The sequence below is a fragment of the Pseudophryne corroboree genome, chromosome 10 (assembly GCF_028390025.1).
Source record: "Pseudophryne corroboree isolate aPseCor3 chromosome 10, aPseCor3.hap2, whole genome shotgun sequence".
Lineage (NCBI taxonomy): Eukaryota > Metazoa > Chordata > Amphibia > Anura > Myobatrachidae > Pseudophryne > Pseudophryne corroboree.
The window spans coordinates 364,407,919-364,552,097 of record NC_086453.1 but is presented as its reverse complement, the minus strand read 5'-3'; the positions used below and the strand labels follow the sequence as shown (position 1 = coordinate 364,552,097).

General features: G+C 44.8%; 1 protein-coding gene across 1 annotated transcript; it reads right to left on the bottom strand.

Moving 5' to 3' along the window:
* Positions 1 to 34,611: 34,611 nt before the first annotated feature.
* Positions 34,612 to 98,278, bottom strand: LOC134965674 (nicotinamide N-methyltransferase-like). Its single transcript, XM_063941998.1, has 3 exons — positions 98,128 to 98,278; positions 95,368 to 95,575; positions 34,612 to 35,090 (listed from the first exon to the last, which is right to left on the bottom strand). Exons 1-3 carry the CDS (start codon positions 98,276 to 98,278, stop codon positions 34,670 to 34,672), a joined length of 780 nt encoding a protein of 259 aa, XP_063798068.1. The 3' UTR covers positions 34,612 to 34,669.
* Positions 98,279 to 144,179: the final 45,901 nt, after the last annotated feature.

The window sequence follows — 144,179 nt, the reverse complement described above, 5'->3', positions numbered from 1 at the left end:
GAGGTGGTTATCCTAACTATGCTAAAGGACCGTAAACTGGCTTCTGCAAGTATTTATTATATGGTCTGGAATTCTTACTTCACCTGGTGTGCTGCTAAGAAATATGATGCTTACAAGTTTAGTACTTCCAGACTTCTGGCTTTTTTACATCAAGCTTTGGATCTTGGAGTTCGTCTGTCCTCCCTCAAGGTTCACATATCTGACATGTCTGTATGGTTTCAGAGAAAAATTACATCCCTACCTGACCTTCATACATTCACTCAGGGTGTATTAAGGATTCAGCCTCCCTATGTCCCTCTGGTTGCTCTGCTTAGATTTGTCTGTGGTCCTGAAAGCCGTACAAGAGCCTCCATTTGAGCCTCTTGAGTTGGTGGACCTTAAAATGGCTTACTGCTAAGGTCCTGTTTTTGTTGGCTATTGCCTCTGCTAGATGGGTGTCGGACTTAGGAGCTTTGTCCTGTCATCTTCCTGATGTTTCTTTGTGACCATGCAGTTCTGAGGATTCGCCCAAGTTATTTACCTAAGGTGGTGTCTTCTTTTTACCTTAATCAAGAGATTGTGGTTCCGGCCTTCAACTATTCTGGAATGTCATCCAAGGAAAAATCTTTGGATGTGGTTCGGGCTCTCTGTACATACGTGGACAGGCCTGCCTCTATCAGGAGGTCAGATACACTGTTTGTATTGTTTGGTTTCCACAAACGTGGTTGGCCTGCAAATAAGCAAACATTGGCCAGATGGATTAGAATGTGATTGCACAAGCCTATGCGCAGACTGGCCATCCAGTTCCTGCTGCTATCAAAACTCATTCTACTCAGTCTGTTGGTCCCTCTTGGGCGGCCCGCCATGGTGCGTCCAATGAACAATTGTGCAAGGTGGTTACATAGTCCTCAGGTACTATGCCTTCGATACTTCCGCCTCCCAGGATGCTTCCTTTGGACGTTGGGTTCTTGTACCCGCTACAGTGCATCCCCTCCCATAAGGAACTTCTTTAGGACATCCCGATATTATTCCATGTGGAATACCAGTGTACCCCGCTGCAGAAAAGTAGATTTATGGTAGACTTACCATTGTTAAATCTCTTTCTGCGAGCTACACTGGTTTCCACAGGGCACCCACCCAGATGCAATTAGCTTCTTTGAGTTTGTATGGCATTAGCCACTAGTCCCTTCTCCTGTCATGAGAAAGTGGGTTTTGTAACTAACATCTATCACCTCTCTAACCTGCTACTGCATTGGGCTGCTTAACGAAACTGAGATCCAGTGCCTGGAGGCGGTGCTATAGAGAAGGTGGTGCAATGCATCCTGGGAACAATCAAAGCTTTAGGCTGCTTGTGCCTTGGATCAAGATCCAACTCTACACCCCGATGTTATTACTTGTGGAAACCAGTGTACCTTGCAGAAAGAGATTTAACAATGGTAAGTCTACCATAAGGAGAGCGAAATGACAGCATAGGAATGGAGAGAGTTAAACCTCCTGTGAGGGGTGGACCTAACTGTGTTGAAAAGTATAGCCAATGATAGAGAGGGGAGGGATCAGTATATATAGGGATGTATAGCCTAGCTTGGTCTCTCTTGCTGCTGGTTTTCCTTCCCACCCTCCCACCCCATTTGGTAGAGGTTTTGGCACGGAGTGCCTTGGCTCTGAATTGTTAGCGTGTGTTATCGTTGGCTATTTGTCGGCGGAAAAGAACGGCAGGTTGTAATTTGACTTGTTAGTTACAGTTGTTAACAGTATTGGTGTGGTTTAGGTGCACTCACCTCCATTGACTTTTAAGGCCGCTAGATCACCCATCAGGGGGCAGCGTCATCACGCATCCGGGTGGGCAGTCAGCGTGGAGGTCTAAGTTGGGCACCTATTACCTACGTATGTTTTGTGGTAAATTAGGATCGTTTGGGTTTTACGTTTTTGAGGTTATCGCCAGTTGAATATAGCCGTTCTTTTTTCTGCCACCATATGCCGGCTGAATCGGCATGTTAACTTAAACTTTACTTTACAGGTCTAATGGTTAGGGTACAATAAATAGCTAACAATTGTCTGCCAAATTCAAGTCTCCGTGTTATTATTTCTTGGTATTAAAGGTATTGAATGCTTTACTTTTGAATAAGGGGTCCACACACTATCATTAGGAGGTTTAATCTCCTATTGCAAGTAAGTAGCATTTTTGTTGCACTAGAATTTGCAAATAAATTAATTACCTCACTGAATTCACAGGCTTTTAATGGTGACAATGTTCCGCTTAGTCAATGCTGGATGCCGGCGTCCAGACTAAGTTCAGACACAGAATACTGATTACCGTAGCATGGACGATTTAATAGTTACTAAAGATGTGTACCGGACATTTTTCGGGTTTTGTGTTTTGGTTTTGGATTCGGTTCTGCGGCCGTGTTTTGGATTCGGACGCGTTTTGGCAAAACCTCCCTGAAATTTTTTTGTCGGATTAGGGTGTGTTTTGGATTCGGGTGTTTTTTTACAAAAACCCCTCAAAAACAGCTTAAATCATAGAATTTGGAGGTCATTTTGATCCCATAGTATTATTAACCTCAATAACCACAATCTCCACTCATTTCCAGTCTATTCTGAAAACCTCAAACCTCACAATATTATTTTTAGTCCTAAAATTTGCACCGAGGTTGCTGTGTGACTAAGCTAAGCGACCCAAGTGGCCGACACAAACATCTGGCCCATCTAGGAGTGGCACTGCAGTGTCAGACAGGATGGCACTTCAAAAAAATAGTCCCCAAACAGCACATGATGCAAAGAAAAAAAGAGGTGCAATGAGGTAGCTGTGTGACTAAGCTAAGCGACCCAAGTGGCCGACAGAAACACCTGGCCCATCTAGGAGTGGCACTGCAGTTTTCTAGCGAGAGGATGAGTGCTTCCATCCTCATGTGAATCTGAACCACTAGCCATGAACCCAGGCGAGGGCCTCAGCCGTTCCTTGCCACTCCGTGTCGTAAATGGCATATTGGCAAGATTACGCTTCTCATCAGACGCTTTTAATTTAGATTTTTGGGTCATTTTACTGAACTTTTGTAGTATACTTGATGACATAGGGGTAGGTAGAGCAGTGGACTACTGTACCGTAATGCTATATATATACTGGTGGTCACAGCAACATTCTGCACTGTCCCCTCCTACTATATACTGCGCACAACTAAAATGCACCACAGGTATGGATGGATAGTTTACCTGATGACACAGAGGTAGGTAGAGCAGTGGCCTACTGTACCGTACTGCTATATATTATATACTGGTGGTAAGCAAAATTATGCACTGTCCTACTACTATATATATACTGTGCACAACTTAAATGCACCACAGGTATGGATGGATAGTATACTTGACGACACAGAGGTAGGTAGAGCAGTGGCCTACTGTACCGTACTGCTATATATTATATACTGGTGGTCAGCAAATTTATGCACTGTTCTACTATATATTTACTGCGCACAACTTAAATGCACCTCAGGTATGGATGGATAGTATACTTGACAACACAGAGTTAGGTAGAGCAGTGGCCTACTGTACCGTACTGCTATATATTATATACTGGTGGTCAGCAAAATTATGCACTGTCCTACTACTATATATATACTGCGCTCAACTTAAATACACCACAGGTATGGACAGGTATGAATGGATAGTATACTTGACAACACAGAGGTAGGTAGAGCAGTGGCCTACTGTACCGTACTGCTATATATTATATACTGGTGGTCAGCAAAATAATGCACTGTCCTACTACTATATATATACTGCGCACAACTTAAATGCACCACAGGTATGGATGGATAGTATACTTGACGACACAGAGGTAGGTAGAGCAGTGGCCTACTGTACCGTACTGCTATATATTATATACTGGTGGTCAGCAAATTTTTGCACTGTCCTACTACTATATATATACTGCGCACAACTTAAATGCACCTCTGGTATGGATGGATAGCATACTTGACGACACAGAGGTAGGTAGAGCAGTGGCCTACTGTACCGTACTGCCATATATTATATACTGGTGGTCAGCAAAATTATGCACTGATCTACTACTATATATAATACTGCGCACAACTTAAATGCACCACAGGTATGGATGGATAGTATACTTGACGACACAGAGGTAGGTAGAGCAGTTGCCTACTGTACCGTACTGCTATATATTATATACTGGTGGTCAGCAAAATTATGCACTGTCCTACTACTATATATATACTGCGCACAACTTAAATACACCACAGGTATTGATTGATAGTATACTTGACGACACAGAGGTAGGTAGAGCAGTGGCCTACTCTACCGTACTGCTATAAATTATATACTGGTGGTCAGCAAAATTATGACTGTCCTACTACTATATATATAATGCGCACAACTTAAATGCACCACAGGTATGGATGGATAGTATACTTGACGACACAGAGGTAGGTAGAGCAGTGGCCTACAGTACCGTACTGCTATATATTATATACTGGTGGTCACTGGTCAGCAAAACTCTGCACTGTCCTCCTATTATATAATACTGGTGGTCCCCATTCCCCACAATAAAGCACACTGAGCACAGATATTTGCAGCACACTGAGCACAGATATTTGCAGCACACTGAGCACAGATATTTGCAGCACACTGAACACAGAAACTGAGAGTACGCCAGCCACGTCATCTCACTAAAATCTCCAATGCACGAGTGAAAAATGCCAGCGACGCACAACTCCTTATATAGAATACGAATCTCACGAGAATCCGACAGCGGGATGATGATGTTCGGGTGCGCTCGGGTTAACCGAGCAAGGCATGAGGATCCGAGTCTGCTCGGAACGGTGAAAAATGGGTGAGGTTCGGGAGGGGGGAGGGGGGGGGTTCGGATTCCGAGGAACCGAACCCGCTCATCTCTAATAGTTATCCCTGCACACGTGTAGTGATCCTTCCACCAGGGACGTGCAGTCAGGGGAGGCAAGGGAGGCAGTGCCTCCCCTGTGATTAATTATTAAAATAACATAAAGAAGATACTTATGACACATATTCTGTGTCATAAGTATATTCTTTATGTAATTCTAATAATTTTCCTGGTTTAAATGTGTTTGGGAGGCACTGATAGCAGTGCTTCCCAAAATAATGGAAACGGGACTGAGCTGGGGGGCAGGACCAAGCTTGGGCTGTAAAAGCCCATTCAAAAAGATATGCAAAGCGGCACCTCTACAAGTGCCTCGCGGACAGGGACACCACCCCCATGTCAGCGAGGCACCTGTGATTGGACAGCGGATCCAGTGCTGGATCTGCTGTCCAATCCCACACATGCGGCGCTGGAGGCGACGGGTCCCGGCGGTGAGTGTCGCTGGAGGTAGGCGGGAGTGCGGCTCTCCCCGACCTCCTCCGTCTTCCTGCTGACCAAAGCGCCGTGGTGTGCGGCTATCCCCTCCTCCACCCTCCCACTGACCCGAGCGGCTGTCCCCAGCAGCAGCAGAGGTAGTGTTTGTGTGTGATGTGTGTTGTGTGTGTGTGTGTGTGTGTGTGTGTGTGTGTCCAACAGCAGGTAGGGGGGGTGGGGGGTCATCCAGCAGCAGCAGCAGCAGAGGTAGTGTGTGTTTGTGTGTGTGTGTCCAGCAGTAGCAGGTGTGTGTGTGTGGGGGGTGTCCAGCAGCAGCAGTAGTGTTTGTGTGTGTTGCGTGTGTGTGTGTCCAGCAGCAGGTAGGGGGGGTGGGGGGGGTCGTCCAGCAGCAGAGGTAGTGTGTGTGTGTGTGTGTGTGTGTGTCCAGCAGCAGCAGGTGTGTGTGTGTGTGTGTGTGGGGGGGGGGGGGGGTGTCCAGCAGCAGCAGAGGTAGTGTTTGTGTGTGTGTGTGTCCAGCAGCAGCAAGTAAGGGGGGGGGGTCGTCCAGCAGCAGCAGCAGAGGTAGTGTGTGTGTGTGCGTGTGTGTGTCCAGCAGCAGCAGGTGTGTGTGTGTGTGTGTGTGTGTGTGTGAGGGTGTCCAGCAGCAGCAGCAGGTAGGGGGGAGGGTGTGTGTGTGCAGCAGCAGGTAGGGGTGTGTGTGTGTGCAGCAGCAGCAGGTAGGGGTGTGCGTGTGTGTGTGTGTGTGTCGGTTTCGTGCGGCTCTGCCCAGCAGCAGGTAGGGGGGTGTGTGTGTACTATCAGCTCAATATCTTTTCCCCGTATTTAATTAACCCCCAGCCTGCCACGCTGTCACTTGCACCTGTTACACGTGACTTCTGCATGATACCTGCTCTCATGGGTAGCCTATTGGTACACCGCAGGCACCGTATATACGAACGTACGGGACCCATCACCTCCGATCATTAAATGATGGCACATATGCCCAGAGGTGACAGGTCCTGTTCGTTCGTACATACGGTGCCCGTGGTGGAACAATAGGCTACCTATGACAGCAGGTACCGTGCCAAAGAAGTCACGTGTAACAGGAGATGCAGAAGCAACTGACAGCGCAGTAGGCTGAGGATTAATAGAACATACGGGGAAAAGACATTGGACCGGTAACAGGTTTTACCGCTATACTACTTAGAGATGAGCGGGTTCGGTTTCTCTGAATCCGAACCCGCACGAACTTCATGTTTTTTTCACGGGTCCGAGCAGACTCGGATCCTCCCGCCTTGCTCGGTTAACCCGAGCGCGCCCGAACGTCATCATGACGCTGTCGGATTCTCGCGAGACTCGGATTCTATATAAGGAGCCGCGCGTCGCCGCCATTTTCACACGTGCATTGAGATTGATAGGGAGAGGACGTGGCTGGCGTCCTCTCCATTAGAAATTAGATTAGAAGAGAGAGAGAGATTGTGCAGAGTCAGACAGAGTTTACCACAGTGACCAGTGCAGTTGTTGTTAGTTAACTTTTATTTATTTTAATATATATCCGTTCTCTGCTATATCCGTTCTCTGCCTGAAAAAAAACGATACACAGCAGCAGCCAGTCACACAGTGTGACTCAGTCTGTGTGCACTCAGCTCAGCCCAGTGTGCTGCACATCAATGTATAAAAGGCAAAGCTTATAATAATTGTGGGGGAGACTGGGGAGCACTGCAGGTTGTTATAGCAGGAGCCCCCAGGAGTACATAATATTATATTAATTTAAAATTAAACAGTGCACACTTTTGCTGCAGGAGTGCCACTGCCAGTGTGACTAGTGGTGACCAGTGCCTGACCACCAGTATAGTAGTATATTGTTGTATGTATTGTATACTATCTCTTTATCAACCAGTCTATATTAGCAGCAGACACAGTACAGTGCGGTAGTTCACGGCTGTGGCTACCTCTGTGTCGGCAGTCGGAACTCGGCAGGCAGTCCGTCCATCCATAATTGTATTACAATATATACCACCTAACCGTGGTATTTTTTTTTCTTTCTTTATACCGTCATAGTGTCATACTAGTTGTTACGAGTATACTACTATCTCTTTATCAACCAGTGTACAGTGCGGTAGTTCACGGCTGTGGCTACCTCTGTGTCGGCAGTCGGCAGGCAGTCCGTCCATCCATAATTGTATTATTATTATAATATATACCACCTAACCGTGGTTTTTTTTCCATTCTTTAATCTTTATACCGTCGTCATAGTGTCATACTAGTTGTTACGAGTATACTACTATCTCTTTATCAACCAGTGTACAGTGCGGTAGTTCACGGCTGTGGCTACCTCTGTGTCGGCAGTCGGCAGGCAGTCCGTCAATCCATAATTGTATTATTATTATAATATATACCACCTAACCGTGGTTTTTTTTTCATTCTTTATACCGTCATAGTGTCATACTAGTTGTTACGAGTATACTACTATCTCTTTATCAACCAGTGTACAGTGCGGTAGTTCACGGCTGTGGCTACCTCTGTGTCGGCAGTCGGCAGGCAGTCCGTCCATCCATAATTGTATTATTATTATAATATATACCACCTAACCGTGGTTTTTTTTTAATTCTTTATACCGTCGTCATAGTGTCATACTAGTTGTTACGAGTATACTACTATCTCTTTATCAACCAGTGTACAGTGCGGTAGTTCACGGCTGTGGCTACCTCTGTGTCGGCAGTCGGCAGGCAGTCCGTCCATCCATAATTGTATTATTATTATAATATATACCACCTAACCGTGGTTTTTTTTCCATTCTTTATACCGTCGTCATAGTGTCATACTAGTTGTTACGAGTATACTACTATCTCTTTATCAACCAGTGTACAGTGCGGTAGTTCACGGCTGTGGCTACCTCTGTGTCGGCAGTCGGCAGGCAGTCCGTCCATCCATAATTGTATTATTATTATAATATATACCACCTAACCGTGGTTTTTTTTTAATTCTTTATACCGTCGTCATAGTGTCATACTAGTTGTTACGAGTATACTACTATCTCTTTATCAACCAGTGTACAGTGCGGTAGTTCACGGCTGTGGCTACCTCTGTGTCGGCAGTCGGCAGGCAGTCCGTCCATCCATAATTGTATTATTATTATAATATATACCACCTAACCGTGGTTTTTTTTCCATTCTTTATACCGTCGTCATAGTGTCATACTAGTTGTTACGAGTATACTACTATCTCTTTATCAACCAGTGTACAGTGCGGTAGTTCACGGCTGTGGCTACCTCTGTGTCGGCAGTCGGCAGGCAGTCCGTCCATCCATAATTGTATTATTATTATAATATATACCACCTAACCGTGGTTTTTTTTCCATTCTTTATACCGTCGTCATAGTGTCATACTAGTTGTTACGAGTATACTACTATCTCTTTATCAACCAGTGTACAGTGCGGTAGTTCACGGCTGTGGCTACCTCTGTGTCGGCAGTCGGCAGGCAGTCCGTCCATCCATAATTGTATTATTATTATAATATATACCACCTAACCGTGGTTTTTTTTCCATTCTTTATACCGTCGTCATAGTGTCATACTAGTTGTTACGAGTATACTACTATCTCTTTATCAACCAGTGTACAGTGCGGTAGTTCACGGCTGTGGCTACCTCTGTGTCGGCAGTCGGCAGGCAGTCCGTCCATCCATAATTGTATTATTATTATAATATATACCACCTAACCGTGGTTTTTTTTTCATTCTTTATACCGTCGTCATAGTGTCATACTAGTTGTTACGAGTATACTACTATCTCTTTATCAACCAGTGTACAGTGCGGTAGTTCACGGCTGTGGCTACCTCTGTGTCGGCAGTCGGCAGGCAGTCCGTCCATCCATAATTGTATTATTATTATAATATATACCACCTAACCGTGGTTTTTTTTCCATTCTTTATACCGTCGTCATAGTGTCATACTAGTTGTTACGAGTATACTACTATCTCTTTATCAACCAGTGTACAGTGCGGTAGTTCACGGCTGTGGCTACCTCTGTGTCGGCAGTCGGCAGGCAGTCCGTCCATCCATAATTGTATTATTATTATAATATATACCACCTAACCGTGGTTTTTTTTCCATTCTTTATACCGTCGTCATAGTGTCATACTAGTTGTTACGAGTATACTACTATCTCTTTATCAACCAGTGTACAGTGCGGTAGTTCACGGCTGTGGCTACCTCTGTGTCGGCAGTCGGCAGGCAGTCCGTCCATCCATAATTGTATTATTATTATAATATATACCACCTAACCGTGGTTTTTTTTTCATTCTTTATACCGTCATCATAGTGTCATACTAGTTGTTACGAGTATACTACTATCTCTTTATCAACCAGTGTACAGTGCGGTAGTTCACGGCTGTGGCTACCTCTGTGTCGGCAGTCGGCAGGCAGTCCGTCCATCCATAATTGTATTATTATTATAATATATACCACCTAACCGTGGTTTTTTTTTCATTCTTTATACCGTCGTCATAGTGTCATACTAGTTGTTACGAGTATACTACTATCTCTTTATCAACCAGTGTACAGTGCGGTAGTTCACGGCTGTGGCTACCTCTGTGTCGGCAGTCGGCAGGCAGTCCGTCCATCCATAATTGTATTATTATTATAATATATACCACCTAACCGTGGTTTTTTTATACCACCTAACCGTGGCAGTCCGTCCATAATTGTATACTAGTAAACTATCCAATCCATCCATCTCCATTGTTTACCTGAGGTGCCTTTTAGTTCTGCCTATAAAATATGGAGAACAAAAAAGTTGAGGTTCCAAAATTAGGGAAAGATCAAGATCCACTTCCACCTCGTGCTGAAGCTGCTGCCACTAGTCATGGCCGAGACGATGAAATGCCAGCAACGTCGTCTGCCAAGGCCGATGCCCAATGTCATAGTACAGAGCATGTCAAATCCAAAACACCAAATATCAGAAAAAAAAGGACTCCAAAACCTAAAATAAAATTGTCGGAGGAGAAGCGTAAACTTGCCAATATGCCATTTACCACACGGAGTGGCAAGGAACGGCTGAGGCCCTGGCCTATGTTCATGGCTAGTGGTTCAGCTTCACATGAGGATGGAAGCACTCAGCCGCTCGCTAGAAAACTGAAAAGACTCAAGCTGGCAAAAGCACCGCAAAGAACTGTGCGTTCTTTGAAATCCCAAATCCACAAGGAGAGTCCAATTGTGTCGTTTGCGATGCCTGACCTTCCCAACACTGGACGTGAAGAGCATGCGCCTTCCACTATTTGCATGCCCCCTGCAAGTGCTGGAAGGAGCACCCGCAGTCCAGTTCCTGATAGTCAGATTGAAGATGTCAGTGTTGAAGTACACCAGGATGAGGAGGATATGGGTGTTGCTGGCGCTGGGGAGGAAATTGACCAGGAGGATTCTGATGGTGAGGTGGTTTGTTTAAGTCAGGCACCCGGGGAGACACCTGTTGTCCGTGGGAGGAATATGGCCGTTGACATGCCAGGTGAAAATACCAAAAAAATCAGCTCTTCGGTGTGGAGGTATTTCACCAGAAATGCGGACAACAGGTGTCAAGCCGTGTGTTCCCTTTGTCAAGCTGTAATAAGTAGGGGTAAGGACGTTAACCACCTCGGAACATCCTCCCTTATACGTCACCTGCAGCGCATTCATAATAAGTCAGTGACAAGTTCAAAAACTTTGGGTGACAGCGGAAGCATTCCACTGACCAGTAAATCCCTTCCTCTTGTAACCAAGCTCACGCAAACCACCCCACCAACTCCCTCAGTGTCAATTTCCTCCTTCCCCAGGAATGCCAATAGTCCTGCAGGCCATGTCACTGGCAAGTCTGACGAGTCCTTTCCTGCCTGGGATTCCTCCGATGCATCCTTGCGTGTAACGCCTACTGCTGCTGGCGCTGCTGTTGTTGCCGCTGGGAGTCGATGGTCATCCCAGAGGGGAAGTCGTAAGCCCACTTGTACTACTTCCAGTAAGCAATTGACTGTTCAACAGTCCTTTGCGAGGAAGATGAAATATCACAGCAGTCATCCTACTGCAAAGCGGATAACTGAGTCCTTGACAACTATGTTGGTGTTAGACGTGCGTCCGGTATCCGCCGTTAGTTCACAGGGAACTAGACAATTTATTGAGGCAGTGTGCCCCCGTTACCAAATACCATCTAGGTTCCACTTCTCTAGGCAGGCGATACCGAGAATGTACACGGACGTCAGAAAAAGACTCACCAGTGTCCTAAAAAATGCAGTTGTACCCAATGTCCACTTAACCACGGACATGTGGACAAGTGGAGCAGGGCAGGGTCAGGACTATATGACTGTGACAGCCCACTGGGTAGATGTATGGACTCCCGCCGCAAGAACAGCAGCGGCGGCACCAGTAGCAGCATCTCGCAAACGCCAACTCTTTCCTAGGCAGGCTACGCTTTGTATCACCGCTTTCCAGAATACGCACACAGCTGAAAACCTCTTACGGCAACTGAGGAAGATCATCGCGGAATGGCTTACCCCAATTGGACTCTCCTGTGGATTTGTGGCATCGGACAACGCCAGCAATATTGTGTGTGCATTAAATATGGGCAAATTCCAGCACGTCCCATGTTTTGCACATACCTTGAATTTGGTGGTGCAGAATTTTTTAAAAAACGACAGGGGCGTGCAAGAGATGCTGTCGGTGGCCAGAAAAATTGCGGGACACTTTCGGCGTACAGGCACCACGTACAGAAGACTGGAGCACCACCAAAAACTACTGAACCTGCCCTGCCATCATCTGAAGCAAGAAGTGGTAACGAGGTGGAATTCAACCCTCTATATGCTTCAGAGGTTGGAGGAGCAGCAAAAGGCCATTCAAGCCTATACAATTGAGCACGATATAGGAGATGGAATGCACCTGTCTCAAGTGCAGTGGAGAATGATTTCAACGTTGTGCAAGGTTCTGATGCCCTTTGAACTTGCCACACGTGAAGTCAGTTCAGACACTGCCAGCCTGAGTCAGGTCATTCCCCTCATCAGGCTTTTGCAGAAGAAGCTGGAGGCATTGAAGAAGGAGCTAACACGGAGCGATTCCGCTAGGCATGTGGGACTTGTGGATGCAGCCCTTAATTCGCTTAACAAGGATTCACGGGTGGTCAATCTGTTGAAATCAGAGCACTACATTTTGGCCACCGTGCTCGATCCTAGATTTAAAGCCTACCTTGGATCTCTCTTTCCGGCAGACACAGGTCTGCTGGGGTTGAAAGACCTGCTGGTGACAAAATTGTCAAGTCAAGCGGAACGCGACCTGTCAACATCTCCTCCTTCACATTCTCCCGCAACTGGGGGTGCGAGGAAAAGGCTCAGAATTCCGAGCCCACCCGCTGGCGGTGATGCAGGGCAGTCTGGAGCGACTGCTGATGCTGACATCTGGTCCGGACTGAAGGACCTGACAACGATTACGGACATGTCGTCTACTGTCACTGCATATGATTCTCTCAACATTGATAGAATGGTGGAGGATTATATGAGTGACCGCATCCAAGTAGGCACGTCACACAGTCCGTACTTATACTGGCAGGAAAAAGAGGCAATTTGGTGGCCCTTGCACAAACTGGCTTTATTCTACCTAAGTTGCCCTCCCACAAGTGTGTACTCCGAAAGAGTGTTTAGTGCCGCCGCTCACCTTGTCAGCAATCGGCGTACGAGGTTACATCCAGAAAATGTGGAGAAGATGATGTTCATTAAAATGAATTATAATCAATTCCTCCGCGGAGACATTGACCAGCAGCAATTGCCTCCACAAAGTACACAGGGAGCTGAGATGGTGGATTCCAGTGGGGACGAATTGATAATCTGTGAGGAGGGGGATGTACACGGTGATATATCGGAGGGTGAAGATGAGGTGGACATCTTGCCTCTGTAGAGCCAGTTTGTGCAAGGAGAGATTAATTGCTTCTTTTTTGGGGGGGGTCCAAACCAACCCGTCATATCAGTCACAGTCGTGTGGCAGACCCTGTCACTGAAATGATGGGTTGGTTAAAGTGTGCATGTCCTGTTTTGTTTATACAACATAAGGGTGGGTGGGAGGGCCCAAGGATAATTCCATCTTGCACCTCTTTTTTCTTTTCTTTTTCTTTGCATCATGTGCTGATTGGGGAGGGTTTTTTGGAAGGGACATCCTGCGTGACACTGCAGTGCCACTCCTAGATGTGCCCGGTGTTTGTGTCGGCCACTAGGGTCGCTAATCTTACTCACACAGTCAGCTACCTCATTTCGCCTCTTTTTTTCTTTGCGTCATGTGCTGTTTGGGGAGGGTTTTTTGGAAGGGCCATCCTGCGTGACACTGCAGTGCCACTCCTAGATGGGCCCGGTGTTTGTGTCCGCCACTAGGGTCGCTAATCTTACTCACACAGCTACCTCATTGCGCCTCTTTTTTTTCTTTGCGTCACGTGCTGTTTGGGGAGGGTTTTTTGGAAGGGACATCCTGCGTGACACTGCAGTGCCACTCCTAGATGGGCCCGGTGTTTGTGTCGGCCACTAGGGTCGCTTATCTTTCTCACACAGCTACCTCATTGCGCCTCTTTTTTTCTTTGCGTCATGTGCTGTTTGGGGAGGGTTTTTTGGAAGGGACATCCTGCGTGACACTGCAGTGCCACTCCTAGATGGGCCCGGTGTTTGTGTCAGCCACTAGGGTCGCTTATCTTTCTCACACAGTCAGCTACCTCATTGCGCCTCTTTTTTTCTTTGCGTCATGTGCTGTTTGGGGAGGGTTTTTTGGAAGGGACATCCTGCGTGACACTGCAGTGCCACTCCTAGATGGGCCCGGTGTTTGTGTCGGCCACTAGGGTCGCTTATCTTACTCACACAGCGACCTCGGTGCAAATTTTAGGACTAAAAATAATATTGTGAGGTGTGATGTGTTCAGAATAGGCTGAAAATGAGTGTAAATTATGTTTTTTGAGGTTAATAATACTTTGGGATCAAAATTACCCCCAAATTCTATGATTTAAGCTGTTTTTTAGGGTTTTTTGAAAAAAACACCCGAATCCAAAACACACCCGAATCCGACAAAAATAATTCGGTGAGGTTTTGCCAAAACGCGTTCGAACCCAAAACACGGCCGCGGAACCGAACCCAAAACCAAAACACAAAACCCGAAAAATTTCAGGCGCTCATCTCTAATACTACTGCTTAGTACATCCCGCCCTCACTCTCTCTCTCTCTCTCTCTCTCTCTCTCTCTCTCTCTCTCTCACAGTTTGTAAGTATAATGTTCATTTTTACAGGTACCCCTACCCTATTGGATTCTACTGGACAAGTGGACGTGATCGACGTGGGATGTAGGTAAGTAATCTGTCTCTCATTTTTACAGGTACCCCTATTGGATTCTACTGGACAAGTGGACGTGACCGGTGTGGGATGTAGGTAAGTATGTGTGAGTGTGTAAGTGAGTTTAATACATTTTTACTTTCATGGTGTGTGAGTTGTGTTTTTATTTGGGTATTTTTGTTGTTGTAGAACTACAGGTACCAGCGGGCCCGTTATTTCCCCGCATGCTGGTACTTGAGGTTCTCCAAGTACCAGCAAGCGGGGGAGGCTTGCTGGACCTTGTAGTTCCACAACAAAAAACAATATTCTTTTTTTTACACACATGACTATCAGCCCGGCACCCACCGCCCAGGGGTGCTGGGGACAGCCTCGGGCTTCACCCCTGGCCCTTGGGTGCCTGGAGGGGGGGTGACCCCTTGATTTAAGGGGTCCCCACTCCTCCAGGAAACCCCGGCCAGGGGTGACTAGTTGGGGGGGTAATGCCACGGCCGCAGGGACCTACATAAATGTGTCCCCCGGCTGTGGCATTATGTCCCTGGCTAGTGGAGCCCGGTGCTGGTTTTAAAAATACGGGAGACCCCTACATCTTTTGTTCCCCGTATTTTTGGATTTAGGACCGGACTAAGAGCCCGGTGCTGGTGGTCTAAATACGGGGAGACCCTGTCCAATTTTTTACCCAGTATTTAAACAACCAGGAGCGGCTCAAAGAGCCCGAGGCTGGTTATACTTAGGAGGGGGGAACCTCACACATTTTTTTTTTACATTTTTTTAACCCATTCAGACCTTTCTCCATGAGGTTAATGGAAGCCCTGGACAATAAAATTGCATTCATGCCCTCCTCCCACTCCCTTCCCAGTCCCAAACACTATTTTTATTTTTTTTTCTATAAAAATGTACAATATACAACAAGTATGATGAGCAGGCAGGCAGCGGGCATTGGCGGCATCAGACTGAGATGCAAATTAGTGGCGGAGGGCTGGGTCAGTTGATGATGGGCGAGTTTGTTAGCCATTGGCGGTGGCAGCGGGCATTGGCTCAGAGGTGGTAGGGGTCATCGGCAGGATGCGGCGTACATTATGGCTGTAGTGCCTCACCAGCCACTGACCTCACCGCACACCACTGCCTTCCACTGTGATCAAGCCCCCATTCCTCTTCTCCCGGTGGTGAGGATATCACCGTCCCGGGCAGGTAACAGTGCTGGTAAGCATTTAGTGCTATTTGGTTAGCTGCCGGACGTTTGTCGCTGCCAGTGCAGACCACAGTCCTGGGGTAGTTTCAGTCACTTACAGCAGCGTATCTCCCTGTTCTGGTGATGCAGTAGAGGTAAGCCAGTGAGTGATAGTGTCAACGCGTTTCATCCCACAATGCACTGGGACTTTCTCAAGACTGCAAACTCCTTGGACCTTTACTCTTCTAAACCTGCGGTTCCTCATTAATTAATCCTAGCTGTATCAACTGGTGAGTGTCCATACGTATGTTATCCACATACATGGATTTCATAACTAATAAGACTTATAAAACATTCATATAAAATCCTCATTGAAAGTCTATACCAATATAATAAAAAATACATATCTACTTATGTATAAGTCTCCCAACTATAATAAAAGACATCATTAATTGCTTGCTAGCACCTTTCAATTTTTATTCACAGTGTTATTTCCTCTGTGATTTCCAAGAGCTCTTTATTCAAGGTCCCGTTATAATATATGCTAATCCATATACATCCTATATTAACACACACATATGAAAAATCTCTTTGGATATTTAACATTATAAATATAAGAACAATATATGTGTAATAATTAAAGTCCTCCATTTAGAATGCTAACTTTACACATAAATAACCCTTGTAAGTAACAATCTGCCAGATTGGGTTCTACATCCACAGAAAAAACTACTACTTCTTTCAAAGGATATTTTCAACTATTTCACATGATTTTCCCCCTCCTTACTTTTCCCCCACCCTCAAAGAAATCCCCGGTTTGTATATTTGACCTATTATTATGGGTTAGTGGGATAAAAGTGTAGAACAACCTGCACCTTTTCCAATATTGTCTTCATCCTATATCCATACCAAACATAATAAGTTACATTGGGTCTCATAGGAGATGGCACGTACTTAATTAACCATCTAACCATGAATAATCCAATGCCTCATTAAGGCCTTTAGGAGTGAGAGTCTCTAGTTTAAAAATATAAGATGATTCACCTATACAGAGCTGTCTAAACTTATTACCTCTCCTTTTTGTGTTATATTTTTCTATTGCCACAATTCTCTGAACCTGCTCTTAATAGTTCTAGTGGTTTTCCCTTCATATTGTAGAGAGCACGGACCCTGGAGAACATACACATAGTAACTATATTCCCATTTCATAAATTGTTTCATTTCAAATGTTTTCCCAGTCACACTGGATTTATACTAGTTGATTTATTTACCATAAATTTGTAAGTTACGCAGAATTATTGCATTGATAGCTACCTTCAAATGTATGTGCTAGCCATTTACCTGGTCCTCCTTCCTCTATACCAATCTGAGTTTTCAACATACTGTACTTGGGTTTAAAATAACATTCTTCAATACAGGATCCTAATCCAATACTGTGAATTTATCACAAACAATCTTTTTGATTTTCCATAATTTGATGTTATATTTTGATGAAAATATAATGTTTTCAGATATCAGCCTATTTTTTATTGGCTTCTTCATGTCAACAGCTAAATTCCAGTGTAGTATTAGCTGTCTTTTCTACACAATTTCTTAGCATATTCTCTCGCATTTTTAAGGAGTTTATCCAGATATCCTCTCCTTTCGAAGTGTACCAGCATTATCCCTATTTGGGAAAAAATAATCCTCATCACCTGCACAATTTCGCCTTAGGTGCACTATTTAATTTTTTTGGATATTCCTTATCCATGGTCTATGATGACTGCTAGTATAATGTAGATAGGTAGAGGCACCCACGGGCATCATATAATCTATAGAAAATTGATACCATCCCTGGCAGAGAAAGCAACATCCAGAAAGACTACAGTGTCAAAACAAAATGTGTGAGTAAATTGCAAATTAAAATTATTAGTGTTTAAATAATTAACACATTCCAGTGCTCTATGATGACCCCCATTCCAAATGATAAAGAAACCATCCATAAAATGGCCATAGACGACCTGATCATCTCGATATGGACCACTCCATATAAATTGCTCCTCGAAGCGGCCCATATAGAGATTTGCAAAACTTGGTGCAAATCTGGTTCCCATGGCCATCCCCAGTGTCTGTAAATAATGTGTCATTAAACAAAAAATAATTGTGTGTTAATATACATAATATTGCATCATTTACAAAGTCACGTCTCTCTCTTGTTATATTCATGCACCATTTAAATAATATTTTATCGTCTCATTTCCTGCTTCATGTGGAGAGGTAGGATCACTGGATAATTGTTTATAGTGATCAATGTTATGTAGCTGCCTTTCTGCTTCTGCAATATAGTTCATGCAATCTTATATAATGATTCCCCACTCCCTTATCAGCTGGTTTGATGATCGGCAAAATTATATTTTTCAGTTCCCTAAGTGCCTGTCTCTCGTGTTTAGATAAATTCTGCTTAAATGCTAGTGGATAGTCAATGCCAGATTAAGGTTCACATGGGCCTGCAGCTGAAATTTATGAAAGGCATATTGTGTGCTGCCGCAGGGGATGTGACTAGTGATGTGGGGGCATGACCAGTGGTGTGGGGGTGTGGCCTGCTTCATGGGTTGTATCTAGAGCCTTCCTTCAATTGCCCCTCACCCTACACACTTTACTTATACAGAAGTAGCCACAGTCATCCATGCTGCAGCTCAGCATATTTGCAGCAATCAAGTGTTCCCACGACTAGGATGCATGTGTGCTTCTAAGTACAAGCACCCATAAGAATTTATGAGCCACGTACTAAGCCACAGTTCGGCGCTACTTGTGTGCCCGTGTGAATGAGCTGAAGGATGGATGAGCATGGCTACATCTGTATCAACAGTGTAATATGAAAGTCTACAAACAAAAAAACATACTTGTTAACCTGACAAAAAAGTAAAAATGGTGCTTAGTGATTATATGAATTTGAAACCTCTCTACTAAAGATCATATGGGTCACTAATACCCCTTTTACACGACTTGAAAGGGGTTGCACCCAGGATCCTGACATGGGAGCTCCCAGGGTATGCCCTCCCTCAAGCACCCCGCTGCTGCTGTTTGCCATCCGGCATATTGCTGGGTTGTCAGCGGTGACGCCGTGGGGGAGGCACATGGAGATCACATGATTTCCAAGCACTGCCCGTACAAACACACACATTAAATGGGAAACCGGGTCGCTTCAACCCGGCTCCCATTCACACCGCACAGTGAGCCAGGTTGAACATGAGTTCAACCCTGCTCACTACCAGTACCGGTAATACCATCTGTATTTTTCCCTTTCAGACCACACATGAACACGGGTTATGCGTGCTGATGTGCCAATAACCCGTGTTCATAGCTGGTGGCCTGAAAGGGGTAGAAGCAATATCATGAATGTGACATCTCTATATACAGTTCTGTATATAAAAAAGAGAGCCCTAACCTTATTAATAGCTACACAAAGAAGATACTAGAGCTAGGATCGATAGTGAGAATTTAAAAAAAAGCCACTATGTACAAAACTACATGTCACCACTAAGTCATGTGGTATCTGGGTGGTGTCATCTGGTAACATGAATCCATTACCCCATCTTTCTTCAATTCATAATCAAACACCTATTAACATATTCATCCACCCACCATATAAGCTCCAACAAAGCTCCCCTCACACAGTACCACCCAAACTACATTCAAACTGCACCCATACTACTCTCACACAGCGGAACCCTTACTACAGTATGTCACACAGCACCAATACTATGCTAACGCAGCATCACCCATACTACACTCACACAGCGGCGCCCATACTACTCTCACACAGCGGAACCCTTACTACTCTCACACAGCGGAACCCTTACTATGTCACACAGCACCAATACTATGCTAACGCAGCATCACCCATACTACACTCACACAGCGGCACCCATACTACTCTCACACAGCGGAACCCTTACTATGTCACACAGCACCAATACTATGCTCATGCAGCATCACCCATACTACACTCACACAGCGGCACCCATACTACTCTCACACAGCTTCACCCATACTACTCTCACACAGCATCACCCATACTACACTCACACAGCAGAACCAATAAAACTCTCAAACAGCAGCACTCATACTACATCACACAGTGGCACCCATACATACTACTCTCACACAGCGGCACCCACACTACACTCACAGTGGCACCCATACTATGCTCACACAGCAGCACCCATGCTATGCTCACATAGCATCACCCATACTACACTCACAATGCAGCACCCATACTACTCTCACACAGCAGCACCCATACTACTTCACACAGCCACACCCATATTTCATTCACACAGCAGCACCCATACTACTCTCACATATAGGCACCCATATTAAATCACACTTCACCCATACTACACTCACACAGCATCACCCATACTACTTCACACAGTGGCACCCATACTACACTCACACAGCAGCACCCATACTACACTCACACAGTGGCACCCATACAACTCTCACACAGCAGCACCCATACTATTTCACACAGCAGCACCCATACTACACTCACACAGCAGCACCCATACTACTCTCACACAGAGGCACCCATACTACTTCACGCAGTGGCACCCATACTATTCTCACACAGCGGCACCAATACTACTTAACACAGTGGCACCCATGCTACACTCACACAGCAACACCCATACTATGTCACACACCACCCATACTACTTTCACAGAGCGTCACCCATACTATGCTCACACAGCTGCACCCATACTACTCTCACTCAGTTGCACCCACACTACGCCCACACAGCGGCACCCACACTATGCTCACACAGCAGCACCCATACTACTTCACACAGTGGCACCCATACTATTCTCAAACAGCAGCACCCATACAACATCACACAGTGACACCCATACTACTCTCACACAGTGGCACTAACACTACTCTCACACAGTGGCACTAAAACTACGCTCACACAGCGGCACACATACTGCGCTCACACAGTGACTCCCATACTACGCTCACACAGTGACACCCACACTATTGCTCACACAGCGGCACCCACACTATGCTCACACAGTGGCACTCATACTATGCTCACACAGTGGCACCCATACTATGCTCACACAGTGGCAACCAAGCTACTCTCACAGTGGCACCCATACTACTCTCACACAGCAGAATCAATAATACTCTCACACAGCAGCACCCATAATACTCTCACACAGCAGCACCCATAAAACATCATACTACGGCACCCATCCTACTCTCTCACAGCAGCACCCATATTATGGTCACACAGCAGCACCCATACTATATCCACACAGCAGCACCCATAATATGCTCACATAGCGGCACCTATACTACTCTCATACAGTGCCACCCATGCTATGCTCATGCAGCAGCACCCATACTACTCTCATACAGTGGCACCCATACTATGCTCACACAGCAGCACCCATACTACACTCACACGGCAGCACCCATACTACTCTCATAAAGTGGCACCCATGCTATGCTCACACAGCAGCACCCATACTACTCTTACACAGCGGCACCCATACTATGTCACACAGCAGCACCCATACTATGATCACACAGTGGCACCCATACTTTGCTCACACAGTGGCACCCATACTACTCTTACACAGCAGCACCCATACTACTCTCACACAGCAGCACCCATACTACTTCACATATTAGCACCCATACTTCTCTTACACAGCGGTACCTATACTACTCTTACACAGCACCCATACTACGCTCACACAGCGGCACTCATACTATGCTCACACAGCTGCACCCATACTACTCTCACACAGCAGCACCCATACTTCTCTTAACCAGTGGCATCCATACTACTCTTAAACAGCAGCACCCATACTACTCTCACACAGTGGCAGCTATACTATGCTCACACAGCGGCACAAATACTATACTCACACAGCGGCACCAATACTACTCTTACACAGCACCCATACTACGCTCACACAGCGGCACCCATACTACACTCACACAGCGGCACACATACTACTCTTACACAGCAGCACCCATACTACTCTCACACAGCGGCACCCCTAATACACTAACATATCGGCACCCATACTATGCTCACACAGCGGCACACATACTACACAGCACCCAAACTATGCACACACAGTGGCACCCATACTACACAGCACCCATACTATGCTCACAGCCCCCATTAACTTCCCCCCACCTAGCACTCAGTAACTCAACAATTTCTACATCCCAATTCCCATTAACACAATCACCCCATACACCACCCCCCCATACAAACACACACCTCACACCCCCATACAAACACACACCACACACCCCCATATACACACTTCATCCCCCCAACACACACAACTCACAGACACACCCTTATTCAGTAACTTTTTGCGCCTCACAGGAGCTCCTGGCCCATGTGGTGCTTCAGTGTAATGGAAAGCTAATGCAAGGCAAGATCACTGAAAGTCTGTTCTTCTAACACCGCAAGGTCTTGTGATAACCCTACTCAGCCCTTACATTGTACAATTATTAAGGAGACAACATTAACAAAATAAAGGAAAATAACTCTGTACAACAAATGCGCATCTTGTAAATAATCCCAAAATGTGGAAAATTATTAGATCAAAATTAAGGTTGACTAAATGGAGCCTTTAATTTGAGCCCCTAATATGAAATAATTGAGAAGAACCTCTCTCTAATGCTGGGTACACAGTGTACACTAGAATATATATCTACTAGAGGTGAGCAGGTTCAGACAGGGCGCCCCTGGAATTATATGGCAGACAAATAGAGTAGACATAGGTGTGTTTGGAAAATCTAGTTTTCTATAACAGTTGTAGGATATGTTGAAATGTCACGTTCCACTTTATTATGATTCTGTCTCTTCTGAGTCTTCTGAGTCTGACTGACTTTGTGGTCTCTTCCCACTTTATTGGAAAACACTTTGTCAACTTGGAATTTCCATTTTCACTTTTGCAGCTATATATTTTCACAAATCTGGTTGTGATGTTGAAGCTTGTTTCATATTCTGCACTAGGCTTTAATTTAAACTTTAAACCTAGGATCAAGTACAGCAGAACCCCTGGAATTATTCGGCAGTGCCTCAGGACTTAAACAGCAGATAGCCAGCACCATATATTTTTACAGCACACAGGACTGGGCTACAGTAATGTTTTATTTTTACAGACCCCCTATATTTTTACAACATACAGGACAGGGACACAGCGTTCCTTTATGTTTACAGCGCATGACAGGGATCCCACATTCCTTTATTTTTACAGCACTCGACAGGGAGACAGCATTACTTTATTTTTACAGCACCGCTATATTTTTACAGAATGCAGGAAAGGGCCATAGTGTTCCTTTATATCTATAGCAACCCTATATTTTTACAGCATACAGGACAGGGCTGCAGTGTTCCTTTATTTTTACAGCACCCCTGTATTTTTACATCATACAGGAAAGAGCCTGAGCACCCCAGAATTTTTACAGCACTTCTGTATTATTACAGCATACAGGACAGGGCCATGGCACCCCTGTATTTTTACAGCACCCCTGTATTGCTACATCATACAAGACAAGGCCAAAGCACCCCTGTATTTTTACAGCATACAGGACAGGGACACAGCACCCCTGTATTTTTACGGTACTCAACAGGGCCACAATGCCCCTTTATTTTTACAGAACAGATCCCCTGTAGCGCACAGTACTGCAACACCCCTGTACAGCATCCCATACAGCACAGGACACACCAGAACAGCAACCCTGTACAGCACAGGACAGCAGCACCACTAACAGCACAGTACCACAGCACAGGACACCACACCAGAACTGCACAGGAAAGCAGCCCCCCTAACAGCACAGTACACCAGCACAGGACACCACCCCAGAAGAGCTCATCACAGCAGGACCCCTGTACACCACCACCCACAGACAGACATCTGCCTCCCTCACTCTCCAATTCCAGAGTAAAAATAGCAGTGACATGCGGCTCCTTATATGGAATTCAAATCCCATGAGAATCCAAAAGCGGGATGATGACATTTTGACTTGTTCTGGGATCCAAGTGTAGCGGGAAGTCCCAAGCCGGACTCAGATCTGGGCTCGGATCCAGAAGTCCGGGGGGTTTGGTACTCGGAGATCCGAACCCGCTCATCCCTAGTCTTAACAAACATAACTGAGTTTAAAAATTTTCACTATCCGCAACTTCTATGAGTTTATTAATCAAGGTTTCATGAACATTTCTTACTTCTGCATTTTCCACCACTTGTATCTTCCATAATGTCTCTTGTAGACCTGAGCATAGCCATGTAGAGATTCCCCTGGTTGTTATTTCCTTGCATCAAATTTCATTTTTACATCAGAAATGGTACTACTATCGAAGGTATCTGCTAATCTCTGCAGAATTTGATCGATAGTCTGTCATTCTTCTTGTGCCCATGAAGTAACTTCTCGTAATGCAGATCCCTTTAGTTGTCCAATTAGAATATCCACTTGCTGACCATCCATTAAGGAGTAGAGATGAAACATACTTTTCAACTTGTTCTTGAACTCAGAGAGTTGGCGTCTGAATCTAGATCATCTCCTGTGTAGATTGGAAGCCATAGGGCCTCAAAGTAATAGAGTAGCATTATAGGGTTCAGTTGAGGCATCAAGGGAATGTCTTGTCTTTAACTTTTAGCTGAATCCCCAGAGGTAGAACTAAGGTTAGATGTACCTCCTGCCGGCTGCTGGTCCTGTGACATGTTGTCTGATATTAACTGTTCTTAACACTAGGTCCTGGATCCTGTTCCTTGTGACGCCTAATTTGAATTATCACACTCAGATAGGTGCTAGAGGTAGCTGTTGGAAGGTAAGTATGCTTTTATAAGTTGCAGGTAAGTACTCAGTCTCTACAGAAGTGTCTTGTCTCTTCTTGACTCTACAGATCTCTTTAAGACTCCATTCTTCCCAGAGGGGCAAGGATGGGTTCCACAATGTGGACTTCTTGGAAGGTTTTGCTACGCAGTGTATTTATTAACTGACATCCTCAACCAAGGACTCAACAACATAAAGAAACTTGGTCCTCAGGACCCCACACGGTACATGTTTTGCAGTTCTCCTCACAGAATCACAAGTGAGATATTTAGCTCCACCTGCAGACCCTTTAAACTGTGTCAGTGAGTAATTAATACACCTGTGCACTTGCTGGGTTACCTGCAAAACATGCACTGTGTGGGGTCCTGAGGATAGGGTTTGAGAACCTATGTACTAGAGCATAGGTCTGCAAACTCTGTCCTCATTGCCCCACACAGTGCATGTTTTGCAGGTCTCCTCACAGAATCGCAAGTGAAATAATTAACTCCAGCTGCGGACCTTTTAAAATGTGTCTGTGAGTAATTAATACACCTGTGCACTTGCTGGGTTACCTGCAAAACATGCGCTGTGTGGGGTAATGAGGACCGAGTTTACAGACCTAAGTGCTAGAGTATATCAGGCATAAAGGGTTTGTGCAATATCTATTAGATTAACACAATACCATACCCTCAACCTTATTTATCATAAAATGGTTGCTTTGGTCACAACAACAATTAACACTGACTTAGCTGACTATATGATAATTCATCAAGTTCACAGTACAATACCAATATCACAGTCCATTGGGGTACCCCTTCTCCCTTGTTGGTGCACATGTGAAAAATCCTTTGGATGTTATGTCTCTATTAAATGAGTCTTGTTTTCCTCTGAAGAATTTCCTGGTTACAAGGCTCCGGAGGGTTAAACAACACTAACTAGGCTTCCTCAATCTCTCTTTACTTGTACTTGTAGTGGTTAATACATTCTACCAATAATAGCAGATGTATCAATAGAACCCTGCTCTATCTCTGCCTGTTCACTGAGAGAGTAGAAAAGGGAGCAGTAAAGTAGCAGTCTTCTGACTAACACTAATAAGTGCTCCTCACAGGAGTATTGGAAGATGAATGGTTTATTAAGAGTTCAGTGCCTATTATCAGTAACTTTATATTCCTGACTGACTCTTGTGGTAAATAAGCAGATGGAAGAAGAAGCTGAGGGTAAATGACAGATGAGAATCACATCTGTTAGTGCTGGCTGCTGAGGAAATAGTTTGAGAATTTGCAGACAATTAATCTATTATAGCCTGTAGTCTGTTCATTACTTCCTCTGTAATCTTACTGCCGTTACTGTCTCTGTGCTGTTATTGTGAACTGGAGATATTGTATCACTTTACTACAGCCCAGTTATTAGCTGAGAATATTGTCTGCAATAGTACTAGTGCTGACTAAGATAGCTTTATAACGTAATAGGTGATAGATCACTGTCTCTCTCCTCCACTAAACTGTGCAGGAGTGATGTGTGGTGTATATTGTCTCCTGTATATTGAGGGGCCGGGGTGCTGTGAGGCGGTTGTTAGAAGGGACTGGGGAAGGTGGGGTGCTGTGAGGCGGTTGTTAGAAGGGGCTGGGGAAGGTGGGGTGCTGTGACAGGCAGTCATTTGCCCAGCTTTCTCTGTCCCTGTTGGCGGGGGTGGCGCATGCGCAGCACGACATTGGGGAATTTTTGTTAGGAAAAATACCCCGATGATGCTGTGGAGTGTAATCGCAGGGACAGAGCTTATTCGCAAGCTTTGTCCCTACATGCAATAATTGATAGATCCCTGCAATGTAATCAAATATCGCAGTGTGAGTTTGGGTGATTTTATCACATGACATCCACACCCAAGGATGCAGATGGTGATAAATAGGCCCCTTAGTCCTCCCTGCATATATCCTCAATTTTCCTTCCCAAAGCTGCCTCTCATTACCCCCTCTATAGCTCTCGTTCTCAGTCAGTTCCTTCCATATAACACTGAGCCCCTTGCAGCACTCACTGACCCCACAGCTCACCCACTGACTCCCTCCCCCACAGTCCACTCACTGACTGCACAGCACACACTGGCCTCACTGTACAAACAACAGCACTCACTGTCCACCTCAGAGATACCCTCACTGTCCCCTTACATCATTCACTTTCTCCTTCACTGACTACCATATATCACCCTTGTGCCTTTCATAGTTCACCTCACAGCCCTCCCCTTTCCTCTACTATCAACTTTACCACACCCCCCTTCCCCAGCCCCTTCTAACAACCACCCCACAGCACCCCGACCCCTCAATATTCACCTCACAGCTCTCCCACCGGAGCCTTCACTGTCCTTCCCAAGCACTCCCCACCTTTAATAACTACCTTACAGACCCCCTGCCCCTCCAATGCACACGACCTGACACTCACTCTCCTTCCATGCCCACGTCAAAGTACCCTTCCCCATTTTTCTAACTAGCTATCACAGAACTCCCCCCTCTCTATCCACCCAACACAGAACCCCTCTAAAATGTCCATCTCATATCACTCCCTAACCCTTCCAATGTCCACCTCACAGCATCTCCCTTCAATGCACTTTCCCCCCTTCAACAACCTCCACACATCAACCCCCTACTCAGAACACCTCAGTGTCCATCCCACAGCACTCTCTCTCTCCCCCACCCAGTCCACAGCAATCTACCTGGTTCCTCCAGTAACTACCCCTCAGCAGCACAAACCTACCTGCTCTTCTTTTTGCCTAGTCTCCTGTGGCTGCTCAGCTCTTCTTGTCTGATGATGGCAACCTCCCCAGCAGCGGCACGCAGCAGCCCGATGCACATGCGTAATCACACCTGACTGTCAGTGAGGTAGGAGCTCAGGGGAGGTAGAGCTGCCTGGCTATCTTCTCTTTTTGTTTTATAGGGGGTCATTCCGAGGTGATCGCTCGTTGCCGATTTTTGCAACGGAGCGATTAATGCGAAAACGTGCATGCGCCTGGTATAATCAATTCCTCCGTGGAGACATTCACCAGCAGCAATTGCCTCCACAAAGTACACAGGGACCTGAGATGGTGGATTCCAGTGGGGACAAATTAATAATCTGTGAGGAGGGGGATGTACACAGTGAAAGGGGTGAGGAATCGGAGGATGATGATGAGATGGACATCTTGGCTCTGTAGAGCCAGTTTGTGCAAGGAGAGATTGATTGCTTCTTTTTTTGGTGGGGGCCCAAACCAACCAGTCATTTCAGTCACAGCCGTGTGGTAGACCCTGTCGCTGAAATGATGGGTTCGTTAAAGTGTGCATGTCCTGTTTATACAACATAAGGGTGGGTGGGAGGGCCCAAGGACAATTCCATCTTGCACCTCTTTTTTCTTTCATTTTTCTTTGCATCATGTGTTGTTTGGGGACAATTTTTTTGAAGTGCCATCCTGCCTGACACTGCAGTGCCACTCCTAGATGGGCCAAGTGTTTGTGTCGGCCACTTGGGTCGCTTAGCTTAGCCATCCAGCGACCTCGGTGCAAATTTTAGGACTAAAAATAATATTGTGAGGTGTGAGGTGTTCAGAATAGACTGGAAATGAGTGGAAATTATGGTTATTGAGGTTAATAATACTATGGGATCAAAATGACCCCCAAATTCTATGATTTAAGCTGTTTTTTAGGGTTTTTTGAAAAAAACACCCGAATCCAAAACACACCCGAATCCGACAAAAAATTTTCGGTGAGGTTTATGCCAAAACGCGTCCGAATCCAAAACACGGCCGCGGAACCAAATCCAAAACCAAAACACAAAACCCCAAAAATGTCCGGTGCACATCACTAGTATATACGTTACTTCTGTGTGATATGTCCTTGGCGTTATTTAGAAGGGGGTGTCTGAAATAACAGGTGACTCAATTAAGTGGGCGGTAGCCAAAAGAAAGTAATAAGTTTAAAAAATTCACCACATGTATTTGGTAATAAAAAATACAACCAGGGTTGAATGAGTAGGTGGAAAAATTATATAAATATTTCATCATCGTCCAAACTATGGGGGTGATTCTGAGTTGTTCGCTCGCTAACTGCTTTCAGCAGCATTGCACATGCTAGGCCGCCGCCCTCAGGGAGTGTATCTTCGCTTAGCAGAATTGAGAACGAAAGATTAGCAGAATTGCGAATAGAAAATTCTTAGCAGTTTTTGAGTAGCTCGAGACTTACTCCTACACTGCGATCAGCTCAGGCCATTTCATTCCTGGTTTGACGTCACAAACATGCCCTGCGTTCGGACAGCCACTCCCCCGTTTCTCCAGACACTCCCGTGTTTTATCCTGGCATGCCTGCGTTTTTCCGCACACTCCCAGGAAACGGTCAGTTTCCGCCCAGAAACACTCACTTCCTGTCAATCACACTTCAACAATGAAAATTATTCGTTCTGCCGTGAGTAAATCTACTAAGTTTTGTGCTAAATTACTTAGCGCATGCGCACTGCGTATCATGCGCATGCACATTTTTGCCTTCATCGCTCCGTTGCGAAAATTGGCAAAGAGCGAACAACTCGGAATGACCCCCTATATGCACTTAAACACTGTGGAAATAAATAGTAATGTTAATATCATTCTTAAAATTCATAGTAACAAGAAACATAAATGTTTTTCTCATAAATACATTCACATAACGTATATACACATGCATACACATACATACACATACACACACATAGAAAAAATAATCTTACGAAGAGTTAACATTTTGTACTGTAGTGTAAATGCTGCGCCAAAAAACAAAACATTTAACTTGCATATAAAGTTATGACAAATATATTTATGAAATAAGGTTTTGAAGTATATGTTCAAAGAGTTAAATAGCTTCCAGTCAATGGCTGAAGGGAAGATGTCTATAAGTAATATGTTCTGTTGTTCATCTAGGGGTATGTTGGGTTTTCTATATACAGGTGATGTTTCAAGAGGAGTAGTGAAAGTAAGTGTAGGATTAGGAATTGGAGAAAAATAAAGAGAAGAAACAGAGGATGTTTGTGAAGCAGCAGATATCATTGATATAAGTTATTTTATTCCATGTTGCAACTCTGGTTCATTGCCTACTGTAGAAACTGTTTGCTCTGTGGTAAGGCTATGTGATTTAGAAGTAGGAGTGTATGTCTGTTGGTTGATAGCTGATATTTTGTGAGAGACAGAGCGAGATGTCAGAGAGCTAGGTGTCATAGAGGCGCTATGGTATATGGTATCATGTTGTGGTTTATTATGTGTTGGTAGAAAAGTGCATCATCCTCAAGATTTGAGATGATATTTGGTGCCTGTGGTAGCAATGTAGTTTGTAGTGCATGCAGCAGATATAGTGGTGATGGTGCTATTGTTGCTGTGTTATACGGTGAAGGGTTAATGCTTTGAGATAAGGTGTCAGTGCAAGCATTAATATTAACAGCAGAAGAGTCACTAGATATCATAGATACGAGGTGTTGAAGATTGTCTTGTAATGTGTCAACGTCTTGTTTTGTGTCTCTATGTTGTTCTTGTTGTGGGCTTGTGTGGTCAGAGCCGTATGCAGTAGGTGGACTATGTGTTTGCTGCATGCTGATAGTTAGCGCAGGGGGGGCAGAGCCCTGTGCGTCCTGTGCTGGAGGAGTTATATTAGATGGCTGTGCAGCATGAGGAAGTGTATTGTGAAAAGCAGCAAACTGAAGGAATGCTGCTTCATCCTCTATGTTTGATATGTCATTAGGTGCATTTTGTAGTGACTGTAATTTTTCAACAACACAGTATCTTATTTCTCCCAATTTGTTGACTGGACTGCTCCTTGTGGCCACAAAGAGTCGAAAATAGATGGCGTATCAGCGTCTTTCACAAATTTGGGTTGCCAAACGTATAACTTATAACAACAAGTGAATCACTTCTTTATTTCCTTATTCCTCCAGAGGGAATAGTATTCTGTAACTAAAATAACACTTAAAATCTAACAGGTAAACTCTCTTTACTATTCAAGCCGGCACAAAAATCCTACAATATCTTATCTATGTTCTTTAGACTTTTCAAATAACACAGTAAAACATCAGTTAGGATGAGGCAATGAACATTCCTTTTATCTCAATGATATATGACTACTAGCAGTGCTATCAGTGCCTTGACAATCAGTGCAGAGAGAACCTATAGAAAAAAAATCATAAAAAAAACAGTACCGTGCTGTGTTACTTAATTATTTAATTATGAATGAATATGGATCGCAAGAACTCACCAACTGTTCCGAGTTCAGTGTAACTAGCTTCCCAGCAGCTACAGAATACTTTAACCAGAGGCAGCAGAGCAAGGGTACAAGTATTATATATAAAAAAAGGTATAGTTACCTCTGAGAGCAGCCGGCTGATGTCCCCTTTGTCTGCTGCGCCTGGGAAAGGTGGTTTTCCGTAGGAGCGGGTCGAAGTTAGGCGGACGAGTCCCCAAATGTTAATGCCTAATTATCATAAAAGAATTAGGGAGTCTCCGTTGAGATGATATTCAGCATATAGGATTTATTATCAAATAAGAGGCCACACCTACATTTTCTGCGCAGAGAAATGTGACCCAAGACAGACTTCATCAATGAGACCATTGTCTTCAGGACATTCGAGCTTACATTATATAGTACATGATTATACAATAATTCATAACTGATTGATCAATGGGGCATATATAAACAGATAACAATGGGATTATGGATTGGCTGAGGGGCAATAACCGGAAGTCCCAGATATGGTCAGCTGGGCTAGAGGTAATGGCTGATCTTCTCCTGAAGATGGCAGCCTGGCTCCATGAGTCTTGGATCTCCCATTCACATCAATAGGGCTTCTCAGTAGGCTTTGTCAGCAAAGAGGTTATTCTTGTTCATCATGGCATGTTGTTTGTCCAAGACAAAAGTCCATCAGATATCCACTATCATGTCCCCCTCCTTCTGGCATAAAAACCTCATAAAATGTCATTAGAATGTCATTAAGTTCTGGTTATCTAAACACAAGGGTCTCTTTTTAGATCTGAGTCCCACGCTGCGGCCACTTCTGTTTGTATAGTTATGTCTGTGACTATAGTCTAATGCAGGTAAAATCCCTTCCCCTGGTCTACAAGCTGCGTCTGACTGTGCCAGGACTGAGATGCTTACCTCCAGCAGCTGTAGATGCTGTAACACCGCTCAGTACGTTGTTACATGTCCCCATCAGTCGCACCATAGACACTTATCACAGCCCCATGCTAGGAGTGAGTGTCGAAACGTCTGTGCATTCAGCCACTTCACCGACATACAGATGTGCCCTCATACACATTTCCTATATCCTGCCATGTATTGCACAGTTTGGCATGCCATGTAGTCAGAGATTTAGCCATGCTTTATTATGATACTTTATACTTATTCCATTATGGGAAACATTTTTTTTAAATCCATCCACTCGCTGCATGTAGAGAAAAGTTTAGACGTTGTATGTATAAAAAAGGTGTAAGTGTACACATATGTACCGGCAACACTTCCATGACACTCTCATACATACCACCCAACATTCTCCATGGTGAAGTAGGGACTCCTGCACCCGAAAAGGGGACATGGACTTGGCAAAAATGGTGCATAGCTTTGCAGGAATGATGTGATTATGAACCACGCCCCCTGTTTTCAAACCCACACACTGCACACCCTGCACCCATATAATTATACTTATCACTCTGCTGTCCCGGCACTGGCTGCAGAGCTGCAAAAATCACAGGGAAAATGTCTGCTGTGACCATTATCCTTGTCATTTGCGCAGTAGAGATTTTCCCTGGGAACAAGGCGCAGGTGCCAAGTTCTCAGAGACCTGCGCATGCAGAGCAAACCTGTGACACGAAGCCAGAGTCTACTGCACCACCGGAGAGTATGTGGCCGATAGGGAACCTGTATATGGGCCCCCTCTTCTCTGAACCGACATCTGGGAACACCTAATACATTTTCAATACACTTCTATGTGCGTGTGTCAAAGCTAGTGATGAGCGGGTTCGGTACCTCGGGTTCCGAACCCCCCGAACTTCACCCATTGTACACGGTTCCAAGGCAGACTCAAGTCTTCCCGCCATGCTCGGTTAACCCGAGCGCGCTCGAACGTCATCATCCCGCTGTCAGATTCTCGTGAGATTCGTATTCTATATAAGGAGCCGCGCATCGCCGCCATTTTCACTCGTGCTTTGGAGATGATAGTGAGAGGACGTGGCTGCATTCTCTCAGTTTCTGTGTTTAGTGTGCTGCTAAAATCTGTGCTCAGTGTGCTGCAAATATCTGTGCTCAGTGTGCTTGCAAATATCTGTGCTCAGTGTGCTGAAAATATCTATGTTCTCTGCCTGACAAACGCTCCATATCTGTGCTGCATTGTGGTATATATAGTAGGAGGACAGTGCAGATGCAGAATGTTGCTGTGACCACCAGTATATATCTAGCAGTAAGATACAGTAGTCCACTGCTCTACCTCTGTGTCGTCAAGTATACTATGCATCCAGATTCCATTCCTGTGCAGCATTTTAGTTGTGCGTATTATATAGTAGGAGGGGACAGTGCAGAATGTTGCTGTGACCACCAGTATATATATAGCAGTACGGTACAGTAGTCCACTGCTCTACCTCTGTGTCGTCAAGTAAACTATGCATCCATACCTGTGCTGCATTTTAGTTGTGCGCAGTACATAGTAGGAGGGGATAGTGCAGAATGTTGCTGTGACCACCAGTATATATATAGCCGTACGGTACAGTAGTCCACTGCTCTACCTCTGTGTCGTCAAGTATACTATGCATCCATGCCTGTGCTGCATTTTAGTTGTGCGCAGTATATAGTAGGAGGGGACAGTGCAGAATGTTGCTGTGACCACCAGTATATATATAGCAGTACGGTACAGTAGTCCACTGCTCTACCTCTGTGTCGTCAAGTATACTACAAAAGATCAGTAAAATGACCCAAAAATCAAAATTAAAAGCGTCTGATGAGAAGCGTAAACTTGCCAATATGCCATTTACGACACGGAGTGGCAAGGAACGGCTGAGGCCCTGGCCTATGTTCATGGCTAGTGGTTCAGATTCACATGAGGATGGAAGCACTCATCCTCTCGCTAGAAAACTGCAGTGCCACTCCTAGATGGGCCAGGTGTTTGTGTTGGCCACTTGGGTCGCTTAGCTTAGTCACACAGCTACCTCATTGCACCTCTTTTTTTCTTTGCATCATGTGCTGTTTGGGGACTATTTTTTAAATCTGCCATCCTGTCTGACACTGCAGTGCCACTCCTAGATGGGCCAGGTGTTTGTGTCGGCCACTTGGGTCGCTTAGCTTAGTCACACAGCTACCTCATTGCACCTCTTTTTTTCTTTGCATCATGTGCTGTTTGGGAACTATTTTTTTAAATCTGCCATCCTGTCTGACACTGCAGTGCCATTCCTAGATGGGCCAGGTGTTTGTGTCGGCCACTTGGGTCGCTTAGCTTAGTCACACAGCTACCTCATTGCACCTCTTTTTTTTGCATCATGTGCTGTTTGGGGACTATTTTTTAAATCTGCCATCCTGTCTGACACTGCAGTGCCACTTCTAGGTGGGCCAGGTGTTTGTGTTGGCCACTTGGGTCGCTTAGCTTAGCCATCCAGCGACCTCGATGCAAATTTTAGGACTAAAAATAATATTGTGAGGTGTGAGGTGTACAGAATAGACTGGAAATGAGTGGAAATTATGGTTATTGAGGTTAATAATACTAAGGGATCAAAATGACCCCCAAATTCTATGATTTAAGCTGGTTTTGAGGTGTTTTTGTAAAAAAAACACCCGAAACCAGAACACACCCGAATCCGACAAAAAAATTTCAGGGAGGTTTTGCCATAACGCGTCCGAATCCAAAACACGGCCGTGGAACCGAATCCAAAACCAAAACACAAAACACAAAAAAATTCCGGTGCACATCTCTAGTCAAAGCTACTTCAACTGTGTACAAACACAATCAGGATGTATGCACAGTGCGATATAGACACATGCGCAGTATAAAGAAAATGGTTAACTGCACCCGTCAAAGCATGTGACTCAGAATCAGGCCCTTATTACTCTCTATGAGCTGTAATAAACATTGCTGCCTCATAGTCACAAAGGTCACTATCTGCTGTTTTTTTATGGACTGCACAGTGGTCAATAACAAACCCTTCATCATTGAGAACTTTTCTTGCAAATTTCTCATCATATCTGAACATATGTACCTTGTCCTGCCCAACCTTTATATAAGTTGTATTTAAAGCTCCCAACAATATCAGGTATCCTTCAGGTTTTAGTAGCTTCACAAATTTTCTGAAATTATTTATATAATCCTCTTTGTCTTTGCTGATGAAATCCAACATCCATCCACTAATGACACAGTCTGCTGGTGGGAGCACCTCCGGGTCTGTGAGATTCTCATTGTCAATGTCACATTTCATGATCTTTGTTATTGCCGTCTTCAATGTCATGTCTTTGTCCTGACACTGGTCACTGAAATATACAAACACAATAATTTTCATTGGGATATAGTACTAGCCATGCTACCACATGAGAAATATAATATAGTTTTATAAGGAGATTGAATGGGTGGGAAGGTAATTTAGGAAGGCATTGTTTGTTTTCTAGAAGGGTTCCTCAAAAGTGGTGGAGATTGGGCATTATTCTACACTTTCAATCAGACACCCCTTTAATCTTTCAGGAGCATTTTATATGGCAGTGGTGGGAAATAGGTGGCCATTGGATGCCACAATCTAGAACACTCAGCTCCTACCTGCTTTATTCTCTGCTTAAAACAAAGCAACAATCAATTATAAAGCAGAGAATAAGACTGAAGATGATCAGAACATCAGATTTCTTTATTGCTTATCATCATACAATATAGTATAAATAGTGTATATGAATCTTAGAGCATTTGTGCCACTTTTGGGTTAGTGGAAGCAAAGAACCAAGGAGTCTGCAGTCTTGATAAAGTCCCAGTGCATTGTGGGTTGAAACGCGTTGACACTCTCACTCACTGGCTTACCTCTACTGCATCACCAGCACAGGGAGATATATTACTGTAAGTGACTGATACTACGCCAGCACTGTGGTCTGCACTGGCAGCGACAAATATCCAGCAGCTAACCAAACTAAACTAAATGCTTACCAGCACTGTTACCTGCCCAGGGCGGTGATTTCCTCACCACTGGGAGAAGAGAAATGGGGGCTCGATCGCAGTGGTAAGGATCACTACACGTGTGCAGGGGTAACTATTACAGCGGCCACGCTACGGTAATCAGTATTCTGTATCTGAACTTAGCCGGGACGCCGGCAGCCAGCATTGACTAAGCGGAACATTGTTACCAGTAAAAGCCTGTGGATGCAGTGAGGTAATTCATTTATTTGGAAATTCTAGTGCAACAAAAATGCTACTTAGTTGCAAAAGATATTAAAGCAACAGTATCACAGTATATCGCTTACTTATAATAAAAACACTAGGGAGCATTAAGGACCTTTAACAAGGACCAATAAAACTAGGGAGCATTAAGGACCATTAACTAATACCAATATAACTAGGAAGCATTAAGGACCACTGATGAACTGTCTATGTCCTGCAAGTCAACAGGGACACTTAATGAACAAGGTTCATGTAATTATATCATGTGATTATATTTGTGAGCTTAATTCTCAGCCTGCTGTAATCATCTCCATCATGATTCTGTCTGCTGATTCCATGTACTACAACTACAGATATGTCCTGAAACATCTTACCTCAATATGCCATGTAGTGGAGATCCCTGGTGTGAGTGATCTGACAGGTCCCGTACAACTCTTTACATCGGGCATCTATTTTTGCTGAAATGCATCTTATTTGCATCACAATGTGAATAGAGTGCATATGCAGACACTGCTGATTAGAATGATATGTGTGTGTGCGGCTGTATCTGCATACAAAATGTATGTTACAGTTTTTACTAGGAAAACACTGTAATGTATCATTTCATGTGCAGATTCAGCCGCAGTCGCACACAGAATATAGGCATGATGCATATCATTTTTCTCAGCATAAGCTGTTTGTGCGGCATATTCACATTGTTTTAAATAAGATGCATTTTAATGGAAAAGTTACACGTAAAGACACTCAGCGCTACGAGTCATGCCACGGCATGGTGTGACAAGAAGGGCTGTTTACCATGCAGGGAGGCTAGATGTGAGTGGACACTTCTTTATCTCCTGCACTTCTGTAAGCAAGTAATCTAACTTGTGTACACGTCCCAGGTACAGTAAGATCACACTAGAGGACTTTATTACCTCAGTACTGTGTTCATATTTCTCTGTCTCTGATTACTACAGTATTTCCCTGCACATTAATACAAGCTATTCCAGTTCCTGTCTGTTACTCAGTTCCCAGTTCAGTTCAACCTCGCAGCACTTAGACTTTCTCAGCAATTCTGATCCTAGTTTAGATTTACTTGATCCATTACACCACTATACCCAGCAATACCCAGCATCATGCTAATCTGGTTCCAGCCTGGGTTTTGCCCATTCCAGTCCCAGTCCAGTATCCTGAGAGGCCGTTTTCAGTCTGATCAAAGTGTTCTCTTCATTTTCCAATGTATACCTGCTCCTGTACTAGGAACCAAGGCAGAGGACTGCAACCTGCGTCTATGGCACAATGTAGTCAACACTTCCTTGCCGGGGTCCCTGGCAAACACCACCAGCACATTAGATGCCACGCCTCTGCACTGAGTTTAGCCAACTCCTAGTACAGGAAAGTCCATATCTACATCCAAGAACTGTGACATAGAGGATGGTATATTGTTCTGCCTATTTTACTCTCTAATCATGAAAAAGAGAAAAGTAAAAAGTATCAGTAATAAGACTTGAATACTACAGAGAAGCCTTGCCGAGGCCCAGTGGATTAACCATATATTTATAATCTCTGAATTTGCTATTATCCTGTAGTGTTCAAGTTATTGCTGATACTCCTTGGTGTGCTGGGAGAAACTTTTTCTTTTTCTTGTTTAGAATAACCCCTCCCCTTCATGCACCTGAATATTATTACTAAATTGCTTGAGCAGCTTCCATTTTATATTCCTAGTTTACTCTCTACTGTGCATCATGTACAGTATATGGTTGTGCAAGAACTATTGTTTGCAAAGGAGCTTTCAAAACTATAGAGCTATCAAGTCACCAAGTAGGGAGACTCTTATCATGGAGAAAGAAGGAGGATCTGACAAGACAACTGACGCTATGGGGTATATTTACTAAGGTCCCGATTTTGACCGAGATGGTGTTTTTCCTTCAAAGTGTCATCTCGGGAATTTACTAAACTCAAATCACGGCAGTGATGAGGGCATTCGTATTTTTTTGGAAGTCCTAGGAAAAAATTACGAATCAATACACCATCGGTCAAATACGCCTGGAATTTGGTAGAAATCGGTCATTTACTAAAAAGTGCAAATCACAAACACTGCCGACAATAGCCAAACACTGCCGTGATAAAATACAAATCGTGAAAAAGTGCTAAAAAAAACAGACCTGCTTTTTTTTACCGTGTTCGGATAGGCATGCACGGATCCATGAGATCCATGCATGTTTTTCAGTGGGAAGGGGTGGGAAAGTGTTAATTAAAAAAAAAAATGCGTGGGGTCCCCCCTCCTAAGCAAAACCAGCCTCGGGCTCTTTGAGCCAGCCCTGGTTGAAAAAATATGGGGGAAAAAGTGACAGGGGTTCCCCCATATTTAAACAACCAGCACCGGGCTCTGCGCCTGGTCCTGGTTCCAAAAATACGGGGGTCAAAAAGCATAGGGGTCCCCCGTATTTCTGAAACCAGCACCGGGCTCCACTAGCCAGATACATAATGCCACAGCCGGGGGACACTTTTATATTGGTCCCTGCGGCCCTGGCATTACATACCCAACTAGTCACCCCTGGCCGGGGTACCCTGGAGGAGTGGGGACCCCTTCAATCAAGGGGTCCCCACCTCCAGCCACCCAAGGGCCAGTGGTGAAGCCCGAGGCTGTCCCCCCCATCCAAGGGCTGCGGATGGGGGGCTGATAGCCTTTTTGTCAAAAAATGAATATTGTTTTTAGTAGCAGTACTACAAGTCCCAGCAAGCCACCCCCGCAAACTGGTACTTGGAGAACCACAAGTACCAGCATGCTGTGGAAAACCGGGCCCGCTGGTACCTGTAGTACTACTACTAAAAAAATACCCCAATAAAAACAGAAGACACACCTTGAAAGTAAAAGTTTAATACATACATCCACACCTCCATACACACATACTTACCTATGTTCACATGAGGGTCGGTCCTCCTCTCCAAGTAGAATCCATGGGGTACCTGTTGGAAAAATTAGACTCACATAATCCAGTGTAGATCGGTCCTCTTCTTTTCTATTTGTAATCCACGTACTTTGCAAAATAAAAAAACGGATACACGACCACGCACTGAAAGGGGCCCCATGTTTTCACATGGGACCCCTTTCCCCGACTGCCAGGAACCCCCCCTGACTTCTGTCTAAGAGGGTACCATCAGCCAATCAGGGAGCGCCACGTTGTGGCACCCTCCTGATTGGCTGTGTGCTCCTGTAGTGTATGTCAGGCAGCACACGGCAGTGATACAATGTAGCGCCTATGCGCTCCATTGTAACCAATGGTGGGAACTTTGTGGTCAGCGGTGAGGTTACTTTCGGTCAGGGGTGACTAGTTGGGTATGTAATGCCAGGGCCGCAGGGACCAATATAAAAGTGTCCCCCGGCTGTGGCATTATGTATCTGGCTAGTGGAACCCGGTGCTGGTTTCAGAAATACGGGGGACCCCTACGCTTTTTGACCACCATATTTTTGGAACCAGGACCAGGCGCAGAGCCCGGTGCTGGTTGTTTAAATATGGGGGAACCCCTGTCATTTTTTTCCCCATATTTTTTCAACCAGGACCGGCTCAAAGAGCCCGAGGCTGGTTTTGCTTAGGAGGGGGGACCCCACGCATTTTTTTTTAAGGTTTTAACAATGCTTTTTATTTTAATAAAGGTGCACAATGAAGCCCAGCACGGATCACACAGATCCGGCCGAGATTCATTGTGTTAAAGTCGGCAGTGTTTTACAAGTCACTCACGTAAAACACTGCAAAAAAATACGAATTACATCGACATCGGTAAATACGAAAATGCAGAATACGACAGCTTAGTAAATTAGTCGTAATAAATTCAAAAAGTTGCAACTTTACACTTTCGATGTCATTCGTGATTGAACTTTAACCTCAATCAGGAAAATACGAATTTTAGTAAATATACCCCTATATTAGATCTTACCAGAAAGTGAGATATTACATTCATTTACATGAAATTGTTTTGAGAATATGCCTTATAGGATAGGGTGTGAAATGTTTGGCTGAGTTATTTTATTATTGACCATCTAAGTGGCTTACAAATTATTTACCCTAGATCAGAGGTTCCCATACCCGGTCCTCAAGGCACCCAAACAGTCTAGAATTTAGGTATATAGATGGTTCAGCCCAGACGGTTAAATCAACTTGACTGAGGTGCTTATTAAGTCACCTGTGGCCAAGCATGGATACATTTAAAACCTGGGCCATAGAGGTGCCTTGAGGACCGCATTTGGGAACCTATGCTCTAGATGTTTCCACATTACTAGCCATGGTGGGATTCAGCCAATGATGACAATACCTTTAGGCACAAAGGATAGCGTTCTGAATAATTTTTAAAGAAATGAGATTTGGTTATAGTTGAAAGCATAAATCAGAACCAAGGTAAGTACATTAGAAATGTAAAAGAAGAGAGTAAGTAGTTTACCAGGGTGCACTGGGACTCAAACAATTTCTATTAAAGGTTTATCACTTTATTGGTATGCACTAAAATATCTCATTATTTCATTGCTAAAACAGAGAAATATAAAATAAAGGATAGTGATATAGAAGAGAAAAACTGTGTATAATATATAATTATCCAATATTAACTGTTATCTATTTTGGGTTTTTAAATAAATTCTATGAGAGCACAGCGGCTGTTATCTCTCACAAATCATGTATATTCATACACAAACTACTGTATATCTGAAGTGTTCTATTATCACATTATGTATCTCTCAATCTCTGATATCATTATACAGTAGTGGAGCTTGCCACAAGCAAGCAGGATTTTTGCCCAGGGTGCCACTGTCCCAAGGGCACCACCGCAATCCCGATGCCGTCGCCTCCGTCCTGAGGGCGCCGTCTCTCCCATAGATCCGAGGAGCAGCACTGGCGGCTGGAGACAGGGGGCAGCAGCGGTCAGGAAGCAGGAGCGGGGATGGTGAGTATTTTTTTATTTTTTTATTTTGGTAAGCGGCACAGCCACAGGGGGCACAGTATTGGGGGCACTACTTCTGAGGGCACAGCTAGAGGTGGCACAGTACTGGGGGCACAACTGCGGAGGGCACAGTACTGGGAGCACAATACTGGGGGCATAACTACTGAGGGCACAGCTACAGGGGGCACATTACTAGGGGCACAACTACTGAGGGCGCAGCTTAAGTTGGCACAGTACTGGTGGCACAACTACTGAGGGCACAGCTACAGGGGGCACAATACTGGGGGCACAACAACTGAGGGCACCACTACAGGGGTCATAACTGTGACCACGCCCCTTTCCCATGAAGCCATGCCCCTATTTTTTACCACGCACTAACCTTCTTTTGCATATCGGGGGTAAGGGGGTGTGCTGGTCGCCAAAATAAACTTTCCCCCTGGGTGCCACAAGGTCTAGAACTGGCCCTGTCATGATAGTCTATATGGGTGGCTTTTATTGGGAGTATCTATAGTCACAGTCAGGTAATGTAGCTGCTATTTGATGATATATAGTATACTACTGTATAAGCTCACTTTATTTAATTATCAACTTTATTGAATGAGTATATACTAGTCATCTGTTTTTAATTATTGCAGTCTATACATTCCAATTACAGCCATCAGTATTACACCTTAGAGAACTTCATTAGACTTGTGTATTAATATGGCTGCTATTGGGAAGTGGTCATGAGAGAACGCCGGTCACTATATCGACGTCGGAATCCTAAGTACTGAATAGCCCGAAAGCCGGCATGCTACCAGGGACTATTCCCACTCGTGGGTGTCCACGACATCTATAGAGAGGGAACAGAACCTGTGGTGAGCGCAGCGAGCAACCGAGCCCACTACATGGTGAGCACAAGGGGCTACATTGCGCCCCCTCACCGGCAATCTGGTGACCGGCAGGACCCCTAACTCAACCCCTGCTATTGATGATATATAATGTGCTGTAAACTCACTGTAATTCAGTAACAACTTCAGTGAGTGAGTATATACTAATCAGATGTTTATTATAGTCAACACATTCATTTTGCAGCTGTTGGTATTATACCATAGAGAATTTGATGAAACTTCTGTGTCATAGTGTCTCCTACCCCCACGTGCCGGATCAGTGTGCTGTGTCTCTGTGCTTATGACAAAATTCAAGAGCACAGTCTGGAATATGATCCCTAGAGGAGGAGGTGGGCCAACAGGCAATGGGGCTCGCTGGGGGGTTTCCCCTGTACCCCTGTGGGCCAGTCTGACTCTGGCCAGGTCAGACAAGTGGCAATACAGATTGTATCAGTTAGATATGAAGCATTAGCATTGGGCAGGTATTACACTTATATTTATTATCAGAAACATTAGAACTAGACTAAAGTCAGGAACATTTCATCCTTTGAGATGTTTCTACAATTATGACAGTGGTTCTTAAACTGTGGCTCCCTGGTGTGCCTCAGGGAACTTGCAGGGGAGCCTTGGATTTATGGTCCAGGACTAATTCAAATGATTTATGATCAATGTAATAGGCAAAAACCAGTGCTGGTGGCTGCTACTCATAATATATGTGGATAAACAGAAGCAGATCTTGCCCCTCACCACATAATTGAACCTAAGGATAACATAAAAAGACAATTTACTTAATTTGATATTTCTTTCTTAATAACTCTATAAAGAAACTTTTAGCCTATGGGTGCCGTGTAAAGATTTCTGGTACTGTAGGGCGCCGTGATTCATAAAAGTTTGGGAATCACTGGATTAGGAGATTTACAGATACAACCAGGTTCATCACTGCCGCAATGTGTACATACATGCATACACATCACAGCAATGACTACCCATGCCTGGCTACGCCTATTCACATCTATGCTAAAGTACATGCTATACGTATGCATCACGTGTGTGAAAATACACACACGCATGCATACACAGCAACTTAATCGCAACCATGACTAGGTGCAGCCACAATGAGTGTGGCTACATCTGTAACTGTTCAAAGTAGAAAACAGGAATTTTTAGGAGGTGCAGGTGCCATAAATTGTATATATGATAACAGTGCTTGAGAGATTTCTATATAGTCTACACTACTGACAATACTGAGCGTTGGCATGTTTCAGGATGAAGAAGGTCCATATGGTGAGGTAAGAAGATGGTGGTCTAGGCTGGAAGTGGAATGCATTTCCAATACTTTGAAGCCACAAGTTATGCCTGAGACCCATCTATGTGATTCACTACTGACTCAGGCCATGGGAGGACTCATTATATCGGCACAGTGGAATCTGTGGTGGCTCTTTAGACTTAGAGGCTGTAACAGAGATTTGCTGCACATGTGGAGGCACTTCTGGGATCATCTTATGCCTCGGAGCCAGAGGACACTTTATTTGGGGCACCACCCGGAAAGTATTTATGATGTTACTAAATACAAAATAGTGAAACAGACATTTATTGTAAGCTCTGTGCAAATTATATCATTCCCTCATATACTGGTTCCCACTAATGCAGAATGCTGCATCCAGGGGCTGGCTGGCAACTCTCAGCCTGGGGGGAAAATGAACCAATTAGCCCCTGCTTTCCTGTTCAGACCTAATCACAGCTGGTAAGAAAACGCACAGCAGCGATCAGGTCTGAATTACCCCCAATGCAGTAAAGTTATCGCACCTAAAAACTATAAATGAGTTTTATTGTTTCCGAACTCTTTGTCACTGTGTCATCTTTAACCTGGTTCCGCTAGAGTATCTCAGGCATAAAGGGTTAGTGCAGTATCTTTTAGATTAACACAATAATACCCTCAACTGTATTTATCATACAATGCTTGCTTTGGTTACCACAACAATTAACACTGACTTAGCTGACCATATGATAATTCATCAAGTTTACAGTACAATACCAATATCACAGTACATCGGGGAAACCCTTCTCCCTTGTTGGTGCACATGTGAAGAATCATTTGGAGGTTATGTCTCTATTAAATGAGTCTTGTTTTCCTCTGAAACAGTTCCTGGTTACAAGGCTCCAGAGGGTTAAACAACACTAACTAGGCTTCCTCAATCTCTCTTTACTTGTATAAATCCACAGGGATTGCAGGGGTTAATGCGTTCTAGCAATAATAGCAGATGTATCAATATAACCCTGCTCTATCTCTGCCTGTTCACTGAGAGAGTAGAAAAGGGAACAGTGAAGTAGTGGTCTCCTTACTAACAACGGTAAGTGCTGCTCCTCACAGGAGTATTTGAGTATGAATGGTTTATTAAGAGTTCAGTGCATATTATCAGCAACTTTATATTACTGATGGACTCTTTAGGTAAATACTTTATTATCGGCTTGAAAACTTCTCTCAGTTCTTGAAGGTGATCCTGGTAGGTTTTACAAAAGATAATAATATCATCAAGGTACAATAAGCCCATCTCAAAGTTTATGTGTCCTAGGAAATGCTCCATTACTTGCTGGAAGGTTCCTGGAGCATTGCATAACCCAAAGGGCCTATGCTCAAACTCAAATAGCCCCATTGGAGTAGTAAAGGCTGTCTTTTCTTTATCTTCAGGTGCCATCTGAATCTGCCAGTAGCGTCTAGTCAAGTTAAAGGTACAGAAATACTGGGCTGATTTCAAGGCTCCTAGTGACTCCTCTGTCCGCAGCAATGGGTTTGCATCCTTATGTATGACGTTGTTTAATTTGCGATGATCCATGCAGAGCCTTAACTGCACATCCTTTTTTTACCAAGACTACTGGAGCTGCCCATAGACTATGGCTCTCCCTGATGACCTCAGAGGCCTTCTTGTCCTCCAGAATTTGCCTTACTGGTTGGTATAGAGCCAGTGCAAGGGGTCGATGTCTCTCTTTAATCAGTACTGCATCTACAGTTGGAATATTTTGTTGAATGATAGTTACTTAACTGATATCCAAAGTATCTTTACTGAAGGATTTGAACTTTTCCTGGGCAACTTGGAGAACTCCTTCTCTCTGTTCAAGTGGAGTATTTTCATCCCCAATCTGTATGGTTTTCCACCATGCCTCTGTTTCTCGCTTCAAATCAGGGTTTGTCATCACACTGCACTGATTTGCACTGAAACTTGTGTCAATAATGTCTTGAAAAGTGTTTTTTTTCTACAGTTTAGCAACTGAGCAATTATGAAATATGGTGGTTTTGAGGATTAAGAATTCTTAATGGGACTCGTCCATCTTCCACTTGTACTAGTGATCTCGCAACAACTATATCGTCCTGAAAATGAATCTCATTAGGCTTCACCATAGCTTTGTAACTGGTGCCCCGGGGTCCACAACAGGCCTTGCCCTACACAATTGTTTTGGAATTAGGCTGTAAAATTACAGGTCGGTAATCTGCTACCTGTACTTTTCCTATCTCTCCCTCCTGATTGGCAAATCTCCGGTGCACCTGAAGGATTTTTATTGTGCATTGCAATGCTCATTGCTCCATAGTCCTCTTCTTGGTAAATGCATTTTTCAGTGCCCCTATCACTTCATCAGAACAATATTGAAGGACGTTCATCCCTATTATAACAGGCGTAGCACTGACATCATCTACATTAGTAACAATACATCCGTGCTTAGGCAGCTGAACACTGCCAATTTGAATATCATTTTCCCAGTATCCATGGCAAGATATTCCCATTCCATTACTGGCGATTAACTGTAACCATGTTAGCGGTGGAAGGTGAACCAGTTCAGTTCCCCAATAGTTCAGGTACGTTTTTAACTGTATAGTGTTGACCTGGGACCCAGTATCAAGCATGGATGGTATTTCTATGCCATTCAATAAGATGTTTAGAATTGGACACTGTCCCATGTGTTGTTGCCACCACCCTTCAGGTGTCGGGTCTATTCTTGCTAGTCCCCCCGAGGGTTGTCCTCCATCCTCGAGACAGGGGAGTTTAAAGATCCAACTTGACTGCAATTCCTCTTGATGTGCCTGCTCCGGTTGCACCGACAGCAGACTGGGCACCCCTGTGAATCAAATCTGTCAGTGGGTCAATGCCTCATTGAACGTGGAGGAGTGCACCAGTCAGTTTTCACTCTCTTTCGTTCCGGCTGATGCCTGGCCTCTCGAGTTTCCATGGCTTGTCTAGAAAAATTCTTTAATTCCTTGCACATTTCTGCCATGCCAGCACTTAGTTCCTCTACTCGCTCCATCAATGTTTGTAGCAAGTCAGGAAATGGCTTCTGGGCCCCTTGAGAAACAACTTCTTTTGTTGGGGAAGAATTTTCCATGCCCAACTCCTGAAAGCCTGGCAACTCAGGGAAGGTCACTTTGCTACTCCAATGAGAGCAGCGATGCAAGTGGACGGGTACGGGTGGGAACAGCGTATTCTTAAGAATTTAGCCGTAGGTACGCTGTACCCACCACCAACGGGCCGCCGCTCTCTCCCTCCGCTGCTGCTCACCGCCGCTGCTGCTTGAGGGGAGGAGAGCCGAACAAGAAATTACAATAATGTATACATATATGCACACACAGTGATCGCAAGAATAATCATAAATCTCTAATTTATTACACAATGAAAGATAAAATAACAATGCACAATTTAATAATCATCATAAAATATATCAATTAAATGATTAAAAACCATATTAAATGGACATCTCTCATGGAAATAGAGAGCTCAGTTACTGGTGTTAAAGAAGGTCCAGAAAAGGCTAATTAGCCAATAATTAATGAGCCTGTCCAAAGTCCAAATGTATTGTTAATATCACCAGCAAGTGGCTTTTGCTTTTAAAAAATGTACTGTAACAGTCCAATACCACTTAAATTTGAGCTTACCGCTGTTGGGAGTGTTTCCAAACTCCCATTTATTGCTATTCAGCGGTGTCCCCGTCTCCCCTGCAGGCTTACCCAGTGTGCACGGATGAACCATAGCCACACAGCCGGACGTTTCTGGCAGTGATGTAAAGCCTGACTTGTAGACTGGGGGAGAACTGGATGCAGGCGGCATGGAGCAAAACGGTGATAGGTAGGACAAGGGTAGCTTTCCACGGAGAAATAGCAGGTTCCTTGACGCATTTCTCTGCTATAGGTAACGTAGCGGTTTCATCAGAAGGTATCCTCAGTGTCCACTGTGGTAGATATTTATATGGGCACCATCCAATCAAAAAGTATTGTCCATTAAATAACAGGTGTAAAATAAACAGGTAATTAGTTTAATGTCTTATCCAGGTTTTCAAACGCAATCAGTGTACATAAAGATAAAAAAACCTTTTTATATATCGTAAATCAGAAAAATCTCCTTATAAGGAGCTTCAGCAGAAGATTAGAATTAATAAAAAAATAAGAATATTTAGAATATTAAAAATATAGAAAATTACTTTAGTGATATTATGTATATGGCATCGATCTGGAACATTGCACAGTATACTTCAAATGCAACCTAATATGGTGATTTTGAACCAAGAGATCAGATAGTCTAGTGGGCTAATGCTGGAAAGCACCACTATGAACAGATCAAATTTATAGGTTCATTTCACAAAACATTTTCTTAAAAACAGGACTGGGTAAAAATATTTATTTTCTTATTTTGTTAACCCAAAAATTACTCCAAAGGAAATTTAGAGAAAGGGAACACAAAAGAACTCTCTAACTGGAGAGTTTTTTGTGTGTTAATTGGCTAATTAGCCTTATCTGGACGACCTTCTTTAACACCAGTAACTGAGCTCTCTATTTCCATGAGAGATGTCCATTTAATATGGTTTGTAATCTTTTAATTGATATATTTTATGATGATTATTAAATTGTGCATTGTCATTTTATCTTTCATTGTGTAATAAATTAGAGAATTATGATTATTCCAGTGCTCCCTGTATGTGCATATACAGTATGTATACATTATTGTAATATTCCGAACACCGCACACCTCACAATATTGTTTTTAGGCCAAAAGGTTGCACCAAGGTACTGTAGCTGGATGACTAAGCTAAGCGACACAAGTGGGCGGCACAACCACGTGGCCCAGCTAGGGGTGGCACTGCAGTGGCAGACAGGATGGCAGTTTGAAAAACTAGTCTCCAAAGGCATATAATTCAAATAAAAAAAGAGGTGCAAGATGGAATTGTCCTTGGGCCCTCCCACCCACCCTTACATTGTTTAAAGAGGACATGCACAGTTTAATAAACCCATCATGTCAGTGACAGGTTGTCCCCCTGCACAAAGATCGCCAAGTTCTCCGAATCATAGCTAGCTACAAACATACCACCTCCATGCTTGATGACTTTTCACATTATGAGAAGAGGAAGGAGGAAGAGGACAGTGTCAGGAAGGTGATTAAAAATTAGAGAGGCACACGCAATCAGGAACAACACACAGACTTTCACCTCCACTCCTATCTTGGTGTGGAACAGAAAGGACTTTAACCAAGCAAATATACAATTACAACATTACTGGACAAAATTAAAAACTAGGGGCCAAAGCCTCCAAATTTGTACCCCCTTCTCCATTTTCAGGGATTACGATAATCTCGGTTTTAATGCTGGGATGCAAATAAACTTGTCTGGAGACTTATTTTGTGAAAATCTTGTGGGTTTCTTTTTTCCATTTTTTAATTGCATGCATGTTTATTTACATATTTTGTGGCAGATGACTTATTTTAATTTTTCACAGCTCTCAGTTACATGCATGAGAGCATACCTGTGTGTCTCAGTTACATGCATGTGAGCATACCTGTGTGTCTTGTTCATTTTATTCCTGTTTCTTTTTAATATAAAGCTGCCACTTAGATGTTTTAGCAGCCTCTCGTGAACCCCCACAGCAGCCTCGGATCGGGCAAGTTGAGTTTGGGTGGGTTTGGTACAGTACTAGGCAGGATTTTTTTGTTATTGAGCCCCTGCCCTAGTGGAGCTTACCACTCTAATCCAAACTCATTTCATATTACAAGTAGGACTGTGGGAGGAAACAATGCTATCCTCTGTGCCAGCAGCATGCCTCAGCCTGGCAGGCCAGACAGCTTCCTGGCTGTAAACCATCATGAGACTCCATACTGTGCCCTTATTCAGTAACTGTTTGTGCCTCACGGGAGCTCCTGGCCCATCTAGTGCTGCAGTGCAATGGAAAGCTGATGCAATGCAAGATCACTGAAACTCTGTTATTCTAACACCGCAAGGTCTTGCAATAACCCTACGCAGCCCTTACATTGTACAATTATTAAGGAGATAATGTTTACAAAATAAAGGAAAAAAACCCTGTACAACAAATGAGCATCTTGTAAACAATCCCAAAATATGGAAAATTAAAAAATCTAAATTAATTTGACTAATTGGAGCCATTCATTTGAGTCTCTAACAAGAAATAGTTGAGAAGAACCTCTCTCTAATGCTGGGTATACAGTGCACACTAGAAGATTTATCTACTAGAGATGACCAGGTTCAGACAGGGCACACCTGGAATTATATGGCAGACATATAGACATAGGTGTGTTTGGGAAATTTTGTTTTCTCCGGCAGTTGCCAGAGAAAATGAAGTAGGAGATGTATGATTCTGTCTATTCTGAGTATGACTGACATTGGCCACAAATGTAGTCTCTCCCCACTTTATTGGAAAACACTTTGTCAAACTTGGAATTTCCATTTCCACCTTTACGGCTATATGTTTTCAAATATCTGGTTGTGATGTTGAAGCTTGTTTCATATTCTGCACTAGGCTTTAATTTAAACTTTAAACCTAGGATAAGGTACAGCAGAACCCCTGGAATTATACGGCAGCACCTCTGGATTTATACAGCGGATAGGTTTAACCCCTATATTTTTACAGCATACAGGACTTGGCCAAAGCATTACTTTATTTTTACAGCACCCCTATATTTTGACAGCATACAGGACAGGGCCACAGTGTTCCTTTATTTTTACAGCACCTAACAGGGACACAGTATTCCTTTATTTTTACAGCACCCCAATATTTTTACAGAAAACAGGACAGGGCCACAGCATTCCATATTTTTACAGTACCCCTATATTTTTACAGCATACAGGACAGGGTAACAGTGTTCCTTTATTTTTACAGCACCCCTATATTTTTACTGCACCGCTGTATTTTTACAGCATACAGGACAGGGACATAGCATTCCATTATTGTTACATCACCTAACAGGGACACAGCATTCCTTTATTTTTACAGCATCCAGCAGGGAGACAGCATTCCTTTATTTTTACAGCACCCCTTTATTTTTACAGAATACAGGACAGGGCCACAGCGTTACTTTATTTTTACAGCACCCCTATATTTTCACAACATACAGGACAGGGCCACATCATTCCGTTATTTTTACAGCACCCAACAGGGACACAGCATTTATTTTTACAGCACCTGACATAGAGACAGCATTCCTTTATTTTTATAGCACCCCCATATTTTTACAACAACCCTGTATTTTTACAGCATACAAGACAGGGCCACAGCACCCCTGTATTTTTACAGCATACAGGACAGGGCCACAGCACCCCTGTATTTTTACAACATACAGGACAGGGCCACATCACAACTGTATTTTTACATCATACAGGACAGGGCCACAGAACTCCTCTATTTTTACACCATACAGAACAGGGCCACTGCACCCCCATATTTTTACAGCATACATGACAGTGCCACAGCTCCCCTATATTTTTATGCACCCAACAGGGCCACAGTGCCCCTTTATTTTTACAGCACACAGAACAGTGCCCCTGTACAGCACAGGACTGCATTACCCCTGTACAGCACCTCAAACAGCACAGGACACCCCAGAACAGCAACCCTGTACAGCACAAGACAGCAGCACCCTTAACAGCACAGTACAGCAGCACAGGACACCACCCCAAAACAGCACAGACCAGCATAGGAAAGCAGCACTCCTAGCAACACAGTAAACCAGCACAGGACACCACCCCAGAACAGCCCAGGACAGCAGCACCCCTAACAGCACAGTACACCAGCACAGGACACCACCCCAGTAGAGCACCGGACAGCAGTACCCCTGTACACCACCACCCACAGACAGACAGAGGTCTGTCTCCCTCACTCTCCAATTCCAAAGTGAAAATAGCAGCGACACGTGGCTCCTTATATGGAATCCAAAACCTGCGAGAATCCGACAGCGGGATGATGACATTTTGCCTCGTTCTGGAATCTGAGTCTGATGGAAAGTCCCAAGCCGGACTCAGATCCGGGCTCAGAATCTGAAGTCCGGGGGGTTTGGATCTCAGAGATCCAAACCCGCTCATTCCAAGGGGTAAATTTACTAAGAGTCGTATTTTCCCATTTGAGGTCAAAGTTCAATCACGAATGACATCGAAAGTGTAAATATGCATCTTTTTGAATTGATCACGACTAATTTACTAAGCTGCCGTATTCTGCATTTTCGGGTTTTCCGATGTCGATGTAATTAGTTTTTTTTGGCAGTGTTTTACGTGAGTGACTTGTAAAACACTGCCGACTTTAATACAATGAATCTCGGCCGGATCTGAGAGATCCGTGCTGGGCTTCATTGTGCACCTTGTAAAAAAAAAAAAAATGTTTAAATGTAAAAAAAAAATTGCGTGGGGTCCCCCCTCCTAAGGCAAACCAGCCTCGGGCTCTTTGAGCCGATCCTGGTTGCAGAAATATGGGGAAAAAATGGACAGAGGTTCCCCCATATTTAAACAACCAGCATCGGGCTCTGCGCCTGGTCCTGGTTCCAAAAATACGGGGGACAAAAAGAGTAGGGGTCCCCCATATTTTTGAAATCAGCACCGGGCTCCACTAGCTGGAAAGATAATGCCACAGCCGGGGGTCACTTTTATACAGTGCCTTGCGGCCGTGGCATCAAATATCCAACTAGTCACCCCTGGCCGGGGTACCCTGGGGGAGTGGGGACTCCTTCAATCAAGGGGTCCCCCCCCAGCCACCCAAGGGCCAGGGGTGAAGCCCGAGGCTGTCCCCCCCATCCAATGGGCTGCGGATGGGGGGCTGATAGCCTTTGTTCAAAGTGAATGATATTGTTTTTAGTAGCAGTACTACAAGGCCCAGCAAGCCTCCCCCGCAAGCTGGTACTTGGAGAACTACAAGTACCAGCATGCGGAGGAAAAATGGGCCCGCTGGTACCTGTAGTACTACTACTAAAAAAATACCCCAATAAAGACAACACACACACACACACCTTGAAAGTATAACTTTAATACATCCATCCACACCTCCATATACACATACTTACCTTATGTTCCCACGCAGGTCGGTCCTCTTCTCCAGTAGAATCCATGGTGTACCTGTAGAAAAAATTATACTCACATAATCCAGTGTTTTAGGCTCCTCGGTAAATCCTTTTGTAATCCACGTACTTGTAAAAATAAAAAAACGGATACCCGACCTCGCACTGAAAGGGGACCCATGTTTTCACATGGGTCCCCTTTCCCCGAATGCCTGGAACCCCCTCTGACTTAAGTCCAAGAAGGTTCCATCAGCCAATCAGGGAGCGCCACGTTTGGCACCCTCCTGATTGGCTGTGTGCTCCTGTACTGTATGACAGGCGGCACACGGCAGTGTTACAATGTAGCGCCTATGCGCTCCATTGTAACCAATGGTGGGAACTTTTTGCTCAGCGGTTGACCGAGAGTAACCTCACCGCTGAGCAAAAAGTTCCCACCATTGGTTACAATGGAGCGCATAGGCGCTAAATTGTAACACTGCCGTGTGCCGCCTGTCATACAGTACAGGAGCACACAGCCAATCAGGAGGGTGCCAAACGTGGCGCTCCCTGATTGGCTGATGGAACCTTCTTGGACTTAAGTCAGAGGGGGTTCCAGGCATTCGGGGAAAGGGGACCCATGTGAAAACATGGGTCCCCTTTCAGTGCGAGGTCGGGTATCCGTTTTTTATTTTTACAAGTACGTGGCTTACAAAAGGATTTACCAAGGAGCCTAAGACACTGGATTATGTGAGTATAATTTTTTCTACAGGTACACCATGGATTCTACTGGAGAAGAGGACCGACCTGCGTGGGAACATAAGGTAAGAATGTGTATATGGAGGTGTGGATGGATGTATTAAAGTTATACTTTCAAGGTGTGTGGGTGTTGTCTTTATTGGGGTATTTTTTTAGTAGTAGTACTACAGGTACCAGCGGGCCCATTTTTCCTCCGCATGCTGGTACTTGTGGTTCTCCAAGTACCAGCTTGCGGGGGAGGCTTGCTGGGCCTTGTAGTAATGCTACTAAAAACAATATCATTCACTTTGAACAAAGGCTATCAGCCCCCCATCTGCAGCCCATTGGATGGGGGGGACAGCCTCGGGCTTCACCCCTGGCCCTTGGGTGGCTGGGGGGGACCCCTTGATTGAAGGGGTCCCCACTCCCCCAGGGTACCCCGGCCAGGGGTGACTAGTTGGATATTTGATGCCACGGCCGCAAGGCACTGTATAAAAGTGACCCCCAGCTGTGGCTTTATCTGTCCAGCTAGTGGAGCCCGGTGCTGGTTTCAAAAATACCGGGGACCCCTACTCTTTTTGTTTCCCGTATTTTTGGAACCAGGACCAGGCGCAGAGCCCGATGCTGGTTGTTTAAATATGGGGGAACCCCTGTCCATTTTTCCCCCATATTTCTGCAACCAGGATCGGCTCAAAGAGCCCAAGGCTGGTTTGCCTTAGGAGGGGGGACCCCACGCAATTTTTTTTAAAACTTTCAAACATTTCCCAACCCTTCCCACTGAAAAACATGCACGGATCTCATGGATCCGTGCATGCCTATACAAACACGGGATAAAAAAGCAGGTCTGTTTTTTTTTAGCACTTTTTCACGATTTGTATTTCATCACGGCAGTGTTTGGCTATTGTCGGCAGTGTTTGTGTTTTGCACTTTTTAGTAAATGACCGATTTCTACCAAATTGCAGGCGTATTTGACCGATGGTGTATTGATTCGTGATTTTTTTCCTAGGACTTCCAAAATATTACGAATGCCCTCATCACTGCCGTGATTTTTGCTTAGTAAATTACCGAGATGACACTTTGAAGAAAAAACAGCATCTCGGTCAAAATCGGGACCTTAGTAAATATACCCCCAAGTCTTAACAAACGTAACTGATTTTTAAAATTTTCACTATCCGCAACTACTGTGACTTTGTTAATCAATGTTTCGCCAACATTTCTTACTTCAGTGTTGTTTACTTCTTCCATCTTCTGTAATGTCTCTTGTAGGCCTAGAGCATAGCCATGCAGAGATTCCCCTGGCTTTTTCCTCGCATATAATTTCATTTTTAGATCAGAAATGGTACTAGTATTGAAGGTATCTGTTAATCTCTGCAGAATTTGATCGATATTCTGTCGTTCTTCTTGTGGCCATGAAGTAACTTCTCGTAATTCAGATCCCTTTAGTTGTCCAATTAGAATCTCCACTTGTTGACCATCCATTAAGGGTAGAGATGAAACATACTTTTCATCTTGTTATTGAACTCTCTCAGAGAGTTGCCGTCGGAAACTAGATCATCTCCTAATAAGGTAGGGAGCCATGGGGCCCTGAAGTAATAAAGTAGCGTTCTAGGGTTTAGTTGATACATCATGAGAGTGTTTTGTCTTTAACGGTTAGCTGAATCCCCGGAGGTAGAACTAAGTTTAAATGCACCTCCTGCCGGCAGCTGGTCCTGTGACATGTTGTCTGAAATTAAATGTTTTAACACTAGGTTCTGGATCCTGAACCTCGTGACGCCAAATTTGAACTGTCACACTCATGTAGGTACTAGATGCAGCTGTTGGAAGATAAGTATGCTTTTATAAGTTGCAGGTAAGTACTCAATTTCTATAAAAGTTCCTTGTCTTTTCTTGACTCTACAGGTCTCTTTAAGACTCCACTCTTCCCAGAGGGGCAAAGATGGTTTCCACAATGTGGACTTCTTGGAAGATTTTGAAACACAGTGTATTTATTAACTGATGTCCTCTACCCAGGACTCCACACCATAAAGATCTTGCAATAGCAATATGTCATTTAAAAAGAATTATATTACAACCATGCAGTAAAGTTTGTACATCCAAAAACAATAAATTAGATTTATTGTTCCGGAACTCTTTGTCACTGTGTCATCTTTAAACTGGTTCCGTTACAGTATCTCAGGTATAAAGGGTTTAGTGCGGTATCTTTTAGATTAACACAATACCATACCCTCAACCATATTTATCATACAATGCTTGCTTTGGTCACCACAACAATTAACACTGATTTAGCTGACTGTATGATTATTCATCAGGTTCACAGTACACACCAGAGGGATTGGGACAGCCCTCATCTCTGGATTAGCACCCCACCCACTGCCTCTCAGGCTTTTAAACAGGGAACCAGCACATTCTGACTGCACAAAAGACATAGGTATGATCATTTTAATTATATACAAAGTCAGTTTGGGGGTGAGCTTTTGGGGCGTGGGGCTCCCTGTATTGCTCTGGCTGGGCCACCTTGGGGCATCACCACCTTACATTTACTTTTACACTTATATCACACTGTGTTTGTTTTATATTTATGTAGCTTTTTTCACATATATTTTTTACACTTATAACACTGCTCAGCTAAACCTCACATTCTAACACTCTGACACTTTACTGCTGTCCTCTTCTTTTCTTTTACATTCAGCAGCCTCTTTCATTTGCTTAACACTGATCTTTCACTCCTATCCTTTTTCTGTGTGATGCCTTGGGGTGGTTTGGCTGGGGTGGTCTGGGGGTGCTCTGCGTCCCGGAGGGGAACCCCTATAGTGTTAGGGACCTGTCTGATGAGGTCACCGTGAAGCAGGTGGGCAGGCTCATATACTGGCCAATATATGCCAAGAACCTCAAATATTATATTATGGTTATAATAATTTTAATGGTGTATGGTGCACCTGCACCCTTTGTTCCTATGTTGTAGTATTACAGTACTTAGTCCCAGCAAGGTAGCACATCCCATTATAATAAGCTAGGGTGTGCAGTCCAGGCCCCGTTTCCATATAATCTATAATATGTGTGTGTATACACACCTGAGGGATTGGGACAGCCCTCATCTCTGGATTAGCACCCCACCCACTGCCTCTCAGGTTTTTAAACAGGGAACCAGCACATTCTGACTGCACAAAAGACATAGGTATGATCCTTTTAATTATATACAAAGTCAGTTTGGGGGTGAGTGTTTGGGGCGTGGGGCTCCCTGTATTGCTCTGGCTGGGCCACCTTGGGGCATTACCACCTTACATTTACTTTTACACTTATATCACACTGTGTTTGTTTTATATTTATGTAGCTTTTTCACATATATTTTTTACACTTATAACACTGCTCAGCTAAACCTCACATTCTAACACTCTGACACTTTACTGCTGTCCTCTTCTTTTCTTTTCTTTTACATTCAGCAGCCTCTTTCATTTACTTAACACTGATCTTTCACTCCTATCCTTTTTCTGTGTGATGCCCTGGGGTGGTTTGGCTGGGGTGGTCTGGTGGGGGTGCTCTGCGTCCCAGAGGGGAACCCCTATAGTGTTAGGGACCTGTCCGATGAGGTCACCGTGAAGCAGGTGGGCAGGCTCATATACTGGCCAATGTATGCCAAGAACCTCAAATATTATATTATGGTTATAATAATTTTAATGGTGTATGGTGCACCTGCACCCTTTGTTCACAGTACAATACCAATATCACAGTCCATTGTGGTACCCCTTCTCCCTTGTTGGTGCATATGTGAAGAATCCTTTGGAGGTTATGTCTTGTTTTCCTCTGAAACAGTTCCCGGTTACAAGGCTCCAGAGGGTTAAACAACACTAACTAGGCTGCCCCAATCTCTCTTTACTTGTATAAATCCAAAGGGATTGAATGGGTTAATGCATTCTAGCAATAATAGCAGATGTATCAATATAACCCTGCTCTATCTCTGCCTGTTCACTGAAATAGTACAAAAGGGAACAGTAAAGTAGCAGTCTCTTGACAAAGGGGGTCATTCAACGTTGATCACTTGCTAGCAGTTTTTTAGCAGCCGTGCAAACGCTATACCGCCGCCCACTGGGAGAGTATTTTAGCTTAGCAGAAGTGCAAATGTTTTTATTGCAGAACGCCTGCAAAAAAATTGTGTGTAGTTTCAGAGTAGCTTAAAACCTACTCAGCGCTTGCGATCACTTCAGACTATTCAGTTCCGGATTTGACGTCACACACCCGCCCAGCGTCCGCCCAGCCACGCCTGCGTTTACCCTGGCATGCCTGCATTTTTCCAAACACTCCCTTAAAACGGTCAGTTGCCACCCAGAAACGCCCACTTCATGTCAATCACTCTGCGGCAACCAGTGCGACTGAAATGCGTCGCTAGACCCTGTGCAAAACTGCATCGTTCGTTGTGCCCGTACATTGCACGTTCATATTGCGCCGCATTTACATGCGCAGAACTGCTGTATTTTAGCCTGATCACTGCGCTGCAAACAAATGCAGCTAGCGATCAACTCGGAATGACCACCTAGCACCGGTAAGTGCTCCTCCTCACAGTTGCATTTGAAGATAAATGGTTTACTAAGAGTACAGTGCCTATTATCAGCAACATTATAATCCTGATTGACTCTTGAGGTAAATAAGCAGATGGAAGAAGAAGCTGGGGGTAAATGACAGATGAGAATCACATCTGTTAGTGCTGGCTGCTGAGGAAATAGTTTGGGAATTTGCAGACAATAAATCTATTATAGCCTGTAGTCTGGTAATTACTTCTTCTGTAATCTGACTGCCATTACTGTCTCTGGGCTGTTATTGTGAACTGGAAATAGTGTATCACATTACTACAGCCCAGTTATTATCTGATGATATTGTCTGCAATAGTACTAGTGCTGACTAAGATAGCTTTGAAAGTCAATTGGTGCTTATTGTACTACCTCTCCTGTAGACTGCAATGTCCTTATATGGAGCTCCAAGCCTTGTCTAACAGTCTGCCTCGGCTGTATGGAGATGAGCTGTTCCTTGGGCTTAATACGCCCTCCGCTGTCAATTTCTGGTGGCCACACCTCCGGGATGGCTTAGGGAGAGAGGGCACCGACTTTTCACCACCTCCTAGTGTGACTACTGCTGGAAAGCCGCACCTCCTCTCCTCCCCACTGGCCGATCACCAGGGCAGCCTCTTACCGCTGCCGTCAATCAGGGAAACCCTGCCTCACTGACGCCGGAGCTGCAATCTCATGCTGCTGGGGAGACACTGAAGTCCCGCCCAGAGCCGGCCCTAACCAATATGATGCACTAGGCAAGATTTTGTCTGGTGCCCCCGAGCACCGCCGCTAGTTCTGCAGGACATGCCTGACATGAGTCAGCTGGCAGCTCTGCTAACGTTGGGGCGCCTTTTGTTTATGAAAATGTCTCTTATTTGCATTACTGTGTGGCTAGGATGCACAAGCAGCTTTTGCTGATTAAAATGATATGCAGCATGCCTATATTCTGTGTGCGACTGCGGCTGTATCTGCATACGAAATACTACATTACAGTGATATCCAGGAATACACTGCAACGTAGCATTTCGTATGCAGATACAGCCTCAGTTACACACAGAATATAGGCATGCCACATATCATTTTAATCAGCAGAAGCTGATGGTGCCCCTAAGCATACCAAATGCCCTAGGCATTTGCCTAGTTTGCCTATGCCTAGGGCCGGCTCTGATCCCGCCACTCTGAGCCTCATACACCGAGTGTTAACAGAGCTGCACACCTTGTCCAGCCAGGTGGTTGATGGTGCGGCACACACCTCCACTGCTTTCTCACAGTCCAGTGGTAAGTGTATAGTTCACCCAATTGACTTTTTAGGGTGCCGCGAGTTCTGGTGTTGCCAGCGTGTGTGGATAGTCTACCAGTTTCAATCACGCGCCGGCTCCTGCTTCATCTGCCACCAATGTACAGTGTATATAAGATGGGTCACACTCCCAGTGTTGCAAGTAAAAAAAAATTCTTAGTGCTACTGAAAGTAAAAATGGGTGCGGTCACGTGTCCTGAGGGAGAGTGGTCCACAAAACTAGGAGAGTGGCTACATGACAATAGGACATGGCCACATTATGCCACACACCGTAATGCCCCTTCCACATTATGCCTATTACACATTATGCCACACACCATAATGCTTATTGCACATTATGCCAGACACCGTAATGCCCATTACACATTATGCCACACACCGTAATGCTTATTACACATTTTGCCACACACCGTAATACCCGTTACACATCATTCCAGACACCATAACGCCCATTACACATTATGCCACACACTTTAATGCCCTTTAAGCATTATGCCACACACTGTAATGCCTGACATATTATACCACACACCATAATGCCAATTACATATAATGCCACACACAGTCATGCCACTAAAACCATTTTATGTCCCACACACAAAAATGTTCTTTCTAAATTATGCCCCAGCTGTGGACTGGTGGTCCTGAATACTACCATCATATTTCTTAATGGTACTACGTACCACCCTACAGATGGGTTCTCTGTTATCTTGGCTGGCTGAGGCGTTAGTCATGATCGGGCAGACGCAGCGTACCTAGTCATAAGAAGGCAAACAGAGCATTTGGCGTTACCTTTGAGTGTAATACCTGCGATCATCCACCAGATGTCACTTTTTAAAATCACCAATGCGCATGTGTGTGGTCTCCATTAAAATACAATACTGAACTACAGCATAAAAACTACTTTACTGGTGCGTCTCATTACGCTACAATATGCTACAGTATGTCATACAGTATACAACAGTATATACAGTACAGACGCAAATATTACAGCACATACGGATGCAAACGAACGTGTTACAGGTACAGTATGGTCTATTGATGTTAGGAATATATGAGTGTCCAAATTCTGTAGTATTAAGTATAATGGGGGGAGATAAAAGCTCCTCCCTAAGTTCCTGGATGACAAATCACCATGCTTAGCATCTCTGTACGGTATTCCGTATTTGAGTACTAAATATCACGACCAGCTTGTAACATACAGTGGCAAGTGTTATCTCTCTAAGTATAATGGAGAGACATAAAAGCTCCTCCCTAAGTTCCTGGATGCCAAATCACTGTGCTTAGCGTCTCTGTACAGTATTTTTTATTTAAGTACAAAATAGAACTGAGAATTTGTATACTGCCGACAATAGCCAAATACTGCTGGGAAAGCCTAGAATTCGTAATAAATAGGAGCTTTCAAATAGACCTGCATTTTGCTGTCATGTTCAGATAGTCATGAATGGATCAGTGAGATCTGTGCATGCTTCTCTGTGTAAAAAAGGGTCAGAAATAGTTAAAAATGTCCCCCCTCCTAATCATAACCAGCCTCGGGCTCTTTGAGCCGGTCCTGTTAGTTTAAATACCGGGGAAAAATTGATGGGGTCCCCCTGTATTTAGATAACCAGAAGCGGGCTCTTGGGCCGGCCCTGGTTCCAAAAATACAGGGGACAAAAGAAGAAGGGGTCCCCCGTATTTTTAAAACCAGCACCGGGCTCCACTAGCTGAGAAGCAAATGCCACAGCCGTGGGACACATTTATGTAGGTTCCTGAGGCCGTGGCATTACCCCCCCCCCCCAACTAGTTACCCCTGGTCTGGGTACCCTGGGGGAGTGAGGACCCCTTAAATCAAGGGCCCCCCTACCTCCAGGCACCCAAGGGACAGGGGTGAACTTCGAGGCTGTCCCCCCATCCCTGGGTGGTGGATGGGGGGCTGATAGCCTTTTTGTGTGTTTTAGAACTACATGTCCCAGCAAGCCTCCCTGCTTTCACCTATGCAGTGAAATAATGGGCCTGCTGGTACCTGTAGTTATACAACAAAAGAAATACCCAAATGAAAACAAGACACACACACACCGTGACAGTACAATTTTATTAAAACACACTTACACACCAATACATACTTACCTACATCCCACGCTGCCCAATCGCGTCCTCTTCTCCATGTAGAATCCAAACGTTTACCTGTAAATCCAAAATTCCAATATACTCACCTATTATTCAGTGATGATCGGTCCTCTTCGATCCAGAAGTAATCCACGGCATTGTCAAAAAAACAAATCGAAAGCCCGATCCACGTCACTAAAGGTGTTACATGTTTACACATGGAACCCCTTTCCCCGAATGCCGGGACCCCTCATGAATCCTGTAAATGGAGATCCCAGCAGCTAATCAGGGAGCGCCACATCATGGTGCTCTCCTGATTGGCTGTGCGCTACTAGCCTGTCAATAAGGCGGAGCGCAGCGGCTAGAATGGAGCTTAGCCCAGCTCCATTCTGGCCTATGATGGGAAATTTGCAGTCTGCGGCTAACCGCAAGGTTAACTGGGGTGACTCTTGTGGGTGACCACAATTAACTTTGCGGATAGCGGCAGACCGCAAAGTACCCATAATAGGCTAGAATGGAGCTGCGCTAAGCTCTATTCTAGCTGGAGCGCTCCACCTGATTGGCTGTGCGCTCCTACCCTGTCAATCAGGAGAGCACCATGACGTGGTGCTCCCTGATTAGTTGGCGGGATCTCCAGTGACAGCAGTCACGGGGGTTCCGGCATTCGTGAAAAGGAATTTCATGTGTACACATGGAAAACCTTTAGTTGCGTGGAGTGGAATTTCTTTTTTTATTATCTACCCTTTAGATTACTACAGGACCGAAGACGACCGAGCTTCACTGGATGGTTCGTAAGTAAAATTGTATTCCTCACAAGTACCCCATAGATTCTACTGGACAAGTGGATGTGATTCTCGGTGTGGGATGTAGGTTTGTATGAATGTGTATGTGTGTTTGAATAAAATCATACTTTCAAGGTGTGTGTGTTTTTAGTTTTTATTTGGGTATTTTGTTGTTGTTGAAGAACTACAGGTACCAGCGGGCATGCTATTTCCAAACATGCTGGTACTTGTGGTTCTTCAAGTACAAGCTTGCGGGGGAAGCTTGCTGGAACTTGTGGTTATATAACAAAAAACAATATTCTTTATTTTACACAAACAAAGGCTATCAGCCACCCATCCACTGCCCAGGGATTGGAAGACAGCCTCAGGCTTCATCCCTGGTCCTTGGGTGCCTGGAGGGGGGACCCCTTACCCCTTGATTTAAAGGGTCCCAACTCCTCTAGGGAACCCCGGCCAGGGGTGACTAGTTGGGTGGGGGGGGGAAATCCACGGCCACAGGGCCCAGCATAAAAGTGTCCCCCAGCTGTGGCATTGTCTCTCTGGCCAGTTGAGCCCGTTGCTGGTTTTAAAAATACAGGGGACCCCTACATCTTTAGTCCCCCATATTTTTAGATCCAGACGGGCTTCATTATGTTACAGATGTATCCACCTTTATCTTGACTGATTCTCAGCCTAGACGGACGTTTAGTCACGCTAAGGCGATAGCTGAGTTTAATCACAGGCAGGCGCGTTGAGGCGATTCTAGATACTCAGCATGCATTACACATCTACACCACTGGGTGGCTAATGCTCCACTAATCCAGTACTTTTGATCGTACAGTATAGCGGCGGATTGATCTACAGCTCTGGCAATTGGTCAGTGACGACTGTAATGTTAATACTGTATGCGTAACGGGAGGCGGTGGAAAAAGATGGTGACCTACTGTTGAGTACTGTATGTGTAAGTAGACGCAACTAATTGTGTAAAAGGAAGAATGTACAGTACAATGTATAAACACCGTGCTTTTAAAATACATGTACAGTACATGAGCGTCTGAGTTCCCTAAGGCATAATGGGAATGGTGGGCTAGCGGGAGGCGGTGGAAAATACTGTGCATTACAAATGCGAGTGTCCGAGTCCCCTAAGGCATAAACCAACACCAATGGGGAGGGGGCCGGGCGCTGTTTGCTGTACTTTTACACATGAAATTGTGAATCTCTCATGAGGCGTCGTGGGCTAGCGATGAAGGCTCCCACCTCTCACGCTGGGTTTCCAGGGTTTGAGTCCTGATGTGCCTTCTTTTTTTTTTATTGTAATAATATACTGCATTATTTTATTTTCATTGTAAGACAGTCAATGGAAAGGTGCACACAAGTTACATATAAATCAGAGTACATATGTAGGAGTGATTCTTTACGCTAAATGCAACTACACAGCGGCAATGAGCAGAAATGAGTGTATTCTGACGCAACTAATTGAGCAAAACAGTACTGTAGATATTCGTCGTTTGTGTATTGCACAGGACCTGAATTCCCTACCTGTCTACTGCATGATCTGTGCAGGCTCCCAGGGGGGAAGGGCGATGGGGGTAGAGGGAGACGATGGAAAATACTATGCCTTTGAAATGCAATTATATGAGCGTCCGAGTCCCCTACGGCATAAACCAACACCAATGGGAAGGAAGTGCCAACCTTTTTTTTTAATGTGTTCCCGTGACATTCACTTTAATATTTTTTTTCTCTCTAATACATCCAATGGAAGGATGCACACAAGTTTCACATAAATCAGAGTAGATCTGCAGGAGCGATTCTTTATGCTAAATGCAACTACACAACGGTAATGAGTAGAAATGAGTGTATTCTGACTGAGCAAACAGTAGTGTAGATCTTCAGCGTTTGTGTATTTCACATGACCTGAAATCCCTCCCTGTCTACTACATGACCTGAGCAGGCTCCCAGGGGGGATGGGCGATGGGCTAGCGGGAGGTGGTGGAAAATACTGTGCTTTACAAATGCGAGCGTCCGAGTCCCCTAAGGCATAAACCAACACCAATGGGGAGGGGGCCGGGCGCTATTTGCTGTACTTTTAGAGAATTGTATGTGTACCGTATGGTGCATAGAACCTTAACAGTACATCCGCTCCTGCAGCTTTGCCCTGGTTTATGTGAATAAAAAAAAATTATAAAGTGACTGGAAAAAACTAACATGCGTTCGTACTATACAGTACTTTTGGAATCGAACACATGACTCTGAGTATAGGAAGCGGAACACTTCACCACTTCGCCGCAGACAGATGAATAAATCCATTAGTTTTGATTAAGCCATAATGGCTACGGGATTAGGATGCTAACATACTGTACAATATTCCTAATATCATTAGGCAATAAAGAACTTCTAACACGTCCATTTGCATCAGTGTACACTACTGGTTTTATGTTGCTTTGTCTGCAGGATTTGGACGCTTACATATTCCTAAAGTACTGTAAATGGACCATATACTGTATGCTGTACTATTTGCGTCTGTACTGTACAGAATATACTGTATTAAATAATGCAGCTTAATGAGACGCTGTCTGTATGCAGCGTAACGAGACGCACTAGTAAAGTAGTCCTTACTATACAGTATACAGTACTTCAATATTGTATTTTATGGGAGCCCAAACGCATGCACAGTGGTGATTGTAAAAAGCGACATCTGGTGGATGATCACAGGTATTACACCTAAAGATAACGCCAAACGTCTGTCTCCGTGCGATTAGATAGCCTCTCTGTGACTAGGCGCGCCTCCCTACGCCCCAGTACGCTGCGTATGCCCGATCGGGACAAAAGCCTCAAGATAAAGGTGGCTACATCTGTATGTCCGGCATTACACAATGATGGGGGAGCATTCTAGTCCCCTGACAGCATAAACAAACATCAAAATGGGCTTAAAGCTTAATATCTCCCGTTCTGAGGGTCCAATTGGCTCAGAATCAGGTTGGTATGGAAGGGGAGACGATTAGCTACTGCAAAGTACCAACCCAAGTTTCTGTGACCCCCAAAAGGCTCATGGCAAGTGTCGGAACCCATGGTGGGACTGAATTAACGGGCCCATTATAGTCTGTGGGAAAATAGGTCCACTTTGCATACTGATATCTCTGGTTCTGGGTATCCCAGAGACTCAGGACTGGTACCATACAAAAAAGAGACTCTTGGCTTTTAGGGCAGACCAACAACTAGTTTATGTGACACTGTAAAGGAAAACGGCAAGCAACAGTAAGTCGGGTCCCCTCCAGTTGTCCAGCCAGCTAGCACGGGATGCAGAGTTTCTGGCTATATAGAAAATACTGTAGTGTTATCTTTCTAAGTAGAACAATAGGTGAGTATGCTGTCCATACCTAAAGTTTATTGAGGACACTTTGGAGGAATGAGCCCTAGCCAGAAATCAAGTGCTTATTGTCTAAGTGGAGATAGAAGTGGTCTTATAACAATTTGAGAGACTCTCAATTTTTTATTATTCTTACCCTTTTGAATGCTAGACTTGATGTGTCTAATCATTTTAGTTTAATTTGTAATAAATGTATAAAACAATTTTTTATTGAAAACTTTTATCAGTACATTATTTGAAATTAAGCCGGCGCCAGTATACCTTTTTTTCTTTATCTTTCTAAGTACAATGGAGAGAGAAAAAATCTCCTCCCTAAGTTCCTGGATGCCAAATCACAGTCCATAGCATCTCTGTAACAGGTTTTTCTATTAGAGTACTAAATAGCACGAACAGCTTGTAATGTACAGCGGCAAGTGTGATCTTTCTAAGTATACTGGAGAGAGATAAAAGCTCCTCCCTAATTTCCTGGATGCCAAATTACCGTGCTTAGTATCTCTATAACAGTATTTTCTATTAGAGTACTAAATAGCACGAATAACTTACAGACACAAACGAACGTGTTAAAAACTTGTGTATGCAGATGAAACTAATGTGTGAAAGGAATAGTGTAGCTCATTGACTTTAAAGTACAGTATGTACAGTGCCCTAAATACCGTGTTTTGGAATATGAGCGTCCGAGTCACCTAACAGCATAAACAAACACCAATGGGAAGGAATCGCTGCTTGTATTACTTTTACACATGAACTTGTGTATTTTCCATGCAGCGACATGGGTGTGTAAGCGGTGAAGGCACCCAGCTACCACGATGAGAGTCCCGGGCTCGATTGCCAAAGAGCCAACCTATATTTTTTTCCCCTGACATTCACTTTATTTTTCTTTTTTTTTCTTTGGAATTTATTGTAATACATTCTATGGCAGGGTGCAAACAGGTTTCACATAAATCAGGGTTAATCTGCAGGAGCGATTTATTCTGCTATCTGAAATACACAGCGGTAATGAGCACCCATAGATATACCAGTAAATATAAATGAGTGTATTCTGATGCATCTAACTGTTTGAGCAACACAGTACTGTATATCGTTGGCATTAGAGAATCTGTGTTGTACTTTATGAGAAGGCATCACTGCTACCGTACCATTTACAGTCCTATCAACGCGACTGCAGTTCTCTATGTGATTTTCATGTACAGTATACTGTAGTATTGTGTTTCACTTTTGTTGTAACCTGACCTCCCTCCCTGTCTATTGTTTGAACTGTGTAGGCTGCCACGGGAGAAGGGGGATGGGGTAGTGGAAGGTGGTGGGAAGGGGGATGGGTATAGGGGGAGGCTGTGGAAAATACTGTGTTTTGCAATATGAGCGTTGGTGTCCCCTAACAGCATAAAGGGGAAGGGTGAGGTGGGAGGTGGGTATTAACCATCGGAGTTCAGAGACGCTGTCAAAAATATTATTTGTCTGTCAGGACTCAATAAAAGAAACCAATAAAACAATAAATATAAGTAGTGTTTACAGACACAAATGAACGTGTTAAAGCAATGGTCCATTGACATACGGTTTATGTGAGCTATTAAATTTAAATTCAATTAAAATGGACTTAAAGCTTAATATCTCCAGTTCTGAGGGCTTAATCGGCTAAAAATCAGGTTGGTATGGAAGGGGAGACAGTTAGCTAATGGATTAAAACAACCCCAAGTTTCTTTGACCCCCCCACAAGGCTCATGGCAAGTGTCGGTACCCATGGTGAGTCTGAATTAACAGGTCTATTATAGTCTATGGGAAAATGGTTCCTTTTGCATACTGATATCTCTGGTTCTGGGTATCCCAGAGACTGGTACCATACAAAATAGGAGACTCATGGATTCGGGGCAGACCAACCACTAATTTATGTGACACTGCAAAGGGAAATGTCAAGCAACTATGTGTCGGGACCCCTCCAGTTGTACACCCAGAATGCACGGGATGCAGGGTTTCTGGCTAGATAGAAAATACTGTACATAAATGCTAAGCATGGTTATTTGGCATCCAGGAACTTAGGGAGGAGCTTTTATCTCTCCCCATTATACTTATAAAGATAACACTTTGCGCTGTAGCCTTTACAGCAGAGTACTTTACAAGCTGTTCATGCTATTTAGTACTCTAATAGAAAATTCTGTTACAGAGATACTATGGATGGTGATTTAGTATCCAGGAAGTTAGGGAGGAGTTTTTATCTCTCTCCATTGTATGTAGAAAGATTACACTTGCCGCTGTACGTTTCAGGCTGTTCGTGCTATTTAGTACTCTAATAGAAAATATTGTTACAGAGATACTAAGGACGGTGATTTGGCATCCAGGAACTTAGGGAGGAGCTTTTATCTGTCTCCATTATACATAGAAAGAATACACTTGCCGCTGTATGTTACAAGCTGTTCATGTTACTTAGAACTCTAATTGAAAATACAGTTAAGAGATACTAAGGATGGTGATTTGGCATCCAGGAACTCAGGGAGGAGCTTCTATCTCTCTCCATTGTGCATAGAAAGATAACACTACAGTATTTTCTATTTAGCCAGAAACCCTGCATCCCGTGCAAGCTGGGCAGACAACTGGAGGGGACTATACACACAGTTGCTTACTGTTTCCCTTTGCAGTGTCATATAAACTAGGTGTTGGTCTGCCCGAAAGCCAAGAGTATCCTCTTTTGTATGATACTGGTCCTGAATCTATGGGACACCCAGAACCAGAGATATCAGTACACAAAGTGGACACATTTTCTCATAGACTATAATGGGCTCGTTAATTCAGTCCCACCATGGGTTCCGATGCTTACCATGAGCTTTTTGGGGTCACGGAAACTTGGGTTGGTATCGTCCTATAGCTAATTGTCTTTTCTACCATACCAACCTGATTCTGAGACGATTGGACCCTCAGAACCATTGATATTAAGCTTTAAGCCCATTTTGATGTTTGTTTATGCTGTATGGGACGGGTCTGGGACTCCAGGTCGACAATAAAAAGGTGGTCACACCTTTGGTCGACGCCAATTGGTCAACACACCTTAGGTCGACATGGACAAAAGGTCGACAGGAACAAGGTCGACATGGAAAAAAGTCAACTTGAGTGTTTTATTTTTTTTGTGTCGTTTTCTTCGTACAGTGACCGGGAACCCCAATTAGTGCACCGCGTCCCCTCGCATGGCTCGCTTCACTCGCCATGCCTCGGGCATGGTGCCTTCGCTTCGCTCGGCACAGATTACCGTTCTAATTGTAATCCACATGGATCGTTAAGTATGAAAAGGTTCCAAAAAAGAAAAAAATTGTGAATAACTCATGTCGACCTTTTCATGTCGACCTTGTTCCTGTCGACCTTTTGTCCATGTCGACCTAAGGTGTGTCAACCAATTGGTGTCGACCTAAGGTGTGTAGACCTTTTTGTTGTTGACCTGGAGTCCGGATACCGTATGGGACTCGGATGCTCTAATATTGCAAAACACAGTATTTTCCACAGCCTCCCCCATCATTGTGTTATGCTGGACATAACATAATGAAGCCCGGCCGGATCAGTGAGATCCATGAAGGGCTTCATTATGTACAGTATGAAAAGAGTTAAACAAGTTAAAAGTGTGAAAAAAATGCATAGGGTCCTCCCTCCTAAGCATAACCAGCCTCAGATTTTTTTAGCCAACCATGGTTGCTAAAATACAGGTGGAAAAGTGCACAGGGGTTCTCCCATATTTTGACAACCAGCACCGGGCTCTGCATCCGGTCCTGGTTCTAAAAATATGGGGGACAAAAGATGTAGGGGTCCCCCGTATTTGTAAAACCAGCACTGGGCTCCACTAGCCAGAGAGATAATGCCACAGCCGGGGGACACTTTTGTACTGGGCCCTGCGGCCATGGAATTACCTGCCCAACTAGTCACCTCTGGCTAGGGTTCCCTGGAGGAGGGGGACCCTTAAATCAAGTGGTCCTTCCCTCCAGGCACCCAGGGACCAGGGGTGAAGCCCGAGGCTGTCCCCCAATCCCTAGCCTTTGTCTGTGTAAAATAAAGAATATTTTTTTGTCATAGAACTACAACAAGCCTCCCAAAGAACTTCCAGCAAGCGTCCCTCACAATCTGGAAGTTGAAGAACCACAAGTACCAGCATGCGGGGAAATAGCGGGCCCGCTGGTACCTGTAGTTCTCAAAAAAATAACCAAATAAAAACAAAACACACACCTTGAAAGTATACTTTTATTCAAACACACATACACACTCATACATACTTACCTACATCCCGCGCCAAGAATCACATCCACTTGTCCAGTAGAATCCACGGGGTACTTGTAAGGAATAAAATTATACTTATGAACCATCCAGTGAAGTTTAGTCCTTTTCAATCTTATAGTAATCTAAAGGATAGATTAAAAAAAAATCTGGCTCTATGCAACTAAAGGGGTTCCATGTGTACACATGAAACCCCTATTCCCGAATGCCAGGATCCCCGTGACTGCTGTCACTGGAGATCCCATCAGCTAATCAGGGAGCGCCACGTCATTGCGCTCTCCCGATTGGCTATGCGCTTCTGCCCTGTCAAACAGGCTGAGTACTCCAGCTAGAATATGTCAGGAATCGGCGTTCTGCAGCATCTCACTTACCAGCGTGCTGGTGTGCAGGCCTCCGGAGGTCATGGCCCCCAGTCGCGGCTGCATGCGTGCACTGCTCACAAGCACCAAAACTGATGTCGCTGAGTACCTCTGAACTGCGTCCAGTGTGTGCCCCACTGTGTGCTAGTGTCTGTCCGGTACGGGCGCTGCCATGACACCTGCACTCAGCTGATCCGGACACCCAATCCAGCGGGGTGTGTTCCCACAGAGATTCAACTTCCAATCATCACAGAGCAAGGGGTATAAACTCCAGTTCCTGGCTCATTCTCATTGCTTCGGACAACGAGTCACACTCAGTGTACTAGTGCTCCTGGGTCCCGTGTTCCTGTCTCCAAGTAGATCACCTGTTGTATTATTATTATTTATTATTATTATTATTACCAGTTATTTATATAGCGCACACATATTCCGCAGCGCTGTACAGAGAATATTTTGCCCATTCACATCAGTCCCTGCCCCAGTGGAGATTACATTCTATATTCCCTATCGCATGTACACAGACACATTCATACTAGTGTTAATTTCGTTGGAAGCCAATTAACCTACCAGTATATTTTTGGATTGTGGGAGGAAACTGGAGTACCCGGAGGAAACCCACGCAAGTAGGGGAGAATATACAAACTCCCCACAGTTAAGGCCATGGTGGTAATCGAACCCATGACCTCAGTGCTGTGAGGCAGTAATGCTAACCATTACACCATCCGTACTGCCCCTTTCATTGTTCAAGTCTTCAGTTCTCATTTCTTCCAGCCTGCTTCAGACTCCAGCCACAGATCACTACCTCCATCTGCAGTAAGAGACTTTCCTCAGGTGTTACTCTTTGCTAAACCTGTGCACCTAATTAACAGCATTCCATTCTGTGCATTTAATCCAGCATTTAACACTCTTGCTGAGTAGGACTGTCTCCTGCCTGGGCCGTGCTAGGCCAAAGAACTTTCATGTTATAGAGACTTTGTGCTTTTTACAAACAACCGGAGTTCTGTTTTCTTCAGCCATAATTACAATATCGTTTTGCATCCAGTTTTTAAAGTTACCATTATTACCAATTTCTGTTATCAGTGACTTTTGCGTTTCTGTTATTATTGGCTTCCAAGTTATCATTCATTGCATTTCATCTCATCCGTTATTCAATTACTCTGTGACCTCTGTGACATAATAAACATCGGTGCATACTGTATGCGCAGGACTTTTATTCAGCCTCCTCGTTTTATACACCACACCAGAACTGACCCACTAGTGCCCCCTCCGGGGACAGACAAAACTAGAGACCTGACAGTTTGTATGAGGCCCATGGACCCGGACGGTGGTCAGAGTATGGGGTCAGGCTCATTCCAAAGTTTGGTGTCACGACTGGATGGTCAAGAGGTTGCACAGCAACAGATAATACAATTTCTGCAAGTGATATTCTCCTGTCTGGATACTTTACAACAAACCATTTCAAATCCTGTTCCTCCAGTTCTATCTACGGTTCCTGTTCCAGTTTCCAGTTCTCCAGTTTCCAGCTCTCCAGTTGCTCCTGCTTCTACATCTCGCATTCATCTGCCTACACCAAGCAAGTTCGATGGTAATCCTAAAATGTGTCGTGGGTTTCTGAACCAATGTGAAGTCCACTTTGAATTGCTGCAGCAGAACTTTCCAACACCCAGCGCCAAGGTCACATATATTGTGTCCCTGTTGTCTGGCTCCGCCTTGAACTGGGTCTCCCTGCTGTGGGATCGAGCAGATGCTCTCCTGAATAATTATACTGATTTTGTTGCAGCATTCCGACGCATCTTTGATGAACCAGTGCATACAACCTCCGCTTCCTCAGACCTTCTTCAGATTCGCCAGGGAACACGTACAGTGGGACAATATGTAATCCAGTTCCAGATATTGGCATCAGAGGTAAAGTGGAATAATCAGGCATTGGTTGCCGCCTTCTGGCATGGTCTATCCGACCGTATAAAGGATGAGTTAGTTACCCGAAATCTCCCAGAGCAACTGGAAGCTCAAATTTCTTTATGTATCAAATTGGATTTTCATTTACACGAAAGGACCAGTGAACATTCTTGAGGTGATCTTCGCAAGCATTGAGTTATGCCTGCAGTACAGCCTTTATCCGTTATTCCTGATGAATCCATGCAGGTGAATAGATCAGTTCCAGTATAAATGGTCGACCATGTTATGGTCGACAGTTATTAGGTCGACCACTTTTGGTCGACATTGACATGGACACATGGTCAACACATGCAAATGGTCGACACGTGAAAAGTCGACACATGAAAAGGTCGACATGAGGTATTTTTTTACTTTTTTGGGTGTCGTTTTTTGCTTAAAGTGACTGGGAACCCCAATTAGTGCACCGCGTCCCCTCGCATGGCCCGCTTCGCTCGCCATGCTTCGGGCATGGTGGCTTCGCTTCGCTCGGCACAGATTACCGTTCCAATCGTAGTCTACGTGGATCGTAAAGTATGGAAAAGTTCCCCAAAAGAAAAAAAGTAAAAAAACTCATGTCGACCTTTTCATGTGTCGACCTTTCATGTGTCAACCATTTTCATGTGTCAACCATGTGTCCATGTCGACCATGTCAATGTCGACCAATAGTGGTCGACCTAATGACTGTCAACCATAACATTGTCGACCATCTCAACGGATACCAATAGATCACGTTTAACGCCTGAAGAGTGGTCAAGAAGGTTAAGGGAAAGACTATGTCTCTATTGTGCTGCTTCTGGTCATCTGATTGATTCCTGTCCTGCCCGTTCGGGAAACGCCAGGTCCTAACTTGTAATAGAGTAGTCAAGTTAGGGATCTCAATTAAAGCTCCTTCTTCCCAAGATCTCACTCTGCCTGTTACCTTGGAAACACAATGTTAGGTTCCTGGTGCTCAGAACAAGGGAGATGTTGCATAGTGAGTCCAGAGCACCAGAACGTGATGCTGAAATGAGGTGTGGTGTGGAAATAGCCCCTAGCACCCTACCTCCATTGTTTTACCCGTGTGGTCAGTTCACGCCTGAGTGACTATGGTTTCTTGGGCCCACGGCAGCCGCGTTTGAAGGGCAGATTAGGTCTGCCCAACTCCGATGCCCCCAGGTCTTAGAGTGAGACAAGGCGTGAACCGAGACAGGATAAAAACAAGGGGACCTCTAACTAAAGCAAACAGAAGGCTAGGGGCTACTAACAACCCTAAAACTAAATATATGTGCGGCACGCCGCCAAAGGAAAAGAACAGCAAAGGAAATGCTGTCCACTCGCCGACACAATACTGTTGTGTACCGGCGGTGACAGCATAAGCAGAACCCTCTGCAAAACACCAGTAACAAAATATAACCAAAGAATACTGCCTCCTAGGCCGACGGACGCGGCGAAGCCGCTACTCACGGAACCGGTACCAATACTGGCAAACGGACAGGAACCCCCAATGTAGCCGACACAGACTCTCAGAACCGGAGGACAGGCAGAATCCCAAACGACAGACCGGTGGACACCAAGAAGCCAGATACTCGACCAGGCACAGACAAAGCCACAGGACTTCTGGACAGGAACGCTTCACGGCAGGACACGGGATCAGACACTGGAACCGACACTGGAACTGACACTGGAACCGACACTGGCACCGACACAGGAACCGACACAGGAACCGACACTCGAAGCAGCTAGACAGACACTGCTAGACAGGAGCTCAGGAACTGGCAGGGACTAGCTCAGAACTAAAGAACTCTGGAACTCTGGAAATATCACCCGCGTCTGTGAATTGCACTGAGCCAGAATATAACAGAGAGTCTTAATTAATTATGTCGTGCAGCTGCCCTGCTGCACAATTGAGAGGTGCAATCAACAGACAGGTGAGGCTGAACACATGGGAACAAGCTGCAATCACACAGACTGACCACCGGCAGCAAACATGAGTCTTCTCAAACCAGAGCAAAATGAAATCCTGGCCTGCAAGACAACTATAAACATAGAATAGGAATGAACCACTACCTGTGGTTCATAACAGTACCCTCTCCTTAAGGGTGAGCTCCGAACACCCCATGACACCCACGGGGAACATAAACAGAAGTATAACATAAAATACATAACCAAAATGCAAAACAGGAATGAGCCACAGCCGTGGCTCATAACATTACCCCCCCCTTGAGGAGGGGTCAAAGGACCCAAAATTCAGACTTTCCAACAAGGGATACAAAAAAAAAACCTGCCACACTGGTTGACGGTGGCCACTGGACACAAGACAAGGGAAAAAAATCTTTTTTTTTTTAATATCAAGGCAAGAGTCAATAATTATTTCTTTTTCTTCTTCTTATTTTTACAAAGTTCTTGAGGTCTGACCAAGGTAATTCCCCAAACATTGTCTGAACTGATGGTACCTCCCAGCAAGGCTGGGTTCAAATCAGAGATTGGTTTCTTAACCTTGGGAGCTGAACTTTCAGGCAAAGTACTACTATTAGAAGAAGACAGAAAAGCACATCTTGCAGTCAAAGCAACGGGTTGAGACTCTTGTGCCAAGTTTACAGTATACGGTGAACTCTCAGCAGATAAGACGGGTGACCTAGAGGAACCTGAACCAATTTCTTTGGAACCATATCTTTTAATAACTGCATCACTGAATGCTGGGGGATCCTGAAAAATGGGATCTTCAGCTTTCATTAGGCTGGTCGCCCACTCAAAAGGCTCTCCTCTAAAGGAATATATCAGATAGAGCACTAGGTTCTCTGAAGTGATGCCCAGAAATGGTCTAGACAACAAAATGGTGTAATAGTGTTTGTAAAGTGCCAGAAATTGGACTAAGTCCCCATCAAAGATTATAGATGTTGAGATATCAACTGAGTCAGGAACTGCTTCCTTCCCATCTGACTGACTAGAGTGCTTTGCTAGGACCAGGTCACTATTGACCTTACTCAAGGCTGAGACTTTCTGAACCCCACCTGGGGCAGTGACTTTCTGAACCCCACTTGGGGCAGTGGCCCTCGGAACCCCACCCGGGGCAGTGACTTTCTGAACCTCACCCGGGGCAGTGACTTTCTGAACCCCACCCGGGGCAGTGACTTTCTGAATCCCACCCGGGGCAGTGACTTTCTGAACCCCACCTGGGGCAGTGACTTTCGGGAACCCCGCTGGGGCAGTGGCCTTCGGGAACCCCGCTGGGGTCAGCACCTCGGATTCTTTTACTGGGACCGGGCCGTCAGCCTCCCTCTCCGAGTCGATAATTATCGAAACTTCTCCCGGGACAATGACTTCTGGGACTTTTGCTGAAGCTATAACCTTCAGAACCTCCACTAACGCTATGCCTCTTGAGTCCTTTCCTGGGGAAGCGACTTCTAGACCCTTCTTTGGGGCTTTGTCTCTCGAGACCCCACTTGGGGATATTACTTCAAAGATCCCTTCTGGGGTTTTGCTTCTCGAGTTCCCTTCTAGAACTATGGTTTTAGACACCTTCTCTGGAGTTGCGCTTTTCAAGTCTCTACCTGGGGTAACAGCTTCTGAGACCCCTTCTGGTATTGACACCTGAGCTATAATATTCGATGTCCCTCTATAACCTAGAGCATCGGGTACCGCTCCAGGACTCTGGGCATCGGGTACCGCTACAGGACTCTGGGCATCGGGTACCGCACCAGAACTCTGGGCATCGGGTACCGCTCCAGAACTCTGGGCATCGGGTACCGCGCCAGGACCCTGGGCATCGGGTACCGCTCCAGGACCATGGGCATCGGGCACCGCTCCAGGACCCTGGGCATCAGACACCACTCCAGGACCCTGGGCATCGGGCACCGCTCCAGGACCCTGGGCATCGGGCACCACTCCAGGACCCTGGGCATCGGGCACCACTCCAGGACCCTGGGCATCGGGCACCACTCCAGGACCCTGGGCATCGGGCACCACTCCAGGACCCTGGGCATCGGGCACCACTCCAGGACCCTGGGCATCGGGCACCACTCCAGGACCCCGGGTATCGGGCACCACTCCAGGACCCTGGGCATCGGGCACCACTCCAGGACCCCGGGCATCGGGCACCGCTCCAGGGGTTTGCAACTCTGCTTCAACAGGAAAATCAAAAGAGGAGAGAAACATTCTCCTTTGGTTCCTGAATCTATAATGGGGCTCCCTAGCCCAAGGACCCCAATTATAGGACAGAGAGCTTTTTAGTGTGGGTTGTGTGACAAGTACCTCTGCCACAGTAGAAACAGGAGTAGGTCTAGTATCCTGACTCAACTTGGCCAGAGGGCAGGACTTGTCGCCACACTTTGGCTTGCGCAACTCACAGGTCTGCAGATAGTGGCCTAAACCCCCACAATACAGGCATAAATCTAAGTTTCTGCGACGCAGACGCTCCTCTTCTGAGAGCCTGGGCCGCAGAAAACTTTCAAACTTTTTCTCTCTAATTAAACCTGAGAATTCACTTGTCACCATACTGTGAACAAGAGTCTCTTTAGAGAATGAACTCTCGACTACTTCTGGCAAAATAAGCAAAATTATGGTCAGAAGGTTTTGCAGTTGCTTTAAGGATTGCTGCAAAACTTCCAGCCGCTCAGGTTTCAAAGCACTGAAAGCAGAGTTCAGGGCTGAGAGAGATGCTTGCAGGGCTTGCATAGTAGGCATAGGAGGATTTCAAACTAGACAAGACAAGACTAAACTAGACTAGACAAGACAAGACAAGACTGGATTTTTAAACACCGGACTGGATTCTGCACACTGAATTCTAGACAGGACTGGATTCTAAACACCGGACTGGATTCTGCACACTGAATTCTAGACAGGACTGGATTCTAGACTAGACACTGGACCAAAAAAGAAAAAACTACTATTTAGCTTTGTTTCTTTTTTGTTGTATGGCTGGTGATAATGTTAGGTTCCTGGTGCTCAGGACAAGGGAGATGTTGCGTAGTGAGTCCAGAGCACCAGAACGTGATGCTGAAATAAGGTGTGGTGTGGAAATAGCCCCTAGCACCCTACCTCCATTGTTTCACCCGTGTGGTCAGTTCACGCCTGAGTGACTATGGTTTCTTGGGCCCACGGCAGCCGCGTTTGAAGGGCGGATTAGATCTGCCCAACTCCGATGCCCCCAGGTCTTAGCGTGAGACAAGGCGTGAACCGAGACAGGATAAAAACAAGGGGACCTCTAACTAAAGCAAACAGAAGGCTAGGGGCTACTAACAACCCTAAAACTAAATATATGTGCGGCACGCCGCCAAAGGAAAAGAACAACAAAGGAAATGCTGTCCACTCGCCGACACAATACTGTTGTGTACCGGCGGTGACAGCATAAGCAGAACCCCCTGCAAAACACCAGTAACAAAATATAACCAAAGAATACTGCGTCCTAGGCCGACGGACGCGGCAAAGCCGCTACTCACGGAACCGGTACCAATACTGGCAAACGGACAGGAACCCCCATTGTAGCCGACACAGACTCTCAGAACCGGAGGACAGGCAGAATCCCAAACGGCAGACCGGGGGACACCAAGAAGCCAGATACTCGACCAGGCACAGACAAAGCCACAGGACTTCTGGACAGGAACGCTTTACGGCAGGACACGGGATCAGACACTGGAACCGACACTGGAACCGACACTGGCACCGACACTGGCACCGACACAGGAACCGACACTCGAAGCAGCTAGACAGACACTGCTAGACAGGAGCTCAGGAACTGGCAGGGACTAGCTCAGAACTCAAGAACTCTGGAACTCTGGAAATATCACCCACGTCTGTGAATTGCACTGAGCCAGAATATAACAGAGAGTCTTAATTAATTATGTTGTGCAGCTGCCCTGCTGCACAACTGAGAGGTGCAATCAACAGACAGGTGAGGCTGAACACATGGGAACAAGCTGCAATCACACAGACTCACCACCGGCAGCAAACAAGTCTTCTCAAACCAGAGCAATGGTAAATCCTGGCCTGCAAGACAACTATAAATATAGAATAGGAATGAACCACTACCTGTGGTTCATAACACACAGAATGGTCTTCAGTCTTTATCTGCCTTAGTGGATTGCGGTGCTACTGGGAACTTTATCACACAAGCCGCAGTGGACAGTATCCATATTCCTGTCTCAAAGCTGTCTCGTCCTGTCTACCTCACTGCCGTGGATGGAAGTCGAATTGCTGGGGGTTCCATCTTTCAGCAAACCAAGCCAGTGGTCCCGGGTGTGGGCTTTCTTCATTCTGAGCTAAATGATGTCCTGGTCATTCCAAAAGCCACCTTTGAGATTGTACTAGGTATGACCTGGCTTCATTTACACAATCCACAAATCAACTGGTTTCACATTACAGCTTTCTGCATGGAGTCCTTCCTGCTTCCATTCGTGTTTAGCTCAAGTGCATCATCGGGTGTAAAACTTCAGTCTGATCTTCCAGATGCCTATCAAGAATTTGCTGACATCTTCAGCGAAAAGGCCACTGATGTTCTGCCTCCACATCGAGAATGCGATTGACCCATTGATTTGGTTTCGGGGAGTAAGCCACCGAGAGGGCGCACCTACCCTCTCTCTGTTCCTGAGACTCAAGCTTTGAGTGAGTACATAAAGGAGAATCTTCAAAAATGGTTTATCCGTCCATCTTCATCTCCAGCTGGTGCGGGGTTCTTCTTCGTCAAGAAAAAAGATGGAGGATTACGCCCCTGCATCGATTATCGAGGTTTGAATGACATTACTATTAAAAACAGCTATCCTTTGCCACTTATTACTGAACTGTTTGACAGAGTCAGGGGTGCTCATATTTTCACCAAGCCAGATCTTCGTGGGGCTTACAATCTCATCAGGATCCGAAGTGGCGATGAGTGGAAAACCGCCTTCAATACCCGCGATGGCCACTACGAATATCTAGTGATGCCCTTTGGGTTGAGCAAAGCCCGGCAGTATTTCAGAACTTTGTCAACGAGGTGTTCAGAGAAATTTTGTATAAATGTGTAGTGGTTTACCTCGATGACATCTTGATTTTCTCTCGTGGCTTAGTTTCCCGCCAGCAAGTAAAAGAGGTTCTTCGACGTCTTCGCCAGAATCATCTTTATGGAAAATTATCTAAGTGCACGTTTGAAGCTTCTTCAATGCCTTTTCTGGGATACATTATCTCTGGTACCGACCTTCGAATGGATTCAACTAAATTAGAGGCTATACAGAACTAGTCTCTTCCTACGACACTCAAGTCAGTTCAACGTTTCATTGGCTTCGCCAATTACTACAGAAAGTTCATTAAAGAGTTCTCTACGTTAATAGCTCCTATTACTTGCCTCACTCGGAAGGGGGCAAATCCTTCCCAATGGTCTGAAGAAGCACTGTCTGCCTTTAATAAAATCAAACAAGCTTTTATTTCAGCTCCTGTGTTACAACAGCCAGATGTCAACAAGGCCTTCATTCTAGAAGTGGACGCTTCAACAGTTGGTGTGGGCACAGTCTAGTCCCAAGTCGGCACTGATGGTAAGACGCGCCCTTGTGGGTTTTTTTCTCGTAGATTCTTGCCCACAGAGATGAACTACGCCATCGGTGATCAGGAACTTCTAGCAATTAAACTGTCCCTTGAGGAATGGAGGTATCTGTTGGAGGGTGCAAGATTTCCCATTGCCATCTACACGGATCATAAGAATCTTCTTTATTTGAAGGCAGCACAGTGTTTAAACCCTTGACGAGCAAGGTGGGCTTTATTTTTCTCTTGTTTTGACTTTAAGTTAATGTTTAGACCTGGCTCTCAAAATGTCATAGTAGATGCATTATCTCGCTCTAGGAGCTCCAATGAGGAATCCTCTGAACAAGTTTCTCAGCCAGTACTGAATCCTGTTGTGTTTGCTGCTACTAATGTATCCTTAGTTCCACCTCCATGTAAGATGTTTGTATCTCCTGATTTTCATTCCAATCTTCTGTCTTGGGCTCACATGTCCAAGTTTACTGGTCACCTTGGAATTCTAAAGACTTTTAACTTTTTGTCTCAAACCGATTGATGGCCTCATATGAAAGCAGATATTCAAGAATTTATAGCTTCTTGTCCCAAGTGTGCTCAACACAAAGTTCCTCGTCAGGCCCCTGCAGGCCAACTGTTGCCAAATTCTATTCCCAGTCGTCCCTGGCCTCATCTGTCGATGGATTTTATTTCTGACCTTCATCCTTCAAAAGGATATGATACCATCTGGGTAGTGGTCGACAGATTCTCAAAAATGGCTCATTTCGTTCCACTCATGGGCTTGCCCTCTGCTCCAAAATTAGCGCAGTTATTCCTTCATGAAATTTTTAGGTTGCATGGACTTCCAACTGAAATAATATCTGATCGGGGAGTACAGTTTGTGGCACAATTCTGGAGGGCTCTGTGTTCTGCGCTACAAGTCAAACTTAAATTCTCCACTGCCTATCACCCTCAAGCAAATGGTCAGACAGAGAGGGTAAACCAAGAGCTTGAGACCTTCCTGAGACTTTATATTTCTTCTTCGCAGGATGTATGGGTAGAGTTATTGCCTTGGGCGGACTTTGCTCATAATTTCCGTTACCATACATCCACAGATACCACTCCGTTCTTTGCAGTTTATAGTCAACATCCCAGAGTTCCGGATTTTCCAGATTTACCCATCATAGATGTGCCCGCAGCTTCTTCAGTTCTTCAACAGTTTTCACAGATCTGGAAAAAGATTCATTTATCTCTCAAAAAAGTATCTCATCAATACAAAGTTTTTGCTGACCGAAAAAGACGAGAAGTTCCTAGTTTAAAGCCAGAAGACAAAGTCTGGCTGACTACCCGAAATCTCCGTCTTAGAGTTCCTTCAATGAAGTTTGCTCCACGATTCATTGGTCCATTTCCAATAGAACGTGCCATCAATCCAGTGGTTTATAAATTGAAATTACCTTCTTTTCTGAAAGTTCCCAACTCATTTCATGTTTCTCTCCTTAGACCATTAATTCTTAACTGTTTCCAGAGAGTTCTTCCGGCGGCACCAAAAGTCCAGACTCATCAGTGTGTGGAATATGAGGTGGAGAAGATCCTGGACTCTCAACATCGCTATGGTCGTCTACAATATCTGATTGAATGGTCCGGATATGGTCCCGAGGAGAGGAGTTGGATTAATGCCACTGATGTTCATGCTCCACGGTTAGTCCAAGCTTTCCATAGACTGTTTCCTCTCAAGCCACGGGGGTGTTCGGCGCCCACCCATAAAGGAGGGGGTACTGTCAGGAATCAGCGTTCTGCAGCATCTCACTTACCAGCGTGCAGGTGTGCAGGCCTCCAGAGGTCATGGCCCCAGTCGTGGCTGCATGGCTCTACGCAACTAAAGGGGTTCCATGTGTACACATGAAACCCCTATTCCCGAATGCCAGGATCCCCGGACTGCTGTCACTGGAGATCCCATCAGCTAATCAGGGAGCGCCACGTCATTGCGCTCTCCTGATTGGCTATGCCCTTCTGCCCTGTCAAACAGGCTGAGTGCTCCAGCTAGAATTTGTCAGGAATCGGCGTTCTGCAGCATCTCACTTACCAGCGTGCTGGTGTGCAGGCCTCCAGAGGTCATGGCCCCAGTCGCGGCTGCATGAGTGCACTGCCCGCAAGCACCAAAACTGATGTCGCTGAGTACCCCTGAACTGCGTCCAGTGTGTGCCCCACTGTGTGCTAGTGTCTGTCCGGTATGGACACCGCCATGACACCTGCGCTCAGCTGATCCGGACACTCAATCCAGCAGGGTGTGTTACCACAGAGATTCGACATCCAATCATCACAGAGCAAGGGGTATAAACTACAGTTCCTGGCTCATTCTCATTGCCTCGGACAACGAGTCACACTCAGTGTACTATTGCTCCTGGTTCCCGTGTTCCTGTCTCCAAGTGGATCCCCTGTTGTACCTTTCATCATTCAAATCTTCAGTTCTCATTTCTTCCAGCCTGCTTCAGACTCCAGCCACAGATCACTTACTCCATCTGCAGTAAGAGACTTTCCTTAGGTGTTACTCTTTGCTAAACCTGTGCACCTAATTAACAGCATTCCATTCTGTGCATTGTATCCAGCATTTAACACTCTTGCTGAGTAGGACTGTCTCCTGCCTGGGCCGTGCTAGGCCAAAGAAATTTCATGTTATAGAGATTGTGTGCTTTTTACAAACAACCGGAGTTCTGTTTTCTTCAGCCATAAATACAGTATCGTTTTGCTTCCAGATTTTCAAGTTATCATTATTACCAATTTCTGTTATCAGTGACTTTTGCGTTTCTGTTATTATTGGCTTCAAGTTATCATTCATTGCATTTCATCCGTTATTCAATTACTCTGTGACATAATAAACATCAGCGCATATGCGCAGGACTTTTATTAAGCCTCCTCGTTTTATACACCACACCAGCACTGACCCACTAGTGCCCCCTCCGGGGACAGACAAAACCAGAGACCTGACAGATTAGAGCTTCTAGCAGCTCCATTCTAGCCTATTATGGGAACATTGCCATCTGCAGCGATCCGCAAAGTTAATTGGGGTCACCCGCATGAGTCACCCCAATTAACCTCGCTGTTAACCGCAGACTGCAAAGTTCCCATCATACGCCAGAATGGAGCTGCGCTAAGCTGCTGTTATGATTCCCGTACTCCAGACCAGATGAGATCTTATGGCAGAGGTCTGAGTACTGGAAAGATATGCTGGTTACGGGAGCAGGAAAGCCTAGTAACCCCTGGTGCCCTAACTCCGTTGTCTCGCCCGTGTTATCAGAAATCCCCTGCGAGACTATGGTTGCTTGAGCCCATGGCAGCCGCGTTCGAAGGGCGGATTATGTCTGCCCAACCCCGATGCCCCCTCAGGTCTTAATGGGAGACAAAGGGAAATCCGAGACAGGGTGATAACAAGGGGCCCTCTGACTAAGCAACCAGACCAGGGGTTACAAGCTATCTAACTTAACCAAAAGTATGTGCGGACAAACCGCCAGGGAAAAGGACAACCAAAGATCCACTGATCCGTTACTCCTATCCAGCACCGCTGGATACCAGAGTGGACTAGTGGGAGCGGAATCCTCCGCAAAAGCTCCGGAACACAATAAAACTAAATAATAAATAGTAAGCGGTCAAGCCGCAACACACGGCTACGCCGCGACTCACGAACACCACAGGATGTTAAAGGTGCTCGGTAGGACTCCAGGAAAGATGACAAATTCCGAGTACTGGATCACTGAGGACAGGAACAACCGGATGGAGCAAGACTGGAAACTCTCTGTAACAGACACAGCAACAGGAAGCTAACACCGGCGTCTGTGAGAAGTCCTGAGAGTGCTTTTATTTAGAACCCCTCCAATCCGGATCCAGACAGGGTAATGTTAATTATGCCGTGCAGCTGCATGCTGCACGGCCAGGATGCAATTTGACCTGATTCATTAGACCTAGCAACGGGGAACGCGGTCCGACAGTGGCGTCCCCGTTGCTATGGTCAGAGCGGCTCCGTGCGCCCGGCGTCTAGCGTTGCTAGGGAGCCGGCGGCTGTCTGCCTGCGGCGTCCCTAGTTGCTAGGCGCCGGGCCGCACTGACGGGCGGACCCTCGGCGCCTAACAGTACCCACCCCTTGAGGAGGGGTCAAGGAACCCCTAAGGCCAGGCTTCTGAGGAAATTATCGAAAAAACGCCCTTTTGAGCCTCGGGGCATGGAGATCCTCATCCAGGACCCAAGACCTTTCCTCTGGACCATAACCTCTCCAATGCACCAAAAAATAAAGCCGACCCCGGGACAACTTGGAATCGAGAACCTTCTCCACTAAGAACTCCTGCTGACCCTGTACGTCTATTGGTGATTTCCCCTGAGCGATCTTGCGAGGAAATTTACTGGACGAAACATAAGGTTTTAACAAGGAGCAATGGAAGGTATTTCCGATCCGTAAAGTTTTTGGTAACCGTAACCGGAAAGCCACTGGATTGACTTTTTTGATAATTTGAAATGGTCCAATAAATTTAGGACCCAATCTGGCTGAGGTTTGTCGAAGTTTAATGTTGCGAGTCGACAACCATACCCTATCTCCAACTTTGAAAGTGCACGGCCGCCGGAGCCTGTCAGAAATTTTTTTCTCCCGAAATGCAGCTTTTCTGAGAGCCAGGTGCACTTTTCTCCAAATGAGTTTGAGATGAGAGGTCAAGGTCAGTGAGGAGACAGAGGAATGTTGAAAAAAGGAATTAGCTCTAGGGTGAAAACCAAAAACTGTAAAAAATGGAGATACATTGGTGGAGGAATGACAGGCATTGTTGTAAGCAAACTCTGCTAACGGAAGAAACTCAGACCAGTCATTTTGGAGTTTGGCCGAGTACAAACGCAAATATTGTTTTAATGATTGATTGACTCGCTCAGTCTGCCCGTTGGATTGGGGATGGTAGCCAGACGTTAAAGATAATTTCATCTTCAATGAGGCACAAAAAGACTTCCAAAATTGTGCAATGAATTGTGGACCCCGATCAGAAACAATATCAGTGGGTAACCCATGGAGTCTGAAAACATGGCGGAGGAACAAGACTGCCAATCCCTGGGCAGATGGCAATCGGGGAAGAGCAATAAAATGGGCCATTTTGCTAAAACGGTCCACTACCACCCATATGACTCGGCATCCGGCTGACAGAGGGAGGTCCACCACAAAATCCATGGAAATATGAGACCATGGCCTAAGAGGAACATTCAAGGGCATAAGTTGACCGATAGGCAAGGAACGGGGAACCTTATGCTGTGCACAGACCTGACAAGAAAAAACAAACTCCTTAATGTCTTTGGAAAGACCAGGCCACCATACCGAGCGGGAAACTAATTCAAAAGTCTTAGCAATCCCCGGATGCCCGGCAACTTTGCTATCGTGAAACTCTGTCAAAACCGTTGCTCTCAAAAACTCGGGGACATAAAGACGACCAGCAGGAGTATTACCAGGAGCTTGATGTTGAAGCTGCTTCAACTGGGTAAATAAATCTTGTGTGAGGCCTGCCCGAATGACTGAAGATGGAAGTATGGGAGTAACAGGACTGTTGTCTTGAACTGGAAGAAAACTGCGTGATAGGGCATCTGCCTTGGTATTCTTGGAACCTGGCCTGAAGGTGATAATGAACTTGAAACGAGTAAAAAATAAAGCCCAACGAGCTTGCCGGGCATTCAGCCGTTTGGCTGATTCAATGTATTGAAGATTTTTGTGATCAGTCAAAACTGAAATGGTATGAGTGGCTCCTTCAAGCCAATGCCTCCACTCCTCAAAAGCCCATTTAATAGCCAGTAATTCCCGGTTACCAACATCGTAGTTGGATTCAGCAGATGAGAATTTCCTGGACATGAAGGCACAAGGATGTAATTCTAGGGAATCCGGATCCTTCTGAGACAGGATAGCCCCTACTCCAACCTCCGAGGCATCGACCTCAACAATGAAAGGCAATTCTGGGTTGGGATGTCTGAGGACAGGGGCTGAGACAAAGGCTTGTTTCAAGGCCTGAAAAGATAACTCCGCATCACGTGACCAGTTGGTAGGATCTGCTCCCTTCTTAGTCAGTGCCACAATGGGAGCAACTAGGTCAGAGAAAGAGTGAATAAATCTTCTATAGTAATTTGCAAACCCTAAAAAGCGCTGAATTGCTTTTAAATTGGTGGGTTGCGCCCAACTAAGGATGGCTTGGAGCTTCTTTGGTTCCATACAGAATCCCCGAGGGGAAATAATGTACCCTAAAAAGGATACCTCCGTGACATGAAATTCACACTTCTCCAGCTTGGCATATAGGTGATTTTCACGTAATTTTTTTAGAACCTGACGCACCTGGGTAACATGTTGTTCTATAGAGTCAGAATATATCAAAATATCATCTAAGTAGACTACAACGAATTTTCCAAGAAATTCACGGAGCACATCGTTAATGAGATCCTGGAAAACTGCCGGAGCGTTGGACAGGCCGAATGGCATAACCAGATACTCATAGTGGCCTGACTGAGTACTGAATGCCGTTTTCCACTCATCCCCTGACTTGATTCTGATGAGGTTATATGCTCCTCTCAGGTCAATTTTAGAAAAAATCACCGCCGAACGTAGCTGATCAAAGAGGACAGAAATCAGCGGCAAAGGGTAAGTATTCTTTACAGAGATTTTATTCAAGGCTCTAAAGTCGATGCAAGGTCTGAGTGATCCATCCTTCTTCTCCACGAAGAAGAAGCCTGCACTTAAAGGGGATTTAGATGGCCTGATAAATCCTTTCCCTAGGCTTTCTTTAACATACTCATTCATGGCCACAGTTTCAGGTCCGGACAATGCATATAACCTTCCCTTAGGCAAAGTGGCACCAGGAATTAACTCAATAGAACAATCATAAGGCCTATGGGGAGGCAGAATATCCGCATTGCCCTTGGAAAATACATCAACAAAATCCTGGTATACCACAGGAATGGGTGCGGGAATGACAGCAGCAATTCTGATGGGAAGCGTAATACATTCCTTATTACAGATGGTACCCCATTGTAAGATCTCCCCCAACTGCCAATCAATGATGGGATTATGAAAGGCCAGCCAAGGGTGACCCAGAACCACAGGAACTGCTGGGCAATGGGTAAGGAAAAACTCAATCTTTTCAGAATGCAGAGCTCCTACCGAAAGTAGAACAGAAGGTGTACAGAGAGAAATAACCCCATTGGACAAGGGACTCCCATCTAAACCATGCATGGTGATACACCTACCCAAGGCTAACTGAGGAATACCTAAGGCCTTGGCCCATGTTAAATCCATAAAGTTCCCTGCAGCTCCACTGTCCACAAAAGCCGAGACCGAAGAACAGAGGCTGCCAAAGGAAACTTTAGCTGGAACCAACAGTGAATTATTTGAGGAGATAAGCTGTAGACCAAAGTGAACCCCCTCACAACTCACTTGGTCGAGGCGTTTCCCGACTTGTTCGGACAACTACGGGCAAAATGTCCCTTACCCCCACAGTATAAACAAAGACCAGAATTTTGCCTTCTGGTTCTTTCTTCTGGAGACAGTCTGGAGAGGCCTATCTGCATGGGCTCCTCTATGTCCACAGGAATGGAAAAAACACAAGGAGTAGACCCGACAGATGCTCCTTTTTCAGCCCTCCGCTCTCTGAGACGACGATCAATCTTAATAGAGAGCTCCATGAGTTTATCGAGAGTCTCAGGAGCGGGATACTGAAGGAGACTGTCTTTTATAGACTCGGATAAGCCGAGGCGAAACTGACTGCGCAAGGCTGGGTCATTCCATCCACAGTCGTTCGACCAACGGCGAAACTCTGTACAATAAATCTCTGCGGGATTCCTACCCTGTCTGAGAGCACGCAACTGACTCTCGGCGGATGCCTCTCTATCAGGGTCGTCATACAAAAGCCCTAAGGACCCCAGAAAGGCGTCTACAGACAATAAGGCTGGATCGTCTGTCTTTAAACCAAAAGCCCAGGTCTGAGGATCCCCCTGTAGCAGAGAAATAATAATTCCTACCCGCTGAGATTCCGTACCTGAGGATACTGGTCTTAAACGAAAATACAATTTACAAGACTCTTTAAAATTAAAAAACTGCTTTCTATCCCCAGAAAAACGGTCAGGCAGATGCATTTTTGGTTCAGGAATGACCCTCGGGGAAGTCCGTATCAGATCTTCCTGTGACCTCACCCGAAGGGACAGATCCTGAACCATCTGAGTAAGCTCTTGGATCTGGCTAACTAAAAGCTGGCCAGGATTTGGCCCAACACCGGTGGAATTCATGAAGCTGACAAATCTCCCAACTGAATAAGGGAAAAAATTAACTCCTGTTAATTTTAAATTTTAGTCTGGCCGGTGTTATAGGTGATTTTCACGTAATTTTTTTAGAACCTGACGCACCTGGGTAACATGTTGTTCTATAGAGTCAGAATATATCAAAATATCATCTAAGTAGACTACAACGAATTTTCCAAGAAATTCACGGAGCACATCGTTAATGAGATCCTGGAAAACTGCCGGAGCGTTGGACAGGCCGAATGGCATAACCAGATACTCATAGTGGCCTGACTGAGTACTGAATGCCGTTTTCCACTCATCCCCTGACTTGATTCTGATGAGGTTATATGCTCCTCTCAGGTCAATTTTAGAAAAAATCACAAATCCTTCAAGTATCATCAAGTGGGGGAGACATGCTGGGACATGTAGTTCTAAAACAAAAACAATATTCTTTTTTTACACACAAAAAGGCTATCAGCCCCCTATCCACCACCCAGGGATGGGGAAGACAGCATCAGGCTTCACCCCTGGCCCTTGGGTGCCTAGGGGGGGCTTAAGTTTAAGGGGTCCCCACACCCCCAGGGTACCCCAACCAGAGGTGACTAGTTGGGGGGGGGTAATGCCACTGCTGCAGTGATCTACATAAATGTGTCCCCGGCTGTGGCATTATCTTGGATAATGGAGCCTGGTTACTGGTTTTAAAAATACGGGGGACCCCTACGTCTTCTGTCCTACATCTTTTGTTGCCCATATTTTTGGAACCAGGGCTGGCCCAAGAGCCCAGTGTTGGTTATCTAAATACAAGGGACCCCAGTCAATTTCCCCCCGGTATTTAAACTACCAGGACCAGCTCAAAGAGCCCGAGGCTAGTTATGCTTAAGAGGGGGGACCCCACGCAATTTTTTTGGGACATTTTTTACTATTCCTAACCCTTTTCCACAGAGAAAGATGCACAGATCTCACTGATCCGTGCATGACTATCTGAACATGCCAGCTAAAAGCAGGTCTATTTGAAAGCTCCTTATTTATGAATCCTAGGCTTTCTCGGCAGTGTTTGGCTATTGTCGGCAGTGAATGATAATACAATTTTTTTGTAAATTAACGAGTTGTATAAAGTTCAACACAGATTCTCTAACGCCGACGATCTACAGTACTGTCTTTCTCAAACAGGTAGTTGCATCAGAATACACTAATTTATATTGACTAGTACTGTACGTCTACTGGTGCTCATTACCGCTGTGTATTTTAGATAGTGAAATGAGTCATTCCTGCAGATTTACTCTGATTTATGTGAAACCTGTGTGCACCCTTCCATTGAATGTATTACTAAGAAAAAAAAAAATTAATGAAGTGATTGGCACTTTGGTAATCGAACCCGGGACTCTCAGCGTGGTAGCCGGGAGCCTTCACCACTTGCTCAACCACATCGCTGCATGGAAGTTACCCAAGTTCAAGTGTAAAAGTAATGCAAGCAGCGATTCCTTCCCATTGGTGTTTGTTTTTGCTGTTAGGGGACTCGGACGCTCATATCTCAAAACACAGTCTTTGTTGCACTGTATTATAAATCAATTAGCTACATTATTCCTTTCACACATTAGTTGTGTCTGCATACACAAGTGTTTTAACACATTTGTTTGCATCTGTATAAACAAATTTTTTCTACTCTCTCCATCTGACCATTGGTCACCATCTGTGTGTGCACTATGCAGTACAGAACTGTATATTAACATTAAAGTCGTCACTGACCATGTGCCAGAGCTTGTACTGTAGATCAATCTGCCGCTATTCAAACTAAAGTACTAGATTAGTGGAGCAAGAGCAAACCAGTGGCAGAGATATGTATTGCATACTCGTGCGTCAACGCGCCTGTCCGTGATTAAACTCAGCAACCTAAGCTTTCGCCTAGGCATGACTAAACCTCCGTCTAGGTGCAGAAACAGCCAAGATAACGGAGGACCCATCTGTACTTTCAGCATTGCACACTCCTGTCCATTGTCACCAATGCACTCTATGCATTTGTAGATATTAATAAATAAATATACCACAACCACACATAAGACAAAAATATGAGTAAAAAGAAGACATTCCACAGTGAATATGAAAAAGGAAAGTGATCTTTTGGTGGGGTGCCACATATTTTCCTGACTGCCCCCCCCCCCATAGGTGCCTCATTTAGAGGTCCATTTATTAACATTATTTTTACTAAAATAAATGTGAAAAGGGGTGTTTTCTGTTTTCACACCCATTTCACATTATTTTAGTATCACCTGAATGTATTAAAGGCCATTTGGAGTAGTTTTCATGAAAAACTACTCCAAACCCTTTGATTCATATTTTTTTAGTAACCACATCGAATTCCCCATACTTATAATAGAAATAAATAAATAAAATACTATGTGGCCAAATTGACTTAAAAAAAAAATATATGGAAAGATACTGCATGTAATTTTGCCATCTCAGGCTGGTGAGTTCACAGGGCAGCACTGTGATAGACAGTCACTTGCCCAGCTTTTTCTGCCCCTGTCGGTGGCGGCAGCGCATGCGCAGCAGGACATCAGGGTATTTTTATGAAAAATACCCTGATGATGCTGTGGAGTGTCATCGCAGGGACAGAGCTTGCTCGCAAGCTGTGTCCCTGCATGTTATAATTGACACATTCCTGCGATGTAATCAATTATTGCAGTGCAAGTTTGGGTGATGTTATCACATGACATCTGCATCCAAGGATGCGGATGGTGACAAATAGGCCCCTTAGTCCTCCCTGCATATATCCTCAATTTTCCCCTTGTCTCTCATTACCCCCTCTAAAGCTCTCGGTCTCAGTCAGTTTATTCCATATAACACTGTGCCCCTTGCAGTACTCACTGACATCATATCTCACCCACTGACCCCCTCCCCCACAGTTCACTCACTGACTGCACAGCCAGAGCTGTAGCGTGTAGCCATAGCACCTGGAGCAAGCTCGTGCCTTGGCTCCCCCCAATTATACATAAACACATCCCCATCACTTTCGTCAGCTACATCCCCCTTCACCTTCCTCAGCCCACAGACCCATCACCATCCTCAGCTCCCAGACCCTCATCTTCCTCTGCCAAAGCCCAATCTTCAGCCTCCATCATCTTCCTAAGCCCTTCACCTTACTCAGCCTCCAACTCCATCACCTTCCTCAGCCCCTAGCTCCATCACCTTCCTCAACTCCCAGTTCCCTCACCTTCCCCATATGCACATTAAGCAAGGTAGCGCTATATACAAGTTATTCCAGGTAGCCCCATATACACATTATGCCAGGTAGCCCCATAGACACTCTACACCAAGTAGCCCTATATACACTAAACTCCAGGTAGCCCCATGTACACTCTACACTAGGTATCCCCATGTACACTTTATGCCAGGTAGCCACATGTACACTTTATGCCAGGTAGCCCCATATACACTCTACACAAAGTAGCCCCATATACACTAAATTCCAGGTAGCCACATGTACACTCTACGCCAGGTAACCCCACATACACTCTATGCCAGGTAGCCCCATGTACACTTTATGACAGGTAGCCCCATGTACACTCTATGAAAGGTAGCCCCATGTACACTCTATGCTAGGTAGCCCCATGTACACTTTACGCCAGATAGCCCCTTGTACACTTTATGCCAGGTAGCCCCATGTACACTCTATGCCAGGTAGCCCCATGTACACTCTACACCAGGTAGCCCATGTACACTTTATGTCAGGTAGCCCCATGTACACTCTATGCCAGGTAGCCCCATGTACACTCTACACCAGGTAGCCCCATGTACACTTTATGTCAGGTAGCCTTATGTACACTCTATGCCAGGTAGCTCCATATACACTAGCCAGGAGAGAGTAAGATTGTGTGTGTCTCACCCTCCCTGCAGCTGCAGGTCCTGCTGCTCCACAATTCACGGGACCTGCCACTCTGCTGCTTGCCCTTCCTGCAGCTCCAGGATCTGCCGCTCCGCTGACCATGCTCCCTGCAGCTCCAGGTCCGGCCGCTCAACTGACCATGCTCTGTGCAGCTCCGGGACCCGCTGCTCTGCTGACCATGCTCCCTGCAGCTCCGGGACCCAAAAGCACCCTCTGGAGGTTTTGGCATCTGCAGCTTGTGCTCCACTGGAACCGCCCTCCCTATGCCCCTGTGCACATCACACACTGGTCTCGCTGTACCAACAATAGTACTCAGCGTTCTCCTCAGAGACACCCTCACTGTCCCCTTACAGCATTCACTTTTTCCTTCACAGTCTACCATGTGTCACCCTTGTCCCTTTCAAAGTTCATCTCACAGCCCTCTTCTTTCCTCTACTATCCACTTCACAGCACCACCCTTCCACAGCCCCTTCTAACAGCCACCCCACAGCACGCTGGCCCCTCAAATTCACCTCACCACTCCCATCAGAGCCTTCACTGTCCTTCCCAAGCACTCCCCACCTTTAATAACTAGCTTACAGACCCCCCTGCCCCTCCAATGCACACCACCTGGCAGTCACCCTCAGAGCTGTAACTAGGTGTGTGCGGATGGGGTATTGCACACAGCGCAGTGTCTCTATGAGCGCACCATCTGCATGAACACTTTGGCCGCCTAAACTGCAGTGCTGCCTGCTGTAGTGTAGTGTATATTAGTAGCGCTGCGCCTGGCTCCTACCCTGCCGGAGGCAGCGCTGCTAATATACAGTGCCTTAATTACAAACACAGCAGGCAGCGCTGGACAGTTTGTGTCTGTGCATGGGCGGAAGTCACAGAGGCCATGTAGTCGGTTGCCGCCGGGAGCCACCAGCAAAGAAGAGGCACATTCTCCATTGCCACCAGCCAGTTACATTCACTGGCCGCCCCCTGACAACCCCGCTGTACACTGTGTGCAGCTTCCACCACAACACTAGTCTGGCCGCACTGCTCCCGAGTCCCGTATCCTGACAATACGGCTGGCCGGCTCCCGCCCCCACACTACTCCGGCAGCCCTGCTCGCACCTCGAAACCCCCGCCGGCTATCGCCTCCTGAAACCCCGGCTGGCCGGCTCCCACATGAAGCAGCAGGTTCAGCAGCGGAGTGGTAGCTACATGTAGAGCTGGTAAGAAGATTGGACTGACAGGGGAGAGTGACGGGGTAGGGAGAGAGTGAATATCTGTGGCTGTGTTTGTATAACTATATATATTGATGAGTGTGTGTATATGTATACATGTGGATGTTTGTGTGTGGCTGTGTGTATGTACATATACAGCATGTGTGTGTGTGTGTGTGTGTGTGTGTGTGTATATATATATATGTGGCTATGAGTGTTTATTTGTGGCTGTGTATATGTGTGTGTGTGTGTGTGTGTGTGTGTGTGTACAGTATATGTTATATGTGAGTGTGTTTGTGTATTTTATATGTGGCTGTGTGCAGGGCCATGCTATCTTATATGTCTCTTCCCTCCCCATGCCTCTTCTCCCCTTCCCTCCCCATGCCTCTTCCCCCCTTCCCTCCCCTCCCCATGCCTCTTCCCCCCTTCCCTCCCCTCCCCATGCCTCTTCCCCCCTTCCCTCCCCTCCCAATGCCTCTTCCCCCCTTCCCTCCCCTCCCCTCCCCATGCCTCTTCCCCCCTTCCCTCCCCTCCCCATGCCTCTTCCACCCCTCCCTCCCCTCCCCATGCCTCTTCCCCCCCTCCCTCCCCTCCCCATGCCTCTTCCCCCCTTCCCTCCCCTCCCCATGCCTCTTCCTCCCTTCCCTCCCCTCCCCATGCCTCTTCCCCCCTTCCCTCCCCTCCCCATGCCTCTTTCCCCCTTCCCTCCCCTCCCCATGCCTCTTCCCCCCCTCCCTCCCCTCCCCATGCCTCTTCCCCCCCTCCCTCCCCTCCCCATTCCTCTTCCCCCCCCTCCCTCCCCTCCCCATGCCTCTTCCTCCCCCTCCCTCCCCTCCCCATGCCTCTCCCCCCCTTCCCCCCCTTCCCTCCCCTCCCCATGCCCCTCCCCCCTCCCCTACCCATGCCCCTCCCCCCTCCCCTCCCCATGCCTCTTCCACCCCTCCCCATGCCTCTTCCCCCCATGCCTCTCCCCCCTACCCATGCCGTAATGTGTAAAAAGGAGGACGCTGTCTACCGTAATGTGTTAAATAGGGGACGCTGTTTGCTGTAATGTGTAAAAAGGGGACACTGTCTGCCATAATGTGTAAATAGGGGGACGCTGTCTGCCGTAATGTGTAAAAAGGGGATACAGTCTGCCGTAATGTGTAAAAAGGAGACGCTGTCTGCCGTAATGTGTAAAAAGGGGATGCTGTCTGCCGTAATGTGTAAAAAAGGGACGCTGTCTGCGTAATGTGTAAAAAGGTGGACGCTGTCGCTGTAATGTGTAAAAAGGGGACGCTGTCTGCCGTAAAGTGTAAAAAGGGGGCGCTGTCTGCCGTAATGTGTAAAAGGGGCTCTACCTGGTGTAGTGGCGCTACTGAGCAGCGTAATTTGAATGATGGAGACTACTATAATATGTAATTTGAATTGGTATTATTGTGTGGCCACACCCCTTCACCATGAAGCCACACCCCTATATTTTTTGCGCGCACTTACGGTGCACACTGCACCTGTTTTGCATAAGGGGGGAGCGCTGATGCCACATCTTGCACACAGCGCTAAAATGTCTAGTTACGGCACTGGTCACCCTCCTTCAATGCCCACGTCAAAGTACCCCTCCATATTTTTCTGTCCAGCTATCACAGAACTCCCCGTTCACTATCAACCCCACACAGCACCCTCCTATAATGTCCATATCACATCACTCCCTAACCCTTTCAATGTCCACCTCACAGCATCTCCCTTCAATGCACTCCCGACTTCAACAACCATCATACATCAACCCCCTACTCAGGCCCCCTCAGTGTCCACCCCACAGCAGTCACTCTGTCCCCACCCAGTCAATAGCAATCTTCCTTTTTCCTCCAATAACCACTCCTCAGCAGCACAAACAAATGTACCTGCTATACTTTTTCCTAGTCTCCTGTGACTGCCCAGCTATTCTTATCCGATGATGGGAAGCTACCCAGCAGTGGTACACAGCAGCCCGATACACATGTGTCATTACACCTGTCATTGAGAGAGGAGCTCAGGGAGGCGGAGCTGCCCTGCACACCTACTCTTATTGTGTTATAGTGCAGAGCGGCCAGGCAGGAAACATTCTCTCTACCTACCTCCTTCCTGCCTCCCACAGCTGGCCATGTGCAAGCAGAGTGTGGCTGCAGTTGGCCTAAGAGCTAAGACAGCAGATGGCACCATGCCCCCCATCCCAGGCCGCCACTGCCTGCATAACACCTATTAAAGTAGATGCCAGTACTTTAATTGATCTGGCTTAATAATATGTTCATTCTTAGACCACAAGAGGTCAATAACAAACAGCCAAGAGAATGGTTTCCCATACTGCAGCCAGACTCACGACGGGTATGTACTATAAGGCTCCTTTTAATGAATTCATGTTTATATTCTGCAAAGAGCAACTTCATGTCCCTCAGTAAAGGGTTTTTTTATTTTTACCTATTGCTCTCCTTCAGGAGAGAAGAGAAGAAGAATCCCTATGGATTTAGGTGATGAATGAAATAGAAACCCAGGGATTTGGGCAAGTTGTTTATTTCAAATGAAAGTGTTTAGCAGTAATGTGTTTAGTAATATTATCTAAGTCTGTTGAAATACATATAACAGGAGACCATGGTGGTCATTCAGATCTGATTGCTGGGCTGCATTTTTTACTGTCATGCAATCAGATTGTCACCGCCTACAGGGGGAGTGTATTTTTGCTGTGCAAGTGTGCGATGCTATGTGTATGCCGAGCTGCTAAAATTCTGTGTGTGCCGTCTCTGCGCAGCCCAGGACTTACTCTTCCAGTGCGATAGAATCAGGCTGATTGGGCCGGAGCTGACGTCAGACACCCTCCCAGAAAATGCTTGGGAATGTCTGCGTTTTCCAGAGCACTCCCAGAAAACGGTCAGTTACCACCCACAAACGGCTTCCTCCTCTCAATCACCTTGCGAACGCCCATGCAAATGGATTTTTCACACCATCCCGTCGTTGACAGACAATCTCCATTGTTGTTGTCCGACGCGCATAGCGGTGCATACGCATGCGCAGTTAGGACCTGATCATCAGCAGCTATCAGATCTGAATTACCCCCAATGGCATGAGCTGTACAACAGATATTTATTTCATCCCAGGATAAATGAGGCCCAGTGTAAAGTATTTGGAATAGGTTACTGAGTACTGACACTGGGGTTACTCTTAATAGATGTTTTGGAAAATATGTTTTCTTACCTGTTACCTTCTAGGCATGTAATATATGGCATTATGTGAGACCAATCAAACGCTCCGGTATGTGTGTTAATCCATTTGTTCAGCTCCATAATACATTGCTCAGAGACTTTCAGCACAAGGATCTGTTTGAAATATCCACTGGCTGTATATAGATGATGGATGAAGGATCCAAAACTGATGTCAATCAAAAGGTCTCCGTTAATGTGACCTGCAGGGAAAGATTCCAGTGATTACAGAGTGTAATATAATATATAGCATCTACAGTACTCTACTATGCATCATTCTGCAATGTCCTGTTACTGGTAGAGGTGTGCGGGTTCAGATATACTATTTTTCTGTCAAATTTATTGCAAGTTTGGATTTATCCATATTTTTCTTATTCGTTATCCAAAACAAGTGAGAACCCGCACATCCCTAGATACAGGTAAGCCACTTCCTCACAACACACCTGTTGCTGCTTCACTGTAATGTATGAGGTATGTAAGTAATTCTCTGATCAGCATTTCCAGTAACTGGAGCAACTTTTCCAGCATAAACACACAGACACTTACAGACCATAGAAATGTCCATCATGTGCCATACTGTAAATTCTTAGAAAACATACACACTTAGATATCACTGATGCCTGGCGTGTGAGTTACCAGTTCCCTCTGCTAGTGTCTATTACAATGCAATGCACCTAGCCTGGGAAAGTCTTCAGTTTGCCAGCTGTTGGGATCCCAGTGCACAGTATACCAGCGCCAAAATCCCATCAGCTGGCATACCAACACATTATCTCCCTCTTGGGGGTCCATGACCCCCTTGGAGGGAGAATAAATAACGTGGCGTGCGTAGTGCATCACCGTGCTCGCAGCGTGGCGAGTGCAGCGAGCCTACAAGGGGCTCATTTGCGCTCACCACGCTCTAGGTATGCCGGCGGTCGGGATTCCATACTACACCCACTAGCCTGTACCAGGAGAGTGTGCTGTTTCATATGATATGCAACACTTGTATAGCTGTGTGCAAATGAGTCTGTATGTGAAGCACAACAGAACTTGGCATGGAAACAAAGTGTTGCTGCTGCATTGTAGCACTTCAAAAACAGATTTAGAAACTCATTACCTGGGCACAGGCTTGTCTGAGGATACTGGCAGAGGCCTGAGCCAGCTGTTGAGAATGATGAATGTTCCTGTCCATAGTGTATGCATAGTGTTCCTCATTAATTTTTTTAGAGGTGCATGGCCAAACATCCAGGATTTTGACACCCCCCCAGTATCTTCCGGGCCCCACATATGTTTTGCCAGCCCTTCCCATCTCAGCTCTATGGGAATCATGCAGCTTTAGGGGCACTAAAACTGTACACCCTGTACCTATTTCTTTACCAAACTCAGCAAACTCTCCTCCTAGTCCTTCTTTCCCACACTCACTGTTTACCCCATCTGTGTCACCCTGGTCTGTCTGCCCCTCCCATTTAGAATGTAAGCTCTCATGAGCAGGGCCCTCTACCCTCATGTGATTTTCCTTCTTTTACTTAAACTATCTTCTACTCCGTACTCCCTAGCGATGGTACAGTCCCACATCCTGCTCTGGTAGCATCATGGTGACCCTGTTTCTGCCACTTCCCTGACTTCAAGCTCTCAGGGGGGACCCAGATGGTGTAACCAGAAATTACATCCGACAAGGGAACCAGCTGGTGAGTTACAGTAGCTTGCACATGGGCTGGTGGCTACACATAGGTGAGGAGATCCTGCATCATATCTTGGGGTCTGGTGCTGAGCAGCAAGGGATCCTGTGACCCTGACATTAGAACTGGGATTATCATGGCTGCCAGGGATCCTCCCACGCAACTGTAAGACCCCTCTGTTTGCAGTGCACTCTATCCTTTATAAAGTGTGGTAGGGAGGAGGAATGATATTAATTTTATGTCAGAAAGGGGGGGTGCCAAATTGCTGCCTTGCCCTGGGTGACAAAAATCCTAGTTTTGGCCCTGGTCAATCCCACCTACTTTTTAGTTGGTCTTGTCTGAGGCCATTTCAAGTGCTCAATTTGCCCTTCTAGTCCTTGTCACCTGACAGTGTGATTACACAGGGTTCTTCAATCCTCACTCAATACACTGTAACTACAGTATGTAAGTGGGCAGATCTAATGATATAATGCATACAGATGGAGCCTCGCTCATCTATCCATCTCTGGCATTTGGCGTATGGCATTACTGGTGAGTGTAATACTAGTGATCATCCACCAGATTTTGCTTTTAAAAATCACTGTTGCGCATGCATGAGGTGTCCAATAAAATACTATAGTGCAAGATTCACCATTGTGCATGTGAGAGGCCTCCATTGAAATACACTATAGTGTAAGAACTACTTTACTGTACAGTACTGTATGTTATATAGACATGTCAGTGGACAGATATAATGATGTAATGTATATTCCTAACACTCAATGGCAATCAGTATGTACTGTACACAGTCATGTTCCGTCATCAAAGAAAGAGTCATAGGCATTGCATTTAGCAAATTAAAAAGTAATTCTTCACTATAACAACTGCATAGAAATATATAATCTTATCTTCATCATAAAGTATCATTATTACTATTTATTTATATAGTCAGAGCATTTTATACAGCGCTGTACAGAGAATATATTTGTCATGCACATTAGTCCCTGCCCCATTCGAGAGAACAGTCTTAATTCACTAACACACAATGTACATGCAATCACTCACACTAGGGTAAGTTGGTCAGTATAGTATACATACTGTCAGCATAATATACATACCCTCACTGAATGCACGGTGTAAACATTCCATTGGAAATTTAATTGAATCGGCTCCAAAAGCCATGTCTGGTTTGTTAGAAAAAAATGTTTCCAGATGTTCTCTAGAATCAACGCCATGTACAGGATAGAATTTATGGGCGCTGGAATCCATCTTGTATTACTGTGTCACAGGCTGTCTGCCGCTCACGTCTATTAATTTACTGGCTCAGGAATTCTGTTTATATACACTAGGATCCAGTTATTTATATTCATCAGTAACCAGGATATCAGTGTTATCACATGATGGTTTATCAGCCTCATGAGCTGTCATGGGAATGCAGGTGACAGTGTGATCATCTCCTAAAGCAGAATAAATCATTATACTAATTATTTTTCAAAAAGGAATTGTAGATAGAAACAAAATGCGCTTTGAGAGGTAAAAGCTGCCCACAACTAGAGATGAGCGCCTGAAATTTTTCGGGTTTTGTGTTTTGGTTTTGGGTTCGGTTCCGCGGCCGTGTTTTGGGTTCGAACGCGTTTTGGCAAAACCTCACCGAATTTTTTTTGTCGGATTCGGGTGTGTTTTGGATTCGGGTGTTTTTTTCCAAAAACACTAAAAAACAGCTTAAATCATAGAATTTGGGGGTCATTTTGATCCCAAAGTATTATTAACCTCAAAAACCATAATTTACACTCACTTTCAGTCTATTCTGAATACCTCACACCTCACAATATTATTTTTAGTCCTAAAATTTGCACCGAGGTCGCTGTGTGAGTAAGATAAGCGACCCTAGTGGCCGACACAAACACCGGGCCCATCTAGGAGTGGCACTGCAGTGTCACGCAGGATGTCCCTTCCAAAAAACCCTCCCCAAACAGCACATGACGCAAAGAAAAAAAGAGGCGCAATGAGGTAGCTGTGTGAGTAAGATTAGCGACCCTAGTGGCCGACACAAACACCGGGCCCATCTAGGAGTGGCACTGCAGTGTCACGCAGGATGGCCCTTCCAAAAAACCCTCCCCAAACAGCACATGACGCAAAGAAAAAAAGAGGCGCAATGAGGTAGCTGACTGTGTGAGTAAGATTAGCGACCCTAGTGGCCGACACAAACACCGGGCCCATCTAGGAGTGGCACTGCAGTGTCACGCAGGATGTCCCTTCCAAAAAACCCTCCCCAAACAGCACATGACGCAAAGAAAAAAAGAGGCGCAATGAGGTAGCTGTGTGAGTAAGATTAGCGACCCTAGTGGCCGACACAAACACCGGGCCCATCTAGGAGTGGCACTGCAGTGTCACGCAGGATGTCCCTTCCAAAAAACCCTCCCCAATCAGCACATGATGCAAAGAAAAAGAAAAGAAAAAAGAGGTGCAAGATGGAATTATCCTTGGGCCCTCCCACCCACCCTTATGTTGTATAAACAAAACAGGACATGCACACTTTAACCAACCCATCATTTCAGTGACAGGGTCTGCCACACGACTGTGACTGATATGACGGGTTGGTTTGGACCCCCCCCAAAAAAGAAGCAATTAATCTCTCCTTGCACAAACTGGCTCTACAGAGGCAAGATGTCCACCTCATCTTCACCCTCCGATATATCACCGTGTACATCCCCCTCCTCACAGATTATCAATTCGTCCCCACTGGAATCCACCATCTCAGCTCCCTGTGTACTTTGTGGAGGCAATTGCTGCTGGTCAATGTCTCCGCGGAGGAATTGATTATAATTCATTTTAATGAACATCATCTTCTCCACATTTTCTGGATGTAACCTCGTACGCCGATTGCTGACAAGGTGAGCGGCGGCACTAAACACTCTTTCGGAGTACACACTTGTGGGAGGGCAACTTAGGTAGAATAAAGCCAGTTTGTGCAAGGGCCTCCAAATTGCCTCTTTTTCCTGCCAGTATAAGTACGGACTGTGTGACGTGCCTACTTGGATGCGGTCACTCATATAATCCTCCACCATTCTATCAATGTTGAGAGAATCATATGCAGTGACAGTAGACGACATGTCCGTAATCGTTGTCAGGTCCTTCAGTCCGGACCAGATGTCAGCATCAGCAGTCGCTCCAGACTGCCCTGCATCACCGCCAGCGGGTGGGCTCGGAATTCTGAGCCTTTTCCTCGCACCCCCAGTTGCGGGAGAATGTGAAGGAGGAGATGTTGACAGGTCGCGTTCCGCTTGACTTGACAATTTTGTCACCAGCAGGTCTTTCAACCCCAGCAGACCTGTGTCTGCCGGAAAGAGAGATCCAAGGTAGGCTTTAAATCTAGGATCGAGCACGGTGGCCAAAATGTAGTGCTCTGATTTCAACAGATTGACCACCCGTGAATCCTTGTTAAGCGAATTAAGGGCTCCATCCACAAGTCCCACATGCCTAGCGGAATCGCTCCGTGTTAGCTCCTCCTTCAATGCCTCCAGCTTCTTCTGCAAAAGCCTGATGAGGGGAATGACCTGACTCAGGCTGGCAGTGTCTGAACTGACTTCACGTGTGGCAAGTTCAAAGGGCATCAGAACCTTGCACAACGTTGAAATCATTCTCCACTGCACTTGAGACAGGTGCATTCCACCTACTATATCGTGCTCAATTGTATAGGCTTGAATGGCCTTTTGCTGCTCCTCCAACCTCTGAAGCATATAGAGGGTTGAATTCCACCTCGTTACCACTTCTTGCTTCAGATGATGGCAGGGCAGGTTCAGTAGTTTTTGGTGGTGCTCCAGTTTTCTGTACGTGGTGCCTGTACGCCGAAAGTGTCCCGCAATTCTTCTGGCCACCGACAGCATCTCTTGCACGCCCCTGTCGTTTTTAAAAAAATTCTGCACCACCAAATTCAAGGTATGTGCAAAACATGGGACGTGCTGGAATTGGCCCAGATTTAATGCACACACAATATTGCTGGCGTTGTCCGATGCCACAAATCCACAGGAGAGTCCAATTGGGGTAAGCCATTCCGCGATGATCTTCCTCAGTTGCCGTAAGAGGTTTTCAGCTGTGTGCGTATTCTGGAAAGCGGTGATACAAAGCGTAGCCTGCCTAGGAAAGAGTTGGCGTTTGCGAGATGCTGCTACTGGTGCCGCCGCTGCTGTTCTTGCGGCGGGAGTCCATACATCTACCCAGTGGGCTGTCACAGTCATATAGTCCTGACCCTGCCCTGCTCCACTTGTCCACATGTCCGTGGTTAAGTGGACATTGGGTACAGCTGCATTTTTTAGGACACTGGTGACTCTTTTTCTGAGGTCTGTGTACATTTTCGGTATCGCCTGCCTAGAGAAATGGAACCTAGATGGTATTTGGTACCGGGGACACAGTACCTCCAACAAGTCTCTAGTTGGCTCTGCAGTAATGATGGATACCGGAACCACGTTTCTCACCACCCAGGATGCCAAGGCCTCAGTTATCCGCTTTGCAGTAGGATGACTGCTGTGATATTTCATCTTCCTCGCAAAGGACTGTTGAACAGTCAATTGCTTACTGGAAGTAGTACAAGTGGGCTTACGACTTCCCCTCTGGGATGACCATCGACTCCCAGCGGCAACAACAGCAGCGCCAGCAGCAGTAGGCGTTACACGCAAGGATGCATCGGAGGAATCCCAGGCAGGAGAGGACTCGTCAGACTTGCCAGTGACATGGCCTGCAGGACTATTGGCATTCCTGGGGAAGGAGGAAATTGACACTGAGGGAGTTGGTGGGGTGGTTTGCGTGAGCTTGGTTACAAGAGGAAGGGATTTACTGGTCAGTGGACTGCTTCCGCTGTCACCCAAAGTTTTTGAACTTGTCACTGACTTATTATGAATGCGCTGCAGGTGACGTATAAGGGAGGATGTTCCGAGGTGGTTAACGTCCTTACCCCTACTTATTACAGCTTGACAAAGGGAACACACGGCTTGACACCTGTTGTCCGCATTTCTGGTGAAATACCTCCACACCGAAGAGCTGATTTTTTTGGTATTTTCACCTGGCATGTCAACGGCCATATTCCTCCCACGGACAACAGGTGTCTCCCCGGGTGCCTGACTTAAACAAACCACCTCACCATCAGAATCCTCCTGGTCAATTTCCTCCCCAGCGCCAGCAACACCCATATCCTCCTCATCCTGGTGTACTTCAACACTGACATCTTTAATCTGACTATCAGGAACTGGACTGCGGGTGCTCCTTCCAGCACTTGCAGGGGGCATGCAAATAGTGGAAGGCGCATGCTCTTCACGTCCAGTGTTGGGAAGGTCAGGCATCGCAAACGACACAATTGGACTCTCCTTGTGGATTTGGGATTTCAAAGAACGCACAGTTCTTTGCGGTGCTTTTGCCAGCTTGAGTCTTTTCAGTTTTCTAGCGAGAGGCTGAGTGCTTCCATCCTCATGTGAAGCTGAACCACTAGCCATGAACATAGGCCAGGGCCTCAGCCGTTCCTTGCCACTCCGTGTGGTAAATGGCATATTGGCAAGTTTACGCTTCTCCTCCGACAATTTTATTTTAGGTTTTGGAGTCCTTTTTTTTCTGATATTTGGTGTTTTGGATTTGACATGCTCTGTACTATGACATTGGGCATCGGCCTTGGCAGACGACGTTGCTGGCATTTCATCGTCTCGGCCATGACTAGTGGCAGCAGCTTCAGCACGAGGTGGAAGTGGATCTTGATCTTTCCCTAATTTTGGAACCTCAACTTTTTTGTTCTCCATATTTTATAGGCAGAACTAAAAGGCACCTCAGGTAAACAATGGAGATGGATGGATTGGATACTAGTATACAATTATGGACGGACTGCCACGGTTAGGTGGTATAAAAAAAACCACGGTTAGGTGGTATATAATACAATTATGGATGGACGGACTGCCTGCCGAGTGCCGACACAGAGGTAGCCACAGCCGTGAACTACCGCACTGTACACTGGTTGATAAAGATATAGTAGTATACTCGTAACAACTAGTATGACGACGGTATAAAGAATGAAAAAAAAACCACGGTTAGGTGGTATATATTATAATACAATTATGGTTGGATGGACTGCCTGCCGACTGCCGACACAGAGGTAGCCACAGCCGTGAACTACCGCACTGTACACTGGTTGATAAAGAGATAGTAGTATACTCGTAACAACTAGTATGACACTATGACGGTATAAAGAATGAAAAAAAAACCACGGTTAGGTGGTATATATTATAATACAATTATGGATGGACGGACTGCCTGCCGACACAGAGGTAGCCACAGCCGTGAACTACCGCACTGTACACTGGTTGATAAAGAGATAGTAGTATACTCGTAACAACTAGTATGACACTATGACGGTATAAAGAATGAAAAAAAAACCACGGTTAGGTGGTATATATTATAATAATACAATTATGGATGGACGGACTGCCTGCCGAGTTCCGACACAGAGGTAGCCACAGCCGTGAACTACCGCACTGTACACTGGTTGATAAAGAGATAGTAGTATACTCGTAACAACTAGTATGACACTATGACGGTATAAAGAATGAAAAAAAAACCACGGTTAGGTGGTATATATTATAATACAATTATGGATGGACGGACTGCCTGCCGAGTGCCGACACAGAGGTAGCCACAGCCGTGAACTACCGCACTGTACACTGGTTGATAAAGAGATAGTAGTATACTCGTAACAACTAGTATGACTGACTATGACGGTATAAAGAATGAAAAAAAAACCACGGTTAGGTGGTATATATTATAATACAATTATGGATGGACGGACTGCCTGCCGACTGCCGACACAGAGGTAGCCACAGCCGTGAACTACCGCACTGTACACTGGTTGATAAAGAGATAGTAGTATACTCGTAACAACTAGTATGACACTATGACGGTATAAAGAATGAAAAAAAAAACCACGGTTAGGTGGTATATATTATAATACAATTATGGATGGACGGACTGCCTGCCGACTGCCGACACAGAGGTAGCCACAGCCGTGAACTACCGCACTGTACACTGGTTGATAAAGAGATAGTAGTATACTCGTAACAACTAGTATGACTATGACGACGGTATAAAGAAAGAAAAAAAAATACCACGGTTAGGTGGTATATAATTATACAATTATGGATGGACGGACTGCCTGCCGAGTGCCGACTGCCGACACAGAGGTAGCCACAGCCGTGAACTACCGCACTGTACTGTGTCTGCTGCTAATATAGACTGGTTGATAAAGAGATAGTATACAACAATATACTACTATACTGGTGGTCAGGCACTGGTCACCACTAGTCACACTGGCAGTGGCACTCCTGCAGCAAAAGTGTGCACTGTTTAATTTTAAATTAATATATTATGTACTCCTGGCTCCTGCTATAACAACCTGCAGTGCTCCCCAGTCTCCCCCACAATTATTATAAGCTTTTATACATTGATGTGCAGCACACTGGGCTGAGCTGAGTGCACACAGACTGAGTCACACTGTGTGACTGCTGTGTATCGTTTTTTTCAGGCAGAGAACGGATATAGCAGAGAACGGATATATTAAATAAAAGTTAACTTAACAACAACTGCACTGGTCACTGTGGTAAACTCTGTCTGCACAATCTCTCTCTCTCTCTCTCTCTCTCTTCTAATCTATTCTAATGGAGAGGACGCCAGCCACGTCCTCTCCCTATCAATCTCAATGCACGTGTGAAAATGGCGGCGACGCGCGGCTCCTTATATAGAATCCGAGTCTCGCGAGAATCCGACAGCGTCATGATGACGTTCGGGCGCGCTCGGGTTAACCGAGCAAGGCGGGAAGATCCGAGTCGCTCGGACCCGTGAAAAAAAAAGTGAAGTTCGTGCGGGTTCGGATTCAAAGAAACCGAACCCGCTCATCTCTACCCACAACCAGTGGTTTTAAGGTAACACCAACACCTTAGATATACACCACACTAGAAAATTCAACCACTGTATATATAGGTGGTACAATACCATAGAGTAGTTTTTCTATTGTTCTCTTATGGATCACCCAGTTATTGCCAATAATTTTCATGAATGTCCCTTTAAAAAACACAAACATACAATAGTGCAGATGGTATGAACTTATTAAAATTTGGGAAATGGAGGGATGACTTAGACTCCTACCAGATAAGATGGTCTACATAAAGTAGACAAACACACAATGGGATGGAGCGGTCAATGCCAGTCACGCAATCCTCCTTTTGTCCCCCATATTCCTCCAAATTAAAAGATGGGGAAAGAACTCCACATAGTGTTACACTGTATTTATTTACATACAATGATTAAAACAATTAAAAGACAAACATTGGATTATAAAATGGACTCTCACCGAGGATCTAGGTCTACAAGGAAAAGTAGACATATATCGCATGTGTGTAATATCAACAGGCATCCCTGGATCAATGGTCACAACACCAGATATGAGTCCAGATTATTCCCCACGTGCTCCTCACCAACACATTTTGATACCACACAGGGTATCTTTTTCAAGGTATGAGGAGCCTTGTAACAATTACCAATATTTATACCCCCAACAATCAAGTGGAAATTCCTATTGGTAAAACCTAATGCCAGACATGGAATTTCTAATCCATCTAAAAAACCAGGGCCGGCCCTAACCAATATGATGCTCTAGGCAAGATTTTGGCTGGTGCCCCCTAGCACCACCGCTGGTTCCGCCTCTGACCTTGCACCTCTTTCTCAGCACCATCACCCCTCACCCATAGCAGTCCTTATTTTGGTGTTTGTACCCCCTATATTTTAAATAGGAACAGTTAGCACATTTGGCGCACAACCCAAAAAGGGGTGTGTTTTTGCTGGCAAGGGGCATGGCCACACATTAGTAACCCCAATTCCAATTACGCCACACAGTACTGCAACTTTATTCATATTTGATCATGCGATAATGTCCATAATTCTATTACATCTCACAGTAGTATTACTTTACCTTATAAACATTACTCCTCACAGTAGAGCCCCTTATTCACATTACATCACACTGAATTGCTCCTTATTCACATTACACCACACCGTATTGCTCTTTATTCATATTAGACGACACAGTAGTGCCCTTTCTATATGCAATGCCACATAGTAGAGCACCTTATACACATAATGCCACACATTAGTAATGCATTTATACACATAATTCCACACAGTAATGCCCCTTACACATTATTAATGTCCTTATAAACATAATGTGCCTTACACATTATGACAACCTTTTTTAATGCCCTTTTACACATAATGTCTCTTACATATATGCCACACATTATTAATGCCCTTACACACATAATGACACACACAGTGCCCCCTACACATTTGCTGCACATTATTAGTGCCCCTATACACATAATGACACACATACAGTAGTACCCTGTTACACATATGCCACACATTATTAATGTCCTTATACACATAATGACACACATAGTGCCCCTTACACATATGTGGCACATTATTAATGCATTTTTACATGACACACATAATGCTCCTTACACATATTCCGAACACTACTGCACAACCAACCCACTCACATGCACACAGCACTCACACTGTCACTAACACTGTGACCTTTGCCTCTGCTTGGATATGGATGTGTCCTCATAAATCTTGCCTCAATGCTAACGTTGGGCACCTTTTTTATGAAAATGCATCTTATTTGCATTGCTATGTGGCTCTGATGCACAAGCAGATTCTGCTGATTAAAATGATATGCAGCATGCCTATATATTGTGTGACACTGTGGCTGTATCTGCATAAGAAATGCTACACACAGAATATAGGCATGCTGCATATCATTTTAATCAGCAGAAGCTGCTGATGCCCCTAGGCATATCAAATGCCCTAGGCAATTGCCTTGTTTGCCTATGCTTATGGCCGGCTCTGCAAAAAACTATTTGTAAACATACAACATACTGATCCATCTATCCATTATTTTTTTTAGAAATCCCACTGGTTCAGGTGACAATAATTGCGGCACATCATATCCGATCCCAGAAGTCATGACTCCGCTTTGCGTTCCAAACCCTGTAACTTCCGGTCACGTGTGCGTTCCAAGTATCGTCACTTCTGGTGACGTACTTTCACACATCATTACTTCTCAAAATGTTCTTTTTACCAATAGAGATTGTATCGTGGGAGGCATTTTGTTGAAGTCCCACAATCAATAACAATGAGCAGCCATATTGCCGGGGACCAAAAAGAATACAAAAACAAATATCAATAAACAGATGTTAATATTAAAACATAAAATTTAAGTGAGATTAAGATAAAAACAATGCTGAATGTAAACTAGGTAAACTTATTAAAGAAACCTCTTGACCTCAAAATCTTTACAAAGACCATGTGGAATTGAGGTTTTTAAATTATATATCATTTCTATTTCCATCCACACCAGTTTTGAAGCTGAATCCTGGCTTCTCACACTTTTATTAACCTTCTTTAAACCCTCAGATAAGGGAGGGGAGGTTGTTCTCTTAGATAGAAAAGATTATGAGGCAGAAGTCTTACGTCAACTAGAAGATGTACATACTTATAAAAAAATAAGAGGGGATCCCACTAAGAAAAATATGTTACAAGTTACAACTGAAGGAATTTGTTGATAAGTATTAAAAAAATCACATTAAAGAGGAACTTATCCCCACTGCTTTGTAGCAATTCATTAAAATAACTTTTGGATGAAAAATACTGTGCTTTCATCTCAGAAGAAGGAGATTGTCTATACATTTGGAAAGCAGTTGAAAAGGTTGGCCTGTGTTAAAGTGTATACCTTTTGCCTGGGGTTGTTTGTACACCTCCCCCTCCCTCTGGGGGGGTCTGATAGTCACACAAAATAACCTTTATACTAGTGATGTGCACCAGACATTTTTCGGGTTTTGTGTTTTGGTTTTGGATTCGGTTCTGCGGCCATGTTTTGGATTCGGACGCGTTTTGGCAAAACCTCCCTGAAAATTTTTTGTCGGATTCGGGTGTGTTTTGGATTCGGGTGTTTTTTTACAAAAACCCTCAAAAACAGCTTAAATCATAGAATTTGGGGGTCATTTTGATCCCATAGTATAATTAACCTCAATAACCATAATTTCCACTCATTTCCAGTCTATTCTGAACACCTCACAATATTATTTTTAGTCCTAAAATTTGTACCGAGGTCGCTGTGTGACTAAGCTAAGCGACCCAAGTGGTCGACACAAACACCTGGCCCATCTAGGAGTGGCACTGCAGTGTCAGACAGGATGGCAGATTTAAAAAATAGTCCCCAAACAGCACATGATGCAAAGAAAAAAAGAGGTGCACCAAGGTCGCTGGATGGCTAAGCTAAGCGACCCAAGTGGCCGACACAAACACCTGGCCCATCTAGGAGTGGCACTGCAGTGTCAGACAGGATGGCAGATTTGAAAAATTGTCCCCAAACAGCACATGATGCAAAGAAAAAAAGAGGCGCAATGAGGTAGCTGTGTGACTAAGCTAAGCGACCCAAGTGGCTGACACAAACACCTGGCCCATCTAGGAGTGGCACTGCAGTGTTAGACAGGATGGCACTTCAAAAAATAGTCCCCAAACAGCACATGATGCAAAGAAAAATGAAAAAAAAAAAAAGGTGCACGATGGAATTGTCCTTGGGCCCTCCCACCCACCTTTATGTTGTATAAACAGGACATGCACACTTTAACAAACCCATCATTTCAGCCACAGGGTCTGCCACACGACTGTGACTGAAATGATGGTTTGGGCCCCCACCAAAAAAGAAGCAATCAATCTCTCCTTGCACAAACTGGCTCTACAGAGGCAAGATGTCCACCTCCTCCTCATCCTCCGATTCCTCACCCCTTTCACTGTGTACATCCCCCTCCTCACAGATTATTAATTCGTCCCCACTGGAATCCGATTGCTGACAAGGTGAGCGGCTGCACTAAACAATCTTTCGGAGTACACACTGGAGGGGGGGCAACTTAGGTAAAATAAAGCCAGTTTCTGCAAGGGCCTCCAAATTGCCTCTTTTTCCTGCCAGTACAAGTACGGACTGTCTGACGTGCCTACTTGGATGCGGTCACTCATATAATCCTCCACCATTCTTTCAATGGTGACAGAATTATATGCAGTGACAGTAGACGACATGTCAGTAATTGTTGGCAGGTCCTTCAGTCCGGACCAGATGTCAGCACTCGCTCCAGACTGCCCTGCATCAACACCAGCGGGTGGGCTCGGAATTCTTAGCCTTTTCCTCGCATCCCCCAGTTGCGGGAGAATGTGAAGGAGGAGCTGTTGACGGGTCACGTTCCGCTTGACTTGACAATTTTCTCACCAGCAGGTCTTTGAACCTCTGCAGACTTGTGTCTGCCGGAAAGAGAGATACAACGTAGGTTTTAAATCTAGGATCGAGCACGGTGGCCAAAATGTAGTGCTCTGACTTCAACAGATTGACCACCCGTGAATCCTGGTTAAGCGAATTAAGGGCTCCATCCACAAGTCCCACATGCCTAGCGGAATCGCTCTGTTTTAGATCCTCCTTCAATGTCTCCAGCTTCTTCTGCAAAAGCCTGATGAGGGGAATGACCTGACTCAGGCTGGCAGTGTCTGAACTGACTTCACGTGTGGCAAGTTCAAAGGGTTGCAGAACCTTGCACAACGTTGAAATCATTCTCCACTGCGCTTGAGTCAGGTGCATTCCCCCTCCTTTGCCTATATCGTGGGTAGCTGTATAGGCTTGAATGGCCTTTTGTTGCTCCTTCATCCTCTGAAGCATATAGAGGGTTAAATTCCACCTCATTGCCACCTCTTGCTTCAGATGATGGCAGGGCAGGTTCAGGAGTGTTTGCTGGTGCTCCAGTCTTCGGCACGCGGTGGCTGAATGCCGAAAGTGGCCCGCAATTCTTCTGGCCACCGACAGCATCTCTTGCACCCCCCTGTCGTTTTTTAAATAATTCTGCACCACCAAATTCAATGTATGTGGAAAACATGGGACGTGCTTGAATTTGCCCACATGTAATGCACGCACAATATTGGTGGCGTTGTCCGATGTCACAAATCCCCAGGAGAGTCCAATTGGGGTAAGCCATTCTGCGATGATGTTCCTCAGTTTCCGTAAGAGGTTGTCAGCTGTGTGCCTCTTATGGAAAGCGGTGATACAAAGCGTAGCCTGCCTAGGAACGAGTTGGAGTTTGCGAGATGCTGCTACTGGTGCCGCCGCTGCTGTTCTTGCTGCGGGAGGCAATACATCTACCAAGTGGGCTGTCACAGTCATATAGTTCTGAGTCCATCTGCACCAGGTTCGCCCCCAGCTTTGCGAATTTATATATGGGCCTCTTCAAGAAAAATTATATCTGGGAGGTGCCATATATGGCGAACCTGGTGTTCTATGGTAGGTACATTGATAATCTGTTTATTATTTGGGATGGGTCTGATCTTGTTTCTTTTTTTCTCTCTTATCTTAATTCTAACACTTTTGGTCTTAAGTTCAGTCACATTTGTCACCCTGCACATATTAATTTCCTTGATATTGCCCTCACTGTCAGTGGTAATATACTTGCTACAAGTACTTATAGAAAAGAGGTTGATTGTGGCGATTATCTCAATTATAAAAGCTGTCATCATCCAAATTGGAAGAATAACATACCTAAGGGACAGTACCTTAGAATAAAACGCAATTGTTCAGATGATAAGATGTTTGTTGAACAAGCGAAAGAATTGACAGAAGCATTTCGCGACCAAGGTTATCCAGATATATTGCTAAACAAATCATTGATGGAAGTTGGTTTAAGGGACAGGAGATCGCTCCTTTCACAGTCTAAACATAGGAGTTCTAAGGATGACACAAATAGAGACAATGAAATACTTCAGTTTATCAGTAAATATAACATTTGTGCAAGTGAGATAAAGAAAATACTCAATAAAAATTTTGAAATATTGAAACTTGACAAAATATTGAAACCATGTCTTGGTGATAATCCTAGAGTAGTATTCCAAAAAGCAAAAAATTTTAGAAATCACTTGTCACCTAGTTTTTTTCAGGATTCACAGAAGTCAGTTGAGCCATTGAATAAAACCTCTTGGCTCTCTACACATAATGGTAGTTTTAGATGTGGTAAAAATAGATGTATAACGTGCAATTTTATTTATATTAGAAGTACCTCCTTTCAATCTACCACAACTGGACAAAGTTTTAAAATGGAATCATATATGAATTGTCAAAAAATGTATGTTATCTATCTTCTAAGCTGCGTATGTGGTATGCAGTATGTAGGCAGGACTACACGCAGCCTTTATACAAGATTTCTTGAGCACAGAAGAAATATTCTCAATAAAAATAATAGTCACAGTGTATCAAGACATGTTTTGCAGGTTCATGAAGGGAATGTTAATGCAATTAAGCTACAAGGAATTGAATCAATTGCTCCCACCCCGAGAGGTGGAGATAGATACAGCCGTCTCTGTACTAGAGAGGCATTTTGGATTTTTACTTTGGCTACACTAGTCCCGGATGGTCTTAATGAAAATATTGAATTAAATAATATTAGATAAAACAGTTTTAATTGATTGACTTTTTATTATTCGTGTAAATTTAATCCCTGTTTTCTCATCCACTTAGATCCATATGTTTGTTCTCCATTTAGGGTTAGAGTTCGGACTTTGTAACTATATAGTTAGTGATTATAATATTAAAAGGTGCTATGCTATAAGGACAACTTAATTAAATCAATGGGAAGGATAAAAAGTGGTATGTTGTTATTAGCACAATATAGAAAATGAATTAACCACTATGAGTGGTTAAGCTTTTTATCATGAATTTTGTACATAATTAATTGTGTGCTATTAATTGTTGAGGCATAACATAATCTCTATTTATATTATTTAGCAAATGATAGTTAGATGTGGTGTATCTAACTTAGATTCGAAACAGGGTCCTAATATGTGTCAGCCCATTTTGTTAGCCATTAGGCTATTAATTCAGATGATATTTCCAAGTGCTCCCATTGATAATTAATTAATAGAAATTTTAAATATGTGTTTAAATCGAATTATTCAATTATATTCTGCCACTTGATATAAATTTTAGTGGTCATTATTCTGCTCGTTTTGGTGTAAACATTTTTAAATTGATTGTGTTATGTAGTGGACATATGTTTCTTATATGCATTTATCTCCAAGTGCGGTTGATACTGCAGGATTTTATACTAATTAATTAACCAAGATTGGTTCATATGGGTTTAAATAGACAGCCAGAATGGCAGACACTACATCCTTTGACGAAACCGCCGTGTGATAGGGGCGGAGAATCGCGTAAGAACCTTTCCAAAAACCCATCCGGTGAAGTTGTCTCCACGGCTGTGTTCTAAGAACAGCCGATTACAGACAACACACAGCCGCCGCTGATACGGGAGTCCGCTGTTAAAACTTCATGGCGCTTGTGAAAGATACAAGTCCGGTAAGAGTGACCCGCTTCTCTTGCACCATACAACACTGGACACTGTCAGCCGAGGTCGGACGGGGGTGTAGCAGAGCGCCGGGACATCACCGCTTCGGCGCCCTCCCTCCGCCCGTTCACACAGTGTGCACACAGCATCAATTCACGGAGGAAATACTGCATGTTGGTTTGCTTGCCACTACAATCCTCATGTAGTTGCTAGACTGACAGCATATAAGATCAAAGGAGACAAGTGCAATACGGGCTATTTATTATCCTATCAAGACTTCACGGCATATATATCTTCATTTCTGATTATAAGGAACACTGCTATTAAGGACTCATGGATTAATATTGGAGACGCAAATGAGAGAGATATTTACCATAGGTACATGAATTATATGTCTACCCTATTAACATATTAAATTGTCTATTATTGTTTTTTAAAATATTATGTAATAAATCATTATTTTTGACTAGAGCGCTTCCTGATAGATATATATATATATATATATATATATATCCCTTTTTTTCCTTTTAATTTTTTTTTTGGTATCTCAGTAATACCGTTTGGGAGCAGCTATAATCATATTGATATTATTATTATTTAATTGTAGAAACGAGCAGGATAATTGACTGTACAAGCGCCAGGGAAATTTTTTAGTATAGTCCTGAGTCTGCCCTGCTCCACTTGTCCACATGTCCGTGGTTAAGTGGACATTGGGTACAACTGCATTTTTTAGGATACTGGTGACTCTTTTTCTGAGGTCTGTGTACATTCTCGGTATCGACATGCCTAGAGAAATGGAACCTAGATGGTATTTGGTACCGGGGACAAATTACCTCAATAAATTCTCTAGTTCCCTGTAAATTAACGGTGGATACCGGAAACACGTTTTTCACCACCCAGGCTGCCAAGGCCTGAGTTATCCGCTTTGCAGCAGGATGACTGCTGTGACATTTCATCTTTCTCGCAAAGGACTGTTGGACAGTCAATTGCTTACTGGAAGTAGTACAAGTGGTCTTCCGACTTCCCCTCTGGGATGACGATCGACTCCCAGCAGCAACAACAGCAGCACCAGCAGCAGTAGGCGTTACACTCAAGGATGCATCGGAAGAATCCCAGGCAGGAGAGGACTCGTCAGACTTGACAGTGACATGGCCTGCAGGACTATTGGCTTTCCTGTGTGAGGAGGAAATTGACACTGAGGGAGTTGGTGGTGTGGTTTGCAGGAGCTTGGTTACAAGAGGAAGGGATTTAGTTGGCAGTGGACTGCTTCCGCTGTCACCCAAAGTTTTTGAACTTGTCAATGACTTCTGATGAATGCGGTCCAGGTGACGTATAAGGGAGGATGTTCCTAGGTGGTTAACATCCTTACCCCTACTTATTACAGCTTGACAAAGGCAACACACGGCTTGACACCAGTTTTCAGCATTTCTGTTGAAATAATTCCACACCGAAGAGGTGATTTTTTTTGTAATTTGACCAGGCATTTTAATGGCTATATTCGTCCCACGCACAACAGGTGTCTCCCCGGGTGCCTGACTTAAACAAACTAACTCACCATCAGAATCCTCCTTGTCAATTTCCTCCCCAGCGCCAGCAACACCCATATCCTCATCCTGGTGTACTTCAACAGTGACATCTTCAATTTGACTATCAGGAACTGGACTGTGGGTGCTCCTTCCAGCACTTGCAGGGGGCGTACAAATGGTGGAAGGCGCCACCTCTTCCCGTCTAGTGTTGGGAAGGTCAGGCATCGCAACCTACACAATTGGACTCTCCTTGGGGATTTGTGATTTAGAAGAACGCACAGTTCTTTGCTGTGCTTTTGCCAGCTTAAGTCTTTTCATTTTTCTAGCAAGAGGATGACTGCTTCCATCCTCATGTGAAGCTGAACTACTAGCCATGAACATAGGACAGGGCCTCAGCCGTTCCTTGCCACTCCGTGTCGTAAATGGCATATTGGCAAGTTTACGCTTCAGATCAAGTGGATCTTGATCTTTCCCTATTTTACCCTCCACATTTTTGTTCTCCATTTTTTAATGTGTGGAATTATATGCCAGTATCAATAGCAATGGCCTACTACTATATATACTGCGCACAACTGAAATGCACCACAGGTATGGATAGATAGTATACTTGACGACACAGAGGTAGGTAGAGCAGTGGCCTTCTGTACCGTACTGCTATATATTATATACAGTACTGGTGGTCAGCAAACTGTGCAAAACTGAAATGCACCACAGGTATGGATGGATAGTATAATTGACGACACAGAGGTAGGTAGAGCTGTGGCCTACTGTACCGTACTGCTATATATTATATACCGGTGGTCAGCAAAATTATGCACTGTACTCCTACTACATATACTACACTGCAGCACAGATATGGAGCGTTTTTCAGGCAGAGAACGTATAATACTGGTGGTCACTGGTCAGCAAAACTCTGCACTGTACTACTCCTATATAATACTGGTGGTCCCCAGTCCCCACAATAAAGCTGTGTGAGCACAGATATTTGCAGCACACTGAGCACAGATATGGAGCGTTTTTCAGGCAGAGAACGTATAATACTGGTGGTCACTGGTCAGCAAAACTCTGCACTGTACTCCTCCTATATAATGCTGGTGGTCCCCAGTCCCCACAATAAAGCACACTGAGCACAGATATTTGCAGCACACTGAGCACAGATATGGAGCGTTTTTCAGGCAGAGAACGTATAATACTGGTGGTCACTGGTCAGCAAAACTCTGCACTGTACTCCTCCTATATAATACTGGTGGTCCCCAGTCCCCACAATAAAGCACACTGAGCACAGATATTTGCAGCACACTGAGCACAGATATGGAGCGTTTTTCAGGCAGAGAACGTAGATGTTTGCAGCACACTGAGCACAGATATTTGCAGCACACTGAGCACAGATATTTGCAGCACACTGAGCACAGATATTTGCAGCCCCTTAAACATAGAAACTAAGAGGACGCTAGCCACGTCCTCTCACGATCATTTCCAATGCACGAGTGAAAAATGGCGGTGACGCGCTGCTTTATATAGAATCCGAATATCGCGAGAATCCGACAGCGGGATGATGACGTTCGGGCGTGCTCGGGTTAACCGAGCAAGGCGGGAGGATCCGAGTCGCTCGGACCCGTGCAAAAAAAGGTGAAGTTCGGGCGGGTTCGGATTCCGACGAACCGAACCCACTCATCACTAATGTTTACATGTTTTCATAACCAATGAGCTCCTAACTTTTTTTTTTTTTGGGGGGGGTGTTTAAAATTAAAATTAAACATATTAAGTTAGATGTGTAAAATGTTTAAGGTAACCAATTTCTGCTTGCCAATCTGCATTTCCTTTATTGCATTAATAAACACAACACCCGCTTAATTTGAAATTATATTGTTTTTATTTCTGAACAGAATTTTTTATAATCCTTTAACCTTTTTTTTTTTAATGTAAAAAAAAAAAAACTTTAACAAAATTTTTGTAGTTGATCCACATTGGACAGCAACGCTTATATGTGGTGATGCATGCTGTCCAGAATGCCCGCAAATGAGGTATCTCCAACTGCAACATCTGAAATTTAGAGGCAAAATATACATTACTAACTTCCTCACATTACCTATTATACAAGCAAGGCACTATGCACACTTTAATGCAGGCATGTCCAAACTGTGGGCCTCCAGCTGTTGTGAAACTACATATACCAGCATGCCTTGACACAGTTTTGGTGTCATAGAATGCAAAAGCTGTGTCAGGGCTTGCTGGGATGTGTAGTTTCTCACCAGCTGGATTTTGGACAGGCCTGCTTTAATGGCAAAGTGACTACATCATGGATGTTTTAAGGATAAAACAGTAGCAGAACAACATACAAGCCTGCTCAGCAATGTTTTTTTTAGTTTTTGTTTTTTGTTTACAAAGTGTACCACACCATGGTGTACATTTACTAATATGGGAGTTCTATTTAAGATGGGACGTTGCCCATAGCAACCAATCAAATTCAGCATATTATCTTGTAGAAGGGGCCAAAAAAATTACAAGTATAATCTGATTGGTTGCTATGGGCAACATCCCATCTTAAATAGAACTACCATCTTAGTAAATGTAACACCATGGCCAATATTTACTAAGAATTCGAGTTTGTCCAATTTGTGTTTTTTTTTTCTAAGTCCCAATCCGGGAATTCACTAAGCACCAATCTCGGCAGTGTTTGGAGTATTCGTAATGGTTTGATTTGCAAAGTTCCGAAATACGAATGAATAGACCATCGGTCAAACACGGTTGTTATTTCATACAATACGGGCATTCACTATTCATTCGTATGTGCGTGTTAGTTTCTGAGTGCTCAAGTGCGGGTCTGTTTTTTTTTCGATTCGTTAAAAAAAGCAGCAAAAAAATAGACCTACTTTTTCCAGTCGAGTTTTGATAACCATGCACGGATCAGTGAGATCTGTGCATGGTTATCTATGGGAAATGATCTGTTTAGTGTAAAAACTGGAAAAAAAATTGCGTGGGGTCCCCCCTCCTAAGAATAACCAGCCTCGGGCTCTTTGAGCCGGTCCTGGTTGAAAAAATATGGGGGAAAAAATGACAGGGGTTACCCCATATTTAATCAACCAGCACCGGGCTCTGCGCCTGGTCCTGGTTCCAAAAATATGGGGGACAAAAAGCGTAGGGGTCCCCCGTATTTTTTAAACCAGCACCGGGCTCCACTAGCCAGGTACATAATGCCACAGCCGGTGGACACTTTTATACTGGTCCCTGCGGCCCTGGCATTACATACCCAACTAGTCACCCCTGGCCGGGGTACCCTGGAGGAGTGGGAAGCCCTTAAATCAAGGGGTCCCCCCCTCCAGCCACCCAAGGGCCAGGGGTGAAGCCCGAGGCTGTCCCCCCCATCCAAGGGCGGCGGATGGGGGGCTGATAGCCTTGTGAAAAAATGTAAATATTGTTTTTAGTAGCAGTACTACAAGACCCAGCAAGCCTCCCCCGCAAGCTGGTACTTGGAGAACCACAAGTACCAGCATGCAGTGGAAAACCAGGCCCGCTGGTACCTGTAGTACTACTACTAAAAAATACCCTCAAAAAAACACGACACACACACCGTGAAAGTATAAGTTTATTACATACATGCACACCTCCATACACACATACTTACCTATGTTCCCACGAGGCTCGGTCCTCTTCTCCATGTAGAATCCTTGGGGTACCTGTGAAAAAAATGATACTCACATAATCCAGTGTAGAATCAGACCTTTAAATAATCCACGTACTTGGCAAAATAATAAAATGAAAACCCGAACACGCACTGAAAGGGGTCCCATGTTTAAACATGGGATCCCTTTCCCCGACTGCCAGGACCCCCCCTGACTCCTGTCAAAGAGGGTCCCTTCAGCCAATCAGGGAGCGCCACGTCGTGGCACTCTCCTGATTGGCTGTGTGCTCCTGTAGTGTCTGTCAGGCAGCACACGGCACAGATACAATGTAGCGCCTATGCGCTCCATTGTAGCCAATGGTGGGAACTTTGCGGTCAGCGGTTGACTGAAAGTAACCTCACCGCTGACCGAAAAGTTCCCACCATTGGCTACAATGGAGCGCATAGGCGCTACATTGTATCTGTGCCGTGCGCTGCCTGACAGACACTACAGGAGCACACAGCCAATCAGGAGAGTGCCACGACGTGGCACTCCCTGATTGGCTGAAGGGACCCTCTTTGACAGGAGTCAGGGGAAGTCCTGGCAGTCGGGGAAAGGGGTCCCATGTGTAAACATGGGACCCCTTTCAGTGCGTGGTCGGGTTTCCATTTTATTATTTTGCCAAGTACTTGGATTATTCAAAGGTCTGATTCTACACTGGATTATGTGAGTATAATTTTTTTCACAGGTACCCCAAGGATTCTACATGGAGAAGAGGACCGAGCCTCGTGGGAACATAGGTAAGTATGTGTGTATGGAGGTGTGCATGTATGTAATAAACTTATACTTTCACGGTGTGTGTGTCGTGTTTTTTTGAGGGTATTTTTTTAGTAGTAGTACTACAGGTACCAGCGGGCCCGGTTTTCCACCGCATGCTGGTACTTGTGGTTCTCCAAGTACCAGCTAGCGGGGGAGGCTTGCTGGGACTTGTAGTACTGCTACTAAAAACAATATTCACATTTTTTCACAAGGCTATCAGCCCCCCCATCCGCCACCCTTGGATGGGGGGGGGCAGCCTCGGGCTTCACCCCTGGCCCTTGGGTAGCTGGAGGGGGGGACCCCTTGATTTAAGGGGTTCCCACTCCTCCAGGGTACCCCGGCCAGGGGTGACTAGTTGGGTATGTAATGCCAGGGCCGCAGGGACCAGTATAAAAGTGTCCCCCGGCTGTGGCAGTATGTACCTGGCTAGTGGAGCCCGGTGCTGGTTTCAAAAATACGGGGGACCCCTACGCTTTTTGTCCCCCGTATTTTTGGAACCAGGACCAGGCGCAGAGCCTGGTGCTGGTTGATTAAATATGGGGTAACCCCTGTAATTTTTTCCCCATATTTTTTCAACCAGGACCGGCTCACAGAGCCCGGTGCTGGTTGTGCTTAGGAGGGGGGACCCCAAGCAAATTTTTTCAGATTTTTTTAAGACTTTAATCAACTTTTTAAGATACACAATAAAGCCCTGCATGGATCTCACAGATCCGGCCGGGATTCCTTGTGTTTTGTCAGGCAGTGTTTTACCCATCACTCCCGGAAAACACTGCCTGATATTACGAATCACATCGACATCGGAAAAAACGATTGTGCAAAACTCGGCAGCTTAGTGAATGATCGTATCAGGATTCAAAAAGTTGATGTAAAATGCACCCGATACCATTCGAGTTCAAACACCCTTCAAAACGGCCAAAACACGGATATTTGTAAATATACCCCCATGTTGGGATTCATTCACATCTGAAGTGAAGCAGACTTATCTTTTTTGGGGTTGGCCCTGCATCATGACACTGCATATCAACATCTTCAGAAGGACAACATATCCTAGCATGCCCACACTCCCTGAAAGCCTGCCTTACTACATAAGGTCAAACAGCTTTTAAAATGTAATAATCAAAATTGTAGGAGTGTAATTTTCACAACACAAATCACTGTGTCCTTAGCCTGCCTAACAAAGTGAAGCATGCGACTTCAATGTGCAAATATTGCAATACCCAGTCACAAGTGTAAAAGTCTAACAACATACTAAACTACACTCAGGTCTAACTGTTTTGCAGATATTGTATCACATACAAACCCTGCTGTCCAGGCAACCCTGTCGACATAATGATTGTGGACCTAGAGTGGGCATCCTCAACATTGCAGACGCAGACACTGTACATCTAATGTTCCTCACACAAATTTAAATGCATTATCCATACCATGATGAAGAAGACAAACATTTTTCCTTGGCAAAAGATTGGCCCCAGTACAACACTACATTTATTATAATGTGAAGTTAAATACTTTTCAAAATGAAATGTCAATGTGTGTGAACTTACTCTCCTCTGCCACTTGCCCACCTCCCTAAAGTGTCTCCGAGGCCTCTGCTGCCCATTCGGATGGCGGCGAAGGTGGCTGGCTGGGGGATGTAGGCTGGATGGTTGATGTTGGCTGCATGGGGGATGGCGGCTGGATGGGGGAAGGAGGAAGGATGGGGGAAGGACGGTCGATTTGGGAAAGAGGATGGAAGGGGGAGCACCTTACAGAGGGTGGTTCAGATTGATAGGGTGAGGGTGGTGGAGAGGTGGTTTGGGCCACAGAGGGGGAGGGGGCAGAGAGGGGAATTGGGAAAGAGAGGGGGAGTGGGCCGGAGAGGGGGAGTGGGCAAGAGAGGGGGATTGGGAAAGAGAGGCGGAGTGGGCCGGTGAGGGGGAGTGGGCCGGAGAGGGGAGTGGGCCGGAGAGGGGGATTGTGAAAGAGAGGATGAGGGGGCTGGAGAGGGGGATTGTGAAAGAGAGGGGGAGGGGGCCAGAGAGGGGGAGTGGGCCGGAGAGGGGGATTGGGAAAGGGAGGGGGCTGGAGAGCGGGATTGGGAAAGAGAGGGGGAGTGGGCCGGAGAGGGGGAGTGGGCCGGAGAGGGGGATTGGGAAAGAGAAGGGGAGTTGGCCGGAGAGGGGGATTGGGAAGGAGAGGGGGAGGGGGCCGGAGAGGGGGATTGGGAAAGAGAGGGGGAGGTGGCCGGAGAGGGGAGTGGGCCGGAGAGGGGGAGTGGGCCGGAGAGGGGGAGGGGTGCGCAGAGGGGGAGTGGTCCACAGAAGTGGAGGTGTGCGGAGAAGGGGCTTGGGCTGGGCCTATAATTCGGCGTCTTGAAGCCACTGCTCGCCATTGTGCTTGCCCTAGAATGACATATGTAATAATTAGGTTGTGGCTTTTAATGTTTACAAAACATCATGTAAAAAAAACATTGTTAGTTACCATGTTAAATACACATATAAAGTTATTTGGTAGAGCCGATAGCATGTGTACCAACTCAGTACAACAACATTAACCGTTTCACAAGCACTTTGCTACACACTCAGTACTGCAAACCATAAACACACAATGTAGAAACTTGTGTAAGGTTTGTGCTACAATAGTGTCATTACACAGTCTGCTAAATTTATAAGTATAGGTCCTCTTAGTGAAAATATGCTTTTTCTCAAATTTAAAAGTGCTGCAAATAATCTCAGTGTAATATTCATATTTTATGTAATGTGTTCAACTTACTGCGTCTACGCCGTATGCGTATCTGTTGGTGCAGCTCCGCCAACAGCTCCAGCGTGCGGCGGCGGAGGTCACTCCACCACCTTTCCAATTGGATTATACTGCGGTGAGTCCGGGTGTTTCTCAGCAGTATGCGGCGGACCTCCGCGTAGGACTCGTGCTTAACCCTATTAGGGATAACAGGCCCTGTGCGGCCTACACGGCGGTCCATGATGGCTATAAGCACGTGCAGCTCCCGGCCTGAGAAGGCAGCTGCGCGCATGGTGCCAATGGCGTTTTCCTTACATGGGCATATATTTATAGTGTGTGGGGTGCATTTTAATTGGTTGAAATGGGATGGTGTCATCTGTATTAAACTTTATTGATATGTGTACATTAATGTGCAGGACAGTGTGTATATTTTGCATCAGCGGAAATTCGCACCTGCGAAAATTTAATGTAAAAAAATGTTGATAAAAAAAAATAAAAAATAAACACATTCACACACAAACTCACTCACAATCATACCTCACACACTCACATACACACACACACACACACACACACACACACTTCTTGGTGAAAATTTGGTGTCCACATACAGGATTAGAAATTACTAGCATTGTAGATTTCTTGGATAAAAGATAAATTAAAAAACAAACTAGGTTTAGAAATATGTCTCTAGAGAGTTATATATATATATACAAACACATATACCTGTTTTTTTTGTTTGCTAATCATAAACATATACGTCTCTCTCTCTATATACATATATATCTATATATATAACTATACATATATATCTATATATATATCTATATATATATATATATATATATACACATATATATTTTTTAATAAATATATATATATATATATATATATATATGTTTATTTTATATCAAACATTATATATATATATATTTAACTTTAAAAAAAAAAATATATATATATATATATATATAGAGAGAGAGAGACAGAGAGAGAGTGAGAGAGAGAAAGAGAAAACACAAAAAGGCAACAACAAAAATTAACAATCTGTTTACTCACCACATTTTGCGGAAACAATCAGCTACACATTGTCATAAAGTTTTCGACATTTAGGATCATATGTTGTGTCATTTGTAATGTAAACAGATGCACAAGTCAAACATAAAAAAATAAAATAAAATGGTCAATAACACAATTAACCAAAAAAGAATTAATTATCAATTACCAAAAATATAAACATTGTCAACAACAATATTAAACAAAAATACATGATAAGGAGAACATTACAGATTAATTTATTAAACAAACAATAATATAGACTCACAAAACAAAACCAACACACTATAAACTTTACCAAGCTACCTAAATGACATCAGTCCAAAATTAAAAAACAAATACAGAGAGTTTTGGAAAACTAAAATAAATAAAGAAAAAAATATACCTGAAATAATCCCGGACAATTCTTGCCCTTACTTCATTCCCCCTCCGGGACGCACTCCCCCCACCGAATGTCCGGCCAACCCCTGGCTCCTCATCCGGCAATTCCTCTGTTTGGGGAAGCTCTATGCGACTCCTTACAGCGAAGTTATGTAGGATAGCGCACAGGACCACAATTTTACTTACAATCTCCGGCGAATACATGATGTTGCCACCAGTGCGGTGGAGCACATGAAAACGCCCTTTAAGAACACCAATTGTGCGCTCCACCAGCTGTCTAGTGGCAGTAAGCGCAGAGTTTAATGCCGTCTGTGGACCTGGCCTGGGTTTACTGTAAGGCGTTAAGAGCCAGGGGGTGCAAGGATATCCACGGTCTCCTGTTTGATAAGATGAAAATAGAAAAAGTTAAAATAAAAAAAACATAATGTAATACCAAAAATATGACTATTCAAATCATAAAAAATACTAAACTCACCCAATAGCCACATGTCTTGGCCTTCCATCATTCTTAATATCTGCCATATCCCTGATTGTCTAATGACATGTGCATCATGGGAGTTCCCAGGGAACTTAGCATTCAGGGACAGGATCTGGAGGGAAGGCCCACAAACAACCATTACATTCAGAGAATGAAACAGTTTCCTGTTTCTATAAATTTCTTCATTATGTCTTGGTGCAACAATAGCTACATGTGTTCCATCCACAACCCCAATAACGTGTGGGAAGTGACTACCACCTTCCTGAAATTGCCGCTTCACCACAGCCAGGGCACCAACATCCAAAGGCATTGCTATAAATTGTTTTACTCGTTTTATGAAAGCATGGCTGACACGCCGCAGGACCTTACTGAACTGGCCCTGCGACATGCCAACCAGATCTCCTTCCACATGCTGGTGTCAATGCTGGTATTGCTGGCGGATACCTAATGGATTGTTCTAGATCACTCTCTATTATGGAGAGAGTGTCTAGGATTAGATGAGGTGGCAGTCTGTATCTGTGCAACACTACATCATCAGGCATCCCAAAAAGGAGGACACGGGTATGGAAAATTGGTGGCCTAGCACGCCTCCGCTGCCTTGGAGGATGAGGAGCCGGTTGGGGTTGGAGGGCTTGCGGCGGTTGGGGTGGGAGTGGTTCCGGGGGTTGTGGTGGGAGGGCTTCAGCTGCCACATGAATGGACATCAACAACTTAAAATAAAGGTAAGAATCATTAAAAACCCCAAACAATTAACAACACACATTGTCAACCAAAATATAATTCAAAGTGTATGGGTGTTCACTTACTGCAGGAGCATACTCCATATCTTCAAGATGAAAATACGGGTTCAAAACACATAAATGAAAAAAAAAAAATAGCTAATTACCTCCAACATAGGTTACCATCACAAATCACAAACTTTTTGAGATTTAAAACATACCCATATAATTACTGCAGCAGTATATTAAAAAAATACTAAGTATGTACTATTTTTTTAAAATAATAAAATAAAAAAACATTAATATCCTAAAAATTACCAGATCCGAAAATAAAGGTGCTCCTTTTGTAGCAAATAGAGCGAAAATCTGGCCTACTTTGTCAAAAGTAAATGCTTTGTAAACAAACAAGAAAAGAAACACCTACAAGAGAGAGAAATGGCCTATAAGAAATAAGATACACCCTCGCAACAAACACACACCATGACACCCAGGGACAGGCAACTTACCTGCTCAATAAATAAAGATTCTCCTTTTGTAGAAAACTGAAAGTAAATCTGGCCTACTTTGGCACTAAAAAATATTTTGAAAAGAAAAAAGAAAAGAGACACCTACAAGAGAGAGAAATGGGCTATAAGAAATCAGATACACACTTGCAACAAACACACACCATGACACCCAGGGACAGGCAACTTACCTGCTCAATAAATAAAGATTCTCCTTTTGTTATAAATGGAAAGAAAAACTGGCCTACTTTGGCACAACTAAATGTTTGACAAAAAACAAGAAAATAGACAACTACAAGAGAGAGAAATGGTGTTAGGCGCCGAGGGTCCGCTCGTCAGTGCGGCCGGCGCCTAGCAACGGGGACGCCACTGTCGGATCGTGTTCCCCGTTGCTGGGTCTAAGTTTATATCATCACTGGTTTCCTGGCTGTGTAGCATGCAGCTGCACGGCATGTTGTAATTATCACTCATCTGTTTCCCTGGCCATGCAGCTTGTCAGCTGCATGGCATTTAATCCAATCAGCCTCCAAACAGCTGATTGGAAGACTCTCTGTTAAAAGCACTCCCAGGACTCCTCACAGACGCCGGTGATAGCTTCCTGTTTGCCTGATTCTGCTGCAGAGAGAGTTCCCAGTCCCGGTCTGTTCGTTTGTTCCTGTTCTCAGTTATCCTGTACTCGGAAGTTACCATCTGTTCCTGGAGTCTGATCGAGCACCTTTAACATCTGGTGGCGTTCGTGAGTCGCGGCGCAGCCGTGTGTTGCGGCTTGTCCGCTACTATTTATTATTGTGTTTATTTTGAGTTCTGGAGCTTTGCGGAGGATTCCGCTTCCACAAGATCCACTCTGGTGTCCAGCGGTGCCGGATAGGAGTGTCGGATCCGTGGATCTTTGGTTGTCCTTTTCCCTGGCGGCTAGTCCGCACATACCTTTTGATTTAGTTTAGTTAGCTTGTAACCCCTGGCTTGGTTGCTTAGTCAGAGGGCCCCTTGTTATCACCCTGTCTCGGACTTCCCCTTGTCTCCCATTAAGACCTGCGGGGGCATCGGGGTTGGGCAGACATAATCCGCCCTTCGAACGCGGCTGCCATGGGCTCAAGCAACCATAGTCTCGCAGGGGATTTCTGATAACACGGGCGAGACAACGGAGTTAGGGCGCCAGGGGTTACTAGGCTCTCCAGCTCCCACAACCTGTATTTCATTCCTGTACTCAGATCTCTGCCATAAGATCTTCTCCAGTCTGGAGTACAGGAATCGTAACATTATCACCGGCCAGACAAAAGAAAACATTTTTAACAGGAGTTAATTTTTTCACTTATCCAGTTGGGAGAATTTTGTCGGCCTCATGAATCCCACCGGTGTTGGGCCAAATCCTGGCCAGTTTTTGGTTAGTCAGATTCAGGAACTTACCCAGATGGTTCAGGATCTGTCCCTCCGGGTAAGCTCACAGGAAGATCTGTTACGGACTTCCCCGAGGGTCATCCCTGAACCAAAAATGCATCTGCCTGACCGTTTTTCTGGGGATAGAAAACAGTTTTTTAATTTTAAAGAGTCTTGTAAACTGTATTTTCGTTTAAGACCAGTTTCCTCAGGTACGGAGGCTCAGCGGGTTGGAATTATAATTTCTCTGCTTCAGGGGGATCCTCAGACCTGGGCTTTTGGTTTAAAGACAGACGATCCGGCCTTATCGTCTGTAGACGCCTTTTTGAAATCTTTAGGGCTATTGTATGACGACCCTGATAGAGAGGCATCCGCAGAAAGTCAGTTGCGTGCTCTAAGACAGGGTAGGAATCCTGCAGAGAATTATTGTACAGAGTTTCGCCGTTGGTCGAACGACTGTGGCTGGAATGATCCTGCCCTGCGCAGTCAGTTTCGCCTCGGCTTATCTGAATCTATAAAAGACAGCCTCCTTCAGTATCCCGCTCCTGAGAACCTTGATAAACTCATGGAGCTCTCTATTAAAATAGATCGTAGGCTCAGAGAGCGGAGGACTGAGAAAGGGGCATCTGTAGTTTCTTTTCCCTGTGTTTCTTCCGTTCCGGTAGACATGGAGGAGCCTATGCAGATTGGTCTCTCCAAATTGTCTCCGGAAGAAAGAACCAGGAGGCAAAATTCTGGTCTGTGTTTGTACTGCGGAGGTAAGGGACATTTTGCCCGTAGTTGCCCAAACAAGTCGGGAAACTTCCTGACCAAGTGAATAGTGAGGGGGTTCACTTTGGTCTACAGCTCATCTCCTCAAATAATTCACTATTGGTTCCTGCTAAAGTTTCTTATGACAGCCTCTGTTCCTCGGTCTCTGCTTTTGTGGACAGTGGAGCTGCAGGAAACTTTATGGACTTAACATGGGCCAAGGCCTTAGGTATTCCTCAGTTAACCTTAAGTAGGTGTATCACCATGCATGGTTTAGATGGGAGTCCCTTATCCAATGGGGTTATTTCTCTATGTACACCTCCTGTTTTGCTCTCGGTGGGAGCTCTACATTCTGAAAAGATTGAGTTTTTTCTTTCCCATTGTCCAGCAGTTCCTGTGGTTCTGGGTCACCCTTGGCTGGCCTTTCATAATCCCATCATAGATTGGCAGTCTGGGGAGATCCTACAATGGAGTACCATCTGTGATAAAGAATGTATTACACTTCCTATCCGAGTAGCTGCTGCCAGGTCCGCACATATTCCTGGAGAATACCAAGATTTTTTGGATGTGTTTTCCAAGGGCAATGCGGATATTTTGCCTCCCCATAGGCCTTATGATTGTACCATTGAGTTAATTCCTGGTGCCACGTTGCCTAAAGGAAGGTTATATGCATTGTCTGGTCCTGAAACTGTGGCCATGAATGAGTATGTGAAAGAAAGTCTTGAGAAAGGGTTTATCAGGCCATCTAAATCCCCTTTAAGTGCAGGTTTTTTCTTCGTAGAGAAGAAGGATGGTTCCCTCAGACCCTGCATTGACTTTCGAGCCCTGAATAAAATCTCAGTAAAGAATACTTACCCTCTGCCTCTGATCTCTGTCCTCTTTGATCAGCTACGTTCGGCTGTTATTTTTTCTAAGATTGACCTGAGAGGAGCATATAATCTCATTAGAATCAGATCAGGGGATGAGTGGAAAACGGCATTCAGTACTCAATCAGGTCACTATGAGTATCTGGTCATGCCATTCGGCCTATCTAACGCTCCGGCAGTCTTTCAGGATCTCATTAATGATGTGCTCCGTGAGTTTCTGGGAAGATTCGTTGTGGTCTATTTAGACGACATTTTGATTTATTCTGACTCTATAGAACAACATGTTACCCAGGTGCGTCAGGTACTTAAGAAATTACGTGAAAATCACTTGTATGCCAAACCGGAGAAGTGTGAATTTCACGTCACGGAGGTATCCTTTTTAGGGTACATTATTTCCCCTCGGGGATTCCGAATGGAACCTAAGAAGCTCCAAGCCATCCTGAGTTGGGCGCAACCCACCAACTTAAAAGCAATTCAGCGCTTTTTAGGGTTTGCAAACTACTATAGAAGGTTTATTCACTCTTTCTCTGACATAGTTGCTCCCATTGTGGCACTCACTAAGAAGGGAGCAGATCCTACCAATTGGTCATGTGAGGCTAAAGTATCTTTTCAGGCCTTGAAACAAGCCTTTGTCTCAGCCCCTGTCCTTAGACATCCCAACCCAGAATTGCCTTTCATCGTTGAGGTAGATGCCTCGGAGGTTGGTGTAGGGGCTATCCTTTCTCAGAAGGATCCAGATTCCCTTGAGTTACATCCTTGTGCCTTTATGTCCAGGAAATTCTCATCTGCTGAATCCAACTACGATGTTGGTAATCGGGAGTTGCTGGCTATTAAATGGGCTTTTGAGGAGTGGAGACATTGGCTTGAAGGAGCGACCCATACCATTTCTGTTTTGACGGATCACAAAAATCTTCAATACATTGAATCAGCTAAGCGACTGAATGCCCGACAGGCTCGTTGGGCTTTATTTTTCACTCGTTTCAAATTCATTATCACCTTCAGACCTGGTTCCAAGAATACCAAGGCAGATGCCCTCTCACGCAGTTTTCTTCCCGTTCAAGACAACAGTCCGGTTACTCTCATACTTCCGCCTTCAGTCATTCAGGCAGGTCTCACACAGGATGTTTTTTCTCAATTGAAGCTGCTTCAACATCAAGCTCCGGGAAATACTCCTGCTGGCCGTCTTTTTGTTCCTGAGTTTTTGAGAGCAACTGTTTTGGAGGAATTTCATGATAGCAAAGTTGCAGGGCATCTGGGAGTCGCTAAAACTTTTGAATTGGTATCCCGCTCAGTGTGGTGGCCTGGTCTTTCTAAAGACATTAAAGAGTTTGTTGTTTCGTGTCAGGTCTGTGCACAGCATAAAGTTCCCCGTTCTTTGCCTATTGGTCAACTTATGCCATTGAATGTTCCCCTTAGACCATGGTCGCATATCTCCATGGATTTTGTGGTGGATCTCCCTCTGTCAGCTGGATGCACAGTCATATGGGTGGTAGTGGACCGTTTTAGTAAGATGGCTCATTTTATTGGTCTTCCCCGATTGCCATCTGCCCAGGGATTGGCAGTCTTGTTCCTCCGTCATGTTTTCAGACTCCATGGGTTACCCACTGATATTGTTTCTGACAGGGGTCCACAATTCATTGCACAGTTTTGGAAGTCTTTTTGTGCTTCGTTAAAAATGAAATTATCATTAACCTCCGGTTATCATCCACAATCAAATGGACAGACTGAGCGAGTGAACCAATCCTTAAAACAATATTTGCGTTTGTACTCGGCCAAACTCCAAAATGACTGGTCTGAGTTTCTTCCATTGGCAGAGTTTGCTTATAATAATGCCTGTCATTCCTCCACCAATGTGTCTCCATTTTTTGCAGTTTTTGGTTTCCACCCCAGAGCTAATTCATTTTTCCAACATTCCTCTGTCTCCTCTCTGGCCCTGACCTCTCATCTTAAACTTATTTGGAAAAAAGTGCACATAGCTCTCAGAAAAGCAGCTTTCAGGGAAAAAGATTTTTCGGACAGGTTCCGGCGGCCGTGCACTTTTAGAGTAGGAGACAGGGTGTGGCTGTCGACTCGCAATATCAAACTTCGACAAACCTCAGCCAGATTGGGTCCTAGATTTATTGGACCATTTCTCATTATCAAAAAAGTCAATCCAGTTGCTTTCCGGTTACAGCTACCAAAAACGTTACGGATCGGAAATACCTTCCATTGCTCTTTGCTCAAACCATATGTTTCATCTAGCAGATTTCCTCGTAAAAAACCTCAGGGGAGATCACCAGTTAATGTACAGGGTCAGCAGGAGTTCGTGGTTGAGAAGGTTCTCGATTCCAAGTTGTCCCGGGGTCGGCTTTATTTTTTGGTGCATTGGAGAGGTTATGGTCCTGAGGAAAGGTCGTGGGTCCTAGATGAGGACCTTCATGCCCCAAGGCTCAAAAGGGCATTTTTTCAAGAATTTCCTCAGAAACCCGGATTTAGGGGTTCCTTGACCCCTCCTCAAGGGGGGGGTACTGTTAGGCGCCGAGGGTCCGCTCGTCAGTGCGGCCGGCGCCTAGCAACGGGGACGCCACTGTCGGATCGTGTTCCCCGTTGCTGGGTCTAAGTTTATATCATCACTGGTTTCCTGGCTGTGTAGCATGCAGCTGCACGGCATGTTGTAATTATCACTCATCTGTTTCCCTGGCCATGCAGCTTGTCAGCTGCATGGCATTTAATCCAATCAGCCTCCAAACAGCTGATTGGAAGACTCTCTGTTAAAAGCACTCCCAGGACTCCTCACAGACGCCGGTGATAGCTTCCTGTTTGCCTGATTCTGCTGCAGAGAGAGTTCCCAGTCCCGGTCTGTTCGTTTGTTCCTGTTCTCAGTTATCCTGTACTCGGAAGTTACCATCTGTTCCTGGAGTCTGATCGAGCACCTTTAACATCTGGTGGCGTTCGTGAGTCGCGGCGCAGCCGTGTGTTGCGGCTTGTCCGCTACTATTTATTATTGTGTTTATTTTGAGTTCTGGAGCTTTGCGGAGGATTCCGCTTCCACAAGATCCACTCTGGTGTCCAGCGGTGCCGGATAGGAGTGTCGGATCCGTGGATCTTTGGTTGTCCTTTTCCCTGGCGGCTAGTCCGCACATACCTTTTGATTTAGTTTAGTTAGCTTGTAACCCCTGGCTTGGTTGCTTAGTCAGAGGGCCCCTTGTTATCACCCTGTCTCGGACTTCCCCTTGTCTCCCATTAAGACCTGCGGGGGCATCGGGGTTGGGCAGACATAATCCGCCCTTCGAACGCGGCTGCCATGGGCACAAGCAACCATAGTCTCGCAGGGGATTTCTGATAACACGGGCGAGACAACGGAGTTAGGGCGCCAGGGGTTACTAGGCTCTCCAGCTCCCACAACCTGTATTTCATTCCTGTACTCAGATCTCTGCCATAAGATCTTCTCCAGTCTGGAGTACAGGAATCGTAACAAATGGGCTATAAGAAATCAGATACACACTTGGGACTAACACACACCATGACACCCAGGGACAGGCAACTTACCTGCTCAATAAATTAAGGATCTCCTTTTGTTATAAATGGAAAGAAAAACTGGCCTACTTTGGCACAAATAAATGTTTTGACAAAAAACAAGAAAATAGACACCTACAAGAGAGAGAAATGGGCTTTAAGAAATAAAATAACCACTCTCAACAATAGAACGGACACACTGTAAATTACAGGTAACAAAACTATTAGATAGTACATGATATTAAATTTATAGCAAAAAACATTAACCACCAAACTACAAATACCCTGTTTAAACCACTACAAAGGACCATTGCACACCCATACATACTTGGTTTGTTAATATCCTAATTTATTTATAATAAAATAAACAAATATGCAGAAAATAAGCACTGCGCAACACAACAGTAAAACATTTACAAGCAAACAAACGCACATTTTTATGCAATATACTGCAATAAAAACTCACTCTGAAATGTGTGAGGAAACACGTCCACCTTGCTTGAAACACGTCCATACAGCATTTGGCATCATACACCCACTCACACAGGCTGCAATCCAGGCTTTTAAATAGGCTGTACAACAATTACTGGAAGTATTAGCATAATTGACACCTGTGCGAATTACCGCACTGGAAACCACACGCAGCTATAAATCGCTAGACACCTGTGCAAACACACATGCCACCAGCAACATGGCTACTCGTGAGCAGATGGCAGCAGAGAAGGACCAGGTGCAGCAGCAGATGTCCGCTTTGACACATAGGCACCTAGCGCTGCGGAGGCAGATGCTGAAAGCTGCAAGTGCGGATTTTCAAATAGAAGGACCCAGTACTGTACAAACTCCATCTTCTGATACCCAGGAGTTAGGAGTGAATCCCCTGCCAGACATAGATACTGGGGAACTGAGGGAGATTCCGGACTACCATCTCAAACACAAAGTACACAAGCAGCTAGTGAAGAGGAAGATGGTGAGGAGGGACAGGACGATAGCTCACAGGCTACATCCAAAAAAAAAAAAAAAGACAGCCCGCCTTCACTAAGAGGGAGTTACGTGTTTTGGTCACACAGGCCATGGAAAAATTCATTGAGGCCCAAAAAACATGGGTGCCGCATCCAACGATCGAATCTGGAGGGACATCACTGATTCTGTTAATGAAGTCGGCTCAATAGTCCGCACATCACAGGGAGTTAGAAGACGGTAAGTGTATATTGACACACCATTTTCTGAGCCAAGTATTATTAAAAACTTAGCTAGATGTGATGTTGCCTATAGCAACCAAATACATAACATGTGTACTATCAATTAAAGCAGGTATTCATAACTTTTCTGTACCTTGCCCATATTTTTCATCACATATGTAGTTGGGCTGACTTCAAATCCCGCCTGAAGGGCAAGAGGTCTGCGGAGTGGAATGCCTCGAGGGCAACAGGGGGAGGTCCAGCTGCCACTGTGGAGTACACAGATCTTGAGGAGATGGCGATGGACCGTGTGAGTTACGAGGAGGGGGTTGGGGTGTCTCATATGGACACAGACCTGCCTGAAATACTGAATGCACATGACTTGCCAGGTAAGTTTACACACATATTCCTAAACAACTAATTTACTGGTTCAAAAAGTCTCATGTTATTTTTTTCTATTCTTTTTCCACTCATTCTTACATTTGCTTTGAACATAACACAGCACAGGTGGGTGAGCAGGTAGAGTCAGAGGAGGGTTATGTGGCCGAGGCTGAGGTGGGGGGACCTAGTGTCTCTGGCATTGTGGGACCACAGATTCCATCTGTCCAGATTCCAACTGGCCCCCCCATCCAACCCTCTGCTATCCCGGACATCCTGTCTCAAATTGCAAGGTATGGTGAGAGCCTGAATGCTTTTCAAGACAGGATGATCCGGGAGGTAAGCCAGATACCTGTCCGGCTCACTGAGCACAGAACCAGTGTGGAGCAAGGTGTAGCTCAACTCTGCCAAGGTCTGGCAGAGATCAGGCAGGGCCAAGAGCAACTCGCCTCCTCCTTCCAACAAATTGCAAATTCCATTCTGCAAGGGCTCCAGGACATCGCTGTCTCCCTTGCCCACAGTGGCAGAGAGCCAGCCACATCTGCTCCCTCCCCTCACTCTGCCCAGGAAGAACATCCCACTGGGCAGGGCCCTTGAAGGTCGCTTCGCAGACCGAGCCGTGAAGAACTACATCAGGCGGGTAAAAAGAAGAGAAAGTGATGTCTCTCCAGATGGGCAGCACCCATGTTTTACATGTGGCCTCGATGTTTTTGGTTTTGTTTTTTGCTTGTGTGGCCAGAATGTACAACTCCCTCAAAGTGAAAGGGTATATTTGTGTTTATTTTAATTGTAGCCTGTGAGTTATTTTCGTCTACACCTGAGCCATCTTCCTCTAACTAGCGTGCTGTGTATGGTTGTGTTTGTGTGTTGGTTCCAGAATCGACCTCAGTTCCCCTAAAAGTTTTGTTTGGCTGGGGGTTCACAACATATACTTAGTAAAGATTAAACATCATATTTTGTCAGAAGATGGTGTTACCATAGTACTGGGTTCTGCTCTGTGAATTTTGTCACTGGCATCTGCTTGTTGCTATGTCCATCTTTGTATGTGATGCTCATTTGTAGCCATGTTGTGTTTCTGATTTAATATATTTTTTGAAGTAAAAAAATATTGATTACAAAATTGTTTGTGTGTTTTATTAAAGGTTATGCACTATGGAAAACTGAGACCTGTAAACTTTGTGGAACAAGGGAACAATAAGAATATTCATACAAACATTGCATATTATAATTTAAAACATGTATGCCTTGCAAAACACTTAACTGGGCATATAAATAAATCAAAAATTAGGACCTTGGGTTACTAGGGGCAACATGGCATAATATTAGATATGGACACATATTCCCACCAAATAAGAAAAAAAATTGTATTAAGTAACATTAAGTGTAGGCTGCATTATGTTGTTCATGTTATTTGGTATGTACAAAGGAATATGTCTATGTCGAGAAGATTTAGCTGATGTAGTTTATAAGTTGGTTTATTCACACTTGATTACATTTGATAGTATTAAACAAATAATTAAAACATGCATTTAACATCAAAGTTTATTTTGAAAATTAAAAAAACAGTGCATTATTTGGGAGCGTGTCAGATTTATAGGTGCTAACAATAAAAATGTTATGTGCCCAGACAATTGCTGTTTGTAGTATTTTGTCAGAGCAGTGTTTGCCAAGTAATTGGTCAACAGGTGAATTCATTTGCAAATTAATTGCTAATTAGGGCAGACATACTTGTAACAGTACTTCGCAAGTGCTGAGTAGCTGCAGACTTACTCGTCGGCTGCGACAAGATAGCGAACATTTGTTGTGTACATTTTACCATCGGATACGCATTTCTGCAAAAAACACGCCTTCTGCCGGTTGCATACTCCCACACTAGCCGCCCACTTTCACGCCCATTTAGTTAGATAGCGAAGCCGAGCCTCTGTCACACCTCCATCACTCCCTGTTTTCGGTGGTGTAGTACGAGCAGATTTTCAGTTAGCAATTTTGCACAAGCGCCGTATCGCTCCCTTTGCGCACGCGCACTTCTGCTTTCGCGCATGCGCAGTTTGCAAATTTTTGCCGTTTGCGATGTGTTGAACTCGGAATGAGGGCCAATGTGACTTACATGTGGATAGTTACAAATAATGCAATATCGATTACCAGGTCAGATACACAATACAGCTTAACAACTCAGAAGTGAATTCCTAACTTGATCCCAGTAATGGATTAACCCATTCTGTTGCTAAATAAACTTCAATGCAGATTCTAGGTATTCCTTGCTAGTATATGATCGTGCTGTACGTGCAGATATATATATATATATGTGTATGTGTGTGTGTGTGTGTGTGTGTGTGTGTGAATGTATGAATGCAAGAAAGCTGTGCTAGTGTTATCAGATTGTGCTTTTCCCTGTGTACGTGTGTATAAGAATGTGAGTAGATAGCTGTTCCAGAAAGCATGGTGAGAAACATGTGTGTGTGTCTGTGCATGTATTGTTAGGGGATGATAACGTGTGTGTGTATCTTAAAAGGTTATCAGTATGTATATAGAGATGGAGAGATGAAAGCAGACAAAGAAAGAAAGCAGTGTCCATTGCATAGGCCAGCCCATGTGAAGACACAGTGTCAGGCATAATATATACAGACATAAAAGTCAAAAGGAGAGATTATTTAAAGTGAAGGTAAATAAAAGGTAGAGTGTGTTATAGTCTAGTCAGAAGTAGTGATGAGCTGGTTCGGATCCTCGGGATCCGAACCCGCCCGATCTTCACTTTTTTTGCACTGGTCCGAGCAACTCGGATCCTCCCGCCTTGCTCGGTTAACCCGAGCGCGCCCGAACGTCATCATCCCGCTGTCGGTTTCTCGTGAGATTCGTATTCTATATAAGGATCCGCGCGTCGCCGCCATTTTTCACTCGTGCATTGGAGATGATCTTGAGAGGACGTGGCTGGCGTCCTCTCAGTTTCTATGTTCAGTGGGCTGCAAATATCTGTGCTCAGTGTGCTGCAAATATCTGTACTCAGTGTGCTGCAAATATCTGTGCTCAGTGTGCTGCAAGTCCAAATATCTACGTTCTCTGCCTGAAAAACGCTCCATATCTGTGCTCAGTGTGCTGCAAATATCTGTGCTCAGTGTGCTGCAAATATCTGTACTCAGTGTGCTGCAAATATCTGTGCTCAGTGTGCTGCAAGTCCAAATATCTACGTTCTCTGCCTGAAAAACGCTCCATATCTGTGCTCAGTGTGCTGCAAATATCTGTGCTCAGTGTGCTAATTGCTTTATTGTGGGGACTGGGGACCAGCAGTATTATATAGTAGCAGGACAGTGCAGAGTTTTGCTGACCAGTGACCACCAGTATTATACGTTCTCTGCCTGCAAAAATGCTCCATATCTGTGCTGAATTGTAGTATATAGTAGGAGCACAGTGCAGAATTTTGCTGACCACCAGTATATCTATATATATAGCAGTACGGTACAGTAGTCCACTGCTCTACCTCTGTGTCGTCAAGTATACTATCCCATCCATACCTGTAGGGCATTTCAGTTTTACACAGTTTGCTGACCACCAGTATATAATTTATAGCAGTACTGTACAGTAGGCCACTGCTCTACCTACCTCTGTGTCGTCAAGTATACTATCCATCCATACCTGTGGTGCATTTCAGTTTTGCACAGTTTGCTGACCACCAGTATATAATATATAGCAGTACGGTACAGTAGGCCACTGCTCTACCTACCTTTGTGTCTTCAAGTATACTATCCATCCATACCTGTGGTGCATTTCAGTTTTGCACAGTTTGCTGACCATCAGTATATAATATATAGCAGTACGGTACAGTAGGCCACTGCTCTACCTACCTCTGTGTCGTCAAGTATACTATCCATCCATACCTGGGGTGCATTTCAGTTTTGCACAGTTTGCTGACCACCAGTATATAATATGTAGCGTACGGTACAGTAGGCCACTGCTCTACCTACCTCTGTGTCGTCAAGTATACTATCCATCCATACCTGTGGTGCATTTCAGTTTTGCACAGTTTGCTGACCACCAGTATACAATATATAGCAGTACGGTACAGTAGGCTACTGCTCTACCTACCTCTGTGTCGTCAAGTATACTATCCATCCATACCTGTGGTGCATTTCAGTTTTGCACAGTTTGCTGACCACCAGTATATAATATATAGCAGTACGGTACAGTAGGCCACTGCTCTACCTACCTCTGTGTCGTCAAGTATACTATCCATCCATACCTATGGTGCATTTCAGTTTTGCACCGTTTGCTGACCACCAGTATATAATATATAGCAGTACGGTACAGTAGGCCACTGCTCTACCTACCTCTGTATCGTCAAGTATACTATCCCATCCATACCTGTGGTGCATTTCAGTTTTGCACAGTTTGCTGACCACCAGTATATAATATATAGCAGTACGGTACAGTAGGCCACTGCTCTACCTACCTCTGTGTCGTCAAGTATACTATCCATCCATACCTGTGGTTCATTTTAGATTTTCACAGTTTGCTGACCACCAGTATATAATATATAGCAGTACGGTACAGTAGGCCACTGCTCTACCTACCTCTGTGTCGTCAAGTATACTATCCATCCATACCTGTGGTGCATTTCAGTTGTGCGCAGTATATATAGTAGTAGGCCATTGCTATTGATATATTACTGGCATATACAGTAATTCCACACATTAAAAAATGGAGAACATAAATGTGGAGGGTAAAATAGGGAAAGATCAAGATCCACTTCCACCACGTGCTGAAGCTGCTGCCACTAGTCATGGCCGAGACGATGAAATGCCATCAACGTCGTCTGCCAAGGACGATGCCCAATGTCATAGTAGAGAGCATGTAAAATCCAAAAAACAAAAGTTCAGTAAAATGATCCAAAAATGAAAATTAAAAGCGTCTGATGAGAAGCGTAAACTTGCCAATATGCCATTTACGACACGGAGTGACAAGAAACGGCTGAGGCCCTGGCCTATGTTCATGGCTAGCACTTCAGATTCACATGAGAATGGAAGCACTTATCCTCTCGCTAGAAAACTGCAGTGCCACTCCTAGATGGGCCAGGTGTTTGTGTCGGCCACTTGGGTCGCTTAGCTTAGTCACACAGCTACCTCATTGCGCATCTTTTTTTCTTTGCATCATGTACTGTTTGGGGACAATTTTTTTAATCTGCCATCCTGTCTGACACTGCAGTGCCACTCCTAGATGGGCCAGGTGTTTGTGTCGGCCACTTGGGTCGCTTAGCTTAGTCATACAGCTACCTCATTGCACCTCTTTTTTTCTTTGCATCATGTGCTGTTTGGGGACTATTTTTTTAAAGTGCCATCCTGTCTGACACTGCAGTGCCACTCCTAGATGGGTCAGGTGTTTGTGTCGGCCACTTGGGTCGCTTAGCTTAGTCACACAGCTATCTCATTGCACCTCTTTTTTTCTTTGCATCATGTGCCGTTTGGGGACTATTTTTTAAATCTGCCATCCTGTCTGAGACTGCAGTGCCACTCCTAGATGGGCCAGGTGTTTGTGTCGGCCACTTGGGTCGCTTAGCTTAGTCACACAGCTACCTAATTGTGCCTCTTTTTTTCTTTGCATCATGTGCTGTTTGGGGACAATTTTTTTAATCTGCCATTCTGTCTGACACTGCAGTGCCACTCCTAGATGGGCTAGGTGTTTGTGCCGGCTACTTGGGTCACTTAGCTTAGTCATCCAGCGACCTCGGTGCAAATTTTAGGACTAAAAATAATATTGTGAGGTGTGAGGTGTTCAGAATAGACTGGAAATGAGTGGAAATTGTGGTTATTGAGGTTAATAATACTATGGGATCAAAATTACCCCCAAATTCTATGATTTAAGCTGTTTTTTAGGGTTTTTTGTAAAAAAACACCCGAATCCAAAACACACCCGAATCCGACAAAAAAATTTCAGGGAGGTTTTGCCAAAATGCGTCCGTGTCCAAAACACGGCAGCGGAACCGAATCCAAAACCAAAACACAAAACCAGAAAAATTTCCGGTGCACATCTCTATTATATGCACAAGATCTCCTAGTCTTATTTATTAGAATATTATTTATGTAAAAATTAATATACTCACTTCAGAACAAATGTTTGTTTGGGGGGAACAAAGGGAATTTTATTTTGCATTTAAGTCTTGGATCTTTGGAAGGTTCAGAAAATGTTGGTGTCGGTGAAGCTCCTCTAAATTCCTCCAGGTCTTCAAGTTCCTCAGCAGAAGTTAATAAATATATGGGTAGACTAAGATTCTGAACAAGGCAACTAATAAACAACTGTTGGTTGGCTAAAAAAGGGGTATATGTATTAAGCCTGGACAGGTGAACAAAGAAAAATAAGTGACATTGAAGCTATCGACACCACTTCCCTATCCTCCCTGCTTTACTCCCTTCTCTGTCCTATGCTGTCTCTCTCATGCCCTGAACAAGCCACTTCCCTATGCAATACTTCCCTTACTTCTGCTATTAACTCTGGCGCTCCACGAACCATAATTCACCCTCACAGATCAACATTTGAACCCTGGCACAACATATGTTCCAGATATCTGGAAAAATGCTACTGCTGAGGGACAGTGGAGGAAGTCATGCTCTAAGGCAGACTTCCTCCATTTCAAACTTATGCTCTCATCCTTCAGTGCTGACATTTCTTTTGCTAAACAGTCATTATACAAGAACCGCATCTCCTCCCAGTATTCAAACCCCTTGCACCTCTTTGCCACCCCCAACTCCCTCCTCTGCCCTCCACCACCTCGTCTCCCCTCCTCAATCTCTGCTCTTGATTTTGCCACTTAATTCACTTCCAAAATTGACTCCATATTGTATGTCAGAAAGGCACATCCAAAAAAACCATCAGAAACCAGCCACCTCCTCTCCCTTGTCACTCCTCCCCATCCGTCTTACCAACTCTGACATCATTCTCCCATGTACAGTATCTGGTGAGGAAGTCATGGCCTTTATATATTCCTCCCCCCTCCACCTCCCCAATTGACCCTATTCCCTTCAACCTCCTCTGCTTCCTCTCCCTTACTGCCTGTTTCCATCTTGCCCATCTCCTCAATCTTTCCCTCTCATCTGGCACTGTCCCTTCTGACTTCAAGCATGCACTCATCCTCCCAATTCTTAAAAAACCTACTCTTGATCCACATACTCTCTCCAAATATAGATCCATCTCTCTACTCCCTTTTGCCTGCAAACTCCTTGAATGTAATGTCTACAACTGCCTTACTGCCTTTCTTCCTTCCCACTCACTGCTTGACCCATTCCAGTTTGGCTTCCATCCTCTCTACTCCACTGAAACTGCCCTTACGGAATTCTGCAATGTCCTCTTTTCTGCTTAATCATTGGGCCACTACTCTCTGCTTATTTTGCTTGATCTCTCTGCTGCATTTAATACTGTGGACCACCAGCTCCTTCTGCAAGTCCTTCACTCCCTTGATCTTCATGATACTGGCCTGTCCAAGTTATCCTACTTCCTCTCTGACCATTCTTTCTCTCTCTCTCCTCTCATGATTCCACCTCACCACCACTTCCACTAACTGTAGGTGTGCCCCAAGGGTCTGTTCTTGGTCCACTCATTTTCTCTCTTTATACGACCTCCTTAGGTATTCTCACTTACCATATAATTCCTATGCTGATGATACTGAAGTCTACCTTTTCTCCCCTGACCTCTACCCTGCTCTCCTCACTCGTGTATCCAATGGTCTCTCTGCTATCTCTTCCTGGATGTCCCAGCACTTTCTTAAACTTAACATATCTAAGACTGCAGCTTATCATCTTCCCACCCTCTCACACTATCTCACCTCCCACAATTTCATTATCTGTTAATGGCAATACTACCTCCTCTAGCCTCTAAGTATGTTTTCTTGGAGTAATCCTTGACTCCTCCCTCTCCTTCAAACTAAACATTCCGCACTCTCAAAACTGTTATTTTCATCTCAAAAATATTTCTAGGATCAGACCCTTTCTCACCCAGTATAACACTAAGACCTTTATCCACTTGCTGGTCATCTCCATACTGGATTACTGTAATCTTCTCCTTTATTCTTCAGAGCCACATATGCAGCAGGGTTAGGTGAACTGTCATTTTAGACATGTCTGGGATCCACTAGGTTAATTTTAATGGTGAGCTGCTCCACTGTAGTGTGTTGTTCTGCCCTCATGCAACTTCATAGCTGATGTTCACCTCTCAAATCAATGGCACATGGTGCTCTACAGTTTCCATGTTGGTTATTCACAATGGTGCCATTTGTCCCATTACAATACACCTCCACAACACTAGCATGTGAACATTTCACAAACTGCGATGTTCAAAATATACTGCCATCCTTGTGCTGAAAGCCGATAATAATCCCTTTTTGCAACTCGGATTATTTGCCCCTTTTACCCAGGACAGCAATGAGTGATATGTGCAGAAAGCCTATAACACACCTTATATACCCACCAAGCCAGCGCACAACACATGACATACTTCATGGGCTACGCACTGCCGACATCAAAAGTAGGAGGTGGTCATAATAATGTGACTTGACTGTGTATATTTATATTACTACTGGCTGATGTGTCCGGTTTCAACCGGGCAAAGGTTTGCTGGGCAAAACATTTAATCCCTTTTCACCCCATTAGGAGTCAAATTTTGTGGGTGGCTGCAAATAATTTTGTTTATATTCACTAGGATCCAGTTATATATATTCATCAGTAACCAGGATGTCAGTATTATCACATGATGGTTTATCAGCCTCAGGAGCTGTCATGAGAATACAGGTGACAGTGTGATCATCTTCTAAAGCAGAATAAATCATCATTCTACTTATTTCTGAGATTTATATTTAAATATTGTAAAATATTTAAGCAATTTAATTCTGATATTTCTAGTGTAAACACATACTGTATACAGATATTGGATCTGTCATTGTGGAATCAAAATTCAAAGCTATAGTCATTTGATTGAAAAATAATTGAATTTTGGACAGTGAAAGTAGAATACTAATAATAGATATATGCCAACCAGGATATCATTGTGAGAGAGTGTAAGCAGGCGGGGAATACAAAAAGAATAAAACTGGAAGCAGAGAAGGAAGATGAAAAAAGAAAGTAGAAATAGAAAAAAAAGAAAAAAAAAAAGAGTAAGTATAGTAGTTCAAATAATATAATAAAAATAAAACAGAGATCACGGTGATTATGATTATAGTCCTTCAAATCTTGCACTTGTTACAGTAATCAATAAACCTTATTTTTGTTGCTCAGCAGTGAAGATAAGTGAGTCCATTGCTGTTTTGGCAAAAATGTATTTGGATTTTTTGATCAGTATGTTACGGTACCCCCTCTTGCATAATAGCTTAGCCAAGCCCTTGGCCTCCAAACTCCTTGAACGTAGTGTCTATAACTGCCTTACTGCCAGAGACGTGCACTGCATCCCATCCACAGCCCTTTGTAAACTCCCTCCCCACTAACCTGCACCGGCCCGTGAGCCTATCAGAGCTTGCAGTCCAGTAGCTGAGGCTCCTGATTGGTTGCTGTACCACGAGCTTTGATTGGCTTGCAGAGTGGCGAGTAGTTGAAGCTACACACTGCTGCGGCCACCGGAGACTGATGTGCAGAATAGGCGGATGCTGCACTCTTCTCCCTGCCCTCAACTAATAAGCAGCAGCCTCAGCCTCCCTGCCCTTCAGAATAAGAGATGCTTGAAGAGTAGCAGGGGGGGATATCTGGCACTGTGTAGGGACATGTGTATCTGGCACTGGGGACATATCTGGTACTGAGGCATATCTGGTACTTTGGAGAGAAGATGTGTATCTGAATCTGGGGGAATATCTGGCACTAAGGGCATATCTGGCACTGTGGGAACATGTGTATCTGGCACTGGGGGCATATCTGGCACTGTGGAGACATGTGTATCTGGCACGGGGGGCATATCTGGCACTATGGGGACATGTGTATCTGGCACTGGGGACATATCGGACACTATGGGGACATGTGTAACTGGCACTGGGGACATGTCTGACACTGTGGGAACATGTGTATCTGGCACTGGGGGGCATGCCTGGCACTGTGGAGAAATGTGTATCTGGCACTGGGGGCATATCTGACATTATGGGGACATGTGTAACTGGCACTGGGGGCATATCTGGCACTATGGGGACATGTGTAACTGGCACTGGGGACATATCTGACATTATGGGGACATGTGTATCTGGCACGGGGGGCATATCTGACACTATGGAGACATGTGTAACTGGCACTGGGGACATATCTGGCACTATGGGGACATGTGTAACTGGCACTGGGGACATATCTGACATTATGGGGACATGTGTATCTGGCACGGGGGGCATATCTGGCACTGTGAGGGGACATGTGTATCTGGTACTGGGGGCATTTCTGGCACTGTGTAGGGATATGTGTATCTGGCACTGTGGGGACATGTGTATCTGGCACTGGGGGCATATCTGGCACTGTGGGGACATGTGTATCTGGCACTGGGGACTGTGGACATATCTTGCACTGTGGGGACATTTGTATCCGGCAGTGGGGCATATCTGGCACTGCATGGGGTCATGTGTATCTGGCACTGGAGGCATATCTGGCACTGTGGGGACATGTGTATCTGGCACTTGGATCATATCTGGCACTGTGTGGGGACATGTGTATCTGGCACTGGGATCATATCTGGCACTGTGTGGGGACATGTGTATCTGGTACTGGGGGCATATCTGGCACCATGTGGGGACATGTGTATCTGGCACTGGGATAATATCTGGCACTGTGTGGGGACATGTGTATCTGGCATTAAGGGCATATCTGGCACTGTGTGGGGACATGTGTATCTGGCACTGGGGGTATATCTGGCACTGTGTGGGGACATAAAAGTTCCTCCCTAAGTTCCTGGATGCCAAATCACCGTACTTAGTATCTCTGTACAGTATGTTTTATTAGGGTACTAATTAGCTGTTCGTGCTAATTAGTACCCTAATAGAAAATACTATACAAAGATACTAAGGACGGTCATTTGGCATCCAGTTACTTACGGAGTAGTTTTTATCTCTCTACATTATACATAGAAAGATCAAACCTGCCACTGTACGTTACAAGCGGCTCGTGCTAATTAGTATACTAGTAGTACATACTGTACAGAGATACGACGGACAGTGATTTGGTATCCAGGAACTTAGGGAGGAGCTTTTATCTCTTTCTATTATACTTAGAAAGATTAAAATGGAGAGAGATAAAAGCTCCTCCCTAAATTCCTGGATGCCAAATAACTGTACTTAGTATCTCTGTACAGTATGTTCTACTAGTGTACTAATTAGCACGAACAGCTTGTAACATACAGTGCAAGTTTAATCTTTCTATGTATAATAAAGAAAGATAAAAGCTCCTCCCAAAGTTCCTGGTTGCCAAATCACCGTCCTTATAATCTCTGTATAGTATTTTCTATTAGGGTACTAATTAGCATGAACAGCTAATTAGTACCCTAATAGAACATACTGTACAGAGATACTAAGTACGGTGATTTGGCATCCATGAACTTACTGAGGAGCTTTTGTCTCTCTCCATTATACATAGAAAGATTAAACTTGCCGCTGTACGTTACAAGCTGTTCATGCTAATTAGTACCCTAATAGAACATACTGTACAGAGATACTAAGTATAGTGATTTGGCATCCACGAATTCAGGGAGGAGGTTTAATCTGTCTCCATTGTAAGCTTTCTAACTATAATGGATAGAGATAAAAGCTCCTCCCTATGTTCCTGGATGCCAAATTACCATCCTTAGTATCTCTGTACTCTAGGTTCTACTAGTGTACTAATTAGTACGAACAGCTTGTAACGTACAGTGGCAATTTTAATCTTTC

What these genes read in the sequence shown, in the direction of transcription:
- LOC134965674 (XM_063941998.1), bottom strand. Translation starts at nt 98,278, where the DNA reads ATGGATTCCAGCGCCCATAAATTCTATCCTGTACATGGCGTTGATTCT. An exon ending in ACACCGTGCATTCAGTGAGG is followed by an intron (nt 95,576 to 98,127) that starts GTATGTATATTA and finishes CTTTCCCTGCAG; the next exon opens with GTCACATTAACGGAGACCTT. An exon ending in ACATGCCTAGAAGGTAACAG is followed by an intron (nt 35,091 to 95,367) that starts GTAAGAAAACAT and finishes TGTATATTTCAG; the next exon opens with TGACCAGTGTCAGGACAAAG.